The sequence below is a fragment of the Bos javanicus genome, chromosome X (assembly GCF_032452875.1).
Source record: "Bos javanicus breed banteng chromosome X, ARS-OSU_banteng_1.0, whole genome shotgun sequence".
In the NCBI taxonomy this organism is placed as follows: Eukaryota; Metazoa; Chordata; class Mammalia; order Artiodactyla; family Bovidae; genus Bos; species Bos javanicus.
This window is the reverse complement of record NC_083897.1, coordinates 51448893-51593071: the sequence shown is the minus strand read 5'-3', so window position 1 is coordinate 51593071 and position 144179 is coordinate 51448893. Positions and strand designations below refer to the sequence as shown.

The following is a 144179-nucleotide window of genomic DNA, read 5'->3' as shown; positions in this document are numbered from 1 at the left end:
GAATTGTGGTTCTGGAGAATACTCTTGAGAGTCCCTTGGACTGGAAGGAGATAAAATCTGTCAATCCTGTTGGAAATTGACCCTGAATATTCATTAGAAGGACTGACATTCCAATACTTTGGCTACCTGATGCTAAGAGCCTACTCATTGAAGAGACACTGATTTGGGGAAAGATTGAAGGCAAAAAGAGAAGGGAGCAGCAGAGGATGAGATGGTTAGATAGTAACCATCTTAGATAGTTACACCGGTTAGATAGTAACACCAACTTAATGAAGAAACTCCAGGAGATAGTGGAGGTCAGAGGAGCCTTGTATGCTACAGTCCATGGGGTCACAAAAAAGATGCGGACATGACTTAGCAGCTAAACAGCTTTGGGGCTTCTCTGGTGGCTCAGTGGTAAAGAATCTGCCTGCTAATCCAGAAGACCCAGGTTCAATCCCTGAGTCAAGAGGACCCCCTGGAGGAGAAAATGGCAACCCACTCCAGTGTTCTTGCCTGGAAAGTCCCATGGATAGAGGGGACCTGGAGGGCTATGATCCCTGGGGTCACAAAGAAGTCAGACACAACTTATTGACTAAACAGCAGCAACAAGAAAATCTTGCTTCTTGTTGATGGAGTGATGGGAAGGTTCTAGAGAACTTTAAATGATCATGTCATTATGATCAGATTTTTTTCTTAGAAAGGCCATTGGTCTTAGCAAGAATATGTGGCATTGTTGGACTAAGACTTTGATTGGGGGCAGGAGTACCATTTACTAGAATATTGCAACAGTCTACAGGAAATGATGGCATAAGGGGATGGATTCCAGACACATATAGGAATCAAAATCTCTGTAAGTTGGGGATCAAGTACATTAAAAGGATGAAGAGAAGTAATTATTATGCATTAGATAAATAACAGTTGGTGACATTTCACAAATGGGATTGGTGTGTTGGGGAAGGAGCTTTGACTTTTTTCATTTATCTCTGTATTGCTTGTAAAATTTTCAACCAAAGCATGCATTACTATTCTATTTTTTAATGAGAAAATTGTAAACTTTATGATTTGTTTGAATAAAACACAGGTTTGAGAGGAGAAGATAATGAGTTGAAGGTGCACATAAGATTTTCAAGTGTTATCAAAAAAGAAAGTCCTTTCCTGGATTTTAAGGCTTAAGGGAAAAGATCATCTAGTTCAAAGTATATGGATCTAAAAACCAAGGCACACATTTAAATTAGATGAAGAATCAGGCTAGTACTCAGGACCTCTACTCCAAGTTCTTGGTTCTTCTCAGTAAGAAGAAGAGGGAGAGCTTTTCTGGAACCATGAGGAATCCTTCTGAGAGAAATTGGCCAGTGCCTTTGCATCTGAGACTAAACTCAGTTTATTCAACTCTGCTGAAGTCCAAACATAGCTTCTGCCCTGTCAACATAATGATCTTTCATGATCTTAAATGATGTTTGAGATTTAGATTAAGAACCTATATCAACTCTCTGGGTAAAGAGCAAGTTGCTCACTTAACCGTCTTATAGTCTGGAAGGCAGGATTAAGGAGACAATGTACAAGGCGTTTTGGGACCATCTGAAAGTCCAGCTTTCAAGTACTCTGGCTGACTTCACGTGTGCTCTTGAACGCTTAAAAAAATTATGCAGATGAGTAACCAACTTTCCATTTGTGGATATTAAGTCTCAGTTGTGGCATGGGGGGATCTTTCATTGTGGTGCACGGGCTTTTCTTTAGTTGTGATGCATGGGCTTCTAAGTCCATGCTGCAGCTCGTGGGCTTAGTTGCCTTGCAGCATGTGGGATCTTAGTTCCACTGAGCAGGGATCAAACCCATGTACCCTACATTGCAAGGTGAATTCTTAACCACTGGATCACAAGGAAGTCCTCTGATTTTTTCATCCCAGACCTTTTAATTGTTCAGTTCAGTTGCTCAGTCGTGTCCGACTCTTTGTGACCCCGTGAACCAAAGCATGCCAGGCCTCCCTGTCCATAACCAACTCCCAGAGTCCACCTAAACCCATGTCCATTGAGTCGGTGATGCCATCCAACCATCTCATCCTCTGTCGTCCCCTTCTCCTCCTGCCCTCAATCTTTCCAACATCAGGGTCTTTTCAAATGAGTCAGCTCTTCGCATAAGGTGGCCAAAATATTGGAGTTTCAGCTTCAACATCAGTCGTTCCAATGAACACCCAGGACTGATCTCCTTTAGGATGGACTGGTTGGGCCTCCTTGAAGTCCAAGGGAGTCTCAAGAGTCTTCTCCAACACCACAGTTCAAAAGCATCAATTCTTCTACGCTCAGCTTTCTTTATAGTCCAACTCTCACGTCCATACAGGACCACAGGAAAAACCATAGCCTTGACTAGATGGACCTTTGTTGGCAAAGTAATATGCTATCTAGGTTGGTCATAACTTTCCTTCCAAGGAGTAAGCATTTTTTAATTTCATGGCTACAATCACCATCTGCAGTGATTTTGGAGCCCAGAAAAATAAAGTCAGCCTTTGTTTCCAGTTTCCCCATCAATTTGCCATGAAGTGATGGAACCAGATGTCATGATCTTCGTTTTCTGAATGTTGAGTTTTAAGCCAACTTTTTCACTCTCCTCTTTCACTTTCATCAAGAGGCTCTTTAGTTCTTCTTCACTTTCTGCCATAAGGGTGGTGTCATCTGCATATCTGAGGTTATTGATATTTCTCCCAGCAATCTTGATTCCAGCTTGTGCTTCCTCCAGCCCAGCGTTTCTCATGATATACTCTGCATATAAGTTAAATAAGCAGGCTGACAATATACAGCCTTGACGTACTCCTTTTCCTATTTGGAACCAGTCTGTTGTTCCATGTCCAGTTCGAACTGTTGCTTCCTGACCTGTATACAGATTTCTCAGGAGGCAGGTCAATTGGTTTGTTATTCCCGTCTCTTTCATAATTTTCCACACTTTATTGTGATCCACACAGTCAAAGGCTTCGGGATAGTCAATAAAGCAGAAATAGGTGTTTTTTCTGGAACTCTCTTGCTTTTTCCATGATCCAGCGGATGTTGGAAATTTGATCTCTGGTTCCTCTGCCTTTTCTAAAACCAGCTTGAACATCTGGACGTTCACGGTTCACATATTGCTGAAGCCTGGCTTGGAGAATTTTGACCATTACTTTACTAGCATGTGAGATGAGTGCAATTGTGTGATAGATTGAGCATTCTTTGGCATTGCCTTTCTTTGGGATTGGAATGAACACTGACCTTTTCCAATCCTGTGCCCCCTGTAGATGACTAACAATTATTCTGAGGTTTTGTGAGTGGCGTTAAAGAGCCCACCTGCCAGTGCAGGAGAAGTCAGAGACCTGAGTTTGATCCCTTGGTGGGGAAGATGTCCTGGAGGAGGGCATGGCAACCCACTCCAGTATTCTTGCCTGGAGAATCCCATGGACAGAGGAGCCTGGTGGCTGCAGTCCATAGGGTGGCAAAGAATTGGATACAACTTAGCATGCACGCAGGCACACACAAGCTTCCCTTCTACATATGTCCCATTACTTAAATAGATGATGTGGAGGAACTTCGATTTCATTTGTATGAGATGAAGCTTGAAGGTTGAGATCTTGCTGTAATAGTACAGTATATCATTCAACTAAACAGATTTTCATCTAACTCCCATTAGGTTTTCTGTGTTTCAGAAGCATATAGATACATAAGAGAGTCCTTGCCAATAAGAAACTTATACTTTTGAGTGAAGATGATATTTCTAGTGATACTTAAAGATACTGCCTATCTAATCTTTTCCCTTTGCAGTCAAACAATCTAATAATGGCCTTATCCCTTATTAAGAATATCTCACCACCACAAGGCTATATTTAAAATGGATAACCAAGAACCTACTGTATGGCACATGAACATCTGCTCAATATTATATGGCCACCTGAATGGGAGGAGAGTTAGGGGAAGAATGGATGCATGTATATGTATGGCTGAGTCCCTTCATTGTTCATCTGAAACTATCATATTGTTAATCGGCTACCCAGATAGAAACTAAAAAGTTTTAAGAAAAGAATATCCCATTACCTTGTGATGGTATGTATTTTATATTTTTTTATATCTTGCATTTGTTTTTGTCACATTGTTATTTTTCTTCCTATCTTTATCTCATTCTGCCCAGAAAATAATATGGCACTATTGTTACTACTAATCCCAATGAAGCCTTAAATTGTGATTGGCTCCTAGACAGATAAAAATAATATTCTCTATATACAGTTTGGATACCTAGTTTCTGGAGCTGCAGCAGACATATGTTGGCATGCCTTTGCCTTAAGGAGATTGCTCATTGGAGAGCATTTGGGGTTCTAAACAATTTGGCTCTGCTGATTTTCTTTTCTGGGCAGATCTTGCTATCATTGCTATTACCACACCAGAACAGCCTAAGAGATGAGATTGTAGGTATGGAGGCGTTTGATGAGCTCCTGTCAGTTAATGTTCCCTGGAGTCAGGAGTTCTCTGGTTTTCTCAGGATTTGGACTTAAGCCTCCTGCTTCTGGTTTTCAGTCTTATTTTTACAGTAGCCTCAAGACTTCTCCATCTATACAGCACCATTGATAAAACATATAGATTAAAGATGAAAAGTTTCTGCACAGTGAGTGACACCCAGAGAGGGTCACAGAGTTACATGGAGAAGAGAAGAGGGAGGAAGGTGATAGAGGTGACCGGGATGAGACGAAGGGGAATCAAAAGAGGAGAGAGCAAGCTAGCCAGTAATAACTTTCTTATGTGTGTGCTCCACAGTCTGGACCGCTCAGAGATGTTCACGGAGTTATACAGAGAAGAGAAGAGGGAGGAAGGAGACAGACATGGCCAGGAGGATAAAGGGGGGAATCAAAAGGAGAGAGACAGATCCAGCCAGTAATCAGTTCCCCAAGTGTTCTCCACTGTCCGGAACACCCAAAGAGATTCACAGAGTTGGGTAGAGAAGAGAAGGAGGAGGGAGGAGATAGAGGCGACCTGGTGGAGAAAAAGGAGAGTCCAAAGCCAGAGAGAGCAGTCAAGCCAGTAATCTCGCTCCCAAGTAAAAATGGGTACTGAAGATTTGGTTCTTAAAGGCACAAAATTGATAACAAATACCAAAAAGCAAAGATTAAAAATCTAGAGTAGAGGTTGGATTTTCAAAAATACAATATTAAAGAAAAAGAAAAAAAAAAACAAAGTCACAAAAATTATAAAATATATATATATGAAGTTTGCTTTAAAAAATAGGGTCTCTTTTTTTTTGCAAAGTAATAGTAGGTTATAAAAATGAAAAACTAAAGGAGTAATAGAGGACTTAAAATTTTTTAAAAATTAAAGAATGATAGTAAAAATAGTAAAAATATATCTAGGACTTTCTCTGGTGTTGTGGGCAGTATGGGGTCAGTTCATTTTCAGATAGTTCCTTGATCCTGCTTATATTTCTCAAGATCTATAGGCCCCTTCCTATATGTAGTCGGTACTAACTACAGGGTTTTAATCTACTGCACCTGTCACTTCCAAGGAGGTTCCCTCTGTTTTAGCTTCTGTTTGCTGGTCTCTTCAGTGTCTATTTTCCACCCTGACACAAGGGGGCGGTGGTGGACACTTTTTTTAGGCTCACTTGTTCAGTTGTGCTGTGGGGAGGGAGGGACTCTTTGCCACCCCATGGACTGCAGCCTACCAGGCTCCTCAATCCATGGGATTTTCCAGGCAAGAGTACTGGAGTGGGGTGCCATCACCTTCTCCAAGTAGAAGATGAAGCAGTGCTAAAACGAGAGAGCATAACAGATCCTGTGCAGTTACTAAGCTGAGAAACTAGATGTACTGTTCCTGAACTCAGTCTTAGACACTGCACCAGAAAACTCTGGGCCAGATACTGGGTTATAGCCCCTGGCTTGTCTAGCCCTTCTATACTGCAGAATAGATTAATACTTCTATTGCTCCTCTCTGGTTTATTGCCTTTTATTTTCAAAGGACAGATTCTCAGAACCCTTTTGATGATCTTCAGATCATTTGGACACTTTCTAAGAAATGATGCTGTTAAGACACTGGCTTCCCAAGTGACACTAGTGGTAAAGAATCCCCCTGCCAATGTAGGAGATGCAAGAGAAGAGAGTTAGATGCCTGGGTTGGGAGGATCCCCTGGAGAAAGAAATGGCAAGCCACTCCAATATTCTTGTCTAGACACTAAAGTAGAGTTACTGGTTCTTTGGGAGATTTCAAACAGCCCCTTTGCAGATTCAAACCCTGTGGGGGGACAGGAATGAGGATGATCCCTGTTTTACAGATAGAAGAACCAAGGCCCAGAGGTAAAGTGATAAGTCACATGAGTTAGAAATTCAACCACCATTATCCCAAGTACCCATAGAGAGTTAGAATTTTGGTTGTTTTTCTGAGATGGAGTACCTACAGTGGAAAGACCCTTCTAACTAAAAGGTCAGAAGATGTATCTGTTCTTAGCTCTGATAACAACTCATTCTGTGGCCTTGGGTCCCTGGTACAATGTCTGTATTTGTAAATTGAACTAGGACTGTGGTTTTTAAGGCCATTTTAAACTCTAAGATACTGTGATTTTAGGACTCTTAGCTTGAGTTCCACTCATCCCACTGGATTTCCTTTCAGAGTGTAAACATTTGATTTTTTCCTCCCTTGACAGGGGCATCTTTCATGTTCTGGACATGATGAAAATGGACATGGTGAACTATATTATTCAGAGCCTCTGACCCTACCTGAAGGAACATTCTATCATTTATGAATGAACTAAATTCCAGAAACTCCTCAACAAGCAACCCAGTATGGTCAAAATTTAAAGACAGAAGAGGGGGAGATTTGACTTTGGGTATGATTTCTTACAGTGATAGGGTATTTTCTATGTTTTTAAATAGTTTCTCCCTATTGGGCAGGTGGCTAGGACATGGGATAGGAAGAAGGAACATTTCTCCAAGACAAAAGATGTACAAAAGAATTCATTTATTGAGGAAGAATATATCCTCAAGCCTTAGTTTTCAAGCCTTGGTGTTTCAAGATATTTACTTATCCTTTCTATGTCATAGATCTCCTTGATTGTACCACAAAATGGCTAACAAAATTCAAGTTCTCCTGACTCTCCCAGCTCCTCCAGCATGGCCCATTCATCTCCAAATTGGGCAGTGGACAACCCCCAACTTCCCATTTCCACAATGGTGCTATGCCAGGGATACCTGAACCTTCTTCTCTGGGATCTTGACAGTAAAGAGTTTCCCGAGGTAGGAACGTACGTTAGAATATTTCCTTTTTGTTTTGTATTCAATACCTTTACTAGAACACTCTTCTGACAGCTTGCTTTTCCCTGCCTCACCAGAGTCTGCTGATGAATAGAATCTGGCTGCAGGACATGGAGTCCCAATTGAAGCAGTTAACCATTCTGGCCTCAGTCTTGCTAGTGGCTGGAAGTTTCTCTGGACATGTTTTATTCAGCTCGACTGAATTTGTGAATAAACTGAAACACATAACCAAGGCCCTGACAGACGAATTTAACTCCAGGTAAACTTCATAGAGGCATCCCCGGTGGCTCAGTGGTAAAGAATCTGCCTGCCAATGCAGGAGACTCAGATTTGATCCTTGAGTTGGGAAGATCTCCTGGAGTAGGAAATGGCAACCCACTCCAGTACTCTTGCCTGGAGAATCCCGTGGATTGAGGAGCCTGGTGGGCTACAGTCCATAGGATTGCAAGAGTCAGACACGACTTAGCGACTAAATAACATGAACAAAAAACTACCTAGATCTTTCTCTGAGTTGAAAATAATATGTGGGGTTTGGAACTTAGGCAGTTAATATATTACTGCCTTATTTTTTATCATAAACCCCACAAAAGACCTTGGCCATCATCTGCAAAGGTCGTTGGTGTCTTTTGATAAATTGTATTAAAGTTTGTGATGGAAACAAAACCTATTTCCAAGGAGGTGAGTGTGGAAACTAGTTTGCTATGAATGATTCAGTACTGTGTTTGCTTAAAATGAGTTATTATGTACTTAAATATGTGACACTGGATTTGTGTATGTATAACCAGAAGTTGATCACTTGGTCAATAATATGTATCCATAATTTGCTTCATGCAGGGCACTTCAGCTAATGTACAAAGAAGAACTGGAGCTTCCGATCTCAATATATTTACAATTCAAGTGGTGAACTAGGGAAAATAACCACAGAAAATGCCTAAGAAATCTTAAAACAGAATTTGAATAAAGTTTATGGGACTAAAGAACACTGAGTAGATCCAAGAATGGAACTGAACCCTTGTCTGATTTGTTTCAATTGAAGTGGAGAATAGTATGAATTAGTTAATATGTATGAATTAGTTGACACCTTGAGGGTAACAATAAAATGATTTCAAACACTGCGTCCTCTGTTAGTGGTGCAGAACTGGAATTCTTTTGTGAGTGGACCTGGCTTCTGGTGTTGGACTCTCTGGGCTTTGCTCCTACACCAAGGCCCCTCTGCTTTCTGTCCTTCATTATCTAGGCCTAAATAGGCTATGGTGAGTGTGAGTGAACAAATGTCTCAGAAAATCCACAAATACCTCAAAGACATGGGCCTAACTGCCCTGAGTAGTGAAAAGAAAGATTTTTTTATAGGCTAACTTCAGATCATTGCCAGGAAAGAGAACAGTTTGTAACATTATTGTTAAGAGTTATATGGTGGTGGTGATGGGGAAGGGTGGCAAGAATGTGGAAGGTGAGAAGATTGGAAGTCAGTTGTGAAGCCATTCAAAGCTGGAATGATCATTGGGAAAGTCTTTTGGCTTTAGTTTCCTTATGTATAATGCACATAATTGAAGTAAATTTCTTTCAGTTTGAAAAGTGAACATATGGTTTTAAGGTCAGCTAGGATGTGTAACTTGCAGGTGCTAGTACTGAGTGATTCTTGGTCATTCTCTAACTATAACCCAAGGCCTGTGATGGGAAACACTTTCTCTATCCCATGCTTTAAGTTACCATGATCGTCCCTACTTCCCTCTAAGGAACTGATGCTAATTTAGGCCACAGGATATATTCCATGCTAGAATGGAAGCAGTGAACTTGACCGCCTTGCTTCTAATTTTTCTACCTTGACATAGTCTGATTTGGCTCTGTAGACCCAGACTTGGTACACTGGCTACAATGTGTGTCTTTAGAATTTCAAGTACAATGTCTAGGATCCTCTAGTTAGGTCTTGCACACCTGGAGCTCACTTAGCACCACATTAACATTATAAATACCCAGAAACTTATTGGCTGGACATCTTTGAATAATGCATTGTCTTTGGGAGCTTGATAGCATTCCTTCTTCCAAAAGAAAAGAAAGAAATCTCATTAATATGGTTTACCTAAATGAGTGGGTAGGTCAGTGAAAATCTCAGTTAATTTAAATGTTGGCTAACAGAGAGTGCCAAGGCATTGTGAATTTCTTCTGAAAACTGTTTGATCTTTCCAACTCTTTTCTTGCTAGCAGATCAGTGGATCCACTTGTTTCTCATAGGTTGTTTGGTTCTCGGGATGCAGAATCTCTGCTAGACCTCTCTGCTGTCCTTATTCTCATCAAGGGGGAGTTGACAAAACTAGGTTGGAAGCTTTTCAGTCTGATGTGTCACAATCAGCAGGTATTTAGCCCCTATTATGATGAAATCCTTAGATATAATCCCTCCAGCTCAGGCACAAGAAACAGAAGTGGAGTCTATCTGATAGTTCCAGACCACAGTCTGGCAACAGGGACCCAGGAGAGAGGGCTAAGTATATTCCTGGGATGACATCACCTGTGCCCCGCAGAGTAGCCTCTTCCTCACTTCAACCTGGACTCAGGGCTGCAGGGTTCCAGCATGTAAATACAAACTGGCCCAGCCCCCTTCATAATAAACTTCTGTGCTGCAAGAAAACCTCAGTTCCTTCTGTGTTGCAACTGAACCCAGGTTTTGTGCCCTTATCCCCTATTATCTGAGAACCAGTGATCCCTCAGTTCTCCTTCACTGGCTGATCATTCTTCAGGATGCTGGCTTGAGCAGGCATCAGGGCATCGGCTGCTAGCATTGTTTCCTCCAATGGAAAATCATTTCCTTGAGGGCTGTGAAAATTTTCTGTGGAATTTTTTCAAAGTATGAGTTCTGGAAGTATAAAGGCTTCTAGAGGTTGGGAATACGCTGAGTTACAAATCAGGGGAAGACATAGAATCCTATTTCCAGTATCACATTCTCCCTATAATTTTATTTTATTTTTTATTTATTTATTTTTTCTCCCTATAATTTTAAAACTGCAGTAATAGTAAGAGCCCCCACATCCTGTTCTGGCTTGGGGGGCGTGAAGCAGTATGCAAAATTGAGGACTGGATGAAAGTCAATATTGGCTGCCAACAAGCATTCATTTGAGGATAGTTCTCAGCCTCAATGGGCACACGCTCTCTCTCTTTCTCTCTTTAGTGATCTTGGGGGTAAGTTTTAGACTGTCTCAAACCAATTCCAAATGCAAGCACTTAGGTCACAGACACTTGTTTCAAGTTCATCTCTGGTTCCATTCTGTAGCTAAATCTTCTACTGTCACATTTCTAGGCTTAGAACACTTTTATCTTCTTGAGATAAATGACCTGGGTACTCAAGAGTGGGACAACCACCGTGTTTCTGCCCACTTGCAGTCTAAGCCTCTAATTCCCAGATTGTGATTGTCAACTCATTTGGCATCACAAATGACAGATGTCCTAGATTCACAAATATCTAGGCTTGTTTTCTTCAATTGTAGATATTCACCCTATCATTTGAACTTTGACTGTGTGGATCACAACAAACAGTTTAAAATTCTTAAAGAGAGGGGAATAACAGACCACCTGACCTTCCTCCTGAGAAATCTGTATGCAGGTCAAGAAGCAAGAGTTAGAACCACACATGGAACAACTGACTGGTTCCAAATCATTAAAGGAGTACGTCAAAGCTGTATATTGTCACCCTGCTTATTAAACTTATATGCAGAGTACAACATGAGAAATGCTGGAATGGATGAAGCACAAGCTGGAATCAAGATTGCTGGGAGGAATATCAATAACCTCACATATGCAGTTGACACCTCACTTATGGCAGAAAGCGAAGAACTAAAGAGCCTCTTGATGAAAGTGAAAGAAGAGAGTGAAAAAGTTGGCTTAAAACTCAACATTCAGAAAACTAAGATCATGGCATCTGGTCCCATTGCTTCACAGAAAATAGATGGGGAAACAGTGGAAACAGTGACAGACTTTATTTTGGGGGGCTCCAAAGTCACTGCAGATGGTGGCTGTAGCCATGAAATTAAAAGACACTTGCTCCTTGGAAGAGAAGTTATGACCAACCTAGACAGCATATTAAAAAGCAGAGATATTACTTTGTCAACAAAGGTCCATCTAGTCAAAGCTGTGGTTTTTCCAGTAGTCATGTATGGATGTGAGAGCTGGATTATAAAGAAAGCTGAGCACTGAAGAATTGATGCTTTTGAACTGTGGTGTTGGAGAAGACTATTGAGAGTCCCTTGGACTGCAAGGAGATTCAACCAGTCCATTCTAAAGGAGATCAATCCTGGTTGTTCTTTAGAAGGACTGATGCTGAAGCTGAAACTCTAATATTTTGGTCACCTGATGCGAAGAACTGACTCCTTTGAAGAGACCCTGATGCTGGGAAAGATCTAAGGCAGAAGGAGAAGGGGATGACAGAGGATGATACGGTTGGATGGCATCACCGACTCATGGACATTAGTTTGAGTAAACTCCGGGATTTGGTGATGGACAGGGAGTCCTGGCGTGCTCCAGTCCATGGGGTTGCAAAGAGTAGGACACGGCTGAGTGACTGAAATGAACTGAAGTGACCCTATCATTTACAGGCCAACTACAACAGACCACCAGCAATCTAGGAATGTAGGGGGAAAATTAGCTCACCTTTGGACTTTTTTGAAATGGACAGGAGAAAAAAAAATTCACTTGTGGGATATTATAACTGGATGGGGGGAAAATGTCCTCACCATTTCAGGGAATGGGAAGAGCTGAGTATAATTTACTTAATCCAATAATAATAACAGATGGGATCTGGGTTCCATTAGTCCCAGGGTAATTTTTCTAGAAAATGGATCCCAGGTGGTTGCTATAGCTACTTGAATAGAGTGATATCTTTATTGACAGAATATAAGGCACACAGAGGAAGGAGCCTGGCAGGCTATAGTCCATGGGGTCACAAAGAGTCAGGCATGACTGAGTGACTGAGCAAGGTACAGAGGGAAGCTGGGGAATGGATCATTCAAGGGTTCTAGTCTTGTGACTTAGTTTTAGGAAAGAGACAATGGCTGGTTAATGTGTATTTTATAAACAGGCTGTGAATTTTTTCTGGCTGGATTTTCTAATCTGATTTGCCATTATTAAATACATTTTAAAAATCTTCATTTTGGAGTCCTGATTGTTTTATATAAAAATGTACTCTGAAGGGATCCCTGTGGAAATGACTGTTGGTGGCAGGAGTGTTGGTGGATACAGACATTAGACTGAAATGAAATTTTGCTTTATACTTTACAATTGAAATTTGGTATAATTGACTTCTTTGAGATTCTGAATTAGTTTTATATCTCCACATGGAGGAGAGAGAAATCTTAAACAGGGAAAGATGGCTCCATTCAATCCTGCTCACCATTTAAGGGGAAAATATATAATATATACACACCCTGAAATGGTGAGGACATTTTCCCCCATCCAGTTATAATATCCCACAAGTGAATTTTTATTTTCTTCTGTCCAATTCAAACAAGTCCAGAGGTGAGTATGTGTGTATGTGTTTCAGCTTTTCTTCAACTCAAGCTAAAGAAAAAGCCCAGAAATGTGCAAAGATGTTCCTTTAACTCACTTAACCAGAGTAAACAAACAAAAAACAGAAACATGGTGTCTGACCCTTGAATACTCATGTCATTTCTCTCAAGAAAAATGAAGTGTTCGCATCCTCAAAATGTGACAAAAAGATTGGTTCAGCTGTAGGATGGGACCTGTATTCACAGGCGGATACTTTACCAGTGATCCACCTGGATTGACAGTATGTGCACACGATTAAATATTTACTTAAAATTAATTAAATTTACTAAAATTAAATTAAATTTACTAAAAATTAATTAAATAAAAGCCAGTTTCTGTGGCATGCTTGTGTTTCATTCAACCTAGAAGAAACCCCCATTTTTACAATTTTGTGTATCCTTCCAGAGATATTCTCTGCAAATGCAAGTGCACATTATAATGTTATGATTACATACAGGCCAGGCACTCTTTTAAACTTTCTACGTATCAGATCAGATCAGATCAGTCGCTCAGTCGTGTCCGACTCTTTGCGACCCCATGAATCCCAGCACGCCAGGCCTCCCTATCCATCACCAACTCCCAGAGTTCACTCAGACTCACGTCCATCGAGTCAGTGATGCCATCCAGCCATCTCATCCTCTGTCATCCCCTTCTCCTCCTGCCCCCAATCCCTCCCAGCATCAGGGTCTTTTGCAATGAGTCAACTCTTCGCATGAGGTGGCCAAAGTACTGGAGTTTCAGCTTTACCATCAGTCCTTCCAAAGAAATCCCAGGGCTGATCTCCTTCAGAATGGACTGGTTGGATCTCCTTGCAGTCCAAGGGACTCTCAAGAGTCTTCTCCAACACCACAGTTCAAAAGCATCAATTCTTCGGCTCTCAGCCTTCTTCACAGTCCAACTCTCACATCCATACATGACCACAGGAAAAACCATAGCCTTGACTAGATGAACCTTTGTTGGCAAAGCAATGTCTCTGCTTTTGAATATGCTATCTAGGTTGGTCATAACTCTCCTTCCAAGGAGTAAGTGTCTTTTAATTTCATGGCTGCAGTCACCATCTGTAGTGATTTTGGAGCCCAGAAAAATAAACTCTGACTCTGTCTCCACTGTTTCCCCATCTATTTCCCATGAAGTGGTGGGACCATGCCATGATCTTCGTTTTCTGAATGTTGAGCTTTAAGCCAACTTTTTCACTCTCCACTTTCACTTTCATCAAGAGGCTTTTGAGTTCCTCTTCACTTTCTGCCATAAGGGTGGTGTCATCTGCATATCTGTTATTGATATTTCTCCCAGAAATCTTGATTCCAGCTTGTGCTTCTTCCAGTCCAGCATTTCTCATGATGTACTCTGCATATAAGTTAAATAAACAGGGTGACAATATACAGCCTTGATGAACTCCTTTTCCTATTTGGAACCAGTCTGTTGTTCCATGTCCAGTTCTAACTGTTGCTTCCTGATCTGCATACAAATTTCTCAAGAGGCAGATCAGGTGGTCTGGTATTCCCATCTCTTGAAGAATTTTCCACAGTTGATTGTGATCCACACAGTCAAAGGCTTTGGCATAGTCAATAAAGCAGAAATAGATGTTTTCCTGGAACTCTCTTGCTTTTTCGATGATCCAGCGGATGTTGGCAATTTGATCTCTGGTTCCTCTGCCTTTTCTAAAACCAGCTTGAACATCAGGAAGTTCACGGTTCACATACTGCTGAAGCCTGGCTTGGAGAATTTTGAGCATTACTTTACTAGCGTGTGAGATGAGTGCAATTCTGTGGTAGTTTGAACATTCTGTGGCATTGCCTTTCTTTGGGATTGGAATGAAAACTGACCTTTTCCAGTCCTGTGGCCACTGCTGAGTTTTCCAAATTTGCTGGCATATTGAGTGCAGCACTTTCACAGCATTGTCTTTCAGGATTTGGAATAGGTCAACTGGAATTCCATCACCTCCACTAGCTTTGTTCATATATGGTTTTATTTATTCCTCCATTGTTTATTTCCAGTCTATGTTTCCAGCTCTAGTGCAGGATGCTTGCCTAGAAAATTCCATGGATAGAGGAGCCTGGTGGGTTATAGTCCATGGGGTCACAAAGAGTTGGACACAACTGAGCACATATGCACAGGGCAGTGTGGCACAAGAAGTTCTAATGGGAGTTAGAACCTGTTTTGCTTTTTGTTTATCTTCTCTGGTTGAGTAAGTTAAGGGGACATCTTTGCACATTTCTGGACTTTTTATTTAAGTTGAGGTGAAGCAGGGGTTAAAGAAGTCCTTTTGAGGATTGTTTGAAGCCACTGGACTAGATTATCTTGAAAGGTTCCTGGGTTATTTTCTTACAGTGGCTGTAAAAATTACCATGAACCTGGTGGCTTAAAATAACACACATTTATTCTCTTCTAGCCCCAGAGGTCAAATACAAAATCGGCTTTACTAGGTGCAAACCAAGGTTTTTTAGCAAGGCCACTGTCCCTTTGGCAGGCTTTCTCTAGGGGAGAATTTCTTAAGTTGCCTTTTTAACATCTAGAGCTGCAGTATTATAGTCCTTGCCTTGTGACCCATTCATCCATCATCCAAGCCAACAGCATAGTATCTTGCCAGTCATAACACTGCCCTCCTTCTTCTGTGTCAAATGTCCTTCTCCTTTCCTCTTTATAAGGACTATTACATATAGGGATCACCAAGCTAGTCTCCTGGTGGCTCAGATGGTGAAGAATCTACCTACAATGCGGGAGACGTGGGTTCGATCCTTGGGTCAGGAAGATCCCCTGGAGAAGGGATTGGCTACCCACTCCAGTATTCTTGCCTGGAGAATTTCGTGAGCAGAGGAGCCTGGCGGGCTATACTCATGGGGTCACAAAGAGTTGGACACGACTGAGCGAGTAACACTTTCACTTTTTGCTTTCAAGATAGTCTCCCCATCTCAAGATCCTTAACTTAATCACATATGCAAAGTCCCTTTTGCCAAATCAGATAACATTCACAGATTTCAGGCACTAGGGCGTGGATATCCTTAGAGGTCATTGTTCAGCAGACAACAGTCTGTCTTCTGACCCCTGCAAAGATTCAAATCCATCCATCATGCAAAACACATTCATCTCATCCCAATATCCCCCAAAGTCTCAACTTATTACATATAAAGTCCAGAATCTCACCTGTAAATCATTTAACCAGATATGTGAGAAACTGGGTATGATTCTCCCTGTGGCAAAAATTTTTTCCATCAGTGGGTCTGTGAACTAGTAAAAAAGTTACCTCTTCCCAAATTACAGTAGTGGGGTAGGTATAGGATAATAGTTACAGACATTCCCACTCCAAATGGGAGAAAATGAAGAAAAGAGTTATTGATTCCAAGCAATCTTGAAATCCAACCAGGTAAACTCCACCAGGCTACAAGGCCTGGAAATCATCTTCTGTTTCTGGAGATTCTGGCCTTTGTGCCTGAAGGTCTATACTTCACATCAAAGATTCTGTACTCAGAATCATCCTTCCATTTTTCTTGAATGATACTACATGTTTGTAGCTGAGTACTTTTTATCAATTTGTTTCCTGCATGTAGGCTTTTGGGAATCTAACACCCTTTTTCATTTATATGCTGAAAATTTGCTTATAAAACATGTCCTTAATATTTTTTTAAAAATAATTCACCATTCTTTATCAGAGACTTTTTGCATGGATAGACAAGATCTACTTAACTTCATTTTAATTTTTTAAAATAAATTTGTAGCATAGTTGAAAGCTTTTTCAGTCATATAGCTATTTTTTAATTCCTTTGATGATATCTATACCATGCCTCCAATGTACACAACCTACCTACTTGGTGCTGAAGAAGATGAGGAAGATGAAATCCTGCTGCAGACCTGGATATAGAGCTGTAAAAAATGGTAGTGTGTGAGGTCCAGGAAGAAGCACTGGAAAGGCGTGACCTCTGAGGAGAGAAGGGACTTAACAAGAACAGAATTAAGAAATTAGTGTCTTTTAATTAATTTATTTATTTATTGGACGTATGCTGCAACATGCGGGATCTTAGTTCCCCAAGAACTAAGGGAATCCACCCTAAGACCTGCTGCACTGGAAGTGCAGAGTCCTAACCAACCACTGAACGGCCAGGGAAATCCCACAAATAGAACTAAGTCAGAGGCATTTTCTATGGTGTCTTCTTTAAGCCAAATAAGCATTCAGTTATTCACAAGTTGTATAATTTTTGCATTTAAAAAATCAATGAGAACTCCACTGGTTCTCCAGTGGTTAGGACTCAGTGCTTTCCCTTCCCTAGGTTGGGTTCACTCTCTGGTTGAGGAACTAAGATCCTGCAGTGCAAACTGCGTGGTCCCCACGCACCCACCCACAAATAATCAATGAATAGATTTAAACAGTTTCTGTACTACCAAAAAAATGAAATGTGTTAAAAGTAAATATTATAGACTTTATGCTACTATGCTTGATCAAAGAAGAGCTTTACTAATCAGTAGAGAAGTGGTTGCTACTGCTCCCTTGCTACTACTAACTGGATGGGGGGTTTAGTGAGGCACTGGAATCGGCTCCGCCAGGGTTTGCCCAAAGCCCTGGCTGAGCATTAAGACAGTGGAACTTGACTATCTACATAGCTGAACCTGCAGGAGGATCATTAACGCGGTTCTGAGAGCCTGGAGGCCTCTCCAGGCAGCTCTCCAGCCTGCCCCCATGAGGAACGGGAAGGGGACACGGAGGCGACCGGAGGCCGGTCCGCGCGTTTGCAAGGACCCGGCGCCTGGGCGGCTGGCAGTCGGGCCGTGATCTTCTGATAGGGACGACAGAAGAGGTGGCATGAAGTGATTAGGTGGGAAGGCAGCTCCTCGCCTTCCCCCCGCCCGTCTTCCTCTCGTGCCTACACCCGGGACACCCCAAACCCTGTCTGGAGGGCCGAGGCGAGGCCCGCCCCGCATCCCGCGAAGTCGTCTCTGGCGTGTCTTTCCTGCCTGACCTCCCTGCCAGGTCCCTCGAGGTTATGTTCGAGAGTTCCGTGGGGTCGAGCACCGCCCCCCCCACGCGCCTTCGTCTCTGGGGCCAGTTACAACACCCCGTTCCCCCCACACCCGTCGCTACCGACCAGTGTGGAGCCTCTGGCGTGTTTCTGGCTATGCGGCGGGGTGGAGACGGCTCCCCTGTGCGTTCTGCTTGCTTGCACGTCGCCCAGCGCCTCTCCCCGCCCTCTGCATCTCGGGCCTCCCCTCCGTCGGTCCAGCTCTTTCTCGCCTTCCTGGGTGGCCCTTCTAGCTTGTGCCCCGCTGCCCATTGGAGTTTCCCTTCCGTCCTCGGTGGCTGGGAGGGTGCCTGAGACCTGGGTGCAGGGAGGGCCCCGGGGTTTAGGAAAGAGAAGGGGCGATCGGGGAGCCAGGGTGTTCTGCCTGCTTTCCAGGGGACTGGGGTTGTCGGGCGGCAGTCGAACAGCACCCAGCGATCCCGAGTCACGGGCCCATAGCACCGAAGCCTGAAGCCTGCGTGCCCCAGGCGGTCGCAAATGGAGTATGGTGGTCCAAGCCCGGCGGCAGCCGTGGGGCGCTCTGCCCCCGCTTTGCTGCCTCGCTTTTCGCAGGTACCTAGCCTGTCCTAGGGTGGAGGTTTAAAAACTCCTGGGGAGGTCTCCCGTCCTCCTTGGGGTCGGGCCCGTGGGTAGTCAGGAGACTGGTCTCTTCTTCCCCGGATTCCCCCCGCCCCAAGGGGCCATGGCGCCGGCTGAGGCAGTCGGGTGGGAGCTACCCGGTGGCAGTTCGCTTGGCTGAGGCCGCTTGTTCCGCTGGTGCGACCGGCCTCCCTGGACGGAGGCGGAAATCTGCCTCCGTACTCCCCCCACCCTCCCAGCGCCTATGGAGTGTCCTTCAGTTCAGTTCAGTTCAGTCCTACTCTTTGTGACCCCATGAATCACAGCATGCCAGGCCTCCCTGTCCATCACCAACTCCTGGAGTTCACTCAAACTGATGTCCATCAAGTCGGTATGCCCTCCAGCCATCTCATCCTCTGTTGTCCCCTTCTCCTCCTGCCCTCAATCCCTCCCAGCATCAGGGTCTTTTCTAATGAGTCAACTCTTCACATAAGGTGGCCAAAGTATTGGAGTTTCAGCTTTAGCATCAGTCCTTTCAATGAACACTCAGGACTGACCTCCTTTAGGATGGAGTGTCCTAGACAGCCCCTGATGGTTGGTGCCTGATGTCCCATCTGGAAACTTTCCAGATCATCAGGTCTGCTGTTTCCCTCTGGCTTGGCCTGCCAGAGGAACCCTCCTGGGCGAATGTACCTCACCAGCAGGGGGTCTCTCCTTGGAGTGGGAGGGGGCCTGAAATAAAAACCAAACTGGTAGGACTCTTAGAAGTGGATCACTCTGCTCCAGCATCCATGAAGAATGCTGTGAGAATTAATGTGAATTGCAGGATGCAGTGATCATTCATACTTCTGTTGCACTTGTGGTCCTGGGCCTCCTCCAGCTGCTAGGCCTATCTGAGTGTGGCTTGCTGATCCAAGACCCCCGCCACTTTACACTACATGCATGCCCCCCCAACCCCCGCCCCGACCAGGTTTGCGCTGATGGGGATGCCCTCGCAGGGGCTCCAGGCCCTCCTTCCCCCTAAGTATAGACATAGTGGCCCACGCCTTTGAGGTAGATGCCTGCCCTCATGCGTGACGGGAAGGAGGCGTCTGTAGGCGGTCCGCGCGCTTGAGGAGACCGGGTGCCTGGGCTGCCGGCAGTAGAGTTGGTGGCCTTCTGAAAGGGAAGACAGTGAGAAGGGGTGTCGTGAAGCAATCGGGTTGGAAGGCAGCTCCTCGCTTCCCCCTCGCCCGTCTCCATGCGCCTACTCCCTGGACACCGTGAACCCCGTCTGGCCGTTCCAGGCAACGCCCGCCCCGCGTTGCGCGACGTCGTCTCTGGCGTGTCTCTCCCATCCAACCTCCCTGTCACGTCCTTCGAAGTTAGGTCCGAGGGTTCCGTGGGGCCGAGCACCTCCATGCTCCTTCGTCTCTGTGGCCAGTTACGACACCTCCTCCCCACCCCCACCCTGGTTGTGACCGACCAGCGCGTAGCGCGTAGCCTCCTGGGCATCTGGCGCAGAGCCTCAGGGCTACGCGGCGTGGCTCAGGCTGCTCCCCTGAAGGGGTGGCTTGCCTGCCTGTAGCCCAGCGCCTCTCCCCGCCCTCTGCGCCTCAGGCCTCTCCTCCGTCCGTTAGGCAATTTCTCGCCCTCCCCGCGTGTGGCCCTGCTCTCTCCTCCCCTTCCGCCCTTGGTGGCTGGGAGGGTGCCTGAGACGTGGGGAGGGTCCCGGGGTTTGGGAAAGAGAAGGGGCGATCGGGAAGCCAGGGGTTTCTGCCTGCTTTCCAGGGGACCGGGGTCGTCTTTGGGCGGCGGTCGACTAGCGCTCAGCGATCCCTAGTCACGGGCCCATAGCGCCTAAGCCTGCGTGCCCCGGGCGGTCTGTAGCTGGAGCCTGGTGGTCCAAGTCGGGGTGGCGGCTGTGGGGCGCTCCGCCCCTGCTTTGTCTGCCTCGCCTTTTGCAGTCACCAAGCCTGTCCTGGGGCGGAAGTTTAAAGACTCCTGGAGAGGCCGCCCGTCCGCCTTGGGGTCGGGCCCACGGGTAGTCAGGAGACGGGTCTCTTCCCCAGATTCCACCGCCCCAAAGGGCCGTGGCGCCCCCTCGTCACGGTCACCGCGGCTGAAGCAGTCGGGAGGGGGCTACCGGAGGCTGTTGGCTTGGCCACAGCCTCTTGTTCCCTTGCTTGTGACCCTCGTCCTGGAGGGAGGAGGGAAACCCCTCCGCACCCCCCCCCGCCCCCCACCCCGACCCCAGCGCCAATGCAGTGTCAGAGGCTGCCCCTGCTGGTCCCTGCCTGGTGCCCCATCTGGAAATTTCCAGACCATCAGGTTTGCTGTTTCCTTCCTGGGCATCCTCCTGGGTGAATGTGCCTCACCAGGGGCGGGTCTCTCTTGGGATGGGAGAGGGGCTGAAATAAAAACCAAATTGGTAGGACTCTTCGCAGTGGATCACTCTGCTCCAGCATCTATGAAGAATGGTGTGAGAATTAATGTGAATTACAGGATGCAGTGATCATTCACACTTCCTTTGCCCTGGGGTTGTGGCCCTGGGGTTCCTCCAGCTGCTAGGCTTATCTGAGTGTGGCTTGCTAATCAAAGGCCTGCGCACCCTGCTACCCCAGTGTTGCTCTGCTGGGGGTGTCCTCTCAGGGCCTCCAGGCCCTCCATCCCACTAAGTGCAGACATGGTGGCCCCTGCCTTTGTGGAAGATGCCTGGGAATGCTGCCCACGAGAGAGAAGATAGGAAGACAGTTACATAGAGGCCCTGGCTGTGGCCTCTGTGATCGGCCCCCCTCGGCAGCTTCCACGTGCTTCAAGCAGTCTTTGGGTGTGCCCCTCTGGGATGTCCAGCATGGGGAACATCTTGCACTTCCCGTGGTGCATGTGGCGCCAATCTGAAGGTGGTCCCCGCCCTGCTATTGGCCTAGTCAGGCTTTCCCCACTCCTCTGTGGCCCTCTCCCCACTGTTTTTTCAACTACTAACTGGGGACTTCCCAGGCTGGAGGGGGGGTGTGCTTCCCTGATAGGGGGAGGAGGCTTCCCTCTTAGGGAACCTGATGACTAAGTGGTAAAGAATCAGCCTGCAGTGCAGAAGACCCGGGTTAGAGCCTTCCTTCCACTGGGAAGAGGCCCTGGAGAAGGAAATGGCAACCCACTCCAGTATTGCCTGGGAAATCCCATGGACAACAGAGCCTGGCAGGGCTACTGCCCATGGGGTCCAAAAGAGTCCGACATGGCTGAGTGACTAAATATGCCATGACATAAATGTGACAAAGTAGACAAGAGATCAACAAATAATACACCTAAAAAGGAAAATACCCCTACAATAAACCTCTAGACAGATGCCAAATCACATTAGCTTAAAAAAGAAAATTAGGAGATATAATAAGTGAGAAAGTCAGTTTGAAGAAAATTTTATGTGATAGTAACTTTTAAAAATAATATACAGACATCCTAAATACTTTAAAGTATTTTAGGTAGGTAAGCACATTGAGTGAGTGAGTGAAGTCGCTCAGTCGTGTCCGACTCTTTGCGACCCCATGGGTTGTAGCCTACCAGGCTCCTCTGTCCATGGGATTTTCCAGGCAATAGTCCTGGAGTGGGTTGCCATTTCCTTCTCCAGGGGATCTTCCCAGCCCAGGGATCGAACCCAGGTCTCCCACATTGTAGCCAGACGCTTTACTGTCTGAGCCACCAGGGAAGAGCCAAGGACAAATACATTTGGAAAGTTTGCACCAACCTAGTAAATACTGGATACCTAAGAGTCACGGTGATGGAATCATATAGATGGAAGATGCAGAATGACTTTATTTTCTAAATACACATTTAGAGTGTTTAATATTTTGTAATTAGCAAAATCTGTTGAGTGAAACACTAGAAAATATATAATAATAAATTGACCAAACATTCACATGTATTTTTAGGTTTTCTTGAAGGTTTAATTCAGTGTGTGTGTAATTTTTGTCTTATACTTCCATCATCCAAAATGTTCACAACTCCTGTGCAGATTTCTCTTTAGCTCATTCAGGAGATGAATTTCTTCTCTTAAGTCACAGAGACTCAAGAAGAATTTGCTGTTAGGATACAGAAAACTCCAGAAAGTTCTGCCTGATGCCCTGTCTTCACTCCCTCTCCCTTGTTAAGTAAGCTGGTCTGAGACTTCCAGAGTTCCAATTCTGTCCCTGACAAACAGGGAACATCCATCCACATTGTCCACATTTTTCAAAAGGAAGCAGCATGACTTTTCCCCCTACTATTATTTCAGTGACCACTAAGCTCTGCTTCCTATGTCCTTTATGCTTTCTATTTCTGTCCCTGGTATGCCCTCCCTGGAATGGGCTGAACTGTCATGCAGCTACTTTCAGTTCTTTTTGCAACTTTGATCATCCTTCAGAAAAATCCCATAATATGACAGCGGGAGTTTATTAAAAACTATCCATGGTGATATCATGTTCATTCAGTAGAGCTCAGTCCCAGTGTCTGCATCTCCGTGCAGCATCTGAATGACTCCTGACAAACTCTTATATTTCATTAAGCTTCAGCAGCCTCAGAGAGGGCCAGGACCTGGCGATTCTACATATCAGAGTCCTGATCAGAACACGAGAAGGAGGAGAATATGAAGCAGGAGGCACAGGGCCTGGCATGCAGCAGGCCCTCAGGGTTCCCTGGATTTGTAGATCCAAGTAACTGGGCCCCAGGCCTCCTGATTCTAGCTAATTGCTTCTGCATGGGTGGCTCGGTTTCTAAGGGTTCTCTCAGTGTTACACTGGTAGCAAAGTGAGGGTGGGGGGAGGGCAGTAAGAACTGGGAGCTCAGTTTCCTCTGGCCCCTAGGGCTCTCCTCTCTCTCCTTGGAAAAGGAACTTCTTTTGAGGACTCATCTTTCTTGTGTGGCCCTGACAAGGTGATGTGGGGGCTACTCTTGGTTTCCTTGACTGTTTGCCTATCCCTCAAACTCTCCTCACACTCTGTGAAGACATGGTCACTGCCCACAAGCCAAACTGGGTGAGTCAGTCACCATGAGGTCTTGACTTTAGGACCCTATATGGTAGGTGGGATTGAGGGATCCTCCCCACCCCAACCCACAGGACACCCAGTGGACTCCCCTTCACACAGACGATGGTGGTACAACGGCTCAGATGGATTGTTTTCCGCTCTTCTAAGGATGTGGGTTGAATGAGCCCTAAGACACATGCCATGATTACATGTGAGGAACCTCTCCTCTTGTGGCTAAGTCATGGCTGATGTAGAATCCTCCCTCTGCTGAAGGGGAAAGGCTCTAATCATGTGATTCCTTGAGTCTTGCAGAACTCTAGGTTCCTAACTACTCCTTCAAAATCTCTGCACTAAAAGACCTGACTAAACTCAAGCATGGCTTCTAGCAGTTTAAGGCTATGTCCTAGAGATAATCCCAGCCCCGCCTCCTCAGCTTTAATTATATCCTTGAAAAAGCTCAGTGCTAACAATAGAATTTGCTGTTTGTTCCATCTAAAACTTGGTAGTAGACAGATATTCCCCAGTACTCACTCTTTGAGCAATTAGATATCTTACAGTTATAATCCTTTCTCTTCAATTTGGGATAAAAACATTGCCTCAAGGACCTGAGAATCATCTCTGTGAAGTGCAAACATTCAGGGAGATAACCCTCCCTGTTGTTCCCAGTCCCTATGAAAGGATAAGGGCCTAACTTCAGTGAGGACATTGTTTCAATTTACACCACTGCTTCCGGTCATGAATACAAGAGAAGACTATTTCTCTTCCAGAGAAGTGAAAGAGTGAAAGTGTTACTCTTATAGTCAGGTACAACTCTTTGCAACCTCATGGACTGTAGCCTGCCAGGTTTCTCCGTCCATGGATTTCTCCAGGCAAGAATACTGGACTGTGTAGTCATTCTGTTCTCCAGGGGATCTTCCCAACCCAGAGATCGAACTCAGGCCCCCCACATTGCAAGTAGATTCTTTACCATCTGAGCCACCAGGGAAGCCCCACATAAGTGCTAATTAGCAAATCCAAGTAGCTGCATCATAGGAACTAACCCCCTACTCCACCCACATTCAAACACCCCTCAGTGACTTTCCCTTAGCATTCACCCATCTGTAAAAATGTCTCCAGTCTTCTTTTCTGGGATTCAAGTTCAGTTCACACTGGACAGTTTACAAGTTCAATTCACAGTGGGCTTCCTTCCTATATGCTGTTGTTCAGTTGCTCAATCGTGTCCAACTCTTTGCAACTAGTGCTTTGCCTTGTTTGCCTTTGATACCTCTCAGGATAAATATTTGGAGAGAGGGGAAGTAACTGGCGTGGAGAATGTTGGAAATCTTGAGATTCATAATTGGATGAGGGAAGGGCAGAGAAACCACCCTTACCTTTGAATCCTCACATGAACTATTCAGGGTGGACTGTATTACTCTCATTGAAGTTTCTTGACACTTGATTTATGACCAAGCATATTCTGGAATGTTCCAGCCCCAGTTGTTATATGTAGTGTTCTACTCTGAATTAATTTTATCACTCATGTTGTTCAAAACTTCTCCATCTAACTGATTTTTTTTTTTTTGGTCTGTTTTACTTGTAATTCAGTGAGCTGTTAAAATACCTCACTGTGACTGTGTATTTGTTTATTTCACCATTTACTTCTGTCAATTTTTGCCGCATGTATTTTGACTCCTATGATAAGAAGTGCATAAATTTGAATTGCTTTATTAATACATTCTTATCAAATCAAACCTTTTATAATTATGAAATGTTTCTTTTCTACAGTATAGTTTCCTTAAACTATTTCTCTCATTGATGTGGTTATAACAATTTGATATCTTTTATTACTTTTGTATATTTCTCAATCATGATCTTTTCAAATACTTCTCTATTCTTCTCTTTCTTGAACTCCAATGAAATGTGTATTAGATTTATTCACCTCTCCTTTAACTCTCATCTACTCTCTTTTGGTACTTTCTATCATTATGTCTCTCCAGGTTACATTCTGTACAGTTTCTTTAGACCTATATTTCATTTTTCTAATTCTTCTTTCAAGTAGGAAAATTATCTTTGAGCTTTGAACCACAGCACAAAATATTCAGGGTATATTTTATTATGCCTCTAGAATATTAAATGGACTGGAATGGGTGAATTTAACTCAGATGACCATTATATCTACCACTGTGGGCAGGAATCCCTTAGAAGAAATGGAGTAGCCATCATGGTCAACAAAAGAGTCCGAAATGCAGTACTTGAATGCAATCTCAAAAAAGCCAGAATGATCTCTGTTCGTTTCCAAGGCAAACCATTCAATATCACAGTAATCCAAGCCTATGCCCCAACCAGTAACACTGAAGAAGCTGAAGTTGAACGGTTCTATGAAGACCTACAAGACCTTTTAGAACTAACACCCAAAAAAGATGTCCTTTTCATTATAGGGGACTGGAATGCAAAAGTAGGAAGTCAAGAAACACCTGGAGGAACAGGCAAATTTGGCCTTGGAATACGGAATGAAGCAGGGCAAAGACTAATAGAGTTTTGCCAAAAGAAGGCACTGGTCATAGCAAACACCCTCTTCCAACAACACAAGAGAAGATTCTACACATGGACATCACCAGATGGTCAACACCGAAATCAGCTTGATTATATTCTTTGCAGCCAAAGATAAAGAAGCTCTATACAGTCAGCAAAAACAAGACCAGGAGCTCACTCTGGCTCAGATCATGAACTCCTTATTGCCAAATTCAGACTGAAATTGAAGAAAGTAGGGAAAACCACTAGATCATTCAGGTATGACCTAAATCAAATCCCTTATGACTGTACAGTGGAAGTGAGAAATAGATTTAAGGGACTAGATCTGATAGATAGAGTGCCTGATGAACTATGGGCAGAGGTTCATGACATTGTACAGGAGACAGGGATCAAGACCATCCTCATGGAAAAGAAATGCAAAAAAGCAAAATGGCTGTCTGGGGAGGCCTTACAAATAGCTGTGAAAAGAAGAGAAGCAAAAAGCAAAGGAGAAAAGGAAAGTTTTAAGCATCTGAATGCAGAGTTCCAAAGAATAGTAAGGAGAGATAAGAAAGCCTTCCGCAGCGATTAATGCAAAGAAATAGAGGAAAACAACAGAATGGGAAAGTCTAGAGATCTCTTCAAGAAAATTAGAGATACCAAGGGGACATTTCATGCAAAGATGGGCTCGATAAAGGACAGAAATGGTATGGACCTAACAGAAGCAGAAGATATTAAGAAGAGGTGGCAAGAATACACAGAAGAACTGTACAAAAAAGATCTTCATGACCCAGATAATCACGATGGTGTGATCACTCACCTAGAGCCAGACATTCTGGAATGTGAAGTTAAGTGGGCCTTGGAAAGCATCACTATGAACAAAGTTGGTGGAGGTGATGGAATTGCAGTTGAGCTATTTCAAATCCTGAAAGGTGATGTTGTGAAAGTGCTGCACTCAATATGCCAGCAAATTTGGAAAACTCAGCAGTGGCCACAGGACTGGAAAAGGTCAGTTTTCATTCCAATCCCAAAGAAAGGCAATGAGAAAGAATGCTCAAACTACTGCACAATTGCACTCATCTCACAGGCTAGTAAATTAATGCTCAAAATTCTCCAAGCCAGGCTTCAGCAATACGTGAACTGTGAACTTCCAGATGTTCAAGCTGGTTTTAGAAAAGGCAGAGGAACCAGAGACCAAATTGCCAACATCTGCTGGATCGTGGAAAAGGCAAGAGAGTTCCAGAAAAATATCTATTTCTGCTTTATTGACTATGCCAAAGCCTTTGACTGTGTGGATCACAATCAACTGTGGAAAATTCTTGAAGAGATGGAAATACCACACCACCTGACCTGACTCTTAAGAAACCTGTGTGCAGGTCAGGAAGCAACAGTTAGAACTGGACATGTAACAACAGACTGTTTCCAAATAGGAAAAGGAGTACAGCAAGGCTGTATATTGTCACCCTGCTTATTTAACTTATATGCAGAGTACATCATGAGAAATGTTGGGCTGGAAAAAGCACAAGCTGGAATCAAGATTGCCAGGAGAAATATTAATAACCTCAGATATGCAGATGACACCACCCTTATGGCAGAAAGTGAAGAGGAACTCAAAAGCCTCTTGATGAAAGTGAAAGAGGAGAGTGAAAAAGTTGGCTTAAAGCTCAACATTCAGAAAACGAAGATCATGGCATCTGGTCCCACCACTTCATGGGAAATAGATGGGGAAACAGTGGAAACAGCGTCAGACTTTATTTTTAGGGGCTCCAAAATCACTGCAGATTGTGACTGCAGCCATTAAATTAAAAGACGCTTACTCCTTGGAAGGAAAGCTATGACCAACCTAGATAGCATGTTGAAAAGCAGAGACATTACTTTGCCAACAAAGGTCCGTCTAGTCAAGGCTATGGTTTTTCCAGTGATCATGTATGGATGTGAGGGTTGGACTGTGAAGAAAGCTGAGTGCCGAAGAATTGATGCTTTTGAACTGTGGTGTTGGAGAAGACTCTTGAGAGTCCCTTGGACTGCAAGGAGATCCAACCAGTCCATCCTAAAGGAGATCAGCCCTGGGTGTTCATTGGAAGGACTGACGCTAAAGCTGAAGCTCCAATACTTTGGCCACCTCATGCGAAGAGTTGACTCATTGGAAAAGACCCTGATGCTGGGAGGGATTGGGGGCAGGAGGAGAAGGGGATGACAGAGGATTAGATGGCTGGATGGCATCACCGACTTGATGGACATGAGTTTGAGTAAACTCCGGGAGTTGGTGATGGACAGGGAGGCCTGGCGTGCTGCAATTCATGGGGTCGCAAAGAGTCGGACACAGCTGAGCGACTGAACTGAACTGAACTGAACTGAACTGAAGGGTTAGAGGTGTTAAGTGAATGTTCTCAGGTGACCCAGCATGACAAAGGCAGAGCTCAAACTAACATAGATCAGACCCTCAGCCCAAGTCCTTCCCACTGTACTTGCTTTCTCCTGGGCTATGGATCCTCCCAATCTCTCATATCCTAGAAAATAAACTGTAGTGAGGTCTTCCAACATTTTTAGAACTGTACAATACTTCATTTTAGCTTTTAAAAGTCAGAAAAGAGACACAGATGTAAAGAACAGACTTTTGGACTCTGTGGGAGAAGGCGAGAGTGGGATGATTTGAGAGAATAGCATTGAAACATGTGTATTATCATATGTGAAATAGATCGCCAGTCCAGGTTTGATGCATGAGACAGGGTGCTCAGGGCTGGTGCACTGGGACAACCCTGAGGGATGGGATGGGGAGGGAGGTGGGAGGGAGGGTCAGGATGGGGAACACATGAACACCCATGGCTGATTCATGTAAATGTATGGCAAAAACCACCACAATATTGTAAAGTAATTAGTCTCCAATTAAAATAAATAAAAAAGAAAAAAATAAAAATCAGTGATTCTACTTCATTATGTATGATATTTTCCTAGGACTTTGTTCTGGCCTTTGGAGCATTTATGTATTGTTCCCAAATCAGATTACAATGATCAAGGTATTTTGTTTCCAAGAAGAGCAAACCCCAGCGTGTTTACTCAGAGAAGCATGGGACTTGTTCAGAACAGTTTTGATATACATCTTTCATCCCACCAGGAGCGAGATGGACACACAGCAATGAGTGATGTCCACATGGGCCCCCTCAGTATGACTGCAACATGTCAGCAAGCAGAATAGATGGCCAGACATTTAACATTTTCATTCTTTTCCTTTCTCCAACTTGGCAGAGGTGTTAGAGGAGATTGCAGGACAGGCCTCTCGGGGGACACTGCCCATCCCTCCCTGCACTCATCACATCATCCTGCCTGTCCTCCAGAGGAACCCCAGGTAGCCTGAGACAGGTGTGATTCCTCAGAGAAATATCCAACTCAGACAGGCACAGGGCCCATCAGGAGAGAAAGTGGTAATCATAAGGGCAGGCCAAAGACCCTCAGCCCCACACTGAGCCAGGACCAGTCCCTTTATTCCTTTTGGGGATGATCTATCCCTATGGCTCTTCTGTTTCCCATGGCCAAGTCTGAGTGAGCTCACACAGGTGACAAAGCTTCAACCAGCATCCAGTGACCCCTAGTCCAACATGTGCATAGTTGGAGGAACAGTGCCTGGGCTGGGGAAGTTCAGTTCTGGGGAAGGGGAAGGAAAGGGCTACAGCAGGGGCACTGCTTCCCCTTTCTTCTCCCTTCTCCTCTGACTTTTGCCATGGTAGAGCTTCCTTCTCTTCCCTTCCCTTCCCTTCCCTCTCTCTCTCTCCCTTGTCTCTACACCCCTATGTCTCATCTCTCCTCTCCTCCCTCCACTCTTTCTGTCTTCATCTTCCTCCCTCCTTCCTGAGCCCCACCACAACTCACCTCCCTCTCACAGCCTCCTGGGCCATCCCCTGAGGTCTGTCTTGACTTGACAGAGTGCTGGACCTCCAGTGAGGTAGAAAAGCCTTGGCCTTCCATCCCCCCACTCCCTCTTCTCTCCACAGCCTTCACTGGGTACTGGAGGAACAAAAGCAGTGAGGGGAGGAAGGCCTGCAGATTGGATTTGAAGTGCTGGTCCTTGTGGCACAAGAGAAGGGAGTTTGGACAGCCTGGGAGGGAGCTACCCAGGGGAGAAAGGACAGGGAAGATGGAGAGACTGAGGGCGAGAGGCTTCACAACCCTGAGCTGTCAATCACTTCTTTCTATTTTTGGTTTTTGACTGTGCTATCTGGGATTGTTTCTCCAAGTTGTTACCTCTGGTGAGTGCCTACATTCATCATTGACTCTTACAAACATTGCTGATCTCTGCACCTACCCTTGAGTCTGTTAAGTTGGGGGTAATTATCCCCTATTCCCAGTGTGTTGAGAGAGATTTTATTATGAATGGCTGTTGGATTTTGTCAAATACTACTTCTGCCTCCATTAATGTAATCCTGATTATTTTCTTCACAAATTATTCAGTCTGCCATTCCCTTCCCCCTTCCCTGGGGTCTGCCTTGCCTAGAGGGGAACTGAACTTATACTCCTTTTATGAGGCTACAGAAGGACTGTGAATTGGTGCCTCTCATTGATTGGGATGGTATCCAGGGCTGAGGTGGGTGGTTGCTACCACTGAGGCAGCATGAGTCAGCAATCCACTTTTGCTAGGGTGGAATCAGAGCAGGAACCTGAAGGTACAGCCTACATCACTGCGTGTTGCACCCAAGAATCGTACAAAAGTACAGATGAATAGGGTCCAGAGTCTTAGAATGTGGTATTCAAAATGCCCAGGATATGATAGAGATCACAGTACCCAGAATTATGAAAATCACAGCTTGAATAATAAAAGACATTCTACAGATGCCAACACTGATGTGAATAATGATGAAATAATGACAAGAAGTTTGAAGTGACCATCATAAAAGTAATTATCAAGTAGTTACAAATTCTCTTTAAACAAATGAAAAATTGAAAATCTCAGCAAAGAAGTGGAAGAGAAAGAAACAAGTGGAAATTATAGAACACAACAACAGTGCATTTCTTACTGAAACCTGGGAGATAGATTTTAGACTTAAAAGTGGGCTTCTTCTACCTTGCTTTCTATTTTATTGTCCATTGAGCAATAGTAGATTTGGAATTCAGAAGGAAGATACTATAGAGTGTAATTCACACATTTACTGAAATTGAAAAATGAAGTCAGACTTTTACTTATAAACTATAATGCTATTAATAATTGAAAATTTTCAGTGAGAACTAGATTTCCAATTGTTCAGTCATATGCTGAACATTTTTCATGAACTGAGTGAACTACACTTGTAGTACAAAGATTTAGAAAAAGGATATGTAAAACACATTTATCTGATATATCTACAATATTCTAGAAACTACATCCTTTGCAAATTAAAAATATGAGAAGCCAGTTTTCAAAATTCTTATAGGGGATATGAGAGGAAAATAGTTACCTTAAAATTCTCCTTTTCAAAAGTTTCTGTTGTTCTTATCTTCACCCAAGAGTGGGTCCATCTAGAGGAAGACATTAAATGCATTTTCATTGCAATCTGCCTAGTTACTGTCTGTACATGTGGTACCTGAATTGGTTCCTCTAAGTTGTTTTCTGCTCAGGATTCTTTGGGCAGAAACTGACATTAGGCTGGGCTAATGTCTGTTCCTCTGAGCAATAGAGAACATGATTTTTCATTATCCTTGCCTGGGGTTCCTTAGAAATTTGTCTGGACACTGGAAGCACTTCAACCAACCATTATCCATTAAAAAAGTGACTAGGTTTGAGATGAGTTAAAAACTTAGACTTTCCTTAAACTACTAATGAGAAACAATATTGACAGGCATTATTATTCTTTTGGACTGAAGCAGAATCTAAAGCACAGTGTGCTTAAAGGTAACTTCATGGAAACTGCAAAACATTTTTAAGCAACAGAGACTAGGAAGAAGCCTAGATCTCTTGAAACCCAATTCTGATAGCCTACAGTCAATGATCATGACAATAATCATCCATTTATCATCACTGTCAAGTGTTCTGCTAAGCCCTATATATGCATTATCTAAATGGAAGCCTATCAACAGTCAAGAAATATATCAATTGCCATTATCCTTTTGAAGATGGATAATGAAATCTTGGAAGTGTTAATTTGCCAGGCCAAGGTCTTGGAGCTTATGGTACCACTATGCTCAAAATTCTCCAAGCCAGGCTTCAGCAATACGTGAACCGTGAACTTCCTGATGTTCAAGCTGGTTTTAGAAAAGGCAGAGAAACCAGAGATCAAATTGCCAACATCCGCTGGATCATAGAAAAAGCAAGAGAGTTCCAGAAAAACATCTATTTCTGCTAAATTGAGTATGCCAAAGCCTTTGACTGTGTGGATCACAATCAACTGTGGAAAATTCTTCAAGAGATGGAAATACCAGACCACCTGATCTGCCTCTTGAGAAATGTGTATGCAGGTCAGGAAGCAACAGTAAGAACTGGACATGGAACAACAGACTAGTTACAAATAGGAAAAGGAGTTCATCAAGGCTGTATATTGTCACCCTGTTTATTTAACATATATGCAGAGTATATCATGAGAAACGCTGGACTGGAAGAAACACAAACTGGAATCAAGATTGCCAGGAGAAATATCAATAACCTCAGATATGCAGATGACACCACCCTTATGGCAGAAAGTGAAGAGGAACTCAAAAGCCTTTTGATGAAAGTGAAAGTGGAGAGTGAAAAAGTTGGCTTAAAGCTCAATTTTCAGAAAACAAAGATCATGGCATCCGGTCCCACCACTTCATGGGAAATAGATGGGGAAACACTGGAAACAGTGTCAGAGTTTATTTTTCTGGGCTCCAAAATCACTACAGATGGTGATTGCAGCCATGAAATTAAAAGACGTTTACTCCTCAGAAGCAAAGTTATGACCAACCTAGATAGCATATTCAACAGCAGAGACATTACTTTGCCAACAAAGGTTCATCTAGTCAAGGCTATGTTTTTTCCTGTGGTCATGTATGGATGTGAGAGTTGGACTGTGAAGAAGGCTGAGCGCCAAAGATTGATGCTTTCGAACTGTGGTGTTGGAGAAGACTCTTGAGAGTTCCTAGGACTGGAAGGAGAGCCAACCAGTCCAATCTGAAGGAGATCAGCCCTGGTGTTCTTTGGAAAGAATGATGCTAAAGCTGAAACTCCAGTACTTTGCCCACCACATGTGAAGAGTTGAGTCATTGGAAAAGACCCTGATGCTGGGAGGGATTGGGGGCAGGAGGAGAAGGGGACGACAGAGGATGAGATGGCTGGATGGCATCACTGACTCGGTGGACGTGAGTCTCGGTGAACTCCGGGCGCTGGTGATGGACAGGGAGGCCTGGCGTGCTGGGATTCACGGGGTCGCAAAGAGTCGGACACGACTGAGCGACTGATCTGATGTGAAGTGGTAAAGTCATGAAACCAGGGATCCAGTTTAAGATATTTAATGCCATTACCCCCATCTACTGAAAGATGGCATTATATGGCAAAAATTAAAGCAGTCATGGATGGTTTACTTCTTTAGCGGCAATTAAAAGAGTATAAGAAAGAAATGTTGAGAAAAGAAAACAGAAAAACAGCAAACCTAAACTAAAGCAAAGTAGAAACAGCAACAAATCAGAGAAACGAAACATACTCAGAAAAACTAGGATCAAATGCTAGGTGTCATGAAGAAAAGTAAGCCTTGGCTAATGAGGTGAGCAGAGAAGTGAACCTAGTAAGGATGGTGGTTATAGGAACATCTGTGGGCAAGTTGTTACAGGAAAATACATAATGGTGTGAAAACATGCTTGCTGAGTTAGAGTTAGGGTCAGAGGCACAAAAAATAGGCTAGTATGGCTGGAGAACAATTCATTGAACAAATGTTGAAGTGTACATTATACCAAGCATTACTATAAGGATATGTTAATGAACAAATAAACAAAGATTCCCGCCCTCCAGGAATTTATATTTTTCCACCAGAAGGAGATGGCCAAATTAGAAAAAGAGCATATAAATAAAATGTATTGTATTCTGAAAAGTTTTAAACAATTGGGAAGAGAATAAGAAACCAACAGTGGAATCAGGATTTCAGGGAGAAAGTGAAAGTGAAAGTTGCTCAGTTGTGTGCGACTCTCCGTGACCCCATGGACTATACAGTCCATGGAATTCTCCAGGCCAGAATGCTGGAGTGGGCAGCCTTTCCCTTCTCCAGGGGATCTTCTTAACCCAGGGATCGAACCCAGGTCTCCCACATTGTTGGGCAGATTCTTTAGCGGCTGAGCCACAAGGAAAGCCCAAGAATACTGGAGTGGGTAGCCTATCCCTTCTCCAGTGGATCTTCCCAACCCAGGAATCGAACCAAGGTCTCCCACATTGCAGGCTGAGAAGGTTGGACACAAATACCCTGAATGCCCCTTGCTATTAAAGGGGCGGCAGTTTTCTCCTTCCCCAGAGAAGGGCATGGCCTCTCACTCCAGCTGTCTTGCCTGGAGAATCCCCTGGACAGAGGGACCTGATGGGCTTCACAGTTCATGGGGTCACAAAGAGTCGGACAAGACTGAAGCAACTTAGAATGCATGCAGTTTTCTCCTTTATGCTGCTTTTGTCAAATGTCAATGTCACTGCTTTGCTGGCTTTACTGCACAGAGGCCAGGATACTTTCTTCCCTATCTGGTGTGGACTCAACACCTTATTTACCGTAGGAGAGCCCTGTGGACACTAAAGTTTGATGGCTTTTTTCATCAAGTGCTAAGTCGCCCACCAGGCCCCTCGTCCATGGGATTCTCCAGGCAAGAATGCTGGACTGAAAAACAAACAACAAAAAAAGGATACTGGAGTGGGTTGCCGTGACCTCCTCGAGGGGATCGTCCTGACCCAGGGATCGAACCTGGACCCTGACATCTCCTGCACTGGCAGGCGGGTTCTTTACCACTAGCGCCACCCGAGAAGCCTCTTTTTCGTTAAGGGGCCAATTGTTTTTAAGTTCAGTCTCTGTTGCAAAGCCCATCGATGTGGACATCAGTTCTCTGAGTTTGAGTCCTGGCCTGGCAGAAACCCTGACCAGGCGGTATCTAGGCCACACAGAGAGACCTTGTGCCCAGCTTTCCACCCAAGGGGTTCTAGAGCTGAGGCGCTGGCGCCTGAGGGGAACCTTCTCACCCATAAGCCTCTCTGCTATGTGGGCGGGTCTAGAACTTGGCCCCGCCTCCCGGTACCTAGCTGATTGAGTGAGTGGGTGGCATGTGACCTGAGCTACACCAATCCAAGTGCTCTTCTGGCGAGGACCCGTTAGGACGCCAGTAGCCTCCAGCGCTGCGGCTTGTTGGCAGCGGCCTGTGGAGAGGGAGGGACGCGCTGCCACTGCTCGGGTCTTGGACGTCTCGACTGTTTTCCGACTCTTCTTCCAGTCAGGTATCTCAACGGTATTCTTTCTACAAACTCTGTCTCTACTGATATAAATGAAATTACCTAGGACCAAAGTTTCAGGATTAAAAAGAAAGGCAATGGATTGAATTGCTCGCCGGCCAACTCTCCTGTCCACCCTCTGAGTAACCCTCTTTCCTCACCTGTGATTAGCTTCAATTTTGTGGTTAATCATTTCTTGCTCTCTTTAAAATCCCTCGATCCAATAAAATGAAATAAAATCCCTCGATCGTGTTGCGCTCCTCTACAAAAATCGTATTTGTTTGCATCTAATTATTTTTGTGGTTCGTATTGATAATGCCCAGAAATCGAACCCAGGTCTCCTTGATTGTAGGCCGATTCTTTACCGTCTGAGCCACCAGGAGCAGATAAATATTCATCTACACCTTGGAAATGGTTGCACTTTCCTTTATATTAATGGGCCCTCTAGACAGGACATGACAATCCACTCCAGTATTCTTGCTGGGAGAATCCCATGGACAGAGGAGCCTGGCAGGCTACAGTCCATGGAAGCACAAAGAGTCAGACATGACTGAGAAACTAACACTCTCACTTTCAAACCACTTTGAAATAGTTTTTTAATGGATCACGAGGCACGGACATTTATCCATCTTTATATCCATCCTCCTGACCGTATTTCAATTGGTTGAACTATTACTAAAAGGTAAGATTTATAGTATAACCGTGGGGCTTCCCCTGTGGCTCAGCTGGTAAAGGCCCCACCTGCCAGCGCAGGAAACCTAAGAGACTTGGGTTTGATCCCTGGGTCAGGAAGATCCCGTGGAGGAGGACATGGAAACCCACTCCAGCATTCTTCCCTGGAGAATCCAGTGGACAGAAGAACCTGGTAGCTTACAGTCCATAGGGTGGCAAAGAGTCGGACCATACTGAAGCAATTTATCACACAGATACCGTTATGTTTCCTTTTAGCAGTGAGTGAATCTTTCAAAAAATGTTTTTTTGAAGTAACTTTAGACCTAACAGAAGTTTGCAAAAAACAGTATAGAAAACCTTCATCCAGATTTCCCTAATGTTAACATCTTCCATAGGCATATAAAAATTATGAAAATTGAAAATTAATATTGATGCAGTACTATTAACTAATTTACATACTTTATTTGAATTCTATCATTTATCCCGGTAATCTCCTTTTTCTGTCCCAGCATCCCATTCCGGATACCACATTTGGCCATCATTTCTCTTTAGTCTCCCCCACGCTGAGAATTCCTCAAGCTTTCTGGGTCTTTCCCAACGGTGACAGTTTTGGAGATACTGCTCAGGTATTTTATACAATGTCTGTCAGTTTGGGTTTGTCTGGTGTTTTCTTAGGATTAGATGAAAGTTACACATTTTTGGCAATAATACCTGTTTTATTTCCTCTCCTTCGTTCTAATGGTGATGGAGTGATTTCTACCATAGGGATCTGGGGGTGGCTGCTGAACATACACACCTGACACTGGACAGGTGCTACCCACAGCAGCTTCTCAGTACTGTTCACTCACTGCCTGAGGGAAGAGGATACTACTGGCTAGGTCGAGCCTCAGGGGAGTCATGGCTCCGGAAGAGAATGAACAAGCAGGGCTGTGGGAGGTTACCTGTGGTAACAAGAGATGGTGGTGACCCTTGGTTCTCAAGGAAGGATGTGATTAGCTTGTTTGAATACTTCTGTGGACTGGTGGGGAACCAAAACCTGATAGGGGCAAGCAGACCCTGTCGCCGGTTCCTATGATAAGGCTGCTCTTGGGCTAGGGGAATTCTTGCTCGGAGCCAAAAAGAGGGATAGGATTCTTCTCAGACTTTTATTCACTGCTTTTAAAATTCATCTGTTGATTTGGCCTACAACAAATATGACTAAAAGGTGACTTTCTGTTTCCTTATTCCTACCATATTTGTTCGTTGGAATTCTGTAGAGCTGTCTTTTCTCCCTCATATTTTTATAAATTTTCAAATTACAAAATTTTACAGAATGCATTTCTAATTACCAAACCAAATAAGTAATCAAATTCTTTATGTCAATATTGAGTCGTGAATAACTTTGTTATATTCTGACTTATAATCAAATTATATCATTATTTAGTTTCTTGCATTTTTCCAGCTTTGGTGATTAGGAACTCCTTCTTGTGGGGTGTGTGTTCTTTGAGCATGACATGGTTCTTTTCTGTGTACTTCCTTGCTGGCATTATAAGGTATTCCTGTTCATCTTGTGACCCTGAAATCAGAACACTTCTGCCAAAACCCATGTTTCCTTTCGTTGGAAAATGACATTTAGTAACTGATATCTCCCTGCATGTTCATTGCTGCTACTGGGGTTTCCTTGCAGCTAGGTCTTCCTTTTCCATTGGTAAATGAAGGAAATATATTGTCTGTATATACTTATGCTCCCAGATACATTGGAATTTCTCTAGATATTTCTGTAGATAGTGAAAGCCAGGAGCTCACACTGGTACTTCTTTTTTTTTAAATTAATTAATTAATTAATTTTAACTGGAGGATAATGAGTTTACAATATTGTGATGGTTTATGCGATACATCAACCATCCACTCTAGTCTTTTTGTAACCTCTTTGTCTCACCTGGCTCTCCTTATCTTCAGTATCTACTTATTTGTTCACACCTGATTATACATGATGTAGTTACAGAAATGCTAGCAAATGGTTAGATAGTATGACCGACCTAATGGACATGAATTTGAGCAAACTCTAGGAGATAGTGAAGGATGGGGAGACCTGGTGTGCTACAGAGACAGGGATCGCAAAAAGTCGGGTACAACTTAATGACTGAACACAAAACACGCACCTGTTGGAAGCAGTTCTGATGACTTGTGTTTGTGTACACTTGTTTATATGTTAAGCCTCAAAGGATGCAATCAAAGTACTGTTTGCCCAAGTTGCTTAGCTTAGCTATTTTCCTCCTCACTCCTTCTCTTGTGGTTAAGACATTCATTTGTAATATATTTAGGCTAATTTGTTGGTGTTTCTAATTTGAGTTTGCCCTCTCCCCCCATATCCTAGTTCATTTTAATGTTTCACTTAATCTTGGGGTATGTGAAACACTACTGTGATTCAGACTCAGGGCTACACAAACACACATACTGTAGGAGTATGATTCTTTCCCCATGTCTTCCACCCCCTTCGCATTCCCCATTTCTTTTCCACAATCCCCCTGTAGATAACCAATCTGGTTATCTGGTTGAATCTTTCCTGTATGTACTGTACACGAATGAATAGATACATATGCGTTTTCTTATGTTCCATTGCTTATTAAATGAAAGATAGCATTTTCTAAAGCTTCTTTGCACTTTTCCTTTTTCAATAAACAGCATTTCATTAAAAAACTCCTTATTCTGTACTCCTTCATTCTTTTTTATAGCTACATTAGATTACACTGGCTTCTATAGGGGCATTTCCGGAGAAGGCAATGGCAACCCACTCCAGCACTCTTGTCTGGCAAATCCCATGGACCGAGGAGCCTGGTGGGCTGCGGTCCCTGGGGTCCCTAGGAGTCGGACACGGCTGAGTGACTTCACTTTCACTTTTCACTGTCATGCCTTGTAGAAGGAAATGGCAACCCACTCCAGTGTTCTTGCCTGGAGAATCCCAGGGACCGGGGACCCTGGTGGGCTGCCGTCTTTGGGGTCCCACAGAGTCGGACACGACTGAAGCGACTTAGCAGCAGCAGCAGCAGCAGCAGCAGCATAGGGGCATTTCAGTTGTTTTCAACATTTCGTAATGATTAATACAAACAATGCTGCAGTGAATAACCCTGTGTACACGCATTTTTGTGTTGGTGGTAATGTCTCTTCCAGTTTCATTTCCAGCAATAGGATTGTTGGCCCAAATGTTAAATGCATCTGTAGTTATGTTGTGTTATGGCTGAGCCACTTTCACCTTCACTTCAGTTCAGTTCAGTCGCTCAGTCGTGTCCAGCTCTTTGCGACCCCGTGAACCGCAGCACGCCAGGCCTCCCTGTCCATCACCAACTCCCGGAGTTCACTCAGACTCACGTCCATCGAGTCAGAGATGCCATCCAGCCATGTCATCCTCTGTCGTCCCCTTCTCCTCCTGCCCCCAATCCCTCCCAGCATCAGAGTCTTTTCCAATGAGTCCACTCTTCGCAACTTGCCATACATGAAAAAAAAAATCTTTTTAGTCACATAGAATGTTCTTTTCTTTAATCACCTCTGGAAGTTTCAGTCACAGTTAGAAAGCCTTTCCCAATGCTGATATTGAAGAAAAATTCTGCCGTATTTTCTTCAAGATTTTGTTATGGTTGCATTTTTTTGTTTAGATTCCTAAACCCATTTACAGTTTATTTTTGTGGATGGTATGTCATGGATCTGCACTGATTTTTTTTTTTAATGTCTCAATTGTTCCAGCCTCATTTATTGAATGTTCATCTTTGCCTCAGTGATTTTACATGCCTTTGGATCATATACTAAAATCCCCAACTATAATTGGTGTTATTCTGAGATTTTTATTCTGTGCCACTGGCCTATTAGTCTATTCCTGTACTGGTACCCAAGTGGTATAAATTTAGAGCTTTATAGTGTGCTTTTATGTCTGATATGATTACTATTCACTCATGCTGCTGCTGCTGCTGCTAAGTGGCTTCAGTCGTGTCCGACTCCGTGTGACCCCATGGACTGCAGCCCACCAGGCTTCTCCGTCCATGGGATTGTCCAGGCAAGGAACACTGGAGTGGGTTGCCATTTCCTTCTCCAATGCATGAAAGTGGAAAGTGAAAGTGAAGTTGCTCAGTCCTGTCTTGACTCTTAGCGACCCCATGGACTGCAGCCTACCAGGACGCCTACCATCCATGGGATTTTCCGGGCAACAGTACTGGAGTGGGGTGCCATTGCCTTCTCCCTATTCACTCATAGGTTTTCCTTTTTTACTTGTATCCTGGCTATTCTTGCATGTTTTTTTTTTTTTTTTAAATATGAACTAAATTATCCATTGGTCTAACTCCATGCAAATGTTTGCCGATATTTTTGACATTATATTCAATGTATACATAACTTTAGAGGGAATCAATATCTTTTTAGTGCTGAGTTATTCTATCTAAGGTCTTTGAAAATCTTCCTACTTATTCAAGTTTCCTTCTATGTTGTTCAAGAGTGTTTACAAATTATCCTTGTATAGATGCTCTCATTAAGTTTATTTCTATACGCTTACTCTTTGTTATTGCCATTGTATATGGGATTTTCTCTCCTAAACATGTCCTCCAGCTGTGTGTGTGTGTGTGTGTGTGTGTGTGTGTGTGTGTATGTAAAACAAAGACTAATAATATTTGTATGTAACTTTATATCCTACTACCTTGCTGAATTCTCTTTGTTTTAGTTAATTTGTCATGGTTTCTATAAGACTCTTCAGGTGTGCGATGATATCACCTGGACATAGAGGTGGCTTTACATCTTCTTATCCATTCTTAAAAGTCTTATTGGTTTCTCTAGTCAACTGACTAGTGCTTGCTGTTGAAGACTGAACAGGAGTGATATAGTGGGCATACTTTTGTTATTCCTGACCTTATTGGAAAACCTCTGGTACTCCCCCACTAAATAAAGTATTTGCATGAGGAACTACTTATATAGCTTTTATCATGTTAATAATGCACCCCTGATTCCTATTTCTTCAGTTTTCCCTTTTTTAACATGAATGCCTATTGAAGTTTCCCAAAGATTGGTTTGGCATCTGTGATGATAGTCATATGATTATTGTTCAGTTGCTGTTGTCACGTCTGACTCTTTGCAACCCAGGCTCCTCTGTCCTCCCCTATCTCCCAGAGTTTGCTCAGATTCATGTGTATTGAGTCAGTGATGCTGTCTAACCATCTCATTCTCTGCTGCTCCCTACTCCTTTCGACTTCAATCTCTCCCAACATCAGGGTCTTTGTCTTTAAATATGTTACCGTGGTGAATGATATGAATGAAATGCCTAATACAGAGCCAGCCTTGTATTAATGGAATAAGTCCCACTTTATCACAGTATCAGATCAGATCAGATCAGTCGCTCAGTCGTGTCCGACTCTTTGCGACCCCGTGAATCGAGGCACGCCAGGCCTCCCTGTCCATCACCAACTCCCAGAGTTCACCGAGACTCACGTCCATCGAGTCAGTGATGCCCTCCAGCCATCTCATCCTCTGTCGTCCCCTTCTCCTCCTGCCCCCAATCCCTCCCAGCACCAGAGTCTTTTCCAATGAGTCAACTCTTCGCATGAGGTGGCCAAAGTACTGGAGTTTCAGCTTTAGCATCATTCCTTCCAAAGAAATGCCAGGGCTGATCTCCTCCACAATGGACTGGTTGGATCTCCTTGCAGTCCAAGGGACTCTCAAGAGTCTTCTCCAACACCAGAGTTCAAAAAGCATCAATTCTTCGGCGCCCAGCCTTTTGGTATCTATGTTTATGTGTTAGTATCCTACTTGCTTCCTAAAAGAACTTAGGGACGTTTCCCTGCTTTCAAATGTTCTTAAACAAGTCACAAAGCTTTGGGACTATTTGATCTTTGATGGTTTACTAGAATTCACCAATAAATACATCTGAGCAAGGTGCTTCTTGGGTGTAATTCTTGTAATAACTGTATTCATTTCTTCTGTGAAAATTGGCTCATTTAAACTTTCTAACACTAGATTTAAACTTTCGAAGCAAAGGAGAAAAGAAAAGATATAAGCGTCTGAATGCAGAGTTCCAAAGAAGAGCAAGAAGAGGTAAGAAAGCCTTCTTCAGTGATCAATGCAAAGAAATAGAGGAAAACAACAGAATGGGAAAGACTAGAGATCTCGTCAAGAAAATTAGAGGTACTAAGGGAACATCTCGTGCAAAGATGGGCTCGATAAAGGACAGAAATGGTATGGACCTAACAGAAGCAGAAGATACTAAGAAGAGATGGCAAGAATACACAGAAGAACTGTACAAGAAAGATCTTCACGAGCAAGATAATCACGACGGTGTGATCACTCACCTAGAGCCAGGTATCCTGGAATGTGAAATCAAGTGGGCCTTAGAAAGCATCACCAGGAACAAAGCTGGTGGGCGTGATGGAATTGCAGTTGAGCTATTTCAAATCCTGAAAGATGATGCTGTGGAAGTGCTGCACTCAATATGCCAGCAACTTTGGAAAACTCAGCAGTGGCCACAGGACTGGAAAAGGTCAGTTTTCATTCCAATCCCAAAGAAAGGCAACTCCAAAGAATGTTCAAACTACTGCATAACTGCACTCATCTCACACGCTAGTAAAGTAATGGTCAAAATTCTCCAAGCCAGGCTTCAGCAATGCGTGAACCGTGAACTTCCAGATGTTCAAGCTGGTTTTAGAAAAGGCAGAGGAACCAGAGACCAAATTGCCAACATCTGCTGGATCATGGAAAAAGCAAGAGAGTTCCAGGAAAACATCTATTTCTGCTTTATTGACTATGCCAAAGCCTTTGACTGTGTGGATCACAATCAACTGTGGAAAATTCTTCAAGAGATGGGAATACCAGACCACCTGACCTGCCTCTTGAGAAACCTGTATGCAGGTCAGAAAGCAACAGTTAGAACTGGACATGGAACAACAGACTGTTTCCAAATAGGAAAAGGAGTACGGCAAGGCTGTATATTGTCACCGTGCTTGTTCAACTTATATGCAGAGTACATCTTGAGAAACGCTGGGCTGGAGGAAGCACAAGCTGGAATCAAGATTACCGGGAGAAATATCAATAACGTCAGATATGCAGATGACACCACCCTTATGGCAGAAAGTGAAAAAGAACTAAAGAGCCTCTTGATGAAAGTGAAAGAGGAGAGCGAAAACGTTGGCTTAAAGAAAGCTCAACATTCAGAAAACGACGATCATGGCATCTGGTCTCATCCATGGCAAATAGATGGGGAAACAGTGGAAATAGTGGCTGACTTTGTTTTTCTGGGCTCCAAAATCACTGCAGATGGTGACTGCAGCCATGAAATTAAAAGACGCTGACTCCTTGGAAGGAAAGTTATGACCAACCCAGACAGCATATTGAAAAGCAGAGACATTAGTTTGTCAACAACGGTCCGTCTAGTCAAGGCTATGGTTTTTCCGGTGGTCATGTATGGATGTGAGATTTGGACTATAAAGAAAGCTAAGCACTGAAGAATTGATGCTTTTGAACCGTGGTGTTGGAGAAAACTCTTGAGAGTCCCTTGGACTTCAAGGAGATCCAACCAGTCCATCCTAAAGGAGGTCAGTCCTGGGTGTTCATTGGAACGACTGATGCTGAAGCCGAACGTCCAATACTTTGGCCACCTCATGCGAAGAGTTGACTCATTGGAAAAGACCCTGATGCTGGGAGGGATTGGGGGCAGGAGGAGAAGGGGACGACAGAGGATGAGATGGCTGGATGGCATCACTGACTCGGTGGACGTGAGTCTGAGTGAACTCCGGGAGTTGGTGATGGACAGGGAGGCCTGGCGTGCCTCGATTCACGGGGTCGCAAAGAGTCAGACTCGACTGAGCGACTGATCTGATCTGATCTGAAGTGGTAAAGTCATGAAACCAGGGATCCAGTTTAAGATATTTAATGCCATTACCCCCATCTACTGAAAGATGGCATTATATGGCAAAAATTAAAGCAGTCATGGATGGTTTACTTCTTTAGCGGCAATTAAAAGAGTATAAGAAAGAAATGTTGAGAAAAGAAAACAGAAAAACAGCAAACCTAAACTAAAGCAAAGTAGAAACAGCAACAAATCAGAGAAACGAAACATACTCAGAAAAACTAGGATCAAATGCTAGGTGTCATGAAGAAAAGTAAGCCTTGGCTAATGAGGTGAGCAGAGAAGTGAACCTAGTAAGGATGGTGGTTATAGGAACATCTGTGGGCAAGTTGTTACAGGAAAATACATAATGGTGTGAAAACATGCTTGCTGAGTTAGAGTTAGGGTCAGAGGCACAAAAAATAGGCTAGTATGGCTGGAGAACAATTCATTGAACAAATGTTGAAGTGTACATTATACCAAGCATTACTATAAGGATATGTTAATGAACAAATAAACAAAGATTCCCGCCCTCCAGGAATTTATATTTTTCCACCAGAAGGAGATGGCCAAATTAGAAAAAGAGCATATAAATAAAATGTATTGTATTCTGAAAAGTTTTAAACAACTGGGAAGAGAATAAGAAACCAACAGTGGAGTCAGGATTTCAGGGAGAAAGTGAAAGTGAAAGTTGCTCAGTTGTGTGCGACTCTCCGTGACCCCATGGACTATACAGTCCATGGAATTCTCCAGGCCAGAATGCAGGAGTGGGCAGCCTTTCCCTTCTCCAGGGGATCTTCTTAACCCAGGGATCGAACCCAGGTCTCCCACATTGTTGGGCAGATTCTTTAGCGGCTGAGCCACAAGGAAAGCCCAAGAATACTGGAGTGGGTAGCCTATCCCTTCTCCAGTGGATCTTCCCAACCCAGGAATCGAACCAAGGTCTCCCACATTGCAGGCTGAGAAGGTTGGACACAAATACCCTGAATGCCCCTTGCTATTAAAGGGGCGGCAGTTTTCTCCTTCCCCAGAGAAGGGCATGGCCTCTCACTCCAGCTGTCTTGCCTGGAGAATCCCCTGGACAGAGGGACCTGATGGGCTTCACAGTTCATGGGGTCACAAAGAGTCGGACAAGACTGAAGCAACTTAGAATGCATGCAGTCTTCTCCTTTATGCTGCTTTTGTCAAATGTCAATGTCACTGCTTTGCTGGCTTTACTGCACAGAGGCCAGGATACTTTCTTCCCTATCTGGTGTGGACTCAACACCTTGTGTACCGTAGGAGAGCCCTGTGGACACTAAAGTTTGATGGCTTTTTTCATCAAGTGCTACGTCGCCCACCAGGCCCCTCGTCCATGGGATTCTCCAGGCAAGAATACTGGACTGAAAAACAAAAACAAAGGATACTGGAGTGGGTTGCCGTGACCTCCTCCAGGGGATCGTCCTGACCCAGGGATCGAACCTGGACCCTGACATCTCCTGCATTGGCAGGCGGGTTCTTTACCACTAGCGCCACCCGAGAAGCTTCTTTTTCGTTAAGGGGCCAATTGTTTTTAAGTTCAGTCTCTGTTGCAAAGCCCATCGATGTGGACATCAGTTCTCTGAGTTTGAGCCCTGGCCTGGCAGAAACCCTGGCCAGGCGGTATCTAGGCCACACAGAGAGACCTTGTGCCCAGCTTTCCACCCAAGGGGTTCTAGAGCCGAGGCGCTGGCGCCTGAGGGGAACCTTCTCACCCATAAGCCTCTCTGCTATGTGGGCGGGTCTAGAACTTGGCCCCGCCTCCCGGTACCTAGCTGATTGAGTGAGTGGGTGGCATGTGACCTGAGCTACACCAATCCAAGTGCTCTTCTGGCGAGGACACGTTAGGACGCCAGTAGCCTCCAGCACTGCGGCTTGTTGGCAGCGGCCTGTGGAGAGGGAGGGACGCGCTGCCACTGCTCGGGTCTTGGACGTCTCAACTGTTTTCCGACTCTTCTTCCAGTCAGGTATCTCAACGGTATTCTTTCTACAAACTCTGTCTCTACTGATATAAATGAAATTACCTAGGACCAAAGTTTGGGGATTAATAAGAAAGGCAATCGATTGAATTGCTCGCCGGCCAACTCTCCTGTCCACCCTCTGAGTAACCCTCTTTCCTCACCTGTGATTAGCTTCAATTTTGTGGTTAATCATTTCTTGCTCTCTTTAAAATCCCTCGATCCAAAAAAATGAAATAAAATCCCTCGATCATGTTGCGCTCCTCTAAAAAAATCATATTTGTTTGCATCTAATTATTTTTGTGGTTCGTATTGATAATGCCCAGAAATCGAACCCAGGTCTCCTTGATTGTAGGCCGATTCTTTACCGTCTGAGCCACCAGGAGCAGATAAATATTCATCTACACCTTGGAAATGGTTGCACTTTCCTTTATATTAATGGGCCCTCTAGACAGGACATGACAATCCACTCCAGTATTCTTGCCGGGAGAATCCCATGGACAGAGGAGCCTGGCAGGCTACAGTCCATGGAAGCACAAAGAGTCAGACATGACTGAGAAACTAACACTCTCACTTTCAAACCACTTTGAAATAGTTTTTTAATGGATCACGAGACACGAACATTTATCCATCTTTATATCCATCCTCCTAACCGTATTTCAATTGGTTAAACTAAAATTACCTTACTAAAAGGTAAGATTTATAGTATAACCGTGGGGCTTCCCCTGTGGCTCAGCTGGTAAAGGCCCCACCTGCCAATGCAGGGAACCTAAGAGACTTGAGTTTGATCCCTGGGTCAAGAAGATCCCGTGGAGGAGGACATGGAAACCCACTCCAGCATTCTTCCCTGGACAATGTCCTGGACAGAGGGACCTGATGGGCTTCACAGTTCATGGGGTCACAAAGAGTCGGACAAGACTGAAGCAACTTAGAATGCATGCAGTTTTCTCCTTTATGCTGCTTTTGTCAAATGTCAATGTCACTGCTTTGCTGGCTTTACTGCACAGAGGCCAGGATACTTTCTTCCCTATCTGGTGTGGACTCAACACCTTGTGTACCGTAGGAGAGCCCTGTGGACACTAAAGTTTGATGGCTTTTTTCATCAAGTGCTAAGTCGCCCACCAGGCCCCTCGTCCATGGGATTCTCCAGGCAAGAATGCTGGACTGAAAAACAAACAAACAAAAAAAGGATACTGGAGTGGGTTGCCGTGACCTCCTCCAGGGGATCGTCCTGACCCAGGGATCGAACCTGGACCCTGACATCTCCTGCATTGGCAGGCGGGTTCTTTACCACTAGCGCCACCCGAGAAGCCTCTTTTTCGTTAAGGGGCCAATTGTTTTTAAGTTCAGTCTCTGTTGCAAAGCCCATCGATGTGGACATCAGTTCTCTGAGTTTGAGTCCTGGCCTGGCAGAAACCCTGGCCAGGCGGTATCTAGGCCACACAGAGAGACCTTGTGCCCAGCTTTCCACCCAAGGGGTTCTAGAGCTGAGGCGCTGGCGCCTGAGGGGAACCTTCTCACCCATAAGCCTCTCTGCTATGTGGGCGGGTCTAGAACTTGGCCCCGCCTCCCGGTACCTAGCTGATTGAGTGAGTGGGTGGCATGTGACCTGAGCTACACCAATCCAAGTGCTCTTCTGGCGAGGACCCGTTAGGACGCCAGTAGCCTCCAGCGCTGCGGCTTGTTGGCAGCGGCCTGTGGAGAGGGAGGGACGCGCTGCCACTGCTCGGGTCTTGGACGTCTCGACTGTTTTCCGACTCTTCTTCCAGTCAGGTATCTCAACGGTATTCTTTCTACAAACTCTGTCTCTACTGATATAAATGAAATTACCTAGGACCAAAGTTTCGGGATTAATAAGAAAGGCAATGGATTGAATTGCTCGCCGGCCAACTCTCCTGTCCACCCTCTGAGTAACCCTCTTTCCTCACCTGTGATTAGCTTCAATTTTGTGGTTAATCATTTCTTGCTCTCTTTAAAATCCCTCGATCCAATAAAATGAAATAAAATCCCTCGATCGTGTTGCGCTCCTCTACAAAAATCGTATTTGTTTGCATCTAATTATTTTTGTGGTTCGTATTGATAATGCCCAGAAATCGAACCCAGGTCTCCTTGATTGTAGGCCGATTCTTTACCGTCTGAGCCACCAGGAGCAGATAAATATTCATCTACACCTTGGAAATGGGTTGCACTTTCCTTTATATTAATGGGCCCTCTAGACAGGACATGACAATCCACTCCAGTATTCTTGCCGGGAGAATCCCATGGACAGAGGAGCCTGGCAGGCTACAGTCCATGGAAGCACAAAGAGTCAGACATGACTGAGAAACTAACACTCTCACTTTCAAACCACTTTGAAATAGTTTTTTAATGGATCACGAGGCAGGGACATTTATCCATCTTTATATCCATCCTCCTGACCGTATTTCAATTGGTTGAACTATTACTAAAAGGTAAGATTTATAGTATAACCGTGGGGCTTCCCCTGTGGCTCAGCTGGTAAAGGCCCCACCTGCCAGCGCAGGAAACCTAAGAGACTTGGGTTTGATCCCTGGGTCAGGAAGATCCCGTGGAGGAGGACATGGAAACCCACTCCAGCATTCTTCCCTGGAGAATCCAGTGGACAGAAGAACCTGGTAGCTTACAGTCCATAGGGTGGCAAAGAGTCGGACCATACTGAAGCAATTTATCACACAGATACCGTTATGTTTCCTTTTAGCAGTGAGTGAATCTTTCAAAAAATGTTTTTTTGAAGTAACTTTAGACCTAACAGAAGTTTGCAAAAAACAGTATAGAAAACCTTCATCCAGATTTCCCTAATGTTAACATCTTCCATAGGCATATAAAAATTATGAAAATTGAAAATTAATATTGATGCAGTACTATTAACTAATTTACATACTTTATTTGAATTCTATCATTTATCCCGGTAATCTCCTTTTTCTGTCCCAGCATCCCATTCCGGATACCACATTTGGCCATCATTTCTCTTTAGTCTCCCCCACGCTGAGAATTCCTCAAGCTTTCTGGGTCTTTCCCAACGGTGACAGTTTTGGAGATACTGCTCAGGTATTTTATACAATGTCTGTCAGTTTGGGTTTGTCTGGTGTTTTCTTAGGATTAGATGAAAGTTACACATTTTTGGCAATAATACCTGTTTTATTTCCTCTCCTTCGTTCTAATGGTGATGGAGTGATTTCTACCATAGGGATCTGGGGGTGGCTGCTGAACATACACACCTGACACTGGACAGGTGCTACCCACAGCAGCTTCTCAGTACTGTTCACTCACTGCCTGAGGGAAGAGGATACTACTGGCTAGGTCGAGCCTCAGGGGAGTCATGGCTCCGGAAGAGAATGAACAAGCAGGGCTGTGGGAGGTTACCTGTGGTAACAAGAGATGGTGGTGACCCTTGGTTCTCAAGGAAGGATGTGATTAGCTTGTTTGAATACTTCTGTGGACTGGTGGGGAACCAAAACCTGATAGGGGCAAGCAGACCCTGTCGCCGGTTCCTATGATAAGGCTGCTCTTGGGCTAGGGGAATTCTTGCTCGGAGCCAAAAAGAGGGATAGGATTCTTCTCAGACTTTTATTCACTGCTTTTAAAATTCATCTGTTGATTTGGCCTACAACAAATATGACTAAAAGGTGACTTTCTGTTTCCTTATTCCTACCATATTTGTTCGTTGGAATTCTGTAGAGCTGTCTTTTCTCCCTCATATTTTTATAAATTTTCAAATTACAAAATTTTACAGAATGCATTTCTAATTACCAAACCAAATAAGTAATCAAATTCTTTATGTCAATATTGAGTCGTGAATAACTTTGTTATATTCTGACTTATAATCAAATTATATCATTATTTAGTTTCTTGCATTTTTCCAGCTTTGGTGATTAGGAACTCCTTCTTGTGGGGTGTGTGTTCTTTGAGCATGACATGGTTCTTTTCTGTGTACTTCCTTGCTGGCATTATAAGGTATTCCTGTTCATCTTGTGACCCTGAAATCAGAACACTTCTGCCAAAACCCATGTTTCCTTTCGTTGGAAAATGACATTTAGTAACTGATATCTCCCTGCATGTTCATTGCTGCTACTGGGGTTTCCTTGCAGCTAGGTCTTCCTTTTCCATTGGTAAATGAAGGAAATATATTGTCTGTATATACTTATGCTCCCAGATACATTGGAATTTCTCTAGATATTTCTGTAGATAGTGAAAGCCAGGAGCTCACACTGGTACTTCTTTTTTTTTAAATTAATTAATTAATTAATTTTAACTGGAGGATAATGAGTTTACAATATTGTGATGGTTTATGCGATACATCAACCATCCACTCTAGTCTTTTTGTAACCTCTTTGTCTCACCTGGCTCTCCTTATCTTCAGTATCTACTTATTTGTTCACACCTGATTATACATGATGTAGTTACAGAAATGCTAGCAAATGGTTAGATAGTATGACCGACCTAATGGACATGAATTTGAGCAAACTCTAGGAGATAGTGAAGGATGGGGAGACCTGGTGTGCTACAGAGACAGGGATCGCAAAAAGTCGGGTACAACTTAATGACTGAACACAAAACACGCACCTGTTGGAAGCAGTTCTGATGACTTGTGTTTGTGTACACTTGTTTATATGTTAAGCCTCAAAGGATGCAATCAAAGTACTGTTTGCCCAAGTTGCTTAGCTTAGCTATTTTCCTCCTCACTCCTTCTCTTGTGGTTAAGACATTCATTTGTAATATATTTAGGCTAATTTGTTGGTGTTTCTAATTTGAGTTTGCCCTCTCCCCCCATATCCTAGTTCATTTTAATGTTTCACTTAATCTTGGGGTATGTGAAACACTACTGTGATTCAGACTCAGGGCTACACAAACACACATACTGTAGGAGTATGATTCTTTCCCCATGTCTTCCACCCCCTTCGCATTCCCCATTTCTTTTCCACAATCCCCCTGTAGATAACCAATCTGGTTATCTGGTTGAATCTTTCCTGTATGTACTGTACACGAATGAATAGATACATATGCGTTTTCTTATGTTCCATTGCTTATTAAATGAAAGATAGCATTTTCTAAAGCTTCTTTGCACTTTTCCTTTTTCAATAAACAGCATTTCATTAAAAAACTCCTTATTCTGTACTCCTTCATTCTTTTTTATAGCTACATTAGATTACACTGGCTTCTATAGGGGCATTTCCGGAGAAGGCAATGGCAACCCACTCCAGCACTCTTGTCTGGCAAATCCCATGGACCGAGGAGCCTGGTGGGCTGCGGTCCCTGGGGTCCCTAGGAGTCGGACACGGCTGAGTGACTTCACTTTCACTTTTCACTGTCATGCCTTGTAGAAGGAAATGGCAACCCACTCCAGTGTTCTTGCCTGGAGAATCCCAGGGACCGGGGACCCTGGTGGGCTGCCGTCTTTGGGGTCCCACAGAGTCGGACACGACTGAAGCGACTTAGCAGCAGCAGCAGCAGCAGCAGCAGCAGCAGCATAGGGGCATTTCAGTTGTTTTCAACATTTCATAATGATTAATACAAACAATGCTGCAGTGAATAACCCTGTGTACACGCATTTTTGTGTTGGTGGTAATGTCTCTTCCAGTTTCATTTCCAGCAATAGGATTGTTGGCCCAAATGTTAAATGCATCTGTAGTTATGTTGTGTTATGGCTGAGCCACTTTCACCTTCACTTCAGTTCAGTTCAGTCGCTCAGTCGTGTCCAGCTCTTTGCGACCCCGTGAACCGCAGCACGCCAGGCCTCCCTGTCCATCACCAACTCCCGGAGTTCACTCAGACTCACGTCCATCGAGTCAGAGATGCCATCCAGCCATGTCATCCTCTGTCGTCCCCTTCTCCTCCTGCCCCCAATCCCTCCCAGCATCAGAGTCTTTTCCAATGAGTCCACTCTTCGCAACTTGCCATACATGAAAAAAAAAAATCTTTTTAGTCACATAGAATGTTCTTTTCTTTAATCACCTCTGGAAGTTTCAGTCACAGTTAGAAAGCCTTTCCCAATGCTGATATTGAAGAAAAATTCTGCCGTATTTTCTTCAAGATTTTGTTATGGTTGCATTTTTTTGTTTAGATTCCTAAACCCATTTACAGTTTATTTTTGTGGATGGTATGTCATGGATCTGCACTGATTTTTTTTTTTAATGTCTCAATTGTTCCAGCCTCATTTATTGAATGTTCATCTTTGCCTCAGTGATTTTACATGCCTTTGGATCATATACTAAAATCCCCAACTATAATTGGTGTTATTCTGAGATTTTTATTCTGTGCCACTGGCCTATTAGTCTATTCCTGTACTGGTACCCAAGTGGTATAAATTTAGAGCTTTATAGTGTGCTTTTATGTCTGATATGATTACTATTCACTCATGCTGCTGCTGCTGCTGCTAAGTGGCTTCAGTCGTGTCCGACTCCGTGTGACCCCATGGACTGCAGCCCACCAGGCTTCTCCGTCCATGGGATTGTCCAGGCAAGGAACACTGGAGTGGGTTGCCATTTCCTTCTCCAATGCATGAAAGTGGAAAGTGAAAGTGAAGTTGCTCAGTCCTGTCTTGACTCTTAGCGACCCCATGGACTGCAGCCTACCAGGACGCCTACCATCCATGGGATTTTCCGGGCAACAGTACTGGAGTGGGGTGCCATTGCCTTCTCCCTATTCACTCATAGGTTTTCCTTTTTTACTTGTATCCTGGCTATTCTTGCATGTTTTTTTTTTTTTTTAAATATGAACTAAATTATCCATTGGTCTAACTCCATGCAAATGTTTGCCGATATTTTTGACATTATATTCAATGTATACATAACTTTAGAGGGAATCAATATCTTTTTAGTGCTGAGTTATTCTATCTAAGGTCTTTGAAAATCTTCCTACTTATTCAAGTTTCCTTCTATGTTGTTCAAGAGTGTTTACAAATTATCCTTGTATAGATGCTCTCATTAAGTTTATTTCTATACGCTTACTCTTTGTTATTGCCATTGTATATGGGATTTTCTCTCCTAAACATGTCCTCCAGCTGTGTGTGTGTGTGTGTGTGTGTGTGTGTGTGTGTATGTAAAACAAAGACTAATAATATTTGTATGTAACTTTATATCCTACTACCTTGCTGAATTCTCTTTGTTTTAGTTAATTTGTCATGGTTTCTATAAGACTCTTCAGGTGTGCGATGATATCACCTGGACATAGAGGTGGCTTTACATCTTCTTATCCATTCTTAAAAGTCTTATTGGTTTCTCTAGTCAACTGACTAGTGCTTGCTGTTGAAGACTGAACAGGAGTGATATAGTGGGCATACTTTTGTTATTCCTGACCTTATTGGAAAACCTCTGGTACTCCCCCACTAAATAAAGTATTTGCATGAGGAACTACTTATATAGCTTTTATCATGTTAATAATGCACCCCTGATTCCTATTTCTTCAGTTTTCCCTTTTTTAACATGAATGCCTATTGAAGTTTCCCAAAGATTGGTTTGGCATCTGTGATGATAGTCATATGATTATTGTTCAGTTGCTGTTGTCACGTCTGACTCTTTGCAACCCAGGCTCCTCTGTCCTCCCCTATCTCCCAGAGTTTGCTCAGATTCATGTGTATTGAGTCAGTGATGCTGTCTAACCATCTCATTCTCTGCTGCTCCCTACTCCTTTCGACTTCAATCTCTCCCAACATCAGGGTCTTTGTCTTTAAATATGTTACCGTGGTGAATGATATGAATGAAATGCCTAATACAGAGCCAGCCTTGTATTAATGGAATAAGTCCCACTTTATCACAGTATCAGATCAGATCAGATCAGTCGCTCAGTCGTGTCCGACTCTTTGCGACCCCGTGAATCGAGGCACGCCAGGCCTCCCTGTCCATCACCAACTCCCAGAGTTCACCGAGACTCACGTCCATCGAGTCAGTGATGCCCTCCAGCCATCTCATCCTCTGTCGTCCCCTTCTCCTCCTGCCCCCAATCCCTCCCAGCACCAGAGTCTTTTCCAATGAGTCAACTCTTCGCATGAGGTGGCCAAAGTACTGGAGTTTCAGCTTTAGCATCATTCCTTCCAAAGAAATGCCAGGGCTGATCTCCTCCACAATGGACTGGTTGGATCTCCTTGCAGTCCAAGGGACTCTCAAGAGTCTTCTCCAACACCAGAGTTCAAAAAGCATCAATTCTTCGGCGCCCAGCCTTTTGGTATCTATGTTTATGTGTTAGTATCCTACTTGCTTCCTAAAAGAACTTAGGGACGTTTCCCTGCTTTCAAATGTTCTTAAACAAGTCACAAAGCTTTGGGACTATTTGATCTTTGATGGTTTACTAGAATTCACCAATAAATACATCTGAGCAAGGTGCTTCTTGGGTGTAATTCTTGTAATAACTGTATTCATTTCTTCTGTGAAAATTGGCTCATTTAAACTTTCTAACACTAGATTTAAACTTTCGAAGCAAAGGAGAAAAGAAAAGATATAAGCGTCTGAATGCAGAGTTCCAAAGAAGAGCAAGAAGAGGTAAGAAAGCCTTCTTCAGTGATCAATGCAAAGAAATAGAGGAAAACAACAGAATGGGAAAGACTAGAGATCTCGTCAAGAAAATTAGAGGTACTAAGGGAACATCTCGTGCAAAGATGGGCTCGATAAAGGACAGAAATGGTATGGACCTAACAGAAGCAGAAGATACTAAGAAGAGATGGCAAGAATACACAGAAGAACTGTACAAGAAAGATCTTCACGAGCAAGATAATCACGACGGTGTGATCACTCACCTAGAGCCAGGTATCCTGGAATGTGAAATCAAGTGGGCCTTAGAAAGCATCACCAGGAACAAAGCTGGTGGGCGTGATGGAATTGCAGTTGAGCTATTTCAAATCCTGAAAGATGATGCTGTGGAAGTGCTGCACTCAATATGCCAGCAACTTTGGAAAACTCAGCAGTGGCCACAGGACTGGAAAAGGTCAGTTTTCATTCCAATCCCAAAGAAAGGCAACTCCAAAGAATGTTCAAACTACTGCATAACTGCACTCATCTCACACGCTAGTAAAGTAATGGTCAAAATTCTCCAAGCCAGGCTTCAGCAATACGTGAACCGTGAACTTCCAGATGTTCAAGCTGGTTTTAGAAAAGGCAGAGGAACCAGAGACCAAATTGCCAACATCTGCTGGATCATGGAAAAAGCAAGAGAGTTCCAGGAAAACATCTATTTCTGCTTTATTGACTATGCCAAAGCCTTTGACTGTGTGGATCACAATCAACTGTGGAAAATTCTTCAAGAGATGGGAATACCAGACCACCTGACCTGCCTCTTGAGAAACCTGTATGCAGGTCAGAAAGCAACAGTTAGAACTGGACATGGAACAACAGACTGTTTCCAAATAGGAAAAGGAGTACGGCAAGGCTGTATATTGTCACCGTGCTTGTTCAACTTATATGCAGAGTACATCTTGAGAAACGCTGGGCTGGAGGAAGCACAAGCTGGAATCAAGATTACCGGGAGAAATATCAATAACGTCAGATATGCAGATGACACCACCCTTATGGCAGAAAGTGAAAAAGAACTAAAGAGCCTCTTGATGAAAGTGAAAGAGGAGAGCGAAAACGTTGGCTTAAAGAAAGCTCAACATTCAGAAAACGACGATCATGGCATCTGGTCTCATCCATGGCAAATAGATGGGGAAACAGTGGAAATAGTGGCTGACTTTGTTTTTCTGGGCTCCAAAATCACTGCAGATGGTGACTGCAGCCATGAAATTAAAAGACGCTGACTCCTTGGAAGGAAAGTTATGACCAACCCAGACAGCATATTGAAAAGCAGAGACATTAGTTTGTCAACAACGGTCCGTCTAGTCAAGGCTATGGTTTTTCCGGTGGTCATGTATGGATGTGAGATTTGGACTATAAAGAAAGCTAAGCACTGAAGAATTGATGCTTTTGAACCGTGGTGTTGGAGAAAACTCTTGAGAGTCCCTTGGACTTCAAGGAGATCCAACCAGTCCATCCTAAAGGAGGTCAGTCCTGGGTGTTCATTGGAACGACTGATGCTGAAGCCGAACGTCCAATACTTTGGCCACCTCATGCGAAGAGTTGACTCATTGGAAAAGACCCTGATGCTGGGAGGGATTGGGGGCAGGAGGAGAAGGGGACGACAGAGGATGAGATGGCTGGATGGCATCACTGACTCGGTGGACGTGAGTCTGAGTGAACTCCGGGAGTTGGTGATGGACAGGGAGGCCTGGCGTGCCTCGATTCACGGGGTCGCAAAGAGTCAGACTCGACTGAGCGACTGATCTGATCTGATCTGAAGTGGTAAAGTCATGAAACCAGGGATCCAGTTTAAGATATTTAATGCCATTACCCCCATCTACTGAAAGATGGCATTATATGGCAAAAATTAAAGCAGTCATGGATGGTTTACTTCTTTAGCGGCAATTAAAAGAGTATAAGAAAGAAATGTTGAGAAAAGAAAACAGAAAAACAGCAAACCTAAACTAAAGCAAAGTAGAAACAGCAACAAATCAGAGAAACGAAACATACTCAGAAAAACTAGGATCAAATGCTAGGTGTCATGAAGAAAAGTAAGCCTTGGCTAATGAGGTGAGCAGAGAAGTGAACCTAGTAAGGATGGTGGTTATAGGAACATCTGTGGGCAAGTTGTTACAGGAAAATACATAATGGTGTGAAAACATGCTTGCTGAGTTAGAGTTAGGGTCAGAGGCACAAAAAATAGGCTAGTATGGCTGGAGAACAATTCATTGAACAAATGTTGAAGTGTACATTATACCAAGCATTACTATAAGGATATGTTAATGAACAAATAAACAAAGATTCCCGCCCTCCAGGAATTTATATTTTTCCACCAGAAGGAGATGGCCAAATTAGAAAAAGAGCATATAAATAAAATGTATTGTATTCTGAAAAGTTTTAAACAACTGGGAAGAGAATAAGAAACCAACAGTGGAGTCAGGATTTCAGGGAGAAAGTGAAAGTGAAAGTTGCTCAGTTGTGTGCGACTCTCCGTGACCCCATGGACTATACAGTCCATGGAATTCTCCAGGCCAGAATGCAGGAGTGGGCAGCCTTTCCCTTCTCCAGGGGATCTTCTTAACCCAGGGATCGAACCCAGGTCTCCCACATTGTTGGGCAGATTCTTTAGCGGCTGAGCCACAAGGAAAGCCCAAGAATACTGGAGTGGGTAGCCTATCCCTTCTCCAGTGGATCTTCCCAACCCAGGAATCGAACCAAGGTCTCCCACATTGCAGGCTGAGAAGGTTGGACACAAATACCCTGAATGCCCCTTGCTATTAAAGGGGCGGCAGTTTTCTCCTTCCCCAGAGAAGGGCATGGCCTCTCACTCCAGCTGTCTTGCCTGGAGAATCCCCTGGACAGAGGGACCTGATGGGCTTCACAGTTCATGGGGTCACAAAGAGTCGGACAAGACTGAAGCAACTTAGAATGCATGCAGTCTTCTCCTTTATGCTGCTTTTGTCAAATGTCAATGTCACTGCTTTGCTGGCTTTACTGCACAGAGGCCAGGATACTTTCTTCCCTATCTGGTGTGGACTCAACACCTTGTGTACCGTAGGAGAGCCCTGTGGACACTAAAGTTTGATGGCTTTTTTCATCAAGTGCTACGTCGCCCACCAGGCCCCTCGTCCATGGGATTCTCCAGGCAAGAATACTGGACTGAAAAACAAAAACAAAGGATACTGGAGTGGGTTGCCGTGACCTCCTCCAGGGGATCGTCCTGACCCAGGGATCGAACCTGGACCCTGACATCTCCTGCATTGGCAGGCGGGTTCTTTACCACTAGCGCCACCCGAGAAGCTTCTTTTTCGTTAAGGGGCCAATTGTTTTTAAGTTCAGTCTCTGTTGCAAAGCCCATCGATGTGGACATCAGTTCTCTGAGTTTGAGCCCTGGCCTGGCAGAAACCCTGGCCAGGCGGTATCTAGGCCACACAGAGAGACCTTGTGCCCAGCTTTCCACCCAAGGGGTTCTAGAGCCGAGGCGCTGGCGCCTGAGGGGAACCTTCTCACCCATAAGCCTCTCTGCTATGTGGGCGGGTCTAGAACTTGGCCCCGCCTCCCGGTACCTAGCTGATTGAGTGAGTGGGTGGCATGTGACCTGAGCTACACCAATCCAAGTGCTCTTCTGGCGAGGACACGTTAGGACGCCAGTAGCCTCCAGCACTGCGGCTTGTTGGCAGCGGCCTGTGGAGAGGGAGGGACGCGCTGCCACTGCTCGGGTCTTGGACGTCTCAACTGTTTTCCGACTCTTCTTCCAGTCAGGTATCTCAACGGTATTCTTTCTACAAACTCTGTCTCTACTGATATAAATGAAATTACCTAGGACCAAAGTTTGGGGATTAATAAGAAAGGCAATCGATTGAATTGCTCGCCGGCCAACTCTCCTGTCCACCCTCTGAGTAACCCTCTTTCCTCACCTGTGATTAGCTTCAATTTTGTGGTTAATCATTTCTTGCTCTCTTTAAAATCCCTCGATCCAAAAAAATGAAATAAAATCCCTCGATCATGTTGCGCTCCTCTAAAAAAATCATATTTGTTTGCATCTAATTATTTTTGTGGTTCGTATTGATAATGCCCAGAAATCGAACCCAGGTCTCCTTGATTGTAGGCCGATTCTTTACCGTCTGAGCCACCAGGAGCAGATAAATATTCATCTACACCTTGGAAATGGTTGCACTTTCCTTTATATTAATGGGCCCTCTAGACAGGACATGACAATCCACTCCAGTATTCTTGCCGGGAGAATCCCATGGACAGAGGAGCCTGGCAGGCTACAGTCCATGGAAGCACAAAGAGTCAGACATGACTGAGAAACTAACACTCTCACTTTCAAACCACTTTGAAATAGTTTTTTAATGGATCACGAGACACGAACATTTATCCATCTTTATATCCATCCTCCTAACCGTATTTCAATTGGTTAAACTAAAATTACCTTACTAAAAGGTAAGATTTATAGTATAACCGTGGGGCTTCCCCTGTGGCTCAGCTGGTAAAGGCCCCACCTGCCAATGCAGGGAACCTAAGAGACTTGAGTTTGATCCCTGGGTCAAGAAGATCCCGTGGAGGAGGACATGGAAACCCACTCCAGCATTCTTCCCTGGACAATGTCCTGGACAGAGGGACCTGATGGGCTTCACAGTTCATGGGGTCACAAAGAGTCGGACAAGACTGAAGCAACTTAGAATGCATGCAGTTTTCTCCTTTATGCTGCTTTTGTCAAATGTCAATGTCACTGCTTTGCTGGCTTTACTGCACAGAGGCCAGGATACTTTCTTCCCTATCTGGTGTGGACTCAACACCTTGTGTACCGTAGGAGAGCCCTGTGGACACTAAAGTTTGATGGCTTTTTTCATCAAGTGCTAAGTCGCCCACCAGGCCCCTCGTCCATGGGATTCTCCAGGCAAGAATGCTGGACTGAAAAACAAACAAACAAAAAAAGGATACTGGAGTGGGTTGCCGTGACCTCCTCCAGGGGATCGTCCTGACCCAGGGATCGAACCTGGACCCTGACATCTCCTGCATTGGCAGGCGGGTTCTTTACCACTAGCGCCACCCGAGAAGCCTCTTTTTCGTTAAGGGGCCAATTGTTTTTAAGTTCAGTCTCTGTTGCAAAGCCCATCGATGTGGACATCAGTTCTCTGAGTTTGAGTCCTGGCCTGGCAGAAACCCTGGCCAGGCGGTATCTAGGCCACACAGAGAGACCTTGTGCCCAGCTTTCCACCCAAGGGGTTCTAGAGCTGAGGCGCTGGCGCCTGAGGGGAACCTTCTCACCCATAAGCCTCTCTGCTATGTGGGCGGGTCTAGAACTTGGCCCCGCCTCCCGGTACCTAGCTGATTGAGTGAGTGGGTGGCATGTGACCTGAGCTACACCAATCCAAGTGCTCTTCTGGCGAGGACCCGTTAGGACGCCAGTAGCCTCCAGCGCTGCGGCTTGTTGGCAGCGGCCTGTGGAGAGGGAGGGACGCGCTGCCACTGCTCGGGTCTTGGACGTCTCGACTGTTTTCCGACTCTTCTTCCAGTCAGGTATCTCAACGGTATTCTTTCTACAAACTCTGTCTCTACTGATATAAATGAAATTACCTAGGACCAAAGTTTCGGGATTAATAAGAAAGGCAATGGATTGAATTGCTCGCCGGCCAACTCTCCTGTCCACCCTCTGAGTAACCCTCTTTCCTCACCTGTGATTAGCTTCAATTTTGTGGTTAATCATTTCTTGCTCTCTTTAAAATCCCTCGATCCAATAAAATGAAATAAAATCCCTCGATCGTGTTGCGCTCCTCTACAAAAATCGTATTTGTTTGCATCTAATTATTTTTGTGGTTCGTATTGATAATGCCCAGAAATCGAACCCAGGTCTCCTTGATTGTAGGCCGATTCTTTACCGTCTGAGCCACCAGGAGCAGATAAATATTCATCTACACCTTGGAAATGGGTTGCACTTTCCTTTATATTAATGGGCCCTCTAGACAGGACATGACAATCCACTCCAGTATTCTTGCCGGGAGAATCCCATGGACAGAGGAGCCTGGCAGGCTACAGTCCATGGAAGCACAAAGAGTCAGACATGACTGAGAAACTAACACTCTCACTTTCAAACCACTTTGAAATAGTTTTTTAATGGATCACGAGGCAGGGACATTTATCCATCTTTATATCCATCCTCCTGACCGTATTTCAATTGGTTGAACTATTACTAAAAGGTAAGATTTATAGTATAACCGTGGGGCTTCCCCTGTGGCTCAGCTGGTAAAGGCCCCACCTGCCAGCGCAGGAAACCTAAGAGACTTGGGTTTGATCCCTGGGTCAGGAAGATCCCGTGGAGGAGGACATGGAAACCCACTCCAGCATTCTTCCCTGGAGAATCCAGTGGACAGAAGAACCTGGTAGCTTACAGTCCATAGGGTGGCAAAGAGTCGGACCATACTGAAGCAATTTATCACACAGATACCGTTATGTTTCCTTTTAGCAGTGAGTGAATCTTTCAAAAAATGTTTTTTTGAAGTAACTTTAGACCTAACAGAAGTTTGCAAAAAACAGTATAGAAAACCTTCATCCAGATTTCCCTAATGTTAACATCTTCCATAGGCATATAAAAATTATGAAAATTGAAAATTAATATTGATGCAGTACTATTAACTAATTTACATACTTTATTTGAATTCTATCATTTATCCCGGTAATCTCCTTTTTCTGTCCCAGCATCCCATTCCGGATACCACATTTGGCCATCATTTCTCTTTAGTCTCCCCCACGCTGAGAATTCCTCAAGCTTTCTGGGTCTTTCCCAACGGTGACAGTTTTGGAGATACTGCTCAGGTATTTTATACAATGTCTGTCAGTTTGGGTTTGTCTGGTGTTTTCTTAGGATTAGATGAAAGTTACACATTTTTGGCAATAATACCTGTTTTATTTCCTCTCCTTCGTTCTAATGGTGATGGAGTGATTTCTACCATAGGGATCTGGGGGTGGCTGCTGAACATACACACCTGACACTGGACAGGTGCTACCCACAGCAGCTTCTCAGTACTGTTCACTCACTGCCTGAGGGAAGAGGATACTACTGGCTAGGTCGAGCCTCAGGGGAGTCATGGCTCCGGAAGAGAATGAACAAGCAGGGCTGTGGGAGGTTACCTGTGGTAACAAGAGATGGTGGTGACCCTTGGTTCTCAAGGAAGGATGTGATTAGCTTGTTTGAATACTTCTGTGGACTGGTGGGGAACCAAAACCTGATAGGGGCAAGCAGACCCTGTCGCCGGTTCCTATGATAAGGCTGCTCTTGGGCTAGGGGAATTCTTGCTCGGAGCCAAAAAGAGGGATAGGATTCTTCTCAGACTTTTATTCACTGCTTTTAAAATTCATCTGTTGATTTGGCCTACAACAAATATGACTAAAAGGTGACTTTCTGTTTCCTTATTCCTACCATATTTGTTCGTTGGAATTCTGTAGAGCTGTCTTTTCTCCCTCATATTTTTATAAATTTTCAAATTACAAAATTTTACAGAATGCATTTCTAATTACCAAACCAAATAAGTAATCAAATTCTTTATGTCAATATTGAGTCGTGAATAACTTTGTTATATTCTGACTTATAATCAAATTATATCATTATTTAGTTTCTTGCATTTTTCCAGCTTTGGTGATTAGGAACTCCTTCTTGTGGGGTGTGTGTTCTTTGAGCATGACATGGTTCTTTTCTGTGTACTTCCTTGCTGGCATTATAAGGTATTCCTGTTCATCTTGTGACCCTGAAATCAGAACACTTCTGCCAAAACCCATGTTTCCTTTCGTTGGAAAATGACATTTAGTAACTGATATCTCCCTGCATGTTCATTGCTGCTACTGGGGTTTCCTTGCAGCTAGGTCTTCCTTTTCCATTGGTAAATGAAGGAAATATATTGTCTGTATATACTTATGCTCCCAGATACATTGGAATTTCTCTAGATATTTCTGTAGATAGTGAAAGCCAGGAGCTCACACTGGTACTTCTTTTTTTTTAAATTAATTAATTAATTAATTTTAACTGGAGGATAATGAGTTTACAATATTGTGATGGTTTATGCGATACATCAACCATCCACTCTAGTCTTTTTGTAACCTCTTTGTCTCACCTGGCTCTCCTTATCTTCAGTATCTACTTATTTGTTCACACCTGATTATACATGATGTAGTTACAGAAATGCTAGCAAATGGTTAGATAGTATGACCGACCTAATGGACATGAATTTGAGCAAACTCTAGGAGATAGTGAAGGATGGGGAGACCTGGTGTGCTACAGAGACAGGGATCGCAAAAGTCGGGTACAACTTAATGACTGAACACAAAACACGCACCTGTTGGAAGCAGTTCTGATGACTTGTGTTTGTGTACACTTGTTTATATGTTAAGCCTCAAAGGATGCAATCAAAGTACTGTTTGCCCAAGTTGCTTAGCTTAGCTATTTTCCTCCTCACTCCTTCTCTTGTGGTTAAGACATTCATTTGTAATATATTTAGGCTAATTTGTTGGTGTTTCTAATTTGAGTTTGCCCTCTCCCCCCATATCCTAGTTCATTTTAATGTTTCACTTAATCTTGGGGTATGTGAAACACTACTGTGATTCAGACTCAGGGCTACACAAACACACATACTGTAGGAGTATGATTCTTTCCCCATGTCTTCCACCCCCTTCGCATTCCCCATTTCTTTTCCACAATCCCCCTGTAGATAACCAATCTGGTTATCTGGTTGAATCTTTCCTGTATGTACTGTACACGAATGAATAGATACATATGCGTTTTCTTATGTTCCATTGCTTATTAAATGAAAGATAGCATTTTCTAAAGCTTCTTTGCACTTTTCCTTTTTCAATAAACAGCATTTCATTAAAAAACTCCTTATTCTGTACTCCTTCATTCTTTTTTATAGCTACATTAGATTACACTGGCTTCTATAGGGGCATTTCCGGAGAAGGCAATGGCAACCCACTCCAGCACTCTTGTCTGGCAAATCCCATGGACCGAGGAGCCTGGTGGGCTGCGGTCCCTGGGGTCCCTAGGAGTCGGACACGGCTGAGTGACTTCACTTTCACTTTTCACTGTCATGCCTTGTAGAAGGAAATGGCAACCCACTCCAGTGTTCTTGCCTGGAGAATCCCAGGGACCGGGGACCCTGGTGGGCTGCCGTCTTTGGGGTCCCACAGAGTCGGACACGACTGAAGCGACTTAGCAGCAGCAGCAGCAGCAGCAGCAGCAGCAGCATAGGGGCATTTCAGTTGTTTTCAACATTTCGTAATGATTAATACAAACAATGCTGCAGTGAATAACCCTGTGTACACGCATTTTTGTGTTGGTGGTAATGTCTCTTCCAGTTTCATTTCCAGCAATAGGATTGTTGGCCCAAATGTTAAATGCATCTGTAGTTATGTTGTGTTATGGCTGAGCCACTTTCACCTTCACTTCAGTTCAGTTCAGTCGCTCAGTCGTGTCCAGCTCTTTGCGACCCCGTGAACCGCAGCACGCCAGGCCTCCCTGTCCATCACCAACTCCCGGAGTTCACTCAGACTCACGTCCATCGAGTCAGAGATGCCATCCAGCCATGTCATCCTCTGTCGTCCCCTTCTCCTCCTGCCCCCAATCCCTCCCAGCATCAGAGTCTTTTCCAATGAGTCCACTCTTCGCAACTTGCCATACATGAAAAAAAAAAATCTTTTTAGTCACATAGAATGTTCTTTTCTTTAATCACCTCTGGAAGTTTCAGTCACAGTTAGAAAGCCTTTCCCAATGCTGATATTGAAGAAAAATTCTGCCGTATTTTCTTCAAGATTTTGTTATGGTTGCATTTTTTTGTTTAGATTCCTAAACCCATTTACAGTTTATTTTTGTGGATGGTATGTCATGGATCTGCACTGATTTTTTTTTTTAATGTCTCAATTGTTCCAGCCTCATTTATTGAATGTTCATCTTTGCCTCAGTGATTTTACATGCCTTTGGATCATATACTAAAATCCCCAACTATAATTGGTGTTATTCTGAGATTTTTATTCTGTGCCACTGGCCTATTAGTCTATTCCTGTACTGGTACCCAAGTGGTATAAATTTAGAGCTTTATAGTGTGCTTTTATGTCTGATATGATTACTATTCACTCATGCTGCTGCTGCTGCTGCTAAGTGGCTTCAGTCGTGTCCGACTCCGTGTGACCCCATGGACTGCAGCCCACCAGGCTTCTCCGTCCATGGGATTGTCCAGGCAAGGAACACTGGAGTGGGTTGCCATTTCCTTCTCCAATGCATGAAAGTGGAAAGTGAAAGTGAAGTTGCTCAGTCCTGTCTTGACTCTTAGCGACCCCATGGACTGCAGCCTACCAGGACGCCTACCATCCATGGGATTTTCCGGGCAACAGTACTGGAGTGGGGTGCCATTGCCTTCTCCCTATTCACTCATAGGTTTTCCTTTTTTACTTGTATCCTGGCTATTCTTGCATGTTTTTTTTTTTTTTTTAAATATGAACTAAATTATCCATTGGTCTAACTCCATGCAAATGTTTGCCGATATTTTTGACATTATATTCAATGTATACATAACTTTAGAGGGAATCAATATCTTTTTAGTGCTGAGTTATTCTATCTAAGGTCTTTGAAAATCTTCCTACTTATTCAAGTTTCCTTCTATGTTGTTCAAGAGTGTTTACAAATTATCCTTGTATAGATGCTCTCATTAAGTTTATTTCTATACGCTTACTCTTTGTTATTGCCATTGTATATGGGATTTTCTCTCCTAAACATGTCCTCCAGCTGTGTGTGTGTGTGTGTGTGTGTGTGTGTGTGTGTGTATGTAAAACAAAGACTAATAATATTTGTATGTAACTTTATATCCTACTACCTTGCTGAATTCTCTTTGTTTTAGTTAATTTGTCATGGTTTCTATAAGACTCTTCAGGTGTGCGATGATATCACCTGGACATAGAGGTGGCTTTACATCTTCTTATCCATTCTTAAAAGTCTTATTGGTTTCTCTAGTCAACTGACTAGTGCTTGCTGTTGAAGACTGAACAGGAGTGATATAGTGGGCATACTTTTGTTATTCCTGACCTTATTGGAAAACCTCTGGTACTCCCCCACTAAATAAAGTATTTGCATGAGGAACTACTTATATAGCTTTTATCATGTTAATAATGCACCCCTGATTCCTATTTCTTCAGTTTTCCCTTTTTTAACATGAATGCCTATTGAAGTTTCCCAAAGATTGGTTTGGCATCTGTGATGATAGTCATATGATTATTGTTCAGTTGCTGTTGTCACGTCTGACTCTTTGCAACCCAGGCTCCTCTGTCCTCCCCTATCTCCCAGAGTTTGCTCAGATTCATGTGTATTGAGTCAGTGATGCTGTCTAACCATCTCATTCTCTGCTGCTCCCTACTCCTTTCGACTTCAATCTCTCCCAACATCAGGGTCTTTGTCTTTAAATATGTTACCGTGGTGAATGATATGAATGAAATGCCTAATACAGAGCCAGCCTTGTATTAATGGAATAAGTCCCACTTTATCACAGTATCAGATCAGATCAGATCAGTCGCTCAGTCGTGTCCGACTCTTTGCGACCCCGTGAATCGAGGCACGCCAGGCCTCCCTGTCCATCACCAACTCCCAGAGTTCACCGAGACTCACGTCCATCGAGTCAGTGATGCCCTCCAGCCATCTCATCCTCTGTCGTCCCCTTCTCCTCCTGCCCCCAATCCCTCCCAGCACCAGAGTCTTTTCCAATGAGTCAACTCTTCGCATGAGGTGGCCAAAGTACTGGAGTTTCAGCTTTAGCATCATTCCTTCCAAAGAAATGCCAGGGCTGATCTCCTCCACAATGGACTGGTTGGATCTCCTTGCAGTCCAAGGGACTCTCAAGAGTCTTCTCCAACACCAGAGTTCAAAAAGCATCAATTCTTCGGCGCCCAGCCTTTTGGTATCTATGTTTATGTGTTAGTATCCTACTTGCTTCCTAAAAGAACTTAGGGACGTTTCCCTGCTTTCAAATGTTCTTAAACAAGTCACAAAGCTTTGGGACTATTTGATCTTTGATGGTTTACTAGAATTCACCAATAAATACATCTGAGCAAGGTGCTTCTTGGGTGTAATTCTTGTAATAACTGTATTCATTTCTTCTGTGAAAATTGGCTCATTTAAACTTTCTAACACTAGATTTAAACTTTCGAAGCAAAGGAGAAAAGAAAAGATATAAGCGTCTGAATGCAGAGTTCCAAAGAAGAGCAAGAAGAGGTAAGAAAGCCTTCTTCAGTGATCAATGCAAAGAAATAGAGGAAAACAACAGAATGGGAAAGACTAGAGATCTCGTCAAGAAAATTAGAGGTACTAAGGGAACATCTCGTGCAAAGATGGGCTCGATAAAGGACAGAAATGGTATGGACCTAACAGAAGCAGAAGATACTAAGAAGAGATGGCAAGAATACACAGAAGAACTGTACAAGAAAGATCTTCACGAGCAAGATAATCACGACGGTGTGATCACTCACCTAGAGCCAGGTATCCTGGAATGTGAAATCAAGTGGGCCTTAGAAAGCATCACCAGGAACAAAGCTGGTGGGCGTGATGGAATTGCAGTTGAGCTATTTCAAATCCTGAAAGATGATGCTGTGGAAGTGCTGCACTCAATATGCCAGCAACTTTGGAAAACTCAGCAGTGGCCACAGGACTGGAAAAGGTCAGTTTTCATTCCAATCCCAAAGAAAGGCAACTCCAAAGAATGTTCAAACTACTGCATAACTGCACTCATCTCACACGCTAGTAAAGTAATGGTCAAAATTCTCCAAGCCAGGCTTCAGCAATGCGTGAACCGTGAACTTCCAGATGTTCAAGCTGGTTTTAGAAAAGGCAGAGGAACCAGAGACCAAATTGCCAACATCTGCTGGATCATGGAAAAAGCAAGAGAGTTCCAGGAAAACATCTATTTCTGCTTTATTGACTATGCCAAAGCCTTTGACTGTGTGGATCACAATCAACTGTGGAAAATTCTTCAAGAGATGGGAATACCAGACCACCTGACCTGCCTCTTGAGAAACCTGTATGCAGGTCAGAAAGCAACAGTTAGAACTGGACATGGAACAACAGACTGTTTCCAAATAGGAAAAGGAGTACGGCAAGGCTGTATATTGTCACCGTGCTTGTTCAACTTATATGCAGAGTACATCTTGAGAAACGCTGGGCTGGAGGAAGCACAAGCTGGAATCAAGATTACCGGGAGAAATATCAATAACGTCAGATATGCAGATGACACCACCCTTATGGCAGAAAGTGAAAAAGAACTAAAGAGCCTCTTGATGAAAGTGAAAGAGGAGAGCGAAAACGTTGGCTTAAAGAAAGCTCAACATTCAGAAAACGACGATCATGGCATCTGGTCTCATCCATGGCAAATAGATGGGGAAACAGTGGAAATAGTGGCTGACTTTGTTTTTCTGGGCTCCAAAATCACTGCAGATGGTGACTGCAGCCATGAAATTAAAAGACGCTGACTCCTTGGAAGGAAAGTTATGACCAACCCAGACAGCATATTGAAAAGCAGAGACATTAGTTTGTCAACAACGGTCCGTCTAGTCAAGGCTATGGTTTTTCCGGTGGTCATGTATGGATGTGAGATTTGGACTATAAAGAAAGCTAAGCACTGAAGAATTGATGCTTTTGAACCGTGGTGTTGGAGAAAACTCTTGAGAGTCCCTTGGACTTCAAGGAGATCCAACCAGTCCATCCTAAAGGAGGTCAGTCCTGGGTGTTCATTGGAACGACTGATGCTGAAGCCGAACGTCCAATACTTTGGCCACCTCATGCGAAGAGTTGACTCATTGGAAAAGACCCTGATGCTGGGAGGGATTGGGGGCAGGAGGAGAAGGGGACGACAGAGGATGAGATGGCTGGATGGCATCACTGACTCGGTGGACGTGAGTCTGAGTGAACTCCGGGAGTTGGTGATGGACAGGGAGGCCTGGCGTGCCTCGATTCACGGGGTCGCAAAGAGTCAGACTCGACTGAGCGACTGATCTGATCTGATCTGAAGTGGTAAAGTCATGAAACCAGGGATCCAGTTTAAGATATTTAATGCCATTACCCCCATCTACTGAAAGATGGCATTATATGGCAAAAATTAAAGCAGTCATGGATGGTTTACTTCTTTAGCGGCAATTAAAAGAGTATAAGAAAGAAATGTTGAGAAAAGAAAACAGAAAAACAGCAAACCTAAACTAAAGCAAAGTAGAAACAGCAACAAATCAGAGAAACGAAACATACTCAGAAAAACTAGGATCAAATGCTAGGTGTCATGAAGAAAAGTAAGCCTTGGCTAATGAGGTGAGCAGAGAAGTGAACCTAGTAAGGATGGTGGTTATAGGAACATCTGTGGGCAAGTTGTTACAGGAAAATACATAATGGTGTGAAAACATGCTTGCTGAGTTAGAGTTAGGGTCAGAGGCACAAAAAATAGGCTAGTATGGCTGGAGAACAATTCATTGAACAAATGTTGAAGTGTACATTATACCAAGCATTACTATAAGGATATGTTAATGAACAAATAAACAAAGATTCCCGCCCTCCAGGAATTTATATTTTTCCACCAGAAGGAGATGGCCAAATTAGAAAAAGAGCATATAAATAAAATGTATTGTATTCTGAAAAGTTTTAAACAACTGGGAAGAGAATAAGAAACCAACAGTGGAGTCAGGATTTCAGGGAGAAAGTGAAAGTGAAAGTTGCTCAGTTGTGTGCGACTCTCCGTGACCCCATGGACTATACAGTCCATGGAATTCTCCAGGCCAGAATGCAGGAGTGGGCAGCCTTTCCCTTCTCCAGGGGATCTTCTTAACCCAGGGATCGAACCCAGGTCTCCCACATTGTTGGGCAGATTCTTTAGCGGCTGAGCCACAAGGAAAGCCCAAGAATACTGGAGTGGGTAGCCTATCCCTTCTCCAGTGGATCTTCCCAACCCAGGAATCGAACCAAGGTCTCCCACATTGCAGGCTGAGAAGGTTGGACACAAATACCCTGAATGCCCCTTGCTATTAAAGGGGCGGCAGTTTTCTCCTTCCCCAGAGAAGGGCATGGCCTCTCACTCCAGCTGTCTTGCCTGGAGAATCCCCTGGACAGAGGGACCTGATGGGCTTCACAGTTCATGGGGTCACAAAGAGTCGGACAAGACTGAAGCAACTTAGAATGCATGCAGTCTTCTCCTTTATGCTGCTTTTGTCAAATGTCAATGTCACTGCTTTGCTGGCTTTACTGCACAGAGGCCAGGATACTTTCTTCCCTATCTGGTGTGGACTCAACACCTTGTGTACCGTAGGAGAGCCCTGTGGACACTAAAGTTTGATGGCTTTTTTCATCAAGTGCTACGTCGCCCACCAGGCCCCTCGTCCATGGGATTCTCCAGGCAAGAATACTGGACTGAAAAACAAAAACAAAGGATACTGGAGTGGGTTGCCGTGACCTCCTCCAGGGGATCGTCCTGACCCAGGGATCGAACCTGGACCCTGACATCTCCTGCATTGGCAGGCGGGTTCTTTACCACTAGCGCCACCCGAGAAGCTTCTTTTTCGTTAAGGGGCCAATTGTTTTTAAGTTCAGTCTCTGTTGCAAAGCCCATCGATGTGGACATCAGTTCTCTGAGTTTGAGCCCTGGCCTGGCAGAAACCCTGGCCAGGCGGTATCTAGGCCACACAGAGAGACCTTGTGCCCAGCTTTCCACCCAAGGGGTTCTAGAGCCGAGGCGCTGGCGCCTGAGGGGAACCTTCTCACCCATAAGCCTCTCTGCTATGTGGGCGGGTCTAGAACTTGGCCCCGCCTCCCGGTACCTAGCTGATTGAGTGAGTGGGTGGCATGTGACCTGAGCTACACCAATCCAAGTGCTCTTCTGGCGAGGACACGTTAGGACGCCAGTAGCCTCCAGCACTGCGGCTTGTTGGCAGCGGCCTGTGGAGAGGGAGGGACGCGCTGCCACTGCTCGGGTCTTGGACGTCTCAACTGTTTTCCGACTCTTCTTCCAGTCAGGTATCTCAACGGTATTCTTTCTACAAACTCTGTCTCTACTGATATAAATGAAATTACCTAGGACCAAAGTTTGGGGATTAATAAGAAAGGCAATCGATTGAATTGCTCGCCGGCCAACTCTCCTGTCCACCCTCTGAGTAACCCTCTTTCCTCACCTGTGATTAGCTTCAATTTTGTGGTTAATCATTTCTTGCTCTCTTTAAAATCCCTCGATCCAAAAAAATGAAATAAAATCCCTCGATCATGTTGCGCTCCTCTAAAAAAATCATATTTGTTTGCATCTAATTATTTTTGTGGTTCGTATTGATAATGCCCAGAAATCGAACCCAGGTCTCCTTGATTGTAGGCCGATTCTTTACCGTCTGAGCCACCAGGAGCAGATAAATATTCATCTACACCTTGGAAATGGTTGCACTTTCCTTTATATTAATGGGCCCTCTAGACAGGACATGACAATCCACTCCAGTATTCTTGCCGGGAGAATCCCATGGACAGAGGAGCCTGGCAGGCTACAGTCCATGGAAGCACAAAGAGTCAGACATGACTGAGAAACTAACACTCTCACTTTCAAACCACTTTGAAATAGTTTTTTAATGGATCACGAGACACGAACATTTATCCATCTTTATATCCATCCTCCTAACCGTATTTCAATTGGTTAAACTAAAATTACCTTACTAAAAGGTAAGATTTATAGTATAACCGTGGGGCTTCCCCTGTGGCTCAGCTGGTAAAGGCCCCACCTGCCAATGCAGGGAACCTAAGAGACTTGAGTTTGATCCCTGGGTCAAGAAGATCCCGTGGAGGAGGACATGGAAACCCACTCCAGCATTCTTCCCTGGACAATGTCCTGGACAGAGGGACCTGATGGGCTTCACAGTTCATGGGGTCACAAAGAGTCGGACAAGACTGAAGCAACTTAGAATGCATGCAGTTTTCTCCTTTATGCTGCTTTTGTCAAATGTCAATGTCACTGCTTTGCTGGCTTTACTGCACAGAGGCCAGGATACTTTCTTCCCTATCTGGTGTGGACTCAACACCTTGTGTACCGTAGGAGAGCCCTGTGGACACTAAAGTTTGATGGCTTTTTTCATCAAGTGCTAAGTCGCCCACCAGGCCCCTCGTCCATGGGATTCTCCAGGCAAGAATGCTGGACTGAAAAACAAACAAACAAAAAAAGGATACTGGAGTGGGTTGCCGTGACCTCCTCCAGGGGATCGTCCTGACCCAGGGATCGAACCTGGACCCTGACATCTCCTGCATTGGCAGGCGGGTTCTTTACCACTAGCGCCACCCGAGAAGCCTCTTTTTCGTTAAGGGGCCAATTGTTTTTAAGTTCAGTCTCTGTTGCAAAGCCCATCGATGTGGACATCAGTTCTCTGAGTTTGAGTCCTGGCCTGGCAGAAACCCTGGCCAGGCGGTATCTAGGCCACACAGAGAGACCTTGTGCCCAGCTTTCCACCCAAGGGGTTCTAGAGCTGAGGCGCTGGCGCCTGAGGGGAACCTTCTCACCCATAAGCCTCTCTGCTATGTGGGCGGGTCTAGAACTTGGCCCCGCCTCCCGGTACCTAGCTGATTGAGTGAGTGGGTGGCATGTGACCTGAGCTACACCAATCCAAGTGCTCTTCTGGCGAGGACCCGTTAGGACGCCAGTAGCCTCCAGCGCTGCGGCTTGTTGGCAGCGGCCTGTGGAGAGGGAGGGACGCGCTGCCACTGCTCGGGTCTTGGACGTCTCGACTGTTTTCCGACTCTTCTTCCAGTCAGGTATCTCAACGGTATTCTTTCTACAAACTCTGTCTCTACTGATATAAATGAAATTACCTAGGACCAAAGTTTCGGGATTAATAAGAAAGGCAATGGATTGAATTGCTCGCCGGCCAACTCTCCTGTCCACCCTCTGAGTAACCCTCTTTCCTCACCTGTGATTAGCTTCAATTTTGTGGTTAATCATTTCTTGCTCTCTTTAAAATCCCTCGATCCAATAAAATGAAATAAAATCCCTCGATCGTGTTGCGCTCCTCTACAAAAATCGTATTTGTTTGCATCTAATTATTTTTGTGGTTCGTATTGATAATGCCCAGAAATCGAACCCAGGTCTCCTTGATTGTAGGCCGATTCTTTACCGTCTGAGCCACCAGGAGCAGATAAATATTCATCTACACCTTGGAAATGGGTTGCACTTTCCTTTATATTAATGGGCCCTCTAGACAGGACATGACAATCCACTCCAGTATTCTTGCCGGGAGAATCCCATGGACAGAGGAGCCTGGCAGGCTACAGTCCATGGAAGCACAAAGAGTCAGACATGACTGAGAAACTAACACTCTCACTTTCAAACCACTTTGAAATAGTTTTTTAATGGATCACGAGGCAGGGACATTTATCCATCTTTATATCCATCCTCCTGACCGTATTTCAATTGGTTGAACTATTACTAAAAGGTAAGATTTATAGTATAACCGTGGGGCTTCCCCTGTGGCTCAGCTGGTAAAGGCCCCACCTGCCAGCGCAGGAAACCTAAGAGACTTGGGTTTGATCCCTGGGTCAGGAAGATCCCGTGGAGGAGGACATGGAAACCCACTCCAGCATTCTTCCCTGGAGAATCCAGTGGACAGAAGAACCTGGTAGCTTACAGTCCATAGGGTGGCAAAGAGTCGGACCATACTGAAGCAATTTATCACACAGATACCGTTATGTTTCCTTTTAGCAGTGAGTGAATCTTTCAAAAAATGTTTTTTTGAAGTAACTTTAGACCTAACAGAAGTTTGCAAAAAACAGTATAGAAAACCTTCATCCAGATTTCCCTAATGTTAACATCTTCCATAGGCATATAAAAATTATGAAAATTGAAAATTAATATTGATGCAGTACTATTAACTAATTTACATACTTTATTTGAATTCTATCATTTATCCCGGTAATCTCCTTTTTCTGTCCCAGCATCCCATTCCGGATACCACATTTGGCCATCATTTCTCTTTAGTCTCCCCCACGCTGAGAATTCCTCAAGCTTTCTGGGTCTTTCCCAACGGTGACAGTTTTGGAGATACTGCTCAGGTATTTTATACAATGTCTGTCAGTTTGGGTTTGTCTGGTGTTTTCTTAGGATTAGATGAAAGTTACACATTTTTGGCAATAATACCTGTTTTATTTCCTCTCCTTCGTTCTAATGGTGATGGAGTGATTTCTACCATAGGGATCTGGGGGTGGCTGCTGAACATACACACCTGACACTGGACAGGTGCTACCCACAGCAGCTTCTCAGTACTGTTCACTCACTGCCTGAGGGAAGAGGATACTACTGGCTAGGTCGAGCCTCAGGGGAGTCATGGCTCCGGAAGAGAATGAACAAGCAGGGCTGTGGGAGGTTACCTGTGGTAACAAGAGATGGTGGTGACCCTTGGTTCTCAAGGAAGGATGTGATTAGCTTGTTTGAATACTTCTGTGGACTGGTGGGGAACCAAAACCTGATAGGGGCAAGCAGACCCTGTCGCCGGTTCCTATGATAAGGCTGCTCTTGGGCTAGGGAATTCTTGCTCGGAGCCAAAAAGAGGGATAGGATTCTTCTCAGACTTTTATTCACTGCTTTTAAAATTCATCTGTTGATTTGGCCTACAACAAATATGACTAAAAGGTGACTTTCTGTTTCCTTATTCCTACCATATTTGTTCGTTGGAATTCTGTAGAGCTGTCTTTTCTCCCTCATATTTTTATAAATTTTCAAATTACAAAATTTTACAGAATGCATTTCTAATTACCAAACCAAATAAGTAATCAAATTCTTTATGTCAATATTGAGTCGTGAATAACTTTGTTATATTCTGACTTATAATCAAATTATATCATTATTTAGTTTCTTGCATTTTTCCAGCTTTGGTGATTAGGAACTCCTTCTTGTGGGGTGTGTGTTCTTTGAGCATGACATGGTTCTTTTCTGTGTACTTCCTTGCTGGCATTATAAGGTATTCCTGTTCATCTTGTGACCCTGAAATCAGAACACTTCTGCCAAAACCCATGTTTCCTTTCGTTGGAAAATGACATTTAGTAACTGATATCTCCCTGCATGTTCATTGCTGCTACTGGGGTTTCCTTGCAGCTAGGTCTTCCTTTTCCATTGGTAAATGAAGGAAATATATTGTCTGTATATACTTATGCTCCCAGATACATTGGAATTTCTCTAGATATTTCTGTAGATAGTGAAAGCCAGGAGCTCACACTGGTACTTCTTTTTTTTTAAATTAATTAATTAATTAATTTTAACTGGAGGATAATGAGTTTACAATATTGTGATGGTTTATGCGATACATCAACCATCCACTCTAGTCTTTTTTGTAACCTCTTTGTCTCACCTGGCTCTCCTTATCTTCAGTATCTACTTATTTGTTCACACCTGATTATACATGATGTAGTTACAGAAATGCTAGCAAATGGTTAGATAGTATGACCGACCTAATGGACATGAATTTGAGCAAACTCTAGGAGATAGTGAAGGATGGGGAGACCTGGTGTGCTACAGAGACAGGGATCGCAAAAGTCGGGTACAACTTAATGACTGAACACAAAACACGCACCTGTTGGAAGCAGTTCTGATGACTTGTGTTTGTGTACACTTGTTTATATGTTAAGCCTCAAAGGATGCAATCAAAGTACTGTTTGCCCAAGTTGCTTAGCTTAGCTATTTTCCTCCTCACTCCTTCTCTTGTGGTTAAGACATTCATTTGTAATATATTTAGGCTAATTTGTTGGTGTTTCTAATTTGAGTTTGCCCTCTCCCCCCATATCCTAGTTCATTTTAATGTTTCACTTAATCTTGGGGTATGTGAAACACTACTGTGATTCAGACTCAGGGCTACACAAACACACATACTGTAGGAGTATGATTCTTTCCCCATGTCTTCCACCCCCTTCGCATTCCCCATTTCTTTTCCACAATCCCCCTGTAGATAACCAATCTGGTTATCTGGTTGAATCTTTCCTGTATGTACTGTACACGAATGAATAGATACATATGCGTTTTCTTATGTTCCATTGCTTATTAAATGAAAGATAGCATTTTCTAAAGCTTCTTTGCACTTTTCCTTTTTCAATAAACAGCATTTCATTAAAAAACTCCTTATTCTGTACTCCTTCATTCTTTTTTATAGCTACATTAGATTACACTGGCTTCTATAGGGGCATTTCCGGAGAAGGCAATGGCAACCCACTCCAGCACTCTTGTCTGGCAAATCCCATGGACCGAGGAGCCTGGTGGGCTGCGGTCCCTGGGGTCCCTAGGAGTCGGACACGGCTGAGTGACTTCACTTTCACTTTTCACTGTCATGCCTTGTAGAAGGAAATGGCAACCCACTCCAGTGTTCTTGCCTGGAGAATCCCAGGGACCGGGGACCCTGGTGGGCTGCCGTCTTTGGGGTCCCACAGAGTCGGACACGACTGAAGCGACTTAGCAGCAGCAGCAGCAGCAGCAGCAGCAGCAGCATAGGGGCATTTCAGTTGTTTTCAACATTTCGTAATGATTAATACAAACAATGCTGCAGTGAATAACCCTGTGTACACGCATTTTTGTGTTGGTGGTAATGTCTCTTCCAGTTTCATTTCCAGCAATAGGATTGTTGGCCCAAATGTTAAATGCATCTGTAGTTATGTTGTGTTATGGCTGAGCCACTTTCACCTTCACTTCAGTTCAGTTCAGTCGCTCAGTCGTGTCCAGCTCTTTGCGACCCCGTGAACCGCAGCACGCCAGGCCTCCCTGTCCATCACCAACTCCCGGAGTTCACTCAGACTCACGTCCATCGAGTCAGAGATGCCATCCAGCCATGTCATCCTCTGTCGTCCCCTTCTCCTCCTGCCCCCAATCCCTCCCAGCATCAGAGTCTTTTCCAATGAGTCCACTCTTCGCAACTTGCCATACATGAAAAAAAAAAATCTTTTTAGTCACATAGAATGTTCTTTTCTTTAATCACCTCTGGAAGTTTCAGTCACAGTTAGAAAGCCTTTCCCAATGCTGATATTGAAGAAAAATTCTGCCGTATTTTCTTCAAGATTTTGTTATGGTTGCATTTTTTTGTTTAGATTCCTAAACCCATTTACAGTTTATTTTTGTGGATGGTATGTCATGGATCTGCACTGATTTTTTTTTTTAATGTCTCAATTGTTCCAGCCTCATTTATTGAATGTTCATCTTTGCCTCAGTGATTTTACATGCCTTTGGATCATATACTAAAATCCCCAACTATAATTGGTGTTATTCTGAGATTTTTATTCTGTGCCACTGGCCTATTAGTCTATTCCTGTACTGGTACCCAAGTGGTATAAATTTAGAGCTTTATAGTGTGCTTTTATGTCTGATATGATTACTATTCACTCATGCTGCTGCTGCTGCTGCTAAGTGGCTTCAGTCGTGTCCGACTCCGTGTGACCCCATGGACTGCAGCCCACCAGGCTTCTCCGTCCATGGGATTGTCCAGGCAAGGAACACTGGAGTGGGTTGCCATTTCCTTCTCCAATGCATGAAAGTGGAAAGTGAAAGTGAAGTTGCTCAGTCCTGTCTTGACTCTTAGCGACCCCATGGACTGCAGCCTACCAGGACGCCTACCATCCATGGGATTTTCCGGGCAACAGTACTGGAGTGGGGTGCCATTGCCTTCTCCCTATTCACTCATAGGTTTTCCTTTTTTACTTGTATCCTGGCTATTCTTGCATGTTTTTTTTTTTTTTTTAAATATGAACTAAATTATCCATTGGTCTAACTCCATGCAAATGTTTGCCGATATTTTTGACATTATATTCAATGTATACATAACTTTAGAGGGAATCAATATCTTTTTAGTGCTGAGTTATTCTATCTAAGGTCTTTGAAAATCTTCCTACTTATTCAAGTTTCCTTCTATGTTGTTCAAGAGTGTTTACAAATTATCCTTGTATAGATGCTCTCATTAAGTTTATTTCTATACGCTTACTCTTTGTTATTGCCATTGTATATGGGATTTTCTCTCCTAAACATGTCCTCCAGCTGTGTGTGTGTGTGTGTGTGTGTGTGTGTGTGTGTATGTAAAACAAAGACTAATAATATTTGTATGTAACTTTATATCCTACTACCTTGCTGAATTCTCTTTGTTTTAGTTAATTTGTCATGGTTTCTATAAGACTCTTCAGGTGTGCGATGATATCACCTGGACATAGAGGTGGCTTTACATCTTCTTATCCATTCTTAAAAGTCTTATTGGTTTCTCTAGTCAACTGACTAGTGCTTGCTGTTGAAGACTGAACAGGAGTGATATAGTGGGCATACTTTTGTTATTCCTGACCTTATTGGAAAACCTCTGGTACTCCCCCACTAAATAAAGTATTTGCATGAGGAACTACTTATATAGCTTTTATCATGTTAATAATGCACCCCTGATTCCTATTTCTTCAGTTTTCCCTTTTTTAACATGAATGCCTATTGAAGTTTCCCAAAGATTGGTTTGGCATCTGTGATGATAGTCATATGATTATTGTTCAGTTGCTGTTGTCACGTCTGACTCTTTGCAACCCAGGCTCCTCTGTCCTCCCCTATCTCCCAGAGTTTGCTCAGATTCATGTGTATTGAGTCAGTGATGCTGTCTAACCATCTCATTCTCTGCTGCTCCCTACTCCTTTCGACTTCAATCTCTCCCAACATCAGGGTCTTTGTCTTTAAATATGTTACCGTGGTGAATGATATGAATGAAATGCCTAATACAGAGCCAGCCTTGTATTAATGGAATAAGTCCCACTTTATCACAGTATCAGATCAGATCAGATCAGTCGCTCAGTCGTGTCCGACTCTTTGCGACCCCGTGAATCGAGGCACGCCAGGCCTCCCTGTCCATCACCAACTCCCAGAGTTCACCGAGACTCACGTCCATCGAGTCAGTGATGCCCTCCAGCCATCTCATCCTCTGTCGTCCCCTTCTCCTCCTGCCCCCAATCCCTCCCAGCACCAGAGTCTTTTCCAATGAGTCAACTCTTCGCATGAGGTGGCCAAAGTACTGGAGTTTCAGCTTTAGCATCATTCCTTCCAAAGAAATGCCAGGGCTGATCTCCTCCACAATGGACTGGTTGGATCTCCTTGCAGTCCAAGGGACTCTCAAGAGTCTTCTCCAACACCAGAGTTCAAAAAGCATCAATTCTTCGGCGCCCAGCCTTTTGGTATCTATGTTTATGTGTTAGTATCCTACTTGCTTCCTAAAAGAACTTAGGGACGTTTCCCTGCTTTCAAATGTTCTTAAACAAGTCACAAAGCTTTGGGACTATTTGATCTTTGATGGTTTACTAGAATTCACCAATAAATACATCTGAGCAAGGTGCTTCTTGGGTGTAATTCTTGTAATAACTGTATTCATTTCTTCTGTGAAAATTGGCTCATTTAAACTTTCTAACACTAGATTTAAACTTTCGAAGCAAAGGAGAAAAGAAAAGATATAAGCGTCTGAATGCAGAGTTCCAAAGAAGAGCAAGAAGAGGTAAGAAAGCCTTCTTCAGTGATCAATGCAAAGAAATAGAGGAAAACAACAGAATGGGAAAGACTAGAGATCTCGTCAAGAAAATTAGAGGTACTAAGGGAACATCTCGTGCAAAGATGGGCTCGATAAAGGACAGAAATGGTATGGACCTAACAGAAGCAGAAGATACTAAGAAGAGATGGCAAGAATACACAGAAGAACTGTACAAGAAAGATCTTCACGAGCAAGATAATCACGACGGTGTGATCACTCACCTAGAGCCAGGTATCCTGGAATGTGAAATCAAGTGGGCCTTAGAAAGCATCACCAGGAACAAAGCTGGTGGGCGTGATGGAATTGCAGTTGAGCTATTTCAAATCCTGAAAGATGATGCTGTGGAAGTGCTGCACTCAATATGCCAGCAACTTTGGAAAACTCAGCAGTGGCCACAGGACTGGAAAAGGTCAGTTTTCATTCCAATCCCAAAGAAAGGCAACTCCAAAGAATGTTCAAACTACTGCATAACTGCACTCATCTCACACGCTAGTAAAGTAATGGTCAAAATTCTCCAAGCCAGGCTTCAGCAATACGTGAACCGTGAACTTCCAGATGTTCAAGCTGGTTTTAGAAAAGGCAGAGGAACCAGAGACCAAATTGCCAACATCTGCTGGATCATGGAAAAAGCAAGAGAGTTCCAGGAAAACATCTATTTCTGCTTTATTGACTATGCCAAAGCCTTTGACTGTGTGGATCACAATCAACTGTGGAAAATTCTTCAAGAGATGGGAATACCAGACCACCTGACCTGCCTCTTGAGAAACCTGTATGCAGGTCAGAAAGCAACAGTTAGAACTGGACATGGAACAACAGACTGTTTCCAAATAGGAAAAGGAGTACGGCAAGGCTGTATATTGTCACCGTGCTTGTTCAACTTATATGCAGAGTACATCTTGAGAAACGCTGGGCTGGAGGAAGCACAAGCTGGAATCAAGATTACCGGGAGAAATATCAATAACGTCAGATATGCAGATGACACCACCCTTATGGCAGAAAGTGAAAAAGAACTAAAGAGCCTCTTGATGAAAGTGAAAGAGGAGAGCGAAAACGTTGGCTTAAAGAAAGCTCAACATTCAGAAAACGACGATCATGGCATCTGGTCTCATCCATGGCAAATAGATGGGGAAACAGTGGAAATAGTGGCTGACTTTGTTTTTCTGGGCTCCAAAATCACTGCAGATGGTGACTGCAGCCATGAAATTAAAAGACGCTGACTCCTTGGAAGGAAAGTTATGACCAACCCAGACAGCATATTGAAAAGCAGAGACATTAGTTTGTCAACAACGGTCCGTCTAGTCAAGGCTATGGTTTTTCCGGTGGTCATGTATGGATGTGAGATTTGGACTATAAAGAAAGCTAAGCACTGAAGAATTGATGCTTTTGAACCGTGGTGTTGGAGAAAACTCTTGAGAGTCCCTTGGACTTCAAGGAGATCCAACCAGTCCATCCTAAAGGAGGTCAGTCCTGGGTGTTCATTGGAACGACTGATGCTGAAGCCGAACGTCCAATACTTTGGCCACCTCATGCGAAGAGTTGACTCATTGGAAAAGACCCTGATGCTGGGAGGGATTGGGGGCAGGAGGAGAAGGGGACGACAGAGGATGAGATGGCTGGATGGCATCACTGACTCGGTGGACGTGAGTCTGAGTGAACTCCGGGAGTTGGTGATGGACAGGGAGGCCTGGCGTGCCTCGATTCACGGGGTCGCAAAGAGTCAGACTCGACTGAGCGACTGATCTGATCTGATCTGAAGTGGTAAAGTCATGAAACCAGGGATCCAGTTTAAGATATTTAATGCCATTACCCCCATCTACTGAAAGATGGCATTATATGGCAAAAATTAAAGCAGTCATGGATGGTTTACTTCTTTAGCGGCAATTAAAAGAGTATAAGAAAGAAATGTTGAGAAAAGAAAACAGAAAAACAGCAAACCTAAACTAAAGCAAAGTAGAAACAGCAACAAATCAGAGAAACGAAACATACTCAGAAAAACTAGGATCAAATGCTAGGTGTCATGAAGAAAAGTAAGCCTTGGCTAATGAGGTGAGCAGAGAAGTGAACCTAGTAAGGATGGTGGTTATAGGAACATCTGTGGGCAAGTTGTTACAGGAAAATACATAATGGTGTGAAAACATGCTTGCTGAGTTAGAGTTAGGGTCAGAGGCACAAAAAATAGGCTAGTATGGCTGGAGAACAATTCATTGAACAAATGTTGAAGTGTACATTATACCAAGCATTACTATAAGGATATGTTAATGAACAAATAAACAAAGATTCCCGCCCTCCAGGAATTTATATTTTTCCACCAGAAGGAGATGGCCAAATTAGAAAAAGAGCATATAAATAAAATGTATTGTATTCTGAAAAGTTTTAAACAACTGGGAAGAGAATAAGAAACCAACAGTGGAGTCAGGATTTCAGGGAGAAAGTGAAAGTGAAAGTTGCTCAGTTGTGTGCGACTCTCCGTGACCCCATGGACTATACAGTCCATGGAATTCTCCAGGCCAGAATGCAGGAGTGGGCAGCCTTTCCCTTCTCCAGGGGATCTTCTTAACCCAGGGATCGAACCCAGGTCTCCCACATTGTTGGGCAGATTCTTTAGCGGCTGAGCCACAAGGAAAGCCCAAGAATACTGGAGTGGGTAGCCTATCCCTTCTCCAGTGGATCTTCCCAACCCAGGAATCGAACCAAGGTCTCCCACATTGCAGGCTGAGAAGGTTGGACACAAATACCCTGAATGCCCCTTGCTATTAAAGGGGCGGCAGTTTTCTCCTTCCCCAGAGAAGGGCATGGCCTCTCACTCCAGCTGTCTTGCCTGGAGAATCCCCTGGACAGAGGGACCTGATGGGCTTCACAGTTCATGGGGTCACAAAGAGTCGGACAAGACTGAAGCAACTTAGAATGCATGCAGTCTTCTCCTTTATGCTGCTTTTGTCAAATGTCAATGTCACTGCTTTGCTGGCTTTACTGCACAGAGGCCAGGATACTTTCTTCCCTATCTGGTGTGGACTCAACACCTTGTGTACCGTAGGAGAGCCCTGTGGACACTAAAGTTTGATGGCTTTTTTCATCAAGTGCTACGTCGCCCACCAGGCCCCTCGTCCATGGGATTCTCCAGGCAAGAATACTGGACTGAAAAACAAAAACAAAGGATACTGGAGTGGGTTGCCGTGACCTCCTCCAGGGGATCGTCCTGACCCAGGGATCGAACCTGGACCCTGACATCTCCTGCATTGGCAGGCGGGTTCTTTACCACTAGCGCCACCCGAGAAGCTTCTTTTTCGTTAAGGGGCCAATTGTTTTTAAGTTCAGTCTCTGTTGCAAAGCCCATCGATGTGGACATCAGTTCTCTGAGTTTGAGCCCTGGCCTGGCAGAAACCCTGGCCAGGCGGTATCTAGGCCACACAGAGAGACCTTGTGCCCAGCTTTCCACCCAAGGGGTTCTAGAGCCGAGGCGCTGGCGCCTGAGGGGAACCTTCTCACCCATAAGCCTCTCTGCTATGTGGGCGGGTCTAGAACTTGGCCCCGCCTCCCGGTACCTAGCTGATTGAGTGAGTGGGTGGCATGTGACCTGAGCTACACCAATCCAAGTGCTCTTCTGGCGAGGACACGTTAGGACGCCAGTAGCCTCCAGCACTGCGGCTTGTTGGCAGCGGCCTGTGGAGAGGGAGGGACGCGCTGCCACTGCTCGGGTCTTGGACGTCTCAACTGTTTTCCGACTCTTCTTCCAGTCAGGTATCTCAACGGTATTCTTTCTACAAACTCTGTCTCTACTGATATAAATGAAATTACCTAGGACCAAAGTTTGGGGATTAATAAGAAAGGCAATCGATTGAATTGCTCGCCGGCCAACTCTCCTGTCCACCCTCTGAGTAACCCTCTTTCCTCACCTGTGATTAGCTTCAATTTTGTGGTTAATCATTTCTTGCTCTCTTTAAAATCCCTCGATCCAAAAAAATGAAATAAAATCCCTCGATCATGTTGCGCTCCTCTAAAAAAATCATATTTGTTTGCATCTAATTATTTTTGTGGTTCGTATTGATAATGCCCAGAAATCGAACCCAGGTCTCCTTGATTGTAGGCCGATTCTTTACCGTCTGAGCCACCAGGAGCAGATAAATATTCATCTACACCTTGGAAATGGTTGCACTTTCCTTTATATTAATGGGCCCTCTAGACAGGACATGACAATCCACTCCAGTATTCTTGCCGGGAGAATCCCATGGACAGAGGAGCCTGGCAGGCTACAGTCCATGGAAGCACAAAGAGTCAGACATGACTGAGAAACTAACACTCTCACTTTCAAACCACTTTGAAATAGTTTTTTAATGGATCACGAGACACGAACATTTATCCATCTTTATATCCATCCTCCTAACCGTATTTCAATTGGTTAAACTAAAATTACCTTACTAAAAGGTAAGATTTATAGTATAACCGTGGGGCTTCCCCTGTGGCTCAGCTGGTAAAGGCCCCACCTGCCAATGCAGGGAACCTAAGAGACTTGAGTTTGATCCCTGGGTCAAGAAGATCCCGTGGAGGAGGACATGGAAACCCACTCCAGCATTCTTCCCTGGACAATGTCCTGGACAGAGGGACCTGATGGGCTTCACAGTTCATGGGGTCACAAAGAGTCGGACAAGACTGAAGCAACTTAGAATGCATGCAGTTTTCTCCTTTATGCTGCTTTTGTCAAATGTCAATGTCACTGCTTTGCTGGCTTTACTGCACAGAGGCCAGGATACTTTCTTCCCTATCTGGTGTGGACTCAACACCTTGTGTACCGTAGGAGAGCCCTGTGGACACTAAAGTTTGATGGCTTTTTTCATCAAGTGCTAAGTCGCCCACCAGGCCCCTCGTCCATGGGATTCTCCAGGCAAGAATGCTGGACTGAAAAACAAACAAACAAAAAAAGGATACTGGAGTGGGTTGCCGTGACCTCCTCCAGGGGATCGTCCTGACCCAGGGATCGAACCTGGACCCTGACATCTCCTGCATTGGCAGGCGGGTTCTTTACCACTAGCGCCACCCGAGAAGCCTCTTTTTCGTTAAGGGGCCAATTGTTTTTAAGTTCAGTCTCTGTTGCAAAGCCCATCGATGTGGACATCAGTTCTCTGAGTTTGAGTCCTGGCCTGGCAGAAACCCTGGCCAGGCGGTATCTAGGCCACACAGAGAGACCTTGTGCCCAGCTTTCCACCCAAGGGGTTCTAGAGCTGAGGCGCTGGCGCCTGAGGGGAACCTTCTCACCCATAAGCCTCTCTGCTATGTGGGCGGGTCTAGAACTTGGCCCCGCCTCCCGGTACCTAGCTGATTGAGTGAGTGGGTGGCATGTGACCTGAGCTACACCAATCCAAGTGCTCTTCTGGCGAGGACCCGTTAGGACGCCAGTAGCCTCCAGCGCTGCGGCTTGTTGGCAGCGGCCTGTGGAGAGGGAGGGACGCGCTGCCACTGCTCGGGTCTTGGACGTCTCGACTGTTTTCCGACTCTTCTTCCAGTCAGGTATCTCAACGGTATTCTTTCTACAAACTCTGTCTCTACTGATATAAATGAAATTACCTAGGACCAAAGTTTCGGGATTAATAAGAAAGGCAATGGATTGAATTGCTCGCCGGCCAACTCTCCTGTCCACCCTCTGAGTAACCCTCTTTCCTCACCTGTGATTAGCTTCAATTTTGTGGTTAATCATTTCTTGCTCTCTTTAAAATCCCTCGATCCAATAAAATGAAATAAAATCCCTCGATCGTGTTGCGCTCCTCTACAAAAATCGTATTTGTTTGCATCTAATTATTTTTGTGGTTCGTATTGATAATGCCCAGAAATCGAACCCAGGTCTCCTTGATTGTAGGCCGATTCTTTACCGTCTGAGCCACCAGGAGCAGATAAATATTCATCTACACCTTGGAAATGGGTTGCACTTTCCTTTATATTAATGGGCCCTCTAGACAGGACATGACAATCCACTCCAGTATTCTTGCCGGGAGAATCCCATGGACAGAGGAGCCTGGCAGGCTACAGTCCATGGAAGCACAAAGAGTCAGACATGACTGAGAAACTAACACTCTCACTTTCAAACCACTTTGAAATAGTTTTTTAATGGATCACGAGGCAGGGACATTTATCCATCTTTATATCCATCCTCCTGACCGTATTTCAATTGGTTGAACTATTACTAAAAGGTAAGATTTATAGTATAACCGTGGGGCTTCCCCTGTGGCTCAGCTGGTAAAGGCCCCACCTGCCAGCGCAGGAAACCTAAGAGACTTGGGTTTGATCCCTGGGTCAGGAAGATCCCGTGGAGGAGGACATGGAAACCCACTCCAGCATTCTTCCCTGGAGAATCCAGTGGACAGAAGAACCTGGTAGCTTACAGTCCATAGGGTGGCAAAGAGTCGGACCATACTGAAGCAATTTATCACACAGATACCGTTATGTTTCCTTTTAGCAGTGAGTGAATCTTTCAAAAAATGTTTTTTTGAAGTAACTTTAGACCTAACAGAAGTTTGCAAAAAACAGTATAGAAAACCTTCATCCAGATTTCCCTAATGTTAACATCTTCCATAGGCATATAAAAATTATGAAAATTGAAAATTAATATTGATGCAGTACTATTAACTAATTTACATACTTTATTTGAATTCTATCATTTATCCCGGTAATCTCCTTTTTCTGTCCCAGCATCCCATTCCGGATACCACATTTGGCCATCATTTCTCTTTAGTCTCCCCCACGCTGAGAATTCCTCAAGCTTTCTGGGTCTTTCCCAACGGTGACAGTTTTGGAGATACTGCTCAGGTATTTTATACAATGTCTGTCAGTTTGGGTTTGTCTGGTGTTTTCTTAGGATTAGATGAAAGTTACACATTTTTGGCAATAATACCTGTTTTATTTCCTCTCCTTCGTTCTAATGGTGATGGAGTGATTTCTACCATAGGGATCTGGGGGTGGCTGCTGAACATACACACCTGACACTGGACAGGTGCTACCCACAGCAGCTTCTCAGTACTGTTCACTCACTGCCTGAGGGAAGAGGATACTACTGGCTAGGTCGAGCCTCAGGGGAGTCATGGCTCCGGAAGAGAATGAACAAGCAGGGCTGTGGGAGGTTACCTGTGGTAACAAGAGATGGTGGTGACCCTTGGTTCTCAAGGAAGGATGTGATTAGCTTGTTTGAATACTTCTGTGGACTGGTGGGGAACCAAAACCTGATAGGGGCAAGCAGACCCTGTCGCCGGTTCCTATGATAAGGCTGCTCTTGGGCTAGGGGAATTCTTGCTCGGAGCCAAAAAGAGGGATAGGATTCTTCTCAGACTTTTATTCACTGCTTTTAAAATTCATCTGTTGATTTGGCCTACAACAAATATGACTAAAAGGTGACTTTCTGTTTCCTTATTCCTACCATATTTGTTCGTTGGAATTCTGTAGAGCTGTCTTTTCTCCCTCATATTTTTATAAATTTTCAAATTACAAAATTTTACAGAATGCATTTCTAATTACCAAACCAAATAAGTAATCAAATTCTTTATGTCAATATTGAGTCGTGAATAACTTTGTTATATTCTGACTTATAATCAAATTATATCATTATTTAGTTTCTTGCATTTTTCCAGCTTTGGTGATTAGGAACTCCTTCTTGTGGGGTGTGTGTTCTTTGAGCATGACATGGTTCTTTTCTGTGTACTTCCTTGCTGGCATTATAAGGTATTCCTGTTCATCTTGTGACCCTGAAATCAGAACACTTCTGCCAAAACCCATGTTTCCTTTCGTTGGAAAATGACATTTAGTAACTGATATCTCCCTGCATGTTCATTGCTGCTACTGGGGTTTCCTTGCAGCTAGGTCTTCCTTTTCCATTGGTAAATGAAGGAAATATATTGTCTGTATATACTTATGCTCCCAGATACATTGGAATTTCTCTAGATATTTCTGTAGATAGTGAAAGCCAGGAGCTCACACTGGTACTTCTTTTTTTTTAAATTAATTAATTAATTAATTTTAACTGGAGGATAATGAGTTTACAATATTGTGATGGTTTATGCGATACATCAACCATCCACTCTAGTCTTTTTGTAACCTCTTTGTCTCACCTGGCTCTCCTTATCTTCAGTATCTACTTATTTGTTCACACCTGATTATACATGATGTAGTTACAGAAATGCTAGCAAATGGTTAGATAGTATGACCGACCTAATGGACATGAATTTGAGCAAACTCTAGGAGATAGTGAAGGATGGGGAGACCTGGTGTGCTACAGAGACAGGGATCGCAAAAAGTCGGGTACAACTTAATGACTGAACACAAAACACGCACCTGTTGGAAGCAGTTCTGATGACTTGTGTTTGTGTACACTTGTTTATATGTTAAGCCTCAAAGGATGCAATCAAAGTACTGTTTGCCCAAGTTGCTTAGCTTAGCTATTTTCCTCCTCACTCCTTCTCTTGTGGTTAAGACATTCATTTGTAATATATTTAGGCTAATTTGTTGGTGTTTCTAATTTGAGTTTGCCCTCTCCCCCCATATCCTAGTTCATTTTAATGTTTCACTTAATCTTGGGGTATGTGAAACACTACTGTGATTCAGACTCAGGGCTACACAAACACACATACTGTAGGAGTATGATTCTTTCCCCATGTCTTCCACCCCCTTCGCATTCCCCATTTCTTTTCCACAATCCCCCTGTAGATAACCAATCTGGTTATCTGGTTGAATCTTTCCTGTATGTACTGTACACGAATGAATAGATACATATGCGTTTTCTTATGTTCCATTGCTTATTAAATGAAAGATAGCATTTTCTAAAGCTTCTTTGCACTTTTCCTTTTTCAATAAACAGCATTTCATTAAAAAACTCCTTATTCTGTACTCCTTCATTCTTTTTTATAGCTACATTAGATTACACTGGCTTCTATAGGGGCATTTCCGGAGAAGGCAATGGCAACCCACTCCAGCACTCTTGTCTGGCAAATCCCATGGACCGAGGAGCCTGGTGGGCTGCGGTCCCTGGGGTCCCTAGGAGTCGGACACGGCTGAGTGACTTCACTTTCACTTTTCACTGTCATGCCTTGTAGAAGGAAATGGCAACCCACTCCAGTGTTCTTGCCTGGAGAATCCCAGGGACCGGGGACCCTGGTGGGCTGCCGTCTTTGGGGTCCCACAGAGTCGGACACGACTGAAGCGACTTAGCAGCAGCAGCAGCAGCAGCAGCAGCAGCAGCATAGGGGCATTTCAGTTGTTTTCAACATTTCGTAATGATTAATACAAACAATGCTGCAGTGAATAACCCTGTGTACACGCATTTTTGTGTTGGTGGTAATGTCTCTTCCAGTTTCATTTCCAGCAATAGGATTGTTGGCCCAAATGTTAAATGCATCTGTAGTTATGTTGTGTTATGGCTGAGCCACTTTCACCTTCACTTCAGTTCAGTTCAGTCGCTCAGTCGTGTCCAGCTCTTTGCGACCCCGTGAACCGCAGCACGCCAGGCCTCCCTGTCCATCACCAACTCCCGGAGTTCACTCAGACTCACGTCCATCGAGTCAGAGATGCCATCCAGCCATGTCATCCTCTGTCGTCCCCTTCTCCTCCTGCCCCCAATCCCTCCCAGCATCAGAGTCTTTTCCAATGAGTCCACTCTTCGCAACTTGCCATACATGAAAAAAAAAAAATCTTTTTAGTCACATAGAATGTTCTTTTCTTTAATCACCTCTGGAAGTTTCAGTCACAGTTAGAAAGCCTTTCCCAATGCTGATATTGAAGAAAAATTCTGCCGTATTTTCTTCAAGATTTTGTTATGGTTGCATTTTTTTGTTTAGATTCCTAAACCCATTTACAGTTTATTTTTGTGGATGGTATGTCATGGATCTGCACTGATTTTTTTTTTTTAATGTCTCAATTGTTCCAGCCTCATTTATTGAATGTTCATCTTTGCCTCAGTGATTTTACATGCCTTTGGATCATATACTAAAATCCCCAACTATAATTGGTGTTATTCTGAGATTTTTATTCTGTGCCACTGGCCTATTAGTCTATTCCTGTACTGGTACCCAAGTGGTATAAATTTAGAGCTTTATAGTGTGCTTTTATGTCTGATATGATTACTATTCACTCATGCTGCTGCTGCTGCTGCTAAGTGGCTTCAGTCGTGTCCGACTCCGTGTGACCCCATGGACTGCAGCCCACCAGGCTTCTCCGTCCATGGGATTGTCCAGGCAAGGAACACTGGAGTGGGTTGCCATTTCCTTCTCCAATGCATGAAAGTGGAAAGTGAAAGTGAAGTTGCTCAGTCCTGTCTTGACTCTTAGCGACCCCATGGACTGCAGCCTACCAGGACGCCTACCATCCATGGGATTTTCCGGGCAACAGTACTGGAGTGGGGTGCCATTGCCTTCTCCCTATTCACTCATAGGTTTTCCTTTTTTACTTGTATCCTGGCTATTCTTGCATGTTTTTTTTTTTTTTTAAATATGAACTAAATTATCCATTGGTCTAACTCCATGCAAATGTTTGCCGATATTTTTGACATTATATTCAATGTATACATAACTTTAGAGGGAATCAATATCTTTTTAGTGCTGAGTTATTCTATCTAAGGTCTTTGAAAATCTTCCTACTTATTCAAGTTTCCTTCTATGTTGTTCAAGAGTGTTTACAAATTATCCTTGTATAGATGCTCTCATTAAGTTTATTTCTATACGCTTACTCTTTGTTATTGCCATTGTATATGGGATTTTCTCTCCTAAACATGTCCTCCAGCTGTGTGTGTGTGTGTGTGTGTGTGTGTGTGTGTGTGTATGTAAAACAAAGACTAATAATATTTGTATGTAACTTTATATCCTACTACCTTGCTGAATTCTCTTTGTTTTAGTTAATTTGTCATGGTTTCTATAAGACTCTTCAGGTGTGCGATGATATCACCTGGACATAGAGGTGGCTTTACATCTTCTTATCCATTCTTAAAAGTCTTATTGGTTTCTCTAGTCAACTGACTAGTGCTTGCTGTTGAAGACTGAACAGGAGTGATATAGTGGGCATACTTTTGTTATTCCTGACCTTATTGGAAAACCTCTGGTACTCCCCCACTAAATAAAGTATTTGCATGAGGAACTACTTATATAGCTTTTATCATGTTAATAATGCACCCCTGATTCCTATTTCTTCAGTTTTCCCTTTTTTAACATGAATGCCTATTGAAGTTTCCCAAAGATTGGTTTGGCATCTGTGATGATAGTCATATGATTATTGTTCAGTTGCTGTTGTCACGTCTGACTCTTTGCAACCCAGGCTCCTCTGTCCTCCCCTATCTCCCAGAGTTTGCTCAGATTCATGTGTATTGAGTCAGTGATGCTGTCTAACCATCTCATTCTCTGCTGCTCCCTACTCCTTTCGACTTCAATCTCTCCCAACATCAGGGTCTTTGTCTTTAAATATGTTACCGTGGTGAATGATATGAATGAAATGCCTAATACAGAGCCAGCCTTGTATTAATGGAATAAGTCCCACTTTATCACAGTATCAGATCAGATCAGATCAGTCGCTCAGTCGTGTCCGACTCTTTGCGACCCCGTGAATCGAGGCACGCCAGGCCTCCCTGTCCATCACCAACTCCCAGAGTTCACCGAGACTCACGTCCATCGAGTCAGTGATGCCCTCCAGCCATCTCATCCTCTGTCGTCCCCTTCTCCTCCTGCCCCCAATCCCTCCCAGCACCAGAGTCTTTTCCAATGAGTCAACTCTTCGCATGAGGTGGCCAAAGTACTGGAGTTTCAGCTTTAGCATCATTCCTTCCAAAGAAATGCCAGGGCTGATCTCCTCCACAATGGACTGGTTGGATCTCCTTGCAGTCCAAGGGACTCTCAAGAGTCTTCTCCAACACCAGAGTTCAAAAAGCATCAATTCTTCGGCGCCCAGCCTTTTGGTATCTATGTTTATGTGTTAGTATCCTACTTGCTTCCTAAAAGAACTTAGGGACGTTTCCCTGCTTTCAAATGTTCTTAAACAAGTCACAAAGCTTTGGGACTATTTGATCTTTGATGGTTTACTAGAATTCACCAATAAATACATCTGAGCAAGGTGCTTCTTGGGTGTAATTCTTGTAATAACTGTATTCATTTCTTCTGTGAAAATTGGCTCATTTAAACTTTCTAACACTAGATTTAAACTTTCGAAGCAAAGGAGAAAAGAAAAGATATAAGCGTCTGAATGCAGAGTTCCAAAGAAGAGCAAGAAGAGGTAAGAAAGCCTTCTTCAGTGATCAATGCAAAGAAATAGAGGAAAACAACAGAATGGGAAAGACTAGAGATCTCGTCAAGAAAATTAGAGGTACTAAGGGAACATCTCGTGCAAAGATGGGCTCGATAAAGGACAGAAATGGTATGGACCTAACAGAAGCAGAAGATACTAAGAAGAGATGGCAAGAATACACAGAAGAACTGTACAAGAAAGATCTTCACGAGCAAGATAATCACGACGGTGTGATCACTCACCTAGAGCCAGGTATCCTGGAATGTGAAATCAAGTGGGCCTTAGAAAGCATCACCAGGAACAAAGCTGGTGGGCGTGATGGAATTGCAGTTGAGCTATTTCAAATCCTGAAAGATGATGCTGTGGAAGTGCTGCACTCAATATGCCAGCAACTTTGGAAAACTCAGCAGTGGCCACAGGACTGGAAAAGGTCAGTTTTCATTCCAATCCCAAAGAAAGGCAACTCCAAAGAATGTTCAAACTACTGCATAACTGCACTCATCTCACACGCTAGTAAAGTAATGGTCAAAATTCTCCAAGCCAGGCTTCAGCAATACGTGAACCGTGAACTTCCAGATGTTCAAGCTGGTTTTAGAAAAGGCAGAGGAACCAGAGACCAAATTGCCAACATCTGCTGGATCATGGAAAAAGCAAGAGAGTTCCAGGAAAACATCTATTTCTGCTTTATTGACTATGCCAAAGCCTTTGACTGTGTGGATCACAATCAACTGTGGAAAATTCTTCAAGAGATGGGAATACCAGACCACCTGACCTGCCTCTTGAGAAACCTGTATGCAGGTCAGAAAGCAACAGTTAGAACTGGACATGGAACAACAGACTGTTTCCAAATAGGAAAAGGAGTACGGCAAGGCTGTATATTGTCACCGTGCTTGTTCAACTTATATGCAGAGTACATCTTGAGAAACGCTGGGCTGGAGGAAGCACAAGCTGGAATCAAGATTACCGGGAGAAATATCAATAACGTCAGATATGCAGATGACACCACCCTTATGGCAGAAAGTGAAAAAGAACTAAAGAGCCTCTTGATGAAAGTGAAAGAGGAGAGCGAAAACGTTGGCTTAAAGAAAGCTCAACATTCAGAAAACGACGATCATGGCATCTGGTCTCATCCATGGCAAATAGATGGGGAAACAGTGGAAATAGTGGCTGACTTTGTTTTTCTGGGCTCCAAAATCACTGCAGATGGTGACTGCAGCCATGAAATTAAAAGACGCTGACTCCTTGGAAGGAAAGTTATGACCAACCCAGACAGCATATTGAAAAGCAGAGACATTAGTTTGTCAACAACGGTCCGTCTAGTCAAGGCTATGGTTTTTCCGGTGGTCATGTATGGATGTGAGATTTGGACTATAAAGAAAGCTAAGCACTGAAGAATTGATGCTTTTGAACCGTGGTGTTGGAGAAAACTCTTGAGAGTCCCTTGGACTTCAAGGAGATCCAACCAGTCCATCCTAAAGGAGGTCAGTCCTGGGTGTTCATTGGAACGACTGATGCTGAAGCCGAACGTCCAATACTTTGGCCACCTCATGCGAAGAGTTGACTCATTGGAAAAGACCCTGATGCTGGGAGGGATTGGGGGCAGGAGGAGAAGGGGACGACAGAGGATGAGATGGCTGGATGGCATCACTGACTCGGTGGACGTGAGTCTGAGTGAACTCCGGGAGTTGGTGATGGACAGGGAGGCCTGGCGTGCCTCGATTCACGGGGTCGCAAAGAGTCGGACACGACTGAGCGACTGATCTGATCTGATCTGAAGTGGTAAAGTCATGAAACCAGGGATCCAGTTTAAGATATTTAATGCCATTACCCCCATCTACTGAAAGATGGCATTATATGGCAAAAATTAAAGCAGTCATGGATGGTTTACTTCTTTAGCGGCAATTAAAAGAGTATAAGAAAGAAATGTTGAGAAAAGAAAACAGAAAAACAGCAAACCTAAACTAAAGCAAAGTAGAAACAGCAACAAATCAGAGAAACGAAACATACTCAGAAAAACTAGGATCAAATGCTAGGTGTCATGAAGAAAAGTAAGCCTTGGCTAATGAGGTGAGCAGAGAAGTGAACCTAGTAAGGATGGTGGTTATAGGAACATCTGTGGGCAAGTTGTTACAGGAAAATACATAATGGTGTGAAAACATGCTTGCTGAGTTAGAGTTAGGGTCAGAGGCACAAAAAATAGGCTAGTATGGCTGGAGAACAATTCATTGAACAAATGTTGATGTATACATTATACCAAGCATTACTATAAGGATATGTTAATGAACAAATAAACAAAGATTCCCGCCCTCCAGGAATTTATATTTTTCCACCAGAAGGAGATGGCCAAATTAGAAAAAGAGCATATAAATAAAATGTATTGTATTCTGAAAAGTTTTAAACAACTGGGAAGAGAATAAGAAACCAACAGTGGAGTCAGGATTTCAGGGAGAAAGTGAAAGTGAAAGTTGCTCAGTTGTGTGCGACTCTCCGTGACCCCATGGACTATACAGTCCATGGAATTCTCCAGGCCAGAATGCAGGAGTGGGCAGCCTTTCCCTTCTCCAGGGGATCTTCTTAACCCAGGGATCGAACCCAGGTCTCCCACATTGTTGGGCAGATTCTTTAGCGGCTGAGCCACAAGGAAAGCCCAAGAATACTGGAGTGGGTAGCCTATCCCTTCTCCAGTGGATCTTCCCAACCCAGGAATCGAACCAAGGTCTCCCACATTGCAGGCTGAGAAGGTTGGACACAAATACCCTGAATGCCCCTTGCTATTAAAGGGGCGGCAGTTTTCTCCTTCCCCAGAGAAGGGCATGGCCTCTCACTCCAGCTGTCTTGCCTGGAGAATCCCCTGGACAGAGGGACCTGATGGGCTTCACAGTTCATGGGGTCACAAAGAGTCGGACAAGACTGAAGCAACTTAGAATGCATGCAGTCTTCTCCTTTATGCTGCTTTTGTCAAATGTCAATGTCACTGCTTTGCTGGCTTTACTGCACAGAGGCCAGGATACTTTCTTCCCTATCTGGTGTGGACTCAACACCTTGTGTACCGTAGGAGAGCCCTGTGGACACTAAAGTTTGATGGCTTTTTTCATCAAGTGCTACGTCGCCCACCAGGCCCCTCGTCCATGGGATTCTCCAGGCAAGAATACTGGACTGAAAAACAAAAACAAAGGATACTGGAGTGGGTTGCCGTGACCTCCTCCAGGGGATCGTCCTGACCCAGGGATCGAACCTGGACCCTGACATCTCCTGCATTGGCAGGCGGGTTCTTTACCACTAGCGCCACCCGAGAAGCTTCTTTTTCGTTAAGGGGCCAATTGTTTTTAAGTTCAGTCTCTGTTGCAAAGCCCATCGATGTGGACATCAGTTCTCTGAGTTTGAGCCCTGGCCTGGCAGAAACCCTGGCCAGGCGGTATCTAGGCCACACAGAGAGACCTTGTGCCCAGCTTTCCACCCAAGGGGTTCTAGAGCCGAGGCGCTGGCGCCTGAGGGGAACCTTCTCACCCATAAGCCTCTCTGCTATGTGGGCGGGTCTAGAACTTGGCCCCGCCTCCCGGTACCTAGCTGATTGAGTGAGTGGGTGGCATGTGACCTGAGCTACACCAATCCAAGTGCTCTTCTGGCGAGGACACGTTAGGACGCCAGTAGCCTCCAGCACTGCGGCTTGTTGGCAGCGGCCTGTGGAGAGGGAGGGACGCGCTGCCACTGCTCGGGTCTTGGACGTCTCAACTGTTTTCCGACTCTTCTTCCAGTCAGGTATCTCAACGGTATTCTTTCTACAAACTCTGTCTCTACTGATATAAATGAAATTACCTAGGACCAAAGTTTGGGGATTAATAAGAAAGGCAATCGATTGAATTGCTCGCCGGCCAACTCTCCTGTCCACCCTCTGAGTAACCCTCTTTCCTCACCTGTGATTAGCTTCAATTTTGTGGTTAATCATTTCTTGCTCTCTTTAAAATCCCTCGATCCAAAAAAATGAAATAAAATCCCTCGATCATGTTGCGCTCCTCTAAAAAAACCATATTTGTTTGCATCTAATTATTTTTGTGGTTCGTATTGATAATGCCCAGAAATCGAACCCAGGTCTCCTTGATTGTAGGCCGATTCTTTACCGTCTGAGCCACCAGGAGCAGATAAATATTCATCTACACCTTGGAAATGGTTGCACTTTCCTTTATATTAATGGGCCCTCTAGACAGGACATGACAATCCACTCCAGTATTCTTGCCGGGAGAATCCCATGGACAGAGGAGCCTGGCAGGCTACAGTCCATGGAAGCACAAAGAGTCAGACATGACTGAGAAACTAACACTCTCACTTTCAAACCACTTTGAAATAGTTTTTTAATGGATCACGAGACACGAACATTTATCCATCTTTATATCCATCCTCCTAACCGTATTTCAATTGGTTAAACTAAAATTACCTTACTAAAAGGTAAGATTTATAGTATAACCGTGGGGCTTCCCCTGTGGCTCAGCTGGTAAAGGCCCCACCTGCCAATGCAGGGAACCTAAGAGACTTGAGTTTGATCCCTGGGTCAAGAAGATCCCGTGGAGGAGGACATGGAAACCCACTCCAGCATTCTTCCCTGGACAATGTCCTGGACAGAGGGACCTGATGGGCTTCACAGTTCATGGGGTCACAAAGAGTCGGACAAGACTGAAGCAACTTAGAATGCATGCAGTTTTCTCCTTTATGCTGCTTTTGTCAAATGTCAATGTCACTGCTTTGCTGGCTTTACTGCACAGAGGCCAGGATACTTTCTTCCCTATCTGGTGTGGACTCAACACCTTGTGTACCGTAGGAGAGCCCTGTGGACACTAAAGTTTGATGGCTTTTTCATCAAGTGCTAAGTCGCCCACCAGGCCCCTCGTCCATGGGATTCTCCAGGCAAGAATGCTGGACTGAAAAACAAACAAACAAAAAAAGGATACTGGAGTGGGTTGCCGTGACCTCCTCCAGGGGATCGTCCTGACCCAGGGATCGAACCTGGACCCTGACATCTCCTGCATTGGCAGGCGGGTTCTTTACCACTAGCGCCACCCGAGAAGCCTCTTTTTCGTTAAGGGGCCAATTGTTTTTAAGTTCAGTCTCTGTTGCAAAGCCCATCGATGTGGACATCAGTTCTCTGAGTTTGAGTCCTGGCCTGGCAGAAACCCTGACCAGGCGGTATCTAGGCCACACAGAGAGACCTTGTGCCCAGCTTTCCACCCAAGGGGTTCTAGAGCTGAGGCGCTGGCGCCTGAGGGGAACCTTCTCACCCATAAGCCTCTCTGCTATGTGGGCGGGTCTAGAACTTGGCCCCGCCTCCCGGTACCTAGCTGATTGAGTGAGTGGGTGGCATGTGACCTGAGCTACACCAATCCAAGTGCTCTTCTGGCGAGGACCCGTTAGGACGCCAGTAGCCTCCAGCGCTGCGGCTTGTTGGCAGCGGCCTGTGGAGAGGGAGGGACGCGCTGCCACTGCTCGGGTCTTGGACGTCTCGACTGTTTTCCGACTCTTCTTCCAGTCAGGTATCTCAACGGTATTCTTTCTACAAACTCTGTCTCTACTGATATAAATGAAATTACCTAGGACCAAAGTTTCGGGATTAATAAGAAAGGCAATGGATTGAATTGCTCGCCGGCCAACTCTCCTGTCCACCCTCTGAGTAACCCTCTTTCCTCACCTGTGATTAGCTTCAATTTTGTGGTTAATCATTTCTTGCTCTCTTTAAAATCCCTCGATCCAATAAAATGAAATAAAATCCCTCGATCGTGTTGCGCTCCTCTACAAAAATCGTATTTGTTTGCATCTAATTATTTTTGTGGTTCGTATTGATAATGCCCAGAAATCGAACCCAGGTCTCCTTGATTGTAGGCCGATTCTTTACCGTCTGAGCCACCAGGAGCAGATAAATATTCATCTACACCTTGGAAATGGGTTGCACTTTCCTTTATATTAATGGGCCCTCTAGACAGGACATGACAATCCACTCCAGTATTCTTGCCGGGAGAATCCCATGGACAGAGGAGCCTGGCAGGCTACAGTCCATGGAAGCACAAAGAGTCAGACATGACTGAGAAACTAACACTCTCACTTTCAAACCACTTTGAAATAGTTTTTTAATGGATCACGAGGCACGGACATTTATCCATCTTTATATCCATCCTCCTGACCGTATTTCAATTGGTTGAACTATTACTAAAAGGTAAGATTTATAGTATAACCGTGGGGCTTCCCCTGTGGCTCAGCTGGTAAAGGCCCCACCTGCCAGCGCAGGAAACCTAAGAGACTTGGGTTTGATCCCTGGGTCAGGAAGATCCCGTGGAGGAGGACATGGAAACCCACTCCAGCATTCTTCCCTGGAGAATCCAGTGGACAGAAGAACCTGGTAGCTTACAGTCCATAGGGTGGCAAAGAGTCGGACCATACTGAAGCAATTTATCACACAGATACCGTTATGTTTCCTTTTAGCAGTGAGTGAATCTTTCAAAAAATGTTTTTTTGAAGTAACTTTAGACCTAACAGAAGTTTGCAAAAAACAGTATAGAAAACCTTCATCCAGATTTCCCTAATGTTAACATCTTCCATAGGCATATAAAAATTATGAAAATTGAAAATTAATATTGATGCAGTACTATTAACTAATTTACATACTTTATTTGAATTCTATCATTTATCCCGGTAATCTCCTTTTTCTGTCCCAGCATCCCATTCCGGATACCACATTTGGCCATCATTTCTCTTTAGTCTCCCCCACGCTGAGAATTCCTCAAGCTTTCTGGGTCTTTCCCAACGGTGACAGTTTTGGAGATACTGCTCAGGTATTTTATACAATGTCTGTCAGTTTGGGTTTGTCTGGTGTTTTCTTAGGATTAGATGAAAGTTACACATTTTTGGCAATAATACCTGTTTTATTTCCTCTCCTTCGTTCTAATGGTGATGGAGTGATTTCTACCATAGGGATCTGGGGGTGGCTGCTGAACATACACACCTGACACTGGACAGGTGCTACCCACAGCAGCTTCTCAGTACTGTTCACTCACTGCCTGAGGGAAGAGGATACTACTGGCTAGGTCGAGCCTCAGGGGAGTCATGGCTCCGGAAGAGAATGAACAAGCAGGGCTGTGGGAGGTTACCTGTGGTAACAAGAGATGGTGGTGACCCTTGGTTCTCAAGGAAGGATGTGATTAGCTTGTTTGAATACTTCTGTGGACTGGTGGGGAACCAAAACCTGATAGGGGCAAGCAGACCCTGTCGCCGGTTCCTATGATAAGGCTGCTCTTGGGCTAGGGGAATTCTTGCTCGGAGCCAAAAAGAGGGATAGGATTCTTCTCAGACTTTTATTCACTGCTTTTAAAATTCATCTGTTGATTTGGCCTACAACAAATATGACTAAAAGGTGACTTTCTGTTTCCTTATTCCTACCATATTTGTTCGTTGGAATTCTGTAGAGCTGTCTTTTCTCCCTCATATTTTTATAAATTTTCAAATTACAAAATTTTACAGAATGCATTTCTAATTACCAAACCAAATAAGTAATCAAATTCTTTATGTCAATATTGAGTCGTGAATAACTTTGTTATATTCTGACTTATAATCAAATTATATCATTATTTAGTTTCTTGCATTTTTCCAGCTTTGGTGATTAGGAACTCCTTCTTGTGGGGTGTGTGTTCTTTGAGCATGACATGGTTCTTTTCTGTGTACTTCCTTGCTGGCATTATAAGGTATTCCTGTTCATCTTGTGACCCTGAAATCAGAACACTTCTGCCAAAACCCATGTTTCCTTTCGTTGGAAAATGACATTTAGTAACTGATATCTCCCTGCATGTTCATTGCTGCTACTGGGGTTTCCTTGCAGCTAGGTCTTCCTTTTCCATTGGTAAATGAAGGAAATATATTGTCTGTATATACTTATGCTCCCAGATACATTGGAATTTCTCTAGATATTTCTGTAGATAGTGAAAGCCAGGAGCTCACACTGGTACTTCTTTTTTTTTAAATTAATTAATTAATTAATTTTAACTGGAGGATAATGAGTTTACAATATTGTGATGGTTTATGCGATACATCAACCATCCACTCTAGTCTTTTTGTAACCTCTTTGTCTCACCTGGCTCTCCTTATCTTCAGTATCTACTTATTTGTTCACACCTGATTATACATGATGTAGTTACAGAAATGCTAGCAAATGGTTAGATAGTATGACCGACCTAATGGACATGAATTTGAGCAAACTCTAGGAGATAGTGAAGGATGGGGAGACCTGGTGTGCTACAGAGACAGGGATCGCAAAAAGTCGGGTACAACTTAATGACTGAACACAAAACACGCACCTGTTGGAAGCAGTTCTGATGACTTGTGTTTGTGTACACTTGTTTATATGTTAAGCCTCAAAGGATGCAATCAAAGTACTGTTTGCCCAAGTTGCTTAGCTTAGCTATTTTCCTCCTCACTCCTTCTCTTGTGGTTAAGACATTCATTTGTAATATATTTAGGCTAATTTGTTGGTGTTTCTAATTTGAGTTTGCCCTCTCCCCCCATATCCTAGTTCATTTTAATGTTTCACTTAATCTTGGGGTATGTGAAACACTACTGTGATTCAGACTCAGGGCTACACAAACACACAAACTGTAGGAGTATGATTCTTTCCCCATGTCTTCCACCCCCTTCGCATTCCCCATTTCTTTTCCACAATCCCCCTGTAGATAACCAATCTGGTTATCTGGTTGAATCTTTCCTGTAAGTACTCTACACGAATGAATAGATACATATGCGTTTTCTTATGTTCCATTGCTTATTAAATGAAAGATAGCATTTTCTAAAGCTTCTTTGCACTTTTCCTTTTTCAATAAACAGCATTTCATTAAAAAACTCCTTATTCTGTACTCCTTCATTCTTTTTTATAGCTACATTAGATTACACTGGCTTCTATAGGGGCATTTCCGGAGAAGGCAATGGCAACCCACTCCAGCACTCTTGTCTGGCAAATCCCATGGACCGAGGAGCCTGGTGGGCTGCGGTCCCTGGGGTCCCTAGGAGTCGGACACGGCTGAGTGACTTCACTTTCACTTTTCACTGTCATGCCTTGTAGAAGGAAATGGCAACCCACTCCAGTGTTCTTGCCTGGAGAATCCCAGGGACCGGGGACCCTGGTGGGCTGCCGTCTTTGGGGTCCCACAGAGTCGGACACGACTGAAGCGACTTAGCAGCAGCAGCAGCAGCAGCAGCAGCATAGGGGCATTTCAGTTGTTTTCAACATTTCGTAATGATTAATACAAACAATGCTGCAGTGAATAACCCTGTGTACACGCATTTTTGTGTTGGTGGTAATGTCTCTTCCAGTTTCATTTCCAGCAATAGGATTGTTGGCCCAAATGTTAAATGCATCTGTAGTTATGTTGTGTTATGGCTGAGCCACTTTCACCTTCACTTCAGTTCAGTTCAGTCGCTCAGTCGTGTCCAGCTCTTTGCGACCCCGTGAACCGCAGCACGCCAGGCCTCCCTGTCCATCACCAACTCCCGGAGTTCACTCAGACTCACGTCCATCGAGTCAGAGATGCCATCCAGCCATGTCATCCTCTGTCGTCCCCTTCTCCTCCTGCCCCCAATCCCTCCCAGCATCAGAGTCTTTTCCAATGAGTCCACTCTTCGCAACTTGCCATACATGAAAAAAAAAAATCTTTTTAGTCACATAGAATGTTCTTTTCTTTAATCACCTCTGGAAGTTTCAGTCACAGTTAGAAAGCCTTTCCCAATGCTGATATTGAAGAAAAATTCTGCCGTATTTTCTTCAAGATTTTGTTATGGTTGCATTTTTTTGTTTAGATTCCTAAACCCATTTACAGTTTATTTTTGTGGATGGTATGTCATGGATCTGCACTGATTTTTTTTTTTAATGTCTCAATTGTTCCAGCCTCATTTATTGAATGTTCATCTTTGCCTCAGTGATTTTACATGCCTTTGGATCATATACTAAAATCCCCAACTATAATTGGTGTTATTCTGAGATTTTTATTCTGTGCCACTGGCCTATTAGTCTATTCCTGTACTGGTACCCAAGTGGTATAAATTTAGAGCTTTATAGTGTGCTTTTATGTCTGATATGATTACTATTCACTCATGCTGCTGCTGCTGCTGCTAAGTGGCTTCAGTCGTGTCCGACTCCGTGTGACCCCATGGACTGCAGCCCACCAGGCTTCTCCGTCCATGGGATTGTCCAGGCAAGGAACACTGGAGTGGGTTGCCATTTCCTTCTCCAATGCATGAAAGTGGAAAGTGAAAGTGAAGTTGCTCAGTCCTGTCTTGACTCTTAGCGACCCCATGGACTGCAGCCTACCAGGACGCCTACCATCCATGGGATTTTCCGGGCAACAGTACTGGAGTGGGGTGCCATTGCCTTCTCCCTATTCACTCATAGGTTTTCCTTTTTTACTTGTATCCTGGCTATTCTTGCATGTTTTTTTTTTTTTTTAAAAATATGAACTAAATTATCCATTGGTCTAACTCCATGCAAATGTTTGCCGATATTTTTGACATTATATTCAATGTATACATAACTTTAGAGGGAATCAATATCTTTTTAGTGCTGAGTTATTCTATCTAAGGTCTTTGAAAATCTTCCTACTTATTCAAGTTTCCTTCTATGTTGTTCAAGAGTGTTTACAAATTATCCTTGTATAGATGCTCTCATTAAGTTTATTTCTATACGCTTACTCTTTGTTATTGCCATTGTATATGGGATTTTCTCTCCTAAACATGTCCTCCAGCTGTGTGTGTGTGTGTGTGTGTGTGTGTGTGTGTGTATGTAAAACAAAGACTAATAATATTTGTATGTAACTTTATATCCTACTACCTTGCTGAATTCTCTTTGTTTTAGTTAATTTGTCATGGTTTCTATAAGACTCTTCAGGTGTGCGATGATATCACCTGGACATAGAGGTGGCTTTACATCTTCTTATCCATTCTTAAAAGTCTTATTGGTTTCTCTAGTCAACTGACTAGTGCTTGCTGTTGAAGACTGAACAGGAGTGATATAGTGGGCATACTTTTGTTATTCCTGACCTTATTGGAAAACCTCTGGTACTCCCCCACTAAATAAAGTATTTGCATGAGGAACTACTTATATAGCTTTTATCATGTTAATAATGCACCCCTGATTCCTATTTCTTCAGTTTTCCCTTTTTTAACATGAATGCCTATTGAAGTTTCCCAAAGATTGGTTTGGCATCTGTGATGATAGTCATATGATTATTGTTCAGTTGCTGTTGTCACGTCTGACTCTTTGCAACCCAGGCTCCTCTGTCCTCCCCTATCTCCCAGAGTTTGCTCAGATTCATGTGTATTGAGTCAGTGATGCTGTCTAACCATCTCATTCTCTGCTGCTCCCTACTCCTTTCGACTTCAATCTCTCCCAACATCAGGGTCTTTGTCTTTAAATATGTTACCGTGGTGAATGATATGAATGAAATGCCTAATACAGAGCCAGCCTTGTATTAATGGAATAAGTCCCACTTTATCACAGTATCAGATCAGATCAGATCAGTCGCTCAGTCGTGTCCGACTCTTTGCGACCCCGTGAATCGAGGCACGCCAGGCCTCCCTGTCCATCACCAACTCCCAGAGTTCACCGAGACTCACGTCCATCGAGTCAGTGATGCCCTCCAGCCATCTCATCCTCTGTCGTCCCCTTCTCCTCCTGCCCCCAATCCCTCCCAGCACCAGAGTCTTTTCCAATGAGTCAACTCTTCGCATGAGGTGGCCAAAGTACTGGAGTTTCAGCTTTAGCATCATTCCTTCCAAAGAAATGCCAGGGCTGATCTCCTCCACAATGGACTGGTTGGATCTCCTTGCAGTCCAAGGGACTCTCAAGAGTCTTCTCCAACACCAGAGTTCAAAAAGCATCAATTCTTCGGCGCCCAGCCTTTTGGTATCTATGTTTATGTGTTAGTATCCTACTTGCTTCCTAAAAGAACTTAGGGACGTTTCCCTGCTTTCAAATGTTCTTAAACAAGTCACAAAGCTTTGGGACTATTTGATCTTTGATGGTTTACTAGAATTCACCAATAAATACATCTGAGCAAGGTGCTTCTTGGGTGTAATTCTTGTAATAACTGTATTCATTTCTTCTGTGAAAATTGGCTCATCTAAACTTTCTAACACTAGATTTAAACTTTCGAAGCAAAGGAGAAAAGAAAAGATATAAGCGTCTGAATGCAGAGTTCCAAAGAAGAGCAAGAAGAGGTAAGAAAGCCTTCTTCAGTGATCAATGCAAAGAAATAGAGGAAAACAACAGAATGGGAAAGACTAGAGATCTCGTCAAGAAAATTAGAGGTACTAAGGGAACATCTCGTGCAAAGATGGGCTCGATAAAGGACAGAAATGGTATGGACCTAACAGAAGCAGAAGATACTAAGAAGAGATGGCAAGAATACACAGAAGAACTGTACAAGAAAGATCTTCACGAGCAAGATAATCACGACGGTGTGATCACTCACCTAGAGCCAGGTATCCTGGAATGTGAAATCAAGTGGGCCTTAGAAAGCATCACCAGGAACAAAGCTGGTGGGCGTGATGGAATTGCAGTTGAGCTATTTCAAATCCTGAAAGATGATGCTGTGGAAGTGCTGCACTCAATATGCCAGCAACTTTGGAAAACTCAGCAGTGGCCACAGGACTGGAAAAGGTCAGTTTTCATTCCAATCCCAAAGAAAGGCAACTCCAAAGAATGTTCAAACTACTGCATAACTGCACTCATCTCACACGCTAGTAAAGTAATGGTCAAAATTCTCCAAGCCAGGCTTCAGCAATACGTGAACCGTGAACTTCCAGATGTTCAAGCTGGTTTTAGAAAAGGCAGAGGAACCAGAGACCAAATTGCCAACATCTGCTGGATCATGGAAAAAGCAAGAGAGTTCCAGGAAAACATCTATTTCTGCTTTATTGACTATGCCAAAGCCTTTGACTGTGTGGATCACAATCAACTGTGGAAAATTCTTCAAGAGATGGGAATACCAGACCACCTGACCTGCCTCTTGAGAAACCTGTATGCAGGTCAGAAAGCAACAGTTAGAACTGGACATGGAACAACAGACTGTTTCCAAATAGGAAAAGGAGTACAGCAAGGCTGTATATTGTCACCGTGCTTGTTCAACTTATATGCAGAGTACATCTTGAGAAACGCTGGGCTGGAGGAAGCACAAGCTGGAATCAAGATTACCGGGAGAAATATCAATAACGTCAGATATGCAGATGACACCACCCTTATGGCAGAAAGTGAAAAAGAACTAAAGAGCCTCTTGATGAAAGTGAAAGAGGAGAGCGAAAACGTTGGCTTAAAGAAAGCTCAACATTCAGAAAACGACGATCATGGCATCTGGTCTCATCCATGGCAAATAGATGGGGAAACAGTGGAAATAGTGGCTGACTTTGTTTTTCTGGGCTCCAAAATCACTGCAGATGGTGACTGCAGCCATGAAATTAAAAGACGCTGACTCCTTGGAAGGAAAGTTATGACCAACCCAGACAGCATATTGAAAAGCAGAGACATTAGTTTGTCAACAACGGTCCGTCTAGTCAAGGCTATGGTTTTTCCGGTGGTCATGTATGGATGTGAGATTTGGACTATAAAGAAAGCTAAGCACTGAAGAATTGATGCTTTTGAACCGTGGTGTTGGAGAAAACTCTTGAGAGTCCCTTGGACTTCAAGGAGATCCAACCAGTCCATCCTAAAGGAGGTCAGTCCTGGGTGTTCATTGGAACGACTGATGCTGAAGCCGAACGTCCAATACTTTGGCCACCTCATGCGAAGAGTTGACTCATTGGAAAAGACCCTGATGCTGGGAGGGATTGGGGGCAGGAGGAGAAGGGGACGACAGAGGATGAGATGGCTGGATGGCATCACTGACTCGGTGGACGTGAGTCTGAGTGAACTCCGGGAGTTGGTGATGGACAGGGAGGCCTGGCGTGCCTCGATTCACGGGGTCGCAAAGAGTCAGACTCGACTGAGCGACTGATCTGATCTGATCTGAAGTGGTAAAGTCATGAAACCAGGGATCCAGTTTAAGATATTTAATGCCATTACCCCCATCTACTGAAAGATGGCATTATATGGCAAAAATTAAAGCAGTCATGGATGGTTTACTTCTTTAGCGGCAATTAAAAGAGTATAAGAAAGAAATGTTGAGAAAAGAAAACAGAAAAACAGCAAACCTAAACTAAAGCAAAGTAGAAACAGCAACAAATCAGAGAAACGAAACATACTCAGAAAAACTAGGATCAAATGCTAGGTGTCATGAAGAAAAGTAAGCCTTGGCTAATGAGGTGAGCAGAGAAGTGAACCTAGTAAGGATGGTGGTTATAGGAACATCTGTGGGCAAGTTGTTACAGGAAAATACATAATGGTGTGAAAACATGCTTGCTGAGTTAGAGTTAGGGTCAGAGGCACAAAAAATAGGCTAGTATGGCTGGAGAACAATTCATTGAACAAATGTTGAAGTGTACATTATACCAAGCATTACTATAAGGATATGTTAATGAACAAATAAACAAAGATTCCCGCCCTCCAGGAATTTATATTTTTCCACCAGAAGGAGATGGCCAAATTAGAAAAAGAGCATATAAATAAAATGTATTGTATTCTGAAAAGTTTTAAACAACTGGGAAGAGAATAAGAAACCAACAGTGGAATCAGGATTTCAGGGAGAAAGTGAAAGTGAAAGTTGCTCAGTTGTGTGCGACTCTCCGTGACCCCATGGACTATACAGTCCATGGAATTCTCCAGGCCAGAATGCTGGAGTGGGCAGCCTTTCCCTTCTCCAGGGGATCTTCTTAACCCAGGGATCGAACCCAGGTCTCCCACATTGTTGGGCAGATTCTTTAGCGGCTGAGCCACAAGGAAAGCCCAAGAATACTGGAGTGGGTAGCCTATCCCTTCTCCAGTGGATCTTCCCAACCCAGGAATCGAACCAAGGTCTCCCACATTGCAGGCTGAGAAGGTTGGACACAAATACCCTGAATGCCCCTTGCTATTAAAGGGGCGGCAGTTTTCTCCTTCCCCAGAGAAGGGCATGGCCTCTCACTCCAGCTGTCTTGCCTGGAGAATCCCCTGGACAGAGGGACCTGATGGGCTTCACAGTTCATGGGGTCACAAAGAGTCGGACAAGACTGAAGCAACTTAGAATGCATGCAGTCTTCTCCTTTATGCTGCTTTTGTCAAATGTCAATGTCACTGCTTTGCTGGCTTTACTGCACAGAGGCCAGGATACTTTCTTCCCTATCTGGTGTGGACTCAACACCTTATTTACCATAGGAGAGCCCTGCGGACACTAAAGTTTGATGGCTTTTTTCATCAAGTGCTAAGTCGCCCACCAGGCCCCTCATCCATGGGATTCTCCAGGCAAGAATGCTGGACTGAAAAACAAACAACAAAAAAAGGATACTGGAGTGGGTTGCCGTGACCTCCTCCAGGGGATCGTCCTGACCCAGGGATCGAACCTGGACCCTGACATCTCCTGCATTGGCAGGCGGGTTCTTTACCACTAGCGCCACCCGAGAAGCTTCTTTTTCGTTAAGGGGCCAATTGTTTTTAAGTTCAGTCTCTGTTGCAAAGCCCATCGATGTGGACATCAGTTCTCTGAGTTTGAGCCCTGGCCTGGCAGAAACCCTGGCCAGGCGGTATCTAGGCCACACAGAGAGACCTTGTGCCCAGCTTTCCACCCAAGGGGTTCTAGAGCCGAGGTGCTGGCGCCTGAGGGGAACCTTCTCACCCATAAGCCTCTCTGCTATGTGGGCGGGTCTAGAACTTGGCCCCGCCTCCCGGTACCTAGCTGATTGAGTGAGTGGGTGGCATGTGACCTGAGCTACACCAATCCAAGTGCTCTTCTGGCGAGGACACGTTAGGACGCCAGTAGCCTCCAGCGCTGCGGCTTGTTGGCAGCGGCCTGTGGAGAGGGAGGGACGCGCTGCCACTGCTCGGGTCTTGGACGTCTCAACTGTTTTCCGACTCTTCTTCCAGTCAGGTATCTCAACGGTATTCTTTCTACAAACTCTGTCTCTACTGATATAAATGAAATTACCTAGGACCAAAGTTTGGGGATTAATAAGAAAGGCAATCGATTGAATTGCTCGCCGGCCAACTCTCCTGTCCACCCTCTGAGTAACCCTCTTTCCTCACCTGTGATTAGCTTCAATTTTGTGGTTAATCATTTCTTGCTCTCTTTAAAATCCCTCGATCCAAAAAAATGAAATAAAATCCCTCGATCATGTTGCGCTCCTCTAAAAAAACCATATTTGTTTGCATCTAATTATTTTTGTGGTTCGTATTGATAATGCCCAGAAATCGAACCCAGGTCTCCTTGATTGTAGGCCGATTCTTTACCGTCTGAGCCACCAGGAGCAGATAAATATTCATCTACACCTTGGAAATGGTTGCACTTTCCTTTATATTAATGGGCCCTCTAGACAGGACATGACAATCCACTCCAGTATTCTTGCCGGGAGAATCCCATGGACAGAGGAGCCTGGCAGGCTACAGTCCATGGAAGCACAAAGAGTCAGACATGACTGAGAAACTAACACTCTCACTTTCAAACCACTTTGAAATAGTTTTTTAATGGATCACGAGGCACGGACATTTATCCATCTTTATATCCATCCTCCTGACCGTATTTCAATTGGTTGAACTATTACTAAAAGGTAAGATTTATAGTATAACCGTGGGGCTTCCCCTGTGGCTCAGCTGGTAAAGGCCCCACCTGCCAGCGCAGGAAACCTAAGAGACTTGGGTTTGATCCCTGGGTCAGGAAGATCCCGTGGAGGAGGACATGGAAACCCACTCCAGCATTCTTCCCTGGAGAATCCAGTGGACAGAAGAACCTGGTAGCTTACAGTCCATAGGGTGGCAAAGAGTCGGACCATACTGAAGCAATTTATCACACAGATACCGTTATGTTTCCTTTTAGCAGTGAGTGAATCTTTCAAAAAATGTTTTTTTGAAGTAACTTTAGACCTAACAGAAGTTTGCAAAAAACAGTATAGAAAACCTTCATCCAGATTTCCCTAATGTTAACATCTTCCATAGGCATATAAAAATTATGAAAATTGAAAATTAATATTGATGCAGTACTATTAACTAATTTACATACTTTATTTGAATTCTATCATTTATCCCGGTAATCTCCTTTTTCTGTCCCAGCATCCCATTCCGGATACCACATTTGGCCATCATTTCTCTTTAGTCTCCCCCACGCTGAGAATTCCTCAAGCTTTCTGGGTCTTTCCCAACGGTGACAGTTTTGGAGATACTGCTCAGGTATTTTATACAATGTCTGTCAGTTTGGGTTTGTCTGGTGTTTTCTTAGGATTAGATGAAAGTTACACATTTTTGGCAATAATACCTGTTTTATTTCCTCTCCTTCGTTCTAATGGTGATGGAGTGATTTCTACCATAGGGATCTGGGGGTGGCTGCTGAACATACACACCTGACACTGGACAGGTGCTACCCACAGCAGCTTCTCAGTACTGTTCACTCACTGCCTGAGGGAAGAGGATACTACTGGCTAGGTCGAGCCTCAGGGGAGTCATGGCTCCGGAAGAGAATGAACAAGCAGGGCTGTGGGAGGTTACCTGTGGTAACAAGAGATGGTGGTGACCCTTGGTTCTCAAGGAAGGATGTGATTAGCTTGTTTGAATACTTCTGTGGACTGGTGGGGAACCAAAACCTGATAGGGGCAAGCAGACCCTGTCGCCGGTTCCTATGATAAGGCTGCTCTTGGGCTAGGGGAATTCTTGCTCGGAGCCAAAAAGAGGGATAGGATTCTTCTCAGACTTTTATTCACTGCTTTTAAAATTCATCTGTTGATTTGGCCTACAACAAATATGACTAAAAGGTGACTTTCTGTTTCCTTATTCCTACCATATTTGTTCGTTGGAATTCTGTAGAGCTGTCTTTTCTCCCTCATATTTTTATAAATTTTCAAATTACAAAATTTTACAGAATGCATTTCTAATTACCAAACCAAATAAGTAATCAAATTCTTTATGTCAATATTGAGTCGTGAATAACTTTGTTATATTCTGACTTATAATCAAATTATATCATTATTTAGTTTCTTGCATTTTTCCAGCTTTGGTGATTAGGAACTCCTTCTTGTGGGGTGTGTGTTCTTTGAGCATGACATGGTTCTTTTCTGTGTACTTCCTTGCTGGCATTATAAGGTATTCCTGTTCATCTTGTGACCCTGAAATCAGAACACTTCTGCCAAAACCCATGTTTCCTTTCGTTGGAAAATGACATTTAGTAACTGATATCTCCCTGCATGTTCATTGCTGCTACTGGGGTTTCCTTGCAGCTAGGTCTTCCTTTTCCATTGGTAAATGAAGGAAATATATTGTCTGTATATACTTATGCTCCCAGATACATTGGAATTTCTCTAGATATTTCTGTAGATAGTGAAAGCCAGGAGCTCACACTGGTACTTCTTTTTTTTTAAATTAATTAATTAATTAATTTTAACTGGAGGATAATGAGTTTACAATATTGTGATGGTTTATGCGATACATCAACCATCCACTCTAGTCTTTTTTGTAACCTCTTTGTCTCACCTGGCTCTCCTTATCTTCAGTATCTACTTATTTGTTCACACCTGATTATACATGATGTAGTTACAGAAATGCTAGCAAATGGTTAGATAGTATGACCGACCTAATGGACATGAATTTGAGCAAACTCTAGGAGATAGTGAAGGATGGGGAGACCTGGTGTGCTACAGAGACAGGGATCGCAAAAGTCGGGTACAACTTAATGACTGAACACAAAACACGCACCTGTTGGAAGCAGTTCTGATGACTTGTGTTTGTGTACACTTGTTTATATGTTAAGCCTCAAAGGATGCAATCAAAGTACTGTTTGCCCAAGTTGCTTAGCTTAGCTATTTTCCTCCTCACTCCTTCTCTTGTGGTTAAGACATTCATTTGTAATATATTTAGGCTAATTTGTTGGTGTTTCTAATTTGAGTTTGCCCTCTCCCCCCATATCCTAGTTCATTTTAATGTTTCACTTAATCTTGGGGTATGTGAAACACTACTGTGATTCAGACTCAGGGCTACACAAACACACATACTGTAGGAGTATGATTCTTTCCCCATGTCTTCCACCCCCTTCGCATTCCCCATTTCTTTTCCACAATCCCCCTGTAGATAACCAATCTGGTTATCTGGTTGAATCTTTCCTGTATGTACTGTACACGAATGAATAGATACATATGCGTTTTCTTATGTTCCATTGCTTATTAAATGAAAGATAGCATTTTCTAAAGCTTCTTTGCACTTTTCCTTTTTCAATAAACAGCATTTCATTAAAAAACTCCTTATTCTGTACTCCTTCATTCTTTTTTATAGCTACATTAGATTACACTGGCTTCTATAGGGGCATTTCCGGAGAAGGCAATGGCAACCCACTCCAGCACTCTTGTCTGGCAAATCCCATGGACCGAGGAGCCTGGTGGGCTGCGGTCCCTGGGGTCCCTAGGAGTCGGACACGGCTGAGTGACTTCACTTTCACTTTTCACTGTCATGCCTTGTAGAAGGAAATGGCAACCCACTCCAGTGTTCTTGCCTGGAGAATCCCAGGGACCGGGGACCCTGGTGGGCTGCCGTCTTTGGGGTCCCACAGAGTCGGACACGACTGAAGCGACTTAGCAGCAGCAGCAGCAGCAGCAGCAGCAGCAGCATAGGGGCATTTCAGTTGTTTTCAACATTTCGTAATGATTAATACAAACAATGCTGCAGTGAATAACCCTGTGTACACGCATTTTTGTGTTGGTGGTAATGTCTCTTCCAGTTTCATTTCCAGCAATAGGATTGTTGGCCCAAATGTTAAATGCATCTGTAGTTATGTTGTGTTATGGCTGAGCCACTTTCACCTTCACTTCAGTTCAGTTCAGTCGCTCAGTCGTGTCCAGCTCTTTGCGACCCCGTGAACCGCAGCACGCCAGGCCTCCCTGTCCATCACCAACTCCCGGAGTTCACTCAGACTCACGTCCATCGAGTCAGAGATGCCATCCAGCCATGTCATCCTCTGTCGTCCCCTTCTCCTCCTGCCCCCAATCCCTCCCAGCATCAGAGTCTTTTCCAATGAGTCCACTCTTCGCAACTTGCCATACATGAAAAAAAAAAATCTTTTTAGTCACATAGAATGTTCTTTTCTTTAATCACCTCTGGAAGTTTCAGTCACAGTTAGAAAGCCTTTCCCAATGCTGATATTGAAGAAAAATTCTGCCGTATTTTCTTCAAGATTTTGTTATGGTTGCATTTTTTTGTTTAGATTCCTAAACCCATTTACAGTTTATTTTTGTGGATGGTATGTCATGGATCTGCACTGATTTTTTTTTTTAATGTCTCAATTGTTCCAGCCTCATTTATTGAATGTTCATCTTTGCCTCAGTGATTTTACATGCCTTTGGATCATATACTAAAATCCCCAACTATAATTGGTGTTATTCTGAGATTTTTATTCTGTGCCACTGGCCTATTAGTCTATTCCTGTACTGGTACCCAAGTGGTATAAATTTAGAGCTTTATAGTGTGCTTTTATGTCTGATATGATTACTATTCACTCATGCTGCTGCTGCTGCTGCTAAGTGGCTTCAGTCGTGTCCGACTCCGTGTGACCCCATGGACTGCAGCCCACCAGGCTTCTCCGTCCATGGGATTGTCCAGGCAAGGAACACTGGAGTGGGTTGCCATTTCCTTCTCCAATGCATGAAAGTGGAAAGTGAAAGTGAAGTTGCTCAGTCCTGTCTTGACTCTTAGCGACCCCATGGACTGCAGCCTACCAGGACGCCTACCATCCATGGGATTTTCCGGGCAACAGTACTGGAGTGGGGTGCCATTGCCTTCTCCCTATTCACTCATAGGTTTTCCTTTTTTACTTGTATCCTGGCTATTCTTGCATGTTTTTTTTTTTTTTTAAATATGAACTAAATTATCCATTGGTCTAACTCCATGCAAATGTTTGCCGATATTTTTGACATTATATTCAATGTATACATAACTTTAGAGGGAATCAATATCTTTTTAGTGCTGAGTTATTCTATCTAAGGTCTTTGAAAATCTTCCTACTTATTCAAGTTTCCTTCTATGTTGTTCAAGAGTGTTTACAAATTATCCTTGTATAGATGCTCTCATTAAGTTTATTTCTATACGCTTACTCTTTGTTATTGCCATTGTATATGGGATTTTCTCTCCTAAACATGTCCTCCAGCTGTGTGTGTGTGTGTGTGTGTGTGTGTGTGTGTATGTAAAACAAAGACTAATAATATTTGTATGTAACTTTATATCCTACTACCTTGCTGAATTCTCTTTGTTTTAGTTAATTTGTCATGGTTTCTATAAGACTCTTCAGGTGTGCGATGATATCACCTGGACATAGAGGTGGCTTTACATCTTCTTATCCATTCTTAAAAGTCTTATTGGTTTCTCTAGTCAACTGACTAGTGCTTGCTGTTGAAGACTGAACAGGAGTGATATAGTGGGCATACTTTTGTTATTCCTGACCTTATTGGAAAACCTCTGGTACTCCCCCACTAAATAAAGTATTTGCATGAGGAACTACTTATATAGCTTTTATCATGTTAATAATGCACCCCTGATTCCTATTTCTTCAGTTTTCCCTTTTTTAACATGAATGCCTATTGAAGTTTCCCAAAGATTGGTTTGGCATCTGTGATGATAGTCATATGATTATTGTTCAGTTGCTGTTGTCACGTCTGACTCTTTGCAACCCAGGCTCCTCTGTCCTCCCCTATCTCCCAGAGTTTGCTCAGATTCATGTGTATTGAGTCAGTGATGCTGTCTAACCATCTCATTCTCTGCTGCTCCCTACTCCTTTCGACTTCAATCTCTCCCAACATCAGGGTCTTTGTCTTTAAATATGTTACCGTGGTGAATGATATGAATGAAATGCCTAATACAGAGCCAGCCTTGTATTAATGGAATAAGTCCCACTTTATCACAGTATCAGATCAGATCAGATCAGTCGCTCAGTCGTGTCCGACTCTTTGCGACCCCGTGAATCGAGGCACGCCAGGCCTCCCTGTCCATCACCAACTCCCAGAGTTCACCGAGACTCACGTCCATCGAGTCAGTGATGCCCTCCAGCCATCTCATCCTCTGTCGTCCCCTTCTCCTCCTGCCCCCAATCCCTCCCAGCACCAGAGTCTTTTCCAATGAGTCAACTCTTCGCATGAGGTGGCCAAAGTACTGGAGTTTCAGCTTTAGCATCATTCCTTCCAAAGAAATGCCAGGGCTGATCTCCTCCACAATGGACTGGTTGGATCTCCTTGCAGTCCAAGGGACTCTCAAGAGTCTTCTCCAACACCAGAGTTCAAAAAGCATCAATTCTTCGGCGCCCAGCCTTTTGGTATCTATGTTTATGTGTTAGTATCCTACTTGCTTCCTAAAAGAACTTAGGGACGTTTCCCTGCTTTCAAATGTTCTTAAACAAGTCACAAAGCTTTGGGACTATTTGATCTTTGATGGTTTACTAGAATTCACCAATAAATACATCTGAGCAAGGTGCTTCTTGGGTGTAATTCTTGTAATAACTGTATTCATTTCTTCTGTGAAAATTGGCTCATTTAAACTTTCTAACACTAGATTTAAACTTTCGAAGCAAAGGAGAAAAGAAAAGATATAAGCGTCTGAATGCAGAGTTCCAAAGAAGAGCAAGAAGAGGTAAGAAAGCCTTCTTCAGTGATCAATGCAAAGAAATAGAGGAAAACAACAGAATGGGAAAGACTAGAGATCTCGTCAAGAAAATTAGAGGTACTAAGGGAACATCTCGTGCAAAGATGGGCTCGATAAAGGACAGAAATGGTATGGACCTAACAGAAGCAGAAGATACTAAGAAGAGATGGCAAGAATACACAGAAGAACTGTACAAGAAAGATCTTCACGAGCAAGATAATCACGACGGTGTGATCACTCACCTAGAGCCAGGTATCCTGGAATGTGAAATCAAGTGGGCCTTAGAAAGCATCACCAGGAACAAAGCTGGTGGGCGTGATGGAATTGCAGTTGAGCTATTTCAAATCCTGAAAGATGATGCTGTGGAAGTGCTGCACTCAATATGCCAGCAACTTTGGAAAACTCAGCAGTGGCCACAGGACTGGAAAAGGTCAGTTTTCATTCCAATCCCAAAGAAAGGCAACTCCAAAGAATGTTCAAACTACTGCATAACTGCACTCATCTCACACGCTAGTAAAGTAATGGTCAAAATTCTCCAAGCCAGGCTTCAGCAATACGTGAACCGTGAACTTCCAGATGTTCAAGCTGGTTTTAGAAAAGGCAGAGGAACCAGAGACCAAATTGCCAACATCTGCTGGATCATGGAAAAAGCAAGAGAGTTCCAGGAAAACATCTATTTCTGCTTTATTGACTATGCCAAAGCCTTTGACTGTGTGGATCACAATCAACTGTGGAAAATTCTTCAAGAGATGGGAATACCAGACCACCTGACCTGCCTCTTGAGAAACCTGTATGCAGGTCAGAAAGCAACAGTTAGAACTGGACATGGAACAACAGACTGTTTCCAAATAGGAAAAGGAGTACGGCAAGGCTGTATATTGTCACCGTGCTTGTTCAACTTATATGCAGAGTACATCTTGAGAAACGCTGGGCTGGAGGAAGCACAAGCTGGAATCAAGATTACCGGGAGAAATATCAATAACGTCAGATATGCAGATGACACCACCCTTATGGCAGAAAGTGAAAAAGAACTAAAGAGCCTCTTGATGAAAGTGAAAGAGGAGAGCGAAAACGTTGGCTTAAAGAAAGCTCAACATTCAGAAAACGACGATCATGGCATCTGGTCTCATCCATGGCAAATAGATGGGGAAACAGTGGAAATAGTGGCTGACTTTGTTTTTCTGGGCTCCAAAATCACTGCAGATGGTGACTGCAGCCATGAAATTAAAAGACGCTGACTCCTTGGAAGGAAAGTTATGACCAACCCAGACAGCATATTGAAAAGCAGAGACATTAGTTTGTCAACAACGGTCCGTCTAGTCAAGGCTATGGTTTTTCCGGTGGTCATGTATGGATGTGAGATTTGGACTATAAAGAAAGCTAAGCACTGAAGAATTGATGCTTTTGAACCGTGGTGTTGGAGAAAACTCTTGAGAGTCCCTTGGACTTCAAGGAGATCCAACCAGTCCATCCTAAAGGAGGTCAGTCCTGGGTGTTCATTGGAACGACTGATGCTGAAGCCGAACGTCCAATACTTTGGCCACCTCATGCGAAGAGTTGACTCATTGGAAAAGACCCTGATGCTGGGAGGGATTGGGGGCAGGAGGAGAAGGGGACGACAGAGGATGAGATGGCTGGATGGCATCACTGACTCGGTGGACGTGAGTCTGAGTGAACTCCGGGAGTTGGTGATGGACAGGGAGGCCTGGCGTGCCTCGATTCACGGGGTCGCAAAGAGTCGGACACGACTGAGCGACTGATCTGATCTGATCTGAAGTGGTAAAGTCATGAAACCAGGGATCCAGTTTAAGATATTTAATGCCATTACCCCCATCTACTGAAAGATGGCATTATATGGCAAAAATTAAAGCAGTCATGGATGGTTTACTTCTTTAGCGGCAATTAAAAGAGTATAAGAAAGAAATGTTGAGAAAAGAAAACAGAAAAACAGCAAACCTAAACTAAAGCAAAGTAGAAACAGCAACAAATCAGAGAAACGAAACATACTCAGAAAAACTAGGATCAAATGCTAGGTGTCATGAAGAAAAGTAAGCCTTGGCTAATGAGGTGAGCAGAGAAGTGAACCTAGTAAGGATGGTGGTTATAGGAACATCTGTGGGCAAGTTGTTACAGGAAAATACATAATGGTGTGAAAACATGCTTGCTGAGTTAGAGTTAGGGTCAGAGGCACAAAAAATAGGCTAGTATGGCTGGAGAACAATTCATTGAACAAATGTTGATGTATACATTATACCAAGCATTACTATAAGGATATGTTAATGAACAAATAAACAAAGATTCCCGCCCTCCAGGAATTTATATTTTTCCACCAGAAGGAGATGGCCAAATTAGAAAAAGAGCATATAAATAAAATGTATTGTATTCTGAAAAGTTTTAAACAACTGGGAAGAGAATAAGAAACCAACAGTGGAGTCAGGATTTCAGGGAGAAAGTGAAAGTGAAAGTTGCTCAGTTGTGTGCGACTCTCCGTGACCCCATGGACTATACAGTCCATGGAATTCTCCAGGCCAGAATGCAGGAGTGGGCAGCCTTTCCCTTCTCCAGGGGATCTTCTTAACCCAGGGATCGAACCCAGGTCTCCCACATTGTTGGGCAGATTCTTTAGCGGCTGAGCCACAAGGAAAGCCCAAGAATACTGGAGTGGGTAGCCTATCCCTTCTCCAGTGGATCTTCCCAACCCAGGAATCGAACCAAGGTCTCCCACATTGCAGGCTGAGAAGGTTGGACACAAATACCCTGAATGCCCCTTGCTATTAAAGGGGCGGCAGTTTTCTCCTTCCCCAGAGAAGGGCATGGCCTCTCACTCCAGCTGTCTTGCCTGGAGAATCCCCTGGACAGAGGGACCTGATGGGCTTCACAGTTCATGGGGTCACAAAGAGTCGGACAAGACTGAAGCAACTTAGAATGCATGCAGTCTTCTCCTTTATGCTGCTTTTGTCAAATGTCAATGTCACTGCTTTGCTGGCTTTACTGCACAGAGGCCAGGATACTTTCTTCCCTATCTGGTGTGGACTCAACACCTTGTGTACCGTAGGAGAGCCCTGTGGACACTAAAGTTTGATGGCTTTTTTCATCAAGTGCTACGTCGCCCACCAGGCCCCTCGTCCATGGGATTCTCCAGGCAAGAATACTGGACTGAAAAACAAAAACAAAGGATACTGGAGTGGGTTGCCGTGACCTCCTCCAGGGGATCGTCCTGACCCAGGGATCGAACCTGGACCCTGACATCTCCTGCATTGGCAGGCGGGTTCTTTACCACTAGCGCCACCCGAGAAGCTTCTTTTTCGTTAAGGGGCCAATTGTTTTTAAGTTCAGTCTCTGTTGCAAAGCCCATCGATGTGGACATCAGTTCTCTGAGTTTGAGCCCTGGCCTGGCAGAAACCCTGGCCAGGCGGTATCTAGGCCACACAGAGAGACCTTGTGCCCAGCTTTCCACCCAAGGGGTTCTAGAGCCGAGGCGCTGGCGCCTGAGGGGAACCTTCTCACCCATAAGCCTCTCTGCTATGTGGGCGGGTCTAGAACTTGGCCCCGCCTCCCGGTACCTAGCTGATTGAGTGAGTGGGTGGCATGTGACCTGAGCTACACCAATCCAAGTGCTCTTCTGGCGAGGACACGTTAGGACGCCAGTAGCCTCCAGCACTGCGGCTTGTTGGCAGCGGCCTGTGGAGAGGGAGGGACGCGCTGCCACTGCTCGGGTCTTGGACGTCTCAACTGTTTTCCGACTCTTCTTCCAGTCAGGTATCTCAACGGTATTCTTTCTACAAACTCTGTCTCTACTGATATAAATGAAATTACCTAGGACCAAAGTTTGGGGATTAATAAGAAAGGCAATCGATTGAATTGCTCGCCGGCCAACTCTCCTGTCCACCCTCTGAGTAACCCTCTTTCCTCACCTGTGATTAGCTTCAATTTTGTGGTTAATCATTTCTTGCTCTCTTTAAAATCCCTCGATCCAAAAAAATGAAATAAAATCCCTCGATCATGTTGCGCTCCTCTAAAAAAACCATATTTGTTTGCATCTAATTATTTTTGTGGTTCGTATTGATAATGCCCAGAAATCGAACCCAGGTCTCCTTGATTGTAGGCCGATTCTTTACCGTCTGAGCCACCAGGAGCAGATAAATATTCATCTACACCTTGGAAATGGTTGCACTTTCCTTTATATTAATGGGCCCTCTAGACAGGACATGACAATCCACTCCAGTATTCTTGCCGGGAGAATCCCATGGACAGAGGAGCCTGGCAGGCTACAGTCCATGGAAGCACAAAGAGTCAGACATGACTGAGAAACTAACACTCTCACTTTCAAACCACTTTGAAATAGTTTTTTAATGGATCACGAGGCACGGACATTTATCCATCTTTATATCCATCCTCCTGACCGTATTTCAATTGGTTGAACTATTACTAAAAGGTAAGATTTATAGTATAACCGTGGGGCTTCCCCTGTGGCTCAGCTGGTAAAGGCCCCACCTGCCAATGCAGGGAACCTAAGAGACTTGAGTTTGATCCCTGGGTCAAGAAGATCCCGTGGAGGAGGACATGGAAACCCACTCCAGCATTCTTCCCTGGACAATGTCCTGGACAGAGGGACCTGATGGGCTTCACAGTTCATGGGGTCACAAAGAGTCGGACAAGACTGAAGCAACTTAGAATGCATGCAGTTTTCTCCTTTATGCTGCTTTTGTCAAATGTCAATGTCACTGCTTTGCTGGCTTTACTGCACAGAGGCCAGGATACTTTCTTCCCTATCTGGTGTGGACTCAACACCTTGTGTACCGTAGGAGAGCCCTGTGGACACTAAAGTTTGATGGCTTTTTTCATCAAGTGCTAAGTCGCCCACCAGGCCCCTCGTCCATGGGATTCTCCAGGCAAGAATGCTGGACTGAAAAACAAACAAACAAAAAAAGGATACTGGAGTGGGTTGCCGTGACCTCCTCCAGGGGATCGTCCTGACCCAGGGATCGAACCTGGACCCTGACATCTCCTGCATTGGCAGGCGGGTTCTTTACCACTAGCGCCACCCGAGAAGCCTCTTTTTCGTTAAGGGGCCAATTGTTTTTAAGTTCAGTCTCTGTTGCAAAGCCCATCGATGTGGACATCAGTTCTCTGAGTTTGAGTCCTGGCCTGGCAGAAACCCTGACCAGGCGGTATCTAGGCCACACAGAGAGACCTTGTGCCCAGCTTTCCACCCAAGGGGTTCTAGAGCTGAGGCGCTGGCGCCTGAGGGGAACCTTCTCACCCATAAGCCTCTCTGCTATGTGGGCGGGTCTAGAACTTGGCCCCACCTCCCGGTACCTAGCTGATTGAGTGAGTGGGTGGCATGTGACCTGAGCTACACCAATCCAAGTGCTCTTCTGGCGAGGACCCGTTAGGACGCCAGTAGCCTCCAGCGCTGCGGCTTGTTGGCAGCGGCCTGTGGAGAGGGAGGGACGCGCTGCCACTGCTCGGGTCTTGGACGTCTCGACTGTTTTCCGACTCTTCTTCCAGTCAGGTATCTCAACGGTATTCTTTCTACAAACTCTGTCTCTACTGATATAAATGAAATTACCTAGGACCAAAGTTTCGGGATTAATAAGAAAGGCAATGGATTGAATTGCTCGCCGGCCAACTCTCCTGTCCACCCTCTGAGTAACCCTCTTTCCTCACCTGTGATTAGCTTCAATTTTGTGGTTAATCATTTCTTGCTCTCTTTAAAATCCCTCGATCCAATAAAATGAAATAAAATCCCTCGATCGTGTTGCGCTCCTCTACAAAAATCGTATTTGTTTGCATCTAATTATTTTTGTGGTTCGTATTGATAATGCCCAGAAATCGAACCCAGGTCTCCTTGATTGTAGGCCGATTCTTTACCGTCTGAGCCACCAGGAGCAGATAAATATTCATCTACACCTTGGAAATGGTTGCACTTTCCTTTATATTAATGGGCCCTCTAGACAGGACATGACAATCCACTCCAGTATTCTTGCCGGGAGAATCCCATGGACAGAGGAGCCTGGCAGGCTACAGTCCATGGAAGCACAAAGAGTCAGACATGACTGAGAAACTAACACTCTCACTTTCAAACCACTTTGAAATAGTTTTTTAATGGATCACGAGGCACGGACATTTATCCATCTTTATATCCATCCTCCTGACCGTATTTCAATTGGTTGAACTATTACTAAAAGGTAAGATTTATAGTATAACCGTGGGGCTTCCCCTGTGGCTCAGCTGGTAAAGGCCCCACCTGCCAGCGCAGGAAACCTAAGAGACTTGGGTTTGATCCCTGGGTCAGGAAGATCCCGTGGAGGAGGACATGGAAACCCACTCCAGCATTCTTCCCTGGAGAATCCAGTGGACAGAAGAACCTGGTAGCTTACAGTCCATAGGGTGGCAAAGAGTCGGACCATACTGAAGCAATTTATCACACAGATACCGTTATGTTTCCTTTTAGCAGTGAGTGAATCTTTCAAAAAATGTTTTTTTGAAGTAACTTTAGACCTAACAGAAGTTTGCAAAAAACAGTATAGAAAACCTTCATCCAGATTTCCCTAATGTTAACATCTTCCATAGGCATATAAAAATTATGAAAATTGAAAATTAATATTGATGCAGTACTATTAACTAATTTACATACTTTATTTGAATTCTATCATTTATCCCGGTAATCTCCTTTTTCTGTCCCAGCATCCCATTCCGGATACCACATTTGGCCATCATTTCTCTTTAGTCTCCCCCACGCTGAGAATTCCTCAAGCTTTCTGGGTCTTTCCCAACGGTGACAGTTTTGGAGATACTGCTCAGGTATTTTATACAATGTCTGTCAGTTTGGGTTTGTCTGGTGTTTTCTTAGGATTAGATGAAAGTTACACATTTTTGGCAATAATACCTGTTTTATTTCCTCTCCTTCGTTCTAATGGTGATGGAGTGATTTCTACCATAGGGATCTGGGGGTGGCTGCTGAACATACACACCTGACACTGGACAGGTGCTACCCACAGCAGCTTCTCAGTACTGTTCACTCACTGCCTGAGGGAAGAGGATACTACTGGCTAGGTCGAGCCTCAGGGGAGTCATGGCTCCGGAAGAGAATGAACAAGCAGGGCTGTGGGAGGTTACCTGTGGTAACAAGAGATGGTGGTGACCCTTGGTTCTCAAGGAAGGATGTGATTAGCTTGTTTGAATACTTCTGTGGACTGGTGGGGAACCAAAACCTGATAGGGGCAAGCAGACCCTGTCGCCGGTTCCTATGATAAGGCTGCTCTTGGGCTAGGGAATTCTTGCTCGGAGCCAAAAAGAGGGATAGGATTCTTCTCAGACTTTTATTCACTGCTTTTAAAATTCATCTGTTGATTTGGCCTACAACAAATATGACTAAAAGGTGACTTTCTGTTTCCTTATTCCTACCATATTTGTTCGTTGGAATTCTGTAGAGCTGTCTTTTCTCCCTCATATTTTTATAAATTTTCAAATTACAAAATTTTACAGAATGCATTTCTAATTACCAAACCAAATAAGTAATCAAATTCTTTATGTCAATATTGAGTCGTGAATAACTTTGTTATATTCTGACTTATAATCAAATTATATCATTATTTAGTTTCTTGCATTTTTCCAGCTTTGGTGATTAGGAACTCCTTCTTGTGGGGTGTGTGTTCTTTGAGCATGACATGGTTCTTTTCTGTGTACTTCCTTGCTGGCATTATAAGGTATTCCTGTTCATCTTGTGACCCTGAAATCAGAACACTTCTGCCAAAACCCATGTTTCCTTTCGTTGGAAAATGACATTTAGTAACTGATATCTCCCTGCATGTTCATTGCTGCTACTGGGGTTTCCTTGCAGCTAGGTCTTCCTTTTCCATTGGTAAATGAAGGAAATATATTGTCTGTATATACTTATGCTCCCAGATACATTGGAATTTCTCTAGATATTTCTGTAGATAGTGAAAGCCAGGAGCTCACACTGGTACTTCTTTTTTTTTTAAATTAATTAATTAATTAATTTTAACTGGAGGATAATGAGTTTACAATATTGTGATGGTTTATGCGATACATCAACCATCCACTCTAGTCTTTTTTGTAACCTCTTTGTCTCACCTGGCTCTCCTTATCTTCAGTATCTACTTATTTGTTCACACCTGATTATACATGATGTAGTTACAGAAATGCTAGCAAATGGTTAGATAGTATGACCGACCTAATGGACATGAATTTGAGCAAACTCTAGGAGATAGTGAAGGATGGGGAGACCTGGTGTGCTACAGAGACAGGGATCGCAAAAGTCGGGTACAACTTAATGACTGAACACAAAACACGCACCTGTTGGAAGCAGTTCTGATGACTTGTGTTTGTGTACACTTGTTTATATGTTAAGCCTCAAAGGATGCAATCAAAGTACTGTTTGCCCAAGTTGCTTAGCTTAGCTATTTTCCTCCTCACTCCTTCTCTTGTGGTTAAGACATTCATTTGTAATATATTTAGGCTAATTTGTTGGTGTTTCTAATTTGAGTTTGCCCTCTCCCCCCATATCCTAGTTCATTTTAATGTTTCACTTAATCTTGGGGTATGTGAAACACTACTGTGATTCAGACTCAGGGCTACACAAACACACAAACTGTAGGAGTATGATTCTTTCCCCATGTCTTCCACCCCCTTCGCATTCCCCATTTCTTTTCCACAATCCCCCTGTAGATAACCAATCTGGTTATCTGGTTGAATCTTTCCTGTAAGTACTCTACACGAATGAATAGATACATATGCGTTTTCTTATGTTCCATTGCTTATTAAATGAAAGATAGCATTTTCTAAAGCTTCTTTGCACTTTTCCTTTTTCAATAAACAGCATTTCATTAAAAAACTCCTTATTCTGTACTCCTTCATTCTTTTTTATAGCTACATTAGATTACACTGGCTTCTATAGGGGCATTTCCGGAGAAGGCAATGGCAACCCACTCCAGCACTCTTGTCTGGCAAATCCCATGGACCGAGGAGCCTGGTGGGCTGCGGTCCCTGGGGTCCCTAGGAGTCGGACACGGCTGAGTGACTTCACTTTCACTTTTCACTGTCATGCCTTGTAGAAGGAAATGGCAACCCACTCCAGTGTTCTTGCCTGGAGAATCCCAGGGACCGGGGACCCTGGTGGGCTGCCGTCTTTGGGGTCCCACAGAGTCGGACACGACTGAAGCGACTTAGCAGCAGCAGCAGCAGCAGCAGCATAGGGGCATTTCAGTTGTTTTCAACATTTCGTAATGATTAATACAAACAATGCTGCAGTGAATAACCCTGTGTACACGCATTTTTGTGTTGGTGGTAATGTCTCTTCCAGTTTCATTTCCAGCAATAGGATTGTTGGCCCAAATGTTAAATGCATCTGTAGTTATGTTGTGTTATGGCTGAGCCACTTTCACCTTCACTTCAGTTCAGTTCAGTCGCTCAGTCGTGTCCAGCTCTTTGCGACCCCGTGAACCGCAGCACGCCAGGCCTCCCTGTCCATCACCAACTCCCGGAGTTCACTCAGACTCACGTCCATCGAGTCAGAGATGCCATCCAGCCATGTCATCCTCTGTCGTCCCCTTCTCCTCCTGCCCCCAATCCCTCCCAGCATCAGAGTCTTTTCCAATGAGTCCACTCTTCGCAGCTTGCCATACATTAAAAAAAAAAATATTTTTAGTCACATAGAATGTTCTTTTCTTTAATCACCTCTGGAAGTTTCAGTCACAGTTAGAAAGCCTTTCCCAATGCTGATATTGAAGAAAAATTCTGCCGTATTTTCTTCAAGATTTTGTTATGGTTGCATTTTTTTGTTTAGATTCCTAAACCCATTTACAGTTTATTTTTGTGGATGGTATGTCATGGATCTGCACTGATTTTTTTTTTTAATGTCTCAATTGTTCCAGCCTCATTTATTGAATGTTCATCTTTGCCTCAGTGATTTTACATGCCTTTGGATCATATACTAAAATCCCCAACTATAATTGGTGTTATTCTGAGATTTTTATTCTATGCCACTGGCCTATTAGTCTATTCCTGTACTGGTACCCAAGTGGTATAAATTTAGAGCTTTATAGTGTGCTTTTATGTCTGATATGATTACTATTCACTCATGCTGCTGCTGCTGCTGCTAAGTGGCTTCAGTCGTGTCCGACTCCGTGTGACCCCATGGACTGCAGCCCACCAGGCTTCTCCGTCCATGGGATTGTCCAGGCAAGGAACACTGGAGTGGGTTGCCATTTCCTTCTCCAATGCATGAAAGTGGAAAGTGAAAGTGAAGTTGCTCAGTCCTGTCTTGACTCTTAGCGACCCCATGGACTGCAGCCTACCAGGATGCCTACCATCCATGGGATTTTCCGGGCAACAGTACTGGAGTGGGGTGCCATTGCCTTCTCCCTATTCACTCATAGGTTTTCCTTTTTTACTTGTATCCTGGCTATTCTTGCATGTTTTTTTTTTTTTTTTAAATATGAACTAAATTATCCATTGGTCTAACTCCATGCAAATGTTCGCCGATATTTTTGACATTATATTCAATGTATACATAACTTTAGAGGGAATCAATATCTTTTTAGTGCTGAGTTATTCTATCTAAGGTCTTTGAAAATCTTCCTACTTATTCAAGTTTCCTTCTATGTTGTTCAAGAGTGTTTACAAATTATCCTTGTATAGATGCTCTCATTAAGTTTATTTCTATACGCTTACTCTTTGTTATTGCCATTGTATATGGGATTTTCTCTCCTAAACATGTCCTCCAGCTGTGTGTGTGTGTGTATGTGTGTGTGTGTATGTAAAACAAAGACTAATAATATTTGTATGTAACTTTATATCCTACTACCTTGCTGAATTCTCTTTGTTTTAGTTAATTTGTCATGGTTTCTATAAGACTCTTCAGGTGTGCGATGATATCACCTGGACATAGAGGTGGCTTTACATCTTCTTATCCATTCTTAAAAGTCTTATTGGTTTCTCTAGTCAACTGACTAGTGCTTGCTGTTGAAGACTGAACAGGAGTGATATAGTGGGCATACTTTTGTTATTCCTGACCTTATTGGAAAACCTCTGGTACTCCCCCACTAAATAAAGTATTTGCATGAGGAACTACTTATATAGCTTTTATCATGTTAATAATGCACCCCTGATTCCTATTTCTTCAGTTTTCCCTTTTTTAACATGAATGCCTATTGAAGTTTCCCAAAGATTGGTTTGGCATCTGTGATGATAGTCATATGATTATTGTTCAGTTGCTGTTGTCACGTCTGACTCTTTGCAACCCAGGCTCCTCTGTCCTCCCCTATCTCCCAGAGTTTGCTCAGATTCATGTGTATTGAGTCAGTGATGCTGTCTAACCATCTCATTCTCTGCTGCTCCCTACTCCTTTCGACTTCAATCTCTCCCAACATCAGGGTCTTTGTCTTTAAATATGTTACCGTGGTGAATGATATGAATGAAATGCCTAATACAGAGCCAGCCTTGTATTAATGGAATAAGTCCCACTTTATCACAGTATCAGATCAGATCAGATCAGTCGCTCAGTCGTGTCCGACTCTTTGCGACCCCGTGAATCGAGGCACGCCAGGCCTCCCTGTCCATCACCAACTCCCAGAGTTCACCGAGACTCACGTCCATCGAGTCAGTGATGCCCTCCAGCCATCTCATCCTCTGTCGTCCCCTTCTCCTCCTGCCCCCAATCCCTCCCAGCACCAGAGTCTTTTCCAATGAGTCAACTCTTCGCATGAGGTGGCCAAAGTACTGGAGTTTCAGCTTTAGCATCATTCCTTCCAAAGAAATGCCAGGGCTGATCTCCTCCACAATGGACTGGTTGGATCTCCTTGCAGTCCAAGGGACTCTCAAGAGTCTTCTCCAACACCAGAGTTCAAAAAGCATCAATTCTTCGGCGCCCAGCCTTTTGGTATCTATGTTTATGTGTTAGTATCCTACTTGCTTCCTAAAAGAACTTAGGGACGTTTCCCTGCTTTCAAATGTTCTTAAACAAGTCACAAAGCTTTGGGACTATTTGATCTTTGATGGTTTACTAGAATTCACCAATAAATACATCTGAGCAAGGTGCTTCTTGGGTGTAATTCTTGTAATAACTGTATTCATTTCTTCTGTGAAAATTGGCTCATTTAAACTTTCTAACACTAGATTTAAACTTTCGAAGCAAAGGAGAAAAGAAAAGATATAAGCGTCTGAATGCAGAGTTCCAAAGAAGAGCAAGAAGAGGTAAGAAAGCCTTCTTCAGTGATCAATGCAAAGAAATAGAGGAAAACAACAGAATGGGAAAGACTAGAGATCTCGTCAAGAAAATTAGAGGTACTAAGGGAACATCTCGTGCAAAGATGGGCTCGATAAAGGACAGAAATGGTATGGACCTAACAGAAGCAGAAGATACTAAGAAGAGATGGCAAGAATACACAGAAGAACTGTACAAGAAAGATCTTCACGAGCAAGATAATCACGACGGTGTGATCACTCACCTAGAGCCAGGTATCCTGGAATGTGAAATCAAGTGGGCCTTAGAAAGCATCACCAGGAACAAAGCTGGTGGGCGTGATGGAATTGCAGTTGAGCTATTTCAAATCCTGAAAGATGATGCTGTGGAAGTGCTGCACTCAATATGCCAGCAACTTTGGAAAACTCAGCAGTGGCCACAGGACTGGAAAAGGTCAGTTTTCATTCCAATCCCAAAGAAAGGCAACTCCAAAGAATGTTCAAACTACTGCATAACTGCACTCATCTCACACGCTAGTAAAGTAATGGTCAAAATTCTCCAAGCCAGGCTTCAGCAATACGTGAACCGTGAACTTCCAGATGTTCAAGCTGGTTTTAGAAAAGGCAGAGGAACCAGAGACCAAATTGCCAACATCTGCTGGATCATGGAAAAAGCAAGAGAGTTCCAGGAAAACATCTATTTCTGCTTTATTGACTATGCCAAAGCCTTTGACTGTGTGGATCACAATCAACTGTGGAAAATTCTTCAAGAGATGGGAATACCAGACCACCTGACCTGCCTCTTGAGAAACCTGTATGCAGGTCAGAAAGCAACAGTTAGAACTGGACATGGAACAACAGACTGTTTCCAAATAGGAAAAGGAGTACGGCAAGGCTGTATATTGTCACCGTGCTTGTTCAACTTATATGCAGAGTACATCTTGAGAAACGCTGGGCTGGAGGAAGCACAAGCTGGAATCAAGATTACCGGGAGAAATATCAATAACGTCAGATATGCAGATGACACCACCCTTATGGCAGAAAGTGAAAAAGAACTAAAGAGCCTCTTGATGAAAGTGAAAGAGGAGAGCGAAAACGTTGGCTTAAAGAAAGCTCAACATTCAGAAAACGACGATCATGGCATCTGGTCTCATCCATGGCAAATAGATGGGGAAACAGTGGAAATAGTGGCTGACTTTGTTTTTCTGGGCTCCAAAATCACTGCAGATGGTGACTGCAGCCATGAAATTAAAAGACGCTGACTCCTTGGAAGGAAAGTTATGACCAACCCAGACAGCATATTGAAAAGCAGAGACATTAGTTTGTCAACAACGGTCCGTCTAGTCAAGGCTATGGTTTTTCCGGTGGTCATGTATGGATGTGAGATTTGGACTATAAAGAAAGCTAAGCACTGAAGAATTGATGCTTTTGAACCGTGGTGTTGGAGAAAACTCTTGAGAGTCCCTTGGACTTCAAGGAGATCCAACCAGTCCATCCTAAAGGAGGTCAGTCCTGGGTGTTCATTGGAACGACTGATGCTGAAGCCGAACGTCCAATACTTTGGCCACCTCATGCGAAGAGTTGACTCATTGGAAAAGACCCTGATGCTGGGAGGGATTGGGGGCAGGAGGAGAAGGGGACGACAGAGGATGAGATGGCTGGATGGCATCACTGACTCGGTGGACGTGAGTCTGAGTGAACTCCGGGAGTTGGTGATGGACAGGGAGGCCTGGCGTGCCTCAATTCACGGGGTGGCAAAGAGTCGGACATGACTGAGCGACTGACCTGAACTGAATTTTGCCCTCTGAGATTCCAAAACTCCCCATAGACATGCCTGTGAGAGGGTTTCCTACTATGTGGAAAATTCTTCTTCACAACTCCCTCACCAGGGACAGGTGTCCATCCCTAAATCTTTTTTCTCTGTTTTCGTCTTTTGTATGTTGTCCTACCTCCTCTTGAAGAGTTTGAGGTGCCTTTCTGGGTGCCTTGTGTCCTCAACCAATGTTCAGAAGTTGTTTTGTGGGAGTTGCTCAACATTCAAATGATCTTTTGTTGAATTTTTGGAGGAGAGGCTGGTTTCCCCATCCTATTCCTCTGCCATCTCGGGACCACCGTATTCTGTAATCTCATACAATCTGATTAGCCTTAGACTGAGTCTGATGTATTAAATCTTCTATTGTTAGTGTTTTCTCTTATTACTGTTATTTTATCTACATATCCTTCCCTTTTTACTTTTGAAGGTGTTTGCAGTACTCCTGGTGCATAAATATTCCTAACGATTACATCTCCATTTTGAGTTTTTGCTTTTATCATTAAGACATATTCTTCATCATGTTTAATGCATTGTTAAAACTCATCCTGAACCACCTATTTCCTTAACACTTTACTCTCTAGTCTATGCATTTTTTCCGCCAATATCATTTAACACTCCCCTATTGCATCATGATAAAAAGGTTGTTCTATTTTCATATACTCTTCTCCCTTCTCTCATTTTACTTGCACATTTTCTGTTTTTTCACAACATAAAACTTCTGTACATTAGTCTTCTCCCCTTTCCTCCATGTTGATTTTAGTATTACATGTAAAATACTCACTTTTAGATAGTTTGGTGAAGTTTTCCTTCTCATCACCTGTTGGAACACCATCTCAGTTCCTCTTTTAGACGATTACTTGGCAAATATTCTGTAAAGAGATGTGTAGGGAATGTTGTAAGTTTCTGGGTCACAGTGTTCCTGTCACTCTACTCACCTTTGCAACTGTAGTGCCAAAGCATTCAGAGACAATGCATAAATGATATATCGTGGCTTTGTTCCAATAAAACTTTATATATAAAATCAAGCAGTGGGCTTGATTTGGGTTAGTGGGCCAGTCTGAAGACTGACCCTTACTCTAGTAGCTTCCTTAGTTGAATATAAAATCTTTATGTCAACCTTTCATTTTGTTTGTTTGTTTTGGAGATTGGGGGAGAAGTCATGAGTACTCTGATTTGTGGTTTTCTTATGTATTGCAAGATCCTTAATTTTCCCTTCTGTTTATTTTTCCCATCATTACCCAAGTGCCAACAGAGGCTTCTCCCTTCTTCATTGCCTTATTCTTCCCTAAAAGCTGTATCTTTCAAAAACTGCACTTTTAAGTCATCTGTGTCCCTTAAAAAACTCCTATTAGGAATTCCTCCCCTGTAGTCCATGCTCTCATATTCTAGGACACCTTTTCAGTAATTTTAGATTTATTCTGTGCTTAGTCATTCTGCTGTTGTTTTAGATCTGCTTTAAGCCCTTTCCCATCTTCCTTTCTCTCTATCTCTTGGAAGATTTCTATGTCTGTCTTTTTTCTTGCCACAAAGCCTAGTCATGGGAGTATGAAAAATCATGCTGAGATTTCATGATTTTTGTTTTATTCACAATTACTTTGAATTTTTGGCATTCTCCATTTTAAAGGAATTGTGAGGCTTTTATGTTGATGCACATTTTCCTTCTTATTGATTTGTGTCTTTTTGGGAAGAAATAATTTGAGGAAGGTTATGATTGGCTTCTGCTAACTTACCTATGACTTATAATGGCATTTTATCTTAGGTAAATGTGTGTATGTGTGCATGTATATAATTAAATACACACACAAGTCTATTTTCATTCTATTCCCAGAGGAGAGGTCACTTGAGTTGGCCATATAATTTGCCCATATATTTATTCAATAAGCATTTTGTCCATAGCTATCCCTGGAAACAAACAAGAGACTATAGATTTTTTCTCAGAACTTCTAAATATTCTCCACTCTGAAGCAGGTTTGTGAAGATGGACCAAAAGATCACAGCCACACTCTTCGAGCTTGCTGCAAAGAGTCTGCTGAGTAGTGAGCCTATAGTGATGCATGCTCTGGAGAAAATCCCAGGAGGTCTCTTTGTTCCATTGTTCAGCACTGCCTTCTTGGGTGGGCATAAGAAGATCCTAAAGGCAATGGTGAGGGTCTGGCCTTTTCACTGTCTCCATCTTGGGTCACTGAAGGCACAGGAGTCATACTATGACATCTTGGAAGCCATGATTGATGGTCTGCCAATCCCCCCAGCCCAGAACTCTTCCTCTAGGTAAGTCTATGACCAGAAGATTTATAGGGAGTCAGCAGGAGGGTACGCTGTAGCCTGGGGCAGGGGAGTATCTAACCTTCTCCCAACACTAGCCAATGAATTCAGCAGTTGGGGTCACCTTCAGTATTTCATTGTCTTATAGAGTTGATTAAAGAATAGAGGTGATTGAGGGTACTATGAATGAGTTTGACTGTGATTACATAGAAGTGGGATAGGGGCATTGAGACAGGGCAAGACCAGAGGTGAAGGAAGTGTGGGGAAAGGATGAAAGATGCTCAGTTTGTGTGGAAAGAACTTCTTGGTGAATGGTGATGAAGTGAAAACCAGGATTCAGGTGTTCTCTCCGTTTCCCACCATTGATCTTGCTGGGTTATGTTCCAATCAACCACATTTCATGTGTTCTGTCTTCTTTCCTTACAGGGGCCACAAACTGAGGATCCTAGATTTAAGGCACAGGTCAAACTGTAAGATAACATGCTCTCACGTCAGGATCACATTCCCTTTCTGTTTACAGTCATGCAAATACTCTCGGCATGCTGTCCGTAACTTAGAAAACACTCAGCATCGTGCCAGGTGCCTTGAGATTGGTAATTCTGGGTCTGAGGTTGAGTCAGCTCAGGAAACCATGGAATTACTAGTGAATATTTCCCTCAGTAATACCTTGAGAGCACAGCAGTTTCTCACTTTCCTCTGTAATAAAGTTGAGCAGAGTTCTGGGTTCTTGCACCTCTGCTGCAGAGATTTGCGAATCAATAGAATGTCTACCAACAGACATATCCTTCAGATTCTGGATCTGGGGTGCATTAATCATCTGGAAATGGATCAGGCTTATCTGAATGAGATCATCACCCTTTTTGCTGGAATGATCCACCTGCACAGCCTTAGTTTGTCTAACATCCCCTTTAGGTCTTATAAGGGAAGGAATTTCAGGTTTTTTCTCATCCTGCTTGGGCAGCTGGAAAACCTCCAGGAGCTCAGGTTGTCTTTCTTCTACCTCAGAGATCAACTGCACAAACTGCTCAGGTGAGGGGATTGGGAGAAATCTGGGTTCCCTGAAAACCTCATTGTTAAGACAGAAGGGACCATTCTTACATCTTCTTCCTATGCTCCTAGTAACCTACTTTTCCTTTCACCTCAGCATAGGCATTGCTAGGAGTTTGAACCTAGCTGGGGGAGAATGGGGTACCTTATGGTGAGAGGTAGATGAGGTTAGTGAAGGAAGCTGTGCTTATTCATTCATTCAGTGACCACAGGCAGACAGAACATGTTTGTACATAGATTTCTGAAAAAGACTCAGTCCTTCTGCTCCTGGACTTTATAGCTCTCTAGAGAGGAAGGGGAGGCACTCAAAGAGAAACGTTAAGTTGTAGTTCTAATGCACATGCCCGTGGATGGGTCACAAGAGTTAACACTGCCAGATAATTTTGCTCCTGTATTTTCCCGAAGGCTTAGACCCTTGAATGGAGAGCTTGTCATCTGGAAAGTAAAGGAAACCCTCAGTTGGCTGCTTTCCTAGACCCAGCCTCACCAAATAAGTGAACCAGATCCAATCCTTATTATTTTATATATACTGAGTGCATGTGAATTTTTTCACTTAATCCTTCTCGTAACTCTGTATAATAATTACTGGTGTGCACATTTCAAGGTTAAAACCCTCTTCCTCAGAGTGGTAAAGTAACTTTCTCAGTGTCCAAAATTTATAATCTCTGATCCTAAAGTCCACATTGATAACCACCTATTGGAAACTAGTATATAGCAGTTTATTGTAGAGGAATATGTTCCTGTAATTTGGGGGTCTTTGCTGTCATTCTTCTGAAATAAACTTACTTTTTCTCTCTTTAGAGTCCTGCCACCTCATATGGATGCATTGTGTCTCCCTTTCTGTGGCCTTTCTATCAGAGATGTCTCTTTCCTGTCCCAGAGCTCTCAGGCCACCCAGCTCAGGGTATTGAATCTCAATAACAATAATTTCTTTTCAGAAGCTTATGAGCCCTTCCAGGTTCTGCTGGAAAAGGTTTCAGGCACCATACAACGTCTGGAGATAAATAATTGTATGATGACTGATTCTACTCTCTTGGCCATCATCCCAACCCTGAACCAATGTGTCCACCTTCGTGTTTTTAACTTTGCCTTCAACCCCATTACGATGCCTGTGCTCAAGAGCCTTCTGCAGCGCTTGACATCCTTACCGAGGCTGAGGCATGTGATTTATCCTGTTCCTGTCCATTGTTACCAGGAGCAGAATTTTTATCACAGCTTGAACCGACAGAAACTTGCCGAAGTTCAGGCCCAGGTCAAGGCGATGCTGCACATGTTACACCAGGATCACGTGCAATGGGCCACTTATTCTGATTGATTTCCACTATATAAGAAGTGTTTCACCACTGATGCATGGCTGTTAAGTGTTCATAGTTTTGCCTGAAGCCCAAGTTTGTAGAGATACATATACAAAGTTCTACTGTTCCAGAAAACGGGTTTAAGAATGTTGGATATGTAACTGACCTCTATAAAAGAGAAACTTTAGAAAGGAAATAGAGGAATTTGAAAGGTCCTCTGGATCTCTTGTTCACTGCCCTCTACATCTTCTTCTCATTACTAACCAAGTTATGGCTATGTGATATAAGCTGACTGAGGCATAATATATCATATCATTTTCTTCTCCACACTGATTGGTCCATTTATCAATCTATGGGCACTTGACACAATTCAGATCTGTTGAAACTCTTCCTAGAGGTGGTAGTTGTTGAGTAATTTTGCCCTCTAGGTACCTGCAAATTTCCTCTGTTTCTGATTCGCTCAGGTTGTTTATCAGGACACATACGCAGGTAAAAAGAAACAGACTATGCCCACTACCTAGTGGTACCTTCATCAGCATGTTACTGCCTGATTTCTCAGGTCTCAGAACCCTGGCTTTATTATTGGCTATTTCACACACATTCACCAAGTATCTGTTATGATTTAGGTACTTTTCCACATGTTAAAAAAAAAAAAGTCCCTGATCTCACCAAAGTGTAGATACTCCTATTGTTTACTAGTTTGTCTGTTTTCCCTAGAGCACTTGAGAACTTATTTATCCCCCATAAACCTCCCCCCCGCTTTTTTTTGCATTTTCCCTTACATGATTGGCTCAAATGATATTGGCCTCTTTTGTCCTGTTGGATAGCTGCTCAGTCCTCACATCATGGCTTGAATGTTACCTCATCAGATAGGTTTTCTGTTGTCTCTTATTTCCCCATTTAAGTAGATTTATTCTGATGTTTCTTTGTCTTAATGTACCATGTACAGTTCCTTCATGGTACACATTGTTCCATATGTATTTATTCTGTCTGCTCTTCCACTAGAGTTGCACTGTTCAGTATGGTGCACACTAACCATATGTGAATATTGAAGTCTAGAAATTTGGCTATTCTCGAATGTGATGTACCCTAAGTGTTAAATGCACACTGTGTATCCAAGAGTTAATAAGAAACAAAAGATGTAGAATAACTGATTAATCACTTATGTATACTGTTTACATGTTGAAATGATAACATACTGCATATCAAAAACAGTAAAGATAAGAGAATGTAAATTCTTTATATTGTTATATGTTAAAATGATAGCATTGTATTTCAAAGAATTAGTAAGAAAAATGTTAAAGTAGTTACCTGCTCATATGTTTACAAGTCAATGTGATAAAACAATGCATTTCAACACTTACTGAGAAAAAATACCGTTAATTAATAGATTGTTCCTAGTGTTTATATGTTGAAAGGGTAACACAGAAAATATCAACAATTTGGTAACAAAAAAAGAATAGAAAAATAATTAGTAGTTTGTGTATGGTGTTTCCTTGTTTAAATGAAAACAGATTGTATTTTAAAGACTTAGTAAGAAAGAAAAATGTAATAGTAATTAATGATGTGTTCATTGTTTCCACGTTGAAGTAATAAAACAATTTTTTAAATTCAGTAAAAAAATTTATTTTTCCTACATGTTGAAATGATAAACCATTTCAAAGACTTGAGAAAATATAAAAATTAATTCATAATTAATAAAAATAGTGAATAGCTTGTTCCTAACTGCATGTGAAGTTGCTCAGTCGTGTCTGACTCTTTGGAACCCCATGGACTGTAGCCTATCAGGTTCCATCCATGGGATTTTCCAGGCAAGAATATAGGAGTGGGTTGCCATTTCCTTCTCCAGAGGATCTTCCTGACCCAGGGATTGAAGCCGGGTCTCCCGCATTGCAGGCAGACGCTTTACCATCTGAGCCAGCATGTTGTTGCTTTTTTTGAAATGATAACAAATGGCATTTCAAAGAAATGAGAATCATATGAGAACCATAAGAAAATTAGAATGCAACAAGGTCACCATTACCCTGATACTAAAACCAGAGAAAGACACTACAGAAAAAAAAAAAAAATGACATGGCAACAGCTTTGATGTATATAAATAGAAAAATCCTAGACAAAATATTAGCAAAACAAATTCAACAATATATAAAAAGGACCATACACCATAATCACATAGCATTTATTTCAGTGTCACAAGGATGATACATTTGCAAATCAATGTGTGATGCACCATTATAATATAACAAAAGTTAAAACTCAGATAATTATCTCAGTAGATGCAGAAAAACTGTTTGACACAATTGAACATCCGTTCATGAAAACAACTCTCAACAAAGTTTAGAGGGAATATGTCTCAAAATAATAAAGGCATCTATGAGAAACTCACAGCCAGCATCTCAGAGAGCAGTGAAAAGCTGAAAGACTTCCTGCAGAATTCAGGTACAAGACAGGATACCACTCACACCACTTCTATTTAACATAGTATTGAAAGTCCTACTAGCCACAGCAATAAAATGAAAAATATAAATAAATAAAGTCATCCATACTGGAAGGGAAGAGATAAAACACACCCTTTGCAGATGACATGATACTTTGTATTGAAAGCGCTAAAGACCACCTAAAAACTACTACAATTCATGAATGAATCTATTAAAGTTGAAGGGTGGAAAATTAACATACAGAAATCTGTTACATTTCTTTACACTAATAATGGAATATCACAAAGAGAAAGATTTTTAAAAATTCTGTTTAAATTGCATCAAAAAGAATAAAATATCTAGGAGTACACATAACCAAGGAGATGAAAACCCTATACTCTAAAAACTGGTGAAAGAAATCGAAGGTGAATAAAGAAATAGGCATCCTGTGCTCTTGGGTTGAAAGAATTAATATTGTTAAAATGTCCATACCACCCAAAGCAATGTACAGCTTTAATGCAATTTCTATCCAAATACCCATGCCATTTTTCACAAAACTAGAACCAATAATCCAAAATTCCTATGGAACCACAAAAGACCTCAAATTGCTAAAGCCATCTTGAGCAAAAAACAAAGATGGAGGTATAACCTTCTCAAAATCCAGACCATACAACAAAGCTACAGTAATCAAAACAGCATAATGCTGATACAGAACACAGACATAGATCAATGATGTAGAATAAACAGTCCAGAAATAAACCCATGCACCTATGGTCAGTTAACCTATGAAAAAGGAGGCAAGATATACAATGGAGAAAAGACAGTTTTCAATAAGTGGTGCTGGGAAAACTGGTCATGTACTTGCAAAACAAAGATTAGAACTTTCTCTCACACCATATACAAAAATAAACTCTAAATGTTTTAAAGACCCACGTTTAAGACCTCAAACCACAAAGCTCCTAGAAGAGAACATAAGCAGAACACTCATTGACAAAAATAGCAGTATTTTTTTTTTGATGAGTCTTCTAAGGCAAAAGAAATAAAAGCAAAAATAGTTAAATGAGATGTAATTAAACTTAAGAGTTTTTGCACAGGAAAGAAAACCATAAAAAATGAAAACCTAAGGATTGGGATAAAATATTTGCAAACAATGTGATCAACAAGGGTTTTTAATTCAAAATATATAAACAACTCATAGAACTAAGTATCAAAACAAAAAACAATTCAGTAAAAAAATGGGCAGGAAGCCTGAATAGACATTTTTCCAGAGAAGATGTACACATGGTTAATAGGCACATGAAAAGATGGTCAACATGGCTAATAAGAGGGATGCAAATCAAAACAACCATGAGGTACCACTGCATTCCAGTCAAAATGGATATCATAATAAGGTCTACAAATAATAAGTGTTCGAAAGACTGTGGAGAAAAAGGAGTTCTTTCACCCTTCTGGTGGGAATGGAAATTGGAGCAGCCACTATGGAAAACCATATGGAGCTCCTTCAAAAACTAAAAACTACCATATGATCCAACAATTCACTCCTGGATATATATCCAGAACAATAACAAAAACAATGAAAAGATACATAACCCCATTGTTCATAGCAGCACTACAGTAGCAAATGTATGACAGCAACCTAAGTGTCCATCACCAGATGAATGGGTAGAATAATGTGGTGCATGCACGTACATATGCACACACACACACGCATATGCACACACACAAACACAGAAATATTACTCAGCCATGAAAAGAATGAAATTCTGCTATTTGCTGCAATATGGATGGATCTAGGCAATATTGTGTTTAGTTAAATGTCAAGTATAGAAGGATACATACTGTACGATACCACTTGCATGTGGAATCTAAACAAAAAAAAAACACAAATGAATGCATACACAAAATGTAAACAGACTCACAGATAATGAAAACAAAATTTTGGTTACAAACAGGCAAGGGAAGGGACAAGGGACAAACTAGTGGAATGGGATTAAGAGATACAAGTACTAAGTATAAAATAGATAAGCAACAATCATATACTCTATAGCACAGTGAATTATAAGTATCATAATAACTAACAGTGGGGTATAACCTGGAAAACTACTGGATCACTATGCCATACACTGGAAACTAATATAATATTGCAAATTAACTATTGTTGTTGTTTTGTCGATAAATCGTGTCCAACTCTTTGTGACCCTATGTATTAATCATTTACCACCAGGCTCCTCTGTCCGTGGGGTTTCCCAGGTAAGGATACTGGAGTGAGTTGCCATTTCCTTCTCCATGGGATCTTCCTGACCTAGGGATCAAACCCGCATCTTATTCTTGGTAGGCAGCTTCTTTACTGCTAAGCCACCAGAAGAGTCCAAATCAACTATACTTCAATTAAAAAGAAAAAGCATGCAAAATTATTTAATAAATTATTCACCCTGCTACTATAATGAAATAATATGCTACATTTCAAAGACTTACCAAAAACAAAACCCTAATTAATTAATAATGCTAGTTACCACCATTCTTACATGAAAGATATTTAATTATACCAGTCTGATTTAAGATACTAATAATGCAGCTTAACTTTGATTGCATGGGAAAACTCTATGGTTTTACTTCTTCCCATCTCATTTTGTGTTACTGATGTCCTGGTTTACATGTTTTGATATTGTGAGCACTAACAAATTATTGCAACTCTATTTTTTAAATAATTAAATTAATTAATTTATTTTAATTGAAGGCTAATTACTTTACAATATTGTGGTGGTTTTTGCTGTATATTGACATGAATCAGCCACGGGTGTACATGTGTCCCCCCATCCCGAACCCCCTTCCACCTCCCTCCCCATCCCATCCTTTTTGGTTATCCCAGTGAACTGGCTTTGAGTGACCTGTTTCATACATCGAACTTGGACTGGTCATCTATTTCACATATGGTAAAATATGTGTTTCGATGCTATTCTCTCAAATCATCCCACCCTCGCCTTCTCCCACATGGTCCAAAAGTCTGTACTTTATACCCATGTCTCTTTTACTGTCTTGCATATAGGGACATTGTTACCATCTTTCTAAATTCCATGTATATGCATTAATATACTGCATTGGTGTTTTTCTTTCTCACTTACTGTACATTGTGTAATAGGCTCCAGTTTCATCCACCTCGTTAGAATTCACTCAAATGAATTTTTTAAATAGCTGAGTAATACTCCATTGTGTATCTGTACCACAACTTTCTTGTCCATTCTTCTGCTGGTGGACATCTAGGTTGCTTCCATATCCTAGTAAACAGTCCTGCAATGAACAATGGGGTACATGTGTCTCTTTCAATTCCAGTTTCCTGGATGTGTATGCTCAGCAGTGGGATTGCTGGGTTGTATGGCAGTTCTATTTTCTGTTTTTTTAAGGAATCTCTACACTGTTCTCCATAGTGGCTGTAGTAGTTTGCATTCCCACCAACAATGGAAGAGGGTTCCTTTTTCTCCACACCCTCTCCAGCATTTATTGTAAATTTCCTGATGGGACCTATCTGGCCAGCATGAGATGGTACCTCATTGTGGTTTTGCTTTTCATTTCTCTGAAAATGAGTGATGTTGAACATCTTTTCATGTGTTTGTCAGCCATCCATTTGTTTTCTTTGGAGAAATGTCTGTTTAATTTTTTGGCCCACTTTTTTGATTGGGTTGTTTATTTTTAATACATTTCACTTTTATACAGAAGTTTAAACATTCTGAATTTGACTATTTGCTTTACTTTTTCTTGTGAGTTACATCATTTCCAAGGTTTTTATGTTATTAATTGGTGTATTTTTGTTTCCACTTAAAGAACTCCCTTGAGCATTTTGTTTAAGGCAAGTCTATCGGTGAAAAACTCCCTCAGCTTTGGTTTCTCTGGGAATGTCATTATCTTTCTTTTCTTAAGAACAGCTTTTCTGAATAGAGTATTCTTTGTTGTTAGTTGTTTTCTTTCAGCACTTTGAATATATCATCCCACTCTCTCCAGGATTGCAAGGTTTCTTTTCAGAAATCTCCTGATAGCCTTATGCTGTTCCCTTTTATGTGACAAGTCGCATTTCTCTCACAAACTTAAAAATTCTCTCTTTGAAAAGGGAGACATCTTATAGTATCGGTGGTAATGTAACTTGATATTGCCACTATGGAGAACAGTATGGAGGTTCCTTAAAAAAGCTAAGCATAGAACTACCATATCACCCAGCAATCTCACTCTTGGACATACACCCAGAGAAAACAATAATTGAAAAAGACACATGGCCCCACTGTTCATTGCAGCACTATTTGCAATACCCTGCACATAGAATCAATGTAAATCTCCATCATAGAAGAATGGATAAAGAAAACGTGGTACATATATACAAATATATACAACAGAATGTTACTCAGACACTGAAAGGAATGACATAGATACTGTCATACAGAGTGAAATAATTCAAAATGAGAAAAAGAAATATATAGTAACAATTGTGGAATCTAGAAAAAAGACATGGATCAACTTATTTGTAAAGCAGAAATAGAGACAGACATAGAGAATGGACTCATTGATACTGAGGGTGGGGTAGGGTGTGGGATGCACTGGGGGATTGGGATTGACACACACCCTACTACATATAAAACAAATAACTAATGAAAACCCACGTATAGCACAGGAAACTACTCAGTGCTCTGTGGTGACCTAAATAGGCAGGAAAACCAAAAAAGAGGGGATATATGTAGATGTATAGCGGACTAACTTTGCTGGATACCAAACTAACACAATATTGTAAAGCAACGATACTCCAAGAAAAACTGATCTTAAAAAAGTTGAAATGAAATTCTAGATTGTAAGAATTCAAAATCAGTAAAATATCAAGACAGATAGAAAAAAAAAAAAAACAATTCTTTTCCTGTCTTCAACTTTTGAGGTTTTTATTAAAATGTGTCTTCATATAACCTACTATGAGATGATATTGTTTTGGAAATTGTTTTATGAATTCGGATGTCGATGTTTCTCCCATAAATTGAGAGTTTTCAGCCATTATTTCCATAAATAAAAATTTCCCTTTTCTCTCTTTCTTCCTCCTTCTGTCTCCTCTTCCTCCTTCTCTTTTGCCTCCTTACCTAGGGTCCCCCATTATGGGTCCATGTAATAGTGTTCAAAAAATCTCATAGGTTTCCCCCACTCTTTTTCATTTTTTTCAAGTCTGATTAGATAATTTCAAACTAAGTCTTTTTTAGTTCATAAATTCTTTCTTCTGCTTGATGCAGTCTGCTGTTGAAGGTCTCTAGAATATTTCTACTCTCATCCATTGTATTCTTTGGCTCCAAAATATCTTTTTGGCTCCCTTTTATGATTTCTGTCTCCTTGTTGACTTTCCATTTTATTCAAGTATTGCTTTCCTGATCTCATTGAGTTGTCTTGTAGCTGTCTGAGCATCTTTAAAGCAATCATTCTGAATTTTTTGCCAGGCACTTCATGGACCTGAGTTTCTATGGGGTCAATTACTGGGATATTATCTTGTTCACTAGTGGGGTGTTGCACTTCCTAGATTTTTCCCATTACTGGAAATCTCATGTTGGTGTCTTCACATTTTAGGAATCAATCTCCTCCACCAGTCTTTAGGAACTTTCTTCAGGAGATAAGCACATGCACCAGTCAGCCAAGCTAGGTATACTGGGGGTCTCTTAGCCTTCTTCTATGTATTCACCTGACTAACCCTTCTTGTTCATCTTGTGAAGGAAGTGTTGGGATTATATACACCATCTGTCAATTGCATAAAGCTAGCACACATGATGATAGCCTCCAATTTATTTTCCATATCTCAGTCCCCAGAAGTGTTTAAGGTACAACTGTTCACCCCATCCAGCAGAGTGGTGTCAGTTCTCTTTATATGCCTATGCATGTTCAGTAGAGGTTTGAGTAGAGGGGGGTCTATGGAATGCCAGTTCTGAAGAGAAGGGCACAAGGAGTGCTGAGGGTGCTTGTAGGCCAACTGGGGCTTCCTTGGGTGATGTGTTCTGTGATGTTTGTGAGGGACAGTCCATGAGGCAGTTAGTAGGAACAGCAGAGATTTGTTGAATTAGTGCCCAATTGGCTGTCATTCTTTCCCCAAGTCATTGCTTGCTGTTGTTCAATTGGTCAGTCGTGTCCAATGTTTTGCAAAACATGGACTTCAGCATGCCAGGCTTCCCTGTCCTTCACTATCCACTGGAGTTTGCTCAAAATCAGGTCTATCGAGTTGATGTCATCAAACCATCTCATCCTCTGTGGCCCCCTTCTCCTCCTGCCCTCAATTTTTCAGAGCATCAGGGTCTTTTTCAATGAGTTGGCTCTTTGCATGAAGTAGCAAGAGTGCTGGAGCTTCAGGGTCAGCATCAATCCTTCCAATGAATATTCAGGGTTGATTTCCTTTAGCACTGACTGGTTTGATCATCGTGCTATTCAAGGGACTCTCAAGACTATTCTGCAGCACCACAGTTCAAAAACATTAATTCTTTGGCACTCAGCCTTCTTTATGCTCCACCTCTCACATCCATACATGACTACTGGCAAAACTATAGCTTTGACTATATGGACATTTATCCGCAAAGTATAAATGTCTCTGATGTCTCTGCTTTTTAATATAATGTCTAAGTTTGTCACAGCTATTTTTCAAGGAGAAAGCATCTTTTAATTTCATGGCTGCAGTCACTGGTCTGCAGTGATTTTGGAGCCAAAGCAAATAAAATCTCATACTCTTTCCATTTCCCCACCTATTTGCCATCAAGTGATGGGACCAGAGGCCATGATCTTGGTTTTCTGAATACTGAGTTTTAAGCCAACACTTTCACTCTCCTTCCCCTTAATCAAGGGGCTCTTTAGTTACTATTCTCTTTCTGCCATTAGGGTGGTGTCATCTGCTTATCTGAGGTTACTGATACTTCTTCAGCCAATCTTGATTCCAGTTTTAGTTTCATCCACCCTGGCATTTTGCATGATGTACTCTGCATATAAGTTAAATAAGCAGGGTGACCATATATAGTCTTGAGGTACTCCTGTCCCAATTTGGAACCAGTCCGTTGCTCCATGTCTGGTTCTAACTGTTGCTTATTGACCTGCATACAGGTCTCTCAGGAGACAGGTAAAGTGGTCTGGTATGTCGTCTCTTTAAGAATCCACAGTTTGTTGTGATTCATACACTCAGTGGATTTAGTATAGTCAATGAAGGAGAAGTAGATGTTTTTCTGGGATTCTCTTGCTTTTTCTATGATCCAACAGATGCTCTCAATTGGATCTCTGATTCCTCTACCCTTTCTGAATCCAGCTTGTACATTTGGAAGTTTTCAGTTCACATACTGTTGAAGCCTAGCTTGAAGGATTTTGAGCTTTACTTTGCTAGCCTGTGAAATGAGTGCAGTTGTGGGGTAGTTTGAATATTCTTTGGCATTGCCCTTCTTTGAGATTGCAATGAAAACTGACCTTTCCCTGTCCTGTGGCCTGTGCTGAGGTTTTGTGTGTATTTTTGCTTCCCTTGTAGCTCAGTTGGTAAAGGATCTGCCTGCAGTGCAGGAGACCCAGGTTCGATCCCTGGGTTGGGAAGATCCCCTGGAGAAGGAAATGGCAACCCACTCCAGTATCCTTGCCTGGAAAATCTCACGGACACAGGAGCCTGGTGGGCTGCAGTCCATGGTGTCGCAAAGAGTTGGGCATAACTGAGCGACTAACACTTACTTACTTACACTTCTTAGTATTTTCTGTTTCTGTCAGGTCTATACACTTTCTGTCTCTTATTGTGCCCATGAAATAGGCCAAGCATCCAAACCAAAAACAGCCCTCATACCAATAAATTATCAAACCCACACAAGCAATGCAAGGAGACTTTTGCATATAACTGGTCCTCCAAGACTACAGTAGATATTTGTTTCTCCTAACCTGAGGAGAAGAGAATCATGAACCAAATAAAGAAGCAGAGGAATCACTCTTAGTTAAAAGACCAAGAGAATTCCCCTGAAAGAGCAAACAATGAAACAGAACTTTCAGTGTAACAGACACTGAGTTCAGAAAGCAGGTGATGAAATATTAAAGGAATTAAGAAAGGCTATTACCATAAGTGCCCATCACTGTAAAAATGAATTAGAAACTATAAGGAGGAGCCAAGAAAAATTAAAAACTTCACTTGCCAAGACAAAAGCTGAGCTCAAGGCAATGAATAGCAGAATGAATAATACAGAAGAATGAATAATTCAGAAGAAAGAATAAGTGACCTGGAAGATATAATAATGGAAACAGGTCAATCAAAAGAGCAGAGAGAAAGCCAGATTTTATTAAAAATGAAAACAATGTAAGAGACCTATGGGATAATGTAAAGCAGGCCAATCTAAGCAGAACAGGGATTCCAGAAGGAGAAAGGAAAGGGATTGAAAATGTATTTGAAGAAATTATGGCTGAAAAGTCCCCAAACCTAAAGATGGAAACAGATATCAAGATATAAGAAGTACAGAGGGTCCCAAACAAGAGGAACTCAAGCAGACTTACACCAAAACATATAATTTTTTTAAAATGGCAAGATTTTTAAAGATAAAGTCAAGATTCTAAAGGCTGCAAGAGAAAAACAAAGTGCTGATTAAAAGGGAACCCCCATAAGTCTATCAGTTAATTTTTCTACAGAAACACTGCAGGTCAGATGGGAAATGTCTATTAAGATCTGCCCATTTCTCTATTGGGTTATTCCCACGGACAGAGGAGCCTGACAGGCTACAGGCCACTGGGACCTAAAGAGTCAGACACAACTGAGAAACTGGGCATGGGGACATGGCATACTCTCTCCCATTGGTGAATTCACGAAGGATATTTTATTTTTACCACATCCCAGTGAAGCACTGAACCAGCAGGTAAGCGTAGCAGTGGCTTGTGGGGAGGGCAGATTGTGGTAATTATACTGCTAGAAACCATCTTCCTTTGGGTTGTAATACTTGAGGTTCTGTAGGTTTGTGTGTTGTGCATTTTGTACATGAATTGTTCCATGTTGTCTTGGGTCAGGCTTGTGAGTAATGATCTGTGCACTTCCGATCACTCCATGATGGAGGAACTCTTCTGGGGAGTCACTGCTTTCCCTGTGTGGCCCGCTGTCAGGAAAGTCCTGCTACTCACAGACTTGGCACTTTTCCTGTGTGGCACTGGAAGAGAAATTAAACACAGACAGAGCATTTGACCCACAAATGCTACTTGCTCAGTCCGCAAAACTCAGAGAGAGCCTGGCAGGCTCTCTTTCTCACACACCCCACATCCAATGGGTCAGGAAATTCTTTCAGCTCCTCTGTCAAAGTATGTCCAGAATCCAGCCACTTCTCACCACCTCATGACCACCACCCTGGCCAAGACATGAACATCTATCTCCTGGGCTGGACTGCCGTCCAACTGGCCCCTCTGCTTTCAGCCTGGCTGCCTTACCTGTCTGTTCTCAACATGGCAGCACAGCGCAAGTCAAATCATTTCAGTGCT

General features: G+C 43.3%; 1 protein-coding gene and 1 pseudogene across 1 annotated transcript; both read left to right on the top strand.

Annotated features, from left to right (window-relative positions):
* The first annotated feature begins 6621 nt into the window (after positions 1–6621).
* LOC133242380 (T-complex protein 11 X-linked protein 2-like) lies at positions 6622–9892 on the top strand (annotated as a pseudogene).
* A 13399-nt stretch (positions 9893–23291) lies between these two features.
* LOC133242576 (uncharacterized) lies at positions 23292–133903 on the top strand. Its single transcript, XM_061408760.1, has 13 exons — positions 23292–23318; positions 35074–35181; positions 36357–36473; positions 48607–48723; positions 60861–60977; positions 73117–73233; positions 85371–85487; positions 97628–97744; positions 108118–108234; positions 120361–120477; positions 129659–129958; positions 130379–130981; positions 131801–133903. Exons 1-11 carry the CDS (start codon positions 23292–23294, stop codon positions 129725–129727), a joined length of 1140 nt encoding a protein of 379 aa, XP_061264744.1. The 3' UTR covers positions 129728–129958; positions 130379–130981; positions 131801–133903.
* Positions 133904–144179: the final 10276 nt, after the last annotated feature.

What these genes read in the sequence shown, in the direction of transcription:
- LOC133242576 (XM_061408760.1), top strand. Translation starts at nt 23,292, where the DNA reads ATGGTCACTGCCCACAAGCCAAACTGG. An exon ending in CCGACTCTTCTTCCAGTCAG is followed by an intron (nt 35,182 to 36,356) that starts GTATCTCAACGG and finishes TTTCTGTCCCAG; the next exon opens with CATCCCATTCCGGATACCAC. An exon ending in GTTTTGGAGATACTGCTCAG is followed by an intron (nt 97,745 to 108,117) that starts GTATTTTATACA and finishes TTTCTGTCCCAG; the next exon opens with CATCCCATTCCGGATACCAC.